The sequence below is a fragment of the Lactuca sativa genome, chromosome 5, assembly GCF_002870075.4.
Source record: "Lactuca sativa cultivar Salinas chromosome 5, Lsat_Salinas_v11, whole genome shotgun sequence".
NCBI lineage: Eukaryota > Viridiplantae > Streptophyta > Magnoliopsida > Asterales > Asteraceae > Lactuca > Lactuca sativa.
The window spans coordinates 369,243,628-369,387,806 of record NC_056627.2 but is presented as its reverse complement, the minus strand read 5'-3'; the positions used below and the strand labels follow the sequence as shown (position 1 = coordinate 369,387,806).

Here is a 144,179-nt window from a genome sequence, read left to right as displayed (position 1 = left end):
GGATCATTAGTAGGTCCAAATAACTGGAGTCTCAATTTATGTTTTCCAAATATCATATCAATTGCACCTTCTCGACAACTAATCTAAGCATAGATGGTTGCCAAAAAGGGAAGATCAATAATTACATTTGTGTGTTTGTATTTGGAAATTTTTTTAGAATCTATTGCAACAAGAAGTTGTATTTCGGGTTTTTTCAAAATTGTTGAGTAAGGGGTGGTATTAGCCTCCACAAACCCCTCCCCAACTTTGGACTCTTCCAACTCATGAAAATCTTCATTATACTTATCCAATTCAATTTCAACTTCTTTGATTTTAGAAATACTCTCAGTCTCCTGATCATTTAAAGATACATAATCCTCCACCACAAGCTCTAGTTCGGGCGGTGTAAGTTTATGCACTTTGTTATCAAATAATTTATCACTACATGGAAAAGTTACCTCATTCGCCAGCGTAGTGTCTGAAAGATTGCCTGAAGGTTGTTGATTTAGTTGTTCGGCTATATCTTCTAATTGTTTTTCAATAACTGAAATTGACTTGGAGTTGTCTTCTTCTTTGTTGAAGGTTTCATTCAATATGTCCAACATTTGATCCAACTTCTTGCTAAATGAAGATTCATCCGATTCTTGGTCCTCCAAAAAACAAGTTGATTCATGGTGTTGGCTTTGAGTTGAATCGTTAGTCCACCAACAATCATCATCATATGGATCATCACATGTATCATCATTATATGACTCATAGTAGAGATCATTATAACATTGATATTGGCCTGAATTTTCTCTCTCTCCCACCACATATCTTGATGCAATTCTTCCATTCACCACCGTGCCTACAAAAAAAATAACAGTAAACGAGTGAAGACTCTAAACTAAAAAAACAATATATATATATATATATATATATATATATATATATATATATATATATATATATATAGACTGATTCAACACAATAATTCAAGTGCACAATCTCCCCGGCAACGTCGCCAAATTTTGATCGAGGTCGTTGTCTCGGTCAAAAATAAACCTCACACACACTAGATAGCTAGGGTAAGTAAGGGTCGTATCTACGAGGAGGTTTTGGTCAAACTTTGTGTTAAAAATAGTTAATGAAAAACTACTAGCAATTGTCACGAAATTATTTAAACTAAAAGTTGATGAAAAAGCTAAAAACTTGGTAATGCAAGAATTACTAAAACAAACAACTATCAAAGAGAAAAAAAAACAAGATACTTTCGGTCAGTTGTTCAGATGCTTGGACTTACATGTTCTTCTTCCCTATAATTCCAATTTAATTACCTATACATAATTAACGTTGATTAACTTTCAAAAAATAATTTTGAGCACACAATATGTTATTCCAACTAGTTGTCTTACTCCCTATGTCTAATTGGATTAGGAATAGCTAGTGGTTTGGCGATAATGTGTCTTACGATTACCTATTACAATGTTGAGTATATAATACTACAAATTCGGAATAATGTATGTGGGTTCAACTGATCATCTTAGTTCCTAAACTACTTGAATTCAAAATGATTAGTGAATTAATAATACACTATCTTAGTTACAATATCACACAATAAGAAAACCCAACTCCAATTACTGTAAGTAAAAATCATAACTTTAAGAATGAAACAATAACTGAAATTGACTAGAATAAAAGTAATAAACAAAACGTGTTCATCCTAACATCCTACAACATTCCTGGAAGTAACTTAGGTGGTTTATCCTTCCATATGATTAACAAAACACACAACTTCAATATAAACAATGGAATTAATGCTAAAATTCACAAACCAACTTGGAATCATAAAATCAATGAAGTCTAATGATCAATCAACTATGAAACGATGAAACCTTGGGGATGAAGTAATCAAATCTGGAGCTTGATGGAATTGATGTAGATTTGTCGGTTGAACGATCTTCAAAAGTTGAATGATAATGAATTTGATGATTTCTTGGCTTTGATTCGGAAATTGATGATCAAGAACGCGTTTGGAGAAGGTTTGAAACCTCCAAAACTTGTGAAAATCGCAGGGGGGGGGGGAGTCCAAAGTTGATTAGGGTTTAATCTCTGTTATGACACATATTGTTTGGTTGGGTCCTCAATTGAAAGATCGTAGGCTCGAGCCAAAAACCTTCATTTTTCAAACTTGGGTATTTCACATAACATTTTTTAAAGTAAATATAAATACTCCTAAACCGGCTGAGCAACCCACAAAATCAATATTAAATAGATATTATGACTCGATGTACGAAACTCATATCATTTTCCCTCTTGATGAGTTACATTCAAGATATAGAGATGCTACTAACTCATCACGTATTTCATGGTGGCCAAACTCGATGGAGTTATATTATCAAGGAATAATTTAAGGTATAATACATTCATTCCAAATTGATTATCCAGATAAAAGTCATTGAAAATAATGCAAAAAAAAATACAAATAAGGAGGACGACACACCTGATGGTACCGATAGTAGAGGCGGTTTTGATTTCCAAAAAGGTATTTGCATAATGTTTCCTCCATCTTTTTCTTGTGTACACCCCTCCCCAACTTTAAGTCTTGCATCGTCCTCGATGCATCAAAAGATAAATTCCTAAAATATTAAAAAAAAAAAACAAAAAAAACAACTACAAGCACACAAATCAAATCAAATAAAAATAAACTACACTAACTAGCCCTCAATTTCGTCGGGGTCCACGATTGCACTTGGCACATGCAACAAGCCTTTTAAACCCCTAGGTTACCCCTAGTGGACGAGTGAAGTCTCGTGAGGGTTTGCAGTGAACTTACCAACAAAGTTCCAAAATTTGCCAAGTTTAACGTCATTAGCGGGACAAGCTACCTCGAGTGATGTCTATGGAGGATCATATGTTAGTTGACTTCCTTGAAAGTTAGCCATGAGGTCATTCTCCTTACTTTGAGGAATCAGATCATAAGGAATGCATTCTTTGACCTTGTATAAATAAACCATTTTGCCTTTGATCTTTCCACGATGTCGCTTAAACCTTGATTTGAACATCCAAGCATAATTTTTACTACTGTACTTTTTGACTCAGTGTTTGGTATCATGAAACACCTTCATCTTTGATTTATGAGTAAGCGCGACATCATGTTTCGTAGTCCATAATTTTTTTTCACTTTTTGACACCCGATCTCATTCAACTCTATTAACCTGTAACAAGGTAAAGGTTTCTCCAAATCGTGGGTGGTGTCATAGAGCATATTTGCGGTATGCTCATAAACATAATCATCAATAGTATTGATCACAAATAGTTCACCACTGATTGGAGGATCATTAGTAGGTCCAAATAACATGAGTCTCAATTTATGTTTTCCAAATATCATATCAATTGCACCTTCTCGACAACTAATCTAAGCATAGATGGTTTCCAAAAAGGGAAGATCAATAATTACATTTGTGTGTTTGTATTTGGAAATTTTTTTAGAATCTATTGCAACAAGAAGTTGTATTTCGGGTTTTTTCAAAATTGTTGAGTAAGGGGTGGTATTAGCCTCCACAAACCCCTCCCCAACTTTGGACTCTTCCAACTCATGAAAATCTTCATTATACTTATCCAATTCAATTTCAACTTCTTTGATTTTAGAAATACTCTCAGTCTCCTGATCATTTAAAGATACATAATCCTCCACCACAAGCTCTAGTTCGGGCGGTGTAAGTTTATGCACTTTGTTATCAAATAATTTATCACTACATGGAAAAGTTACCTCATTCGCCAGCGTAGTGTCTGAAAGATTGCCTGAAGGTTGTTGATTTAGTTGCTCGGCTATATCTTCTAATTGTTTTTCAATAACTGAAATTGACTTGGAGTTGTCTTCTTCTTTGTTGAAGGTTTCATTCAATATGTCCAACATTTGATCCAACTTCTTGCTAAATGAAGATTCATCCGATTCTTGGTCCTCCAAAAAACAAGTTGATTCATGGTGTTGGCTTTGAGTTGAATCGTTAGTCCACCAACAATCATCATCATATGGATCATCACATGTATCATCATTATATGACTCATAGTAGAGATCATTATAACATTGATATTGGCCTGAATTTTCTCTCTCTCCCACCACATATCTTGATGCAATTCTTCCATTCACCACCGTGCCTACAAAAAAAATAACAGTAAACGAGTGAAGACTCTAAACTAAAAAAACAATATATATATATATATATATATATATATATATATATATATATATATATATATATATATATATAGACTGATTCAACACAATAATTCAAGTGCACAATCTCCCCGGCAACGTCGCCAAATTTTGATCGAGGTCGTTGTCTCGGTCAAAAATAAACCTCACACACACTAGATAGCTAGGGTAAGTAAGGGTCGTATCTACGAGGAGGTTTTGGTCAAACTTTGTGTTAAAAATAGTTAATGAAAAACTACTAGCAATTGTCACGAAATTATTTAAACTAAAAGTTGATGAAAAAGCTAAAAACTTGGTAATGCAAGAATTACTAAAACAAACTACTATCAAAGAGAAAAAAAAAACAAGATACTTTCGGTCAGTTGTTCAGATGCTTGGACTTACTTGTTCTTCTTCCCTATAATTCCAATTTAATTACCTATACATAATTAACGTTGATTAACTTTCAAAAAATAATTTTGAGCACACAATATGTTATTCCAACTAGTTGTCTTACTCCCTATGTCTAATTGGATTAGGAATAGCTAGTGTGTAGCACCTGGTTTCCGGTATGTGAATTTTATTTTAGCATTGCCCTAATTTAGCCTTAGACTCGGCGAGTCATAGGGTCCGACTCGCCGAGTAGGGACGAGACTCAGGACGCGTTTTAAGTAGGCGACTCGACGAGTCCATATCCTGGACTCGGCGAGTCACCGCTGCGGGATGAAACCCTAAGTTTCAAGGGTTTGCACCCTATTTAAACTCTCATTCCGCCCCAACTCGTCCCCATTCACCCCCAGAACTCCCCCTACATCGTTTTCCCTTGTTTTCTTGAGAGTTTGAGGTGTCCTTGGTGTGTTCTTGAAGGTTTTGAAGAGTAAGAGGAGTAGATCAAGAAGAGGAGAAGGAGATCAGCCATCCTTGTGTCATTTCAACATTTCCTTTGAGGTATAACCCGTTTTCCCCTTGATTCTATGCTTAAAACTTCATTTGGGTCCTTCTTGGTCAATTCCCCAAGTTTGCATGTTCATTATATGTTGTAATAAGGCGTTTGGCCTTTGGATCTATGTAAGATTGAGCTCCAGGAGCTCAAATCTGTTAGCTTTTTGGCCCCATGAGGCTTGTTAGCCCTAGATCTACCATTTTGAGACATTTTGAGCCTTATAATCCATATTGGTGAATATCCACACGTAAAGTTGGAAACTTTACGTGTGATTCGTGTCCTAGAAGTCCAGATCTATGAATGGCATGGCCTGGAACCGAGCAAATCGGTATATTTAAGGAGTGCATGGCTACGACTCGGCGAGTCGCATAGGTGACTCGGCGAGTCTGGTCGCGAGTCACCGAATTGGTCCCTTCTTCATATGTCGAGTTGAGCCTTGAGTCACAGGGGGTGACTCGGTGAGTTGGGAGCTGAACTCACCCATGTTAGGACTCGGCGAGTCCAAGGCAATCTTCATAGCTCAAGAACAGACTCGGCGAGTTGTTCATACAACTCGGCGAGTCTTAGCATAAAGTGTTCATCGGATGAAGATGAACTCGACGAGTTGTTCATACAACTCGGCGAGTAGGATGAAGGTGTTGAATGGCAGTTAGAAGGCGAACTCGTCGAGTCATAGCCCGATTCGACGAGTAGAACCAGGGACCCAGGACATTGGTTTTCTAGGGACTCGGCGAGTGGTGATCCACTCGGCGAGTCGGGTCAACTGAAAGTTGACTCCAGCTTTGGCTTAGAGTTAGTCCAGGGGTAAAATGGTCATTTTACCTAAAGGACAGTTAGCAGTGTTTGATTGCGTATGTCGTGGAAATTGCAGCCGGAGGACTCCCGGAGCAGCAGCAGTCAGTTAGTTCCCGATCAGTTCAGCAGCTACCTTGAGGTGAGTTACCTTCCAGTAGCGGTGGGTCTAAGGCCACAATGCCGACCCACCAGTAGGAGTTGTATGATAGATGATTGTCTTTGTGATATCATCTAAGTTCGCTAGTACCTGACATGTTATATGCTAGCATGATATGCTGTATGTGATAGTAGTAGAGTTTGGTTGTTCGGACCGAAGGGTAGTCAGACACCCCAGATACGTCTGACAGTATGTGACGATATGTATGCATACTGGCTTGTTATGTTATATGTGATCGTAGTAGCAGGGGTGAAATAGTCCCCGAGGATCGGTTGTTAGGACCGATGGGTAGTCAGCACCCCAGAATGGCTTGACACGGGTAAGACGGCACCCCAGAATGGCCGTATGGGTAGGTCAGCACCCCAGAATGGCTTGACACGGGTAGGTCGGCACCCCAGAATGGCCGTACCGGGTAGTCAGGCACCCCAGAATAGCCTGGCAGTATATATGTTATATGTTTGTAGGGTATGCGGTACGTTGGGGGAACTCACTAAGCTTTGTGCTTACGTTTACAGTTTTGTTTTCAGGTACCTCTGCATCGAAGGGGAAGGAGCCGGCGCGGTAGCGGCACGTCATACACACACTCTTCGGTTTCCGCATTTATGAGATTTACTGGGATTGTACTCTGATATTTGATGGGATGTACGGTTTGGCTTTTGAGAACATGGTTGCAATGTGTTATGGTGTGAACAAACAATGTTTCTTTTATTTAGACAATGTTTTTATTTATTAATGCTTTCTAAAGTAATATCAAACAAAAAAAAAAAATCTTTGGGTCGTTACAAGTTGGTATCAGAGCCCTGGTTTGAGGGATTCGGACACGCCTTCGGGAGTGTTTGGACTCAAACCGAGGGATTGAAAGATTTTTCCAAAAGAAGTTATTCTTTAAAACCCGGAAAAGAGTCACGAGAAAGAGTAAAGTGTGTGACGTGCGCGACCGGCCGAGCTCAAGTAAGTATTCCCCATAGTACCCATACAAGTTTATGTTATGTTTATCAGCTTTATGAATATTGCATGCTAGAATAGGCTAAGGATCTAGGAGTGATGCCTTATGTGCCTGTTTATTTGTTCCAACTTATTGAATGTTGCATGTTAGAATTGAGTAGACAGCAGTAGGGTAGCCTGTTTAGGTTATGCCTGATAGTATGAGCTTAGCATCCTATGCTAAGTGTCGTTTCTTGTTCTAAGAACAGTTTTGGCTTGAGTCTGTTTTTCCTTATCCGAATGCTGCTTGCTTCGTGCTTGGTGGGATTCTGAGTAATGGGAGTGAGCCACTAGGTAAACACGTCACACCACATGTAATCAGGGTTGAATAATCCCAAAGTGTTGGAACTGGCCCTATTGCGCAGCTCTTGTTTGAGTCCAACCGTTGTAGGGACGGATCTTTTACTTGAAGGATTATCTAATCCTCATTACATGTGATGGTGTTTAGGTGGTGGCTAACTGGCATTATGAGGAGACCTACAGCAGCTGAGGACCAGGTGTATTGAACTTGAGTTCTCCCTAGGGCAAGCCTAGGGTGAGAATATCGGAGAGTAGCAGTAGTAGAGGGGAGTTGGTGGAGTCGAGGAATTCCTCGGAGAAGGTACGGATAGATGTGGAAGGTAGTATGGGCCCGTACTACTGAAAGCAGAGGATCCGTACCCGAGCCGAGGAAGGCCAAGACGAGACCAAGGAACCTGTAAGTAGTTGAGATCCCTCAGAAAGTAGCAGTACCACTAATGATTATTATTGATGTTTTGCAGAATGGTGGTACTTCGATCGAGACCGACAGATGGCGGGTCAGGAGAGGGGTCAGGTTCGGGATCTGGCACCGAGCCGATTGAGGAGAGGCTACGTGAGTTCATCACGTCGGAGATCACTAGGGGCATCCTTGAGTCGACCCCCATCATCTTTGGGTCGATCAAGGAAGGGATCGTGGAGATGATGGAGGATCGCCTACGGGCATTCAGGAGCGACTTGGCCTCTAGCCAGTCAGGATCTCGCACACTGTCCTTCAAGGACTTCAGGAGCAGTGGTGCGCCGGATTTCCATGGGGTGAAGGACCCCATTGTCGCCAGGCGGTGGATTGCGGATATCGAGTCCGCCCAGTTGATCAGCTTCTGCCCCGAGGGGTCGAAGGTGAGGTACGCAGCAGGGTGTTTACGGGACCGGGCCCGAGATTGGTGGGAGTCAGTGGGTGACTCGATGGGAGCCTCGGCTGTCGAGGCAATGACCTGGTCGGACTTTGTGGCTAGGTTCAGGGCAGAGTTTGCGCCAGCGGTCGAGCTTCAGCAGCTGGCCAGGGAGTTCTTAGACATGAGGCAGACGACAGAGACCGTGGCGGAGATCACCGCCAAGTTTCGGGAGAGGGCTTTATTGGTGCCCCAGTATGCAGGTGACGAGGATATGAGGAGGACTCGTTACCACGATATGCTACGAGCTGACATTCGGGAGCATGTTAGCTTTTCGGCTTGCCCTACCCTGGACTCCATGATTGCCAGGGCTAGGGAGAGAGAGAGATAGATTTGGAGCACATCCGGAAACGGAAACTTGAGGATGGTCAGGCATTAGGGGCTTCGGGGAAGAAGCCCAAGGGATCAGATGGGAGGCCGAAAGGCCAGTCGGGACCGAGCCGCTGCAGGAGGTGCGGCAGGCCGCACGAGGGGGCGTGCAGGATGGGATCATCAGGCTGCTACAAGTGCGGCAAGTTTGGGCATATCAGCAGGGATTGCACTGCTCCTGCGACCGTTATTCAGACATCGGAGTTGCTGTGTTTCCACTGCAACCAGAGGGGCCACAAGAAGGCCAATTGCCCCATGTTGACAGCTTCAGCGCCAGTGAAGGCGCCAGCTCCAGCGACCCTGCGGATCACGGATGGCCGTCAGGGCAAGGCAGAGGCTCCAGTGGTGAGGAGTCGGGCATTTCAGTTGACTGCCGAGGAGGCACGCGCCGCGCCCGATGTGGTGACGGGTATGATTCCTTCCTTCTATCTTTTATTTTACGTTGTTATGATATTGATATGTGCTCTGTGTGTATACATGTGTATTAGGATCGTTCCATGTGAACGGCATCCCGGTTCAGGTATTGTTCGACTCGGGTGCATCCCGATCGTTCGTTTCTCTTGCTCTTAGCAAGAGATTTCATGAGACTTTAGGCGAGTTAGATTGCCCGTTAGAGGTAGAGATTGCCGATGATCGATTGGTGCGAGCATCGATGGTGTTTCGAGATTGTGTCCTGCGACTGTTTGAGGAGTGTTACCTGGTAGACTTGGTTCCCATTCCATTGCGTGGGAACAAGGTGATTATTGGTATGGATTGGTTGAGCCCTAATGGGGCAGTGATAGATTGCGCACAGCAGCTAGTGCGAGTCAAGACCCCAAGCGGGGGAGAGTTAGTGATTCATGGAGAGCGGCCGCAGTGTGGACCCACTGTATGTTCAGCAGCGAGGGCTAGGCGCTACCTTCAGCAGGGATGCGCGGGTTATGTCGCGTACGTGATGGACACCCGGGAGGCGGGTAAGGCGACCGTGAGCGAGGTCCCGGTGGTTCGAGATTTTGCTGATGTTTTTCCGGAGGAACTACCTGGGATACCTCCGGAGCGACAGGTGGAGTTCAGGATTGACCTCGTTCCCGGTGCGGCTCCGATAGCCAAAGCACTGTATCGGTTGGCTCCTCCCGAGATGCAGGAGTTGTCTACGCAGCTGCAGGAGCTGCTGGACAAGGGATTTATTAGGCCGAGCAGTTCGCCCTGGGGAGCCCCGATTCTGTTTGTGAAAAAGAAGGATGGGTCGCATCGGATGTGTATAGATTATCGGGAGCTGAACAAGGTAACGGTGAAGAACCGTTACCCGCTTCCGAGGATTGATGACCTCTTTGACCAGCTTCAGGGCGCATCTTGGTTCTCCAAGATTGATTTGCGTTCGGGTTATCATCAGATGAGGGTCAGGGAGGAGGATATGCAGAAGACCGCGTTTCGAACGCGCTATGGCCATTACGAGTTTGTGGTGATGCCGTTTGGGCTCACCAATGCTCCTGCCGCGTTCATGGACCTCATGAACCGTGTATGCAGACCGATGCTGGACCGGTCTGTGATAGTCTTTATCGATGATATCTTGGTTTATTCCAAGACCCGGGAGGAGCATGAGGAGCATTTGAGAGAGGTGTTAGAGACCCTGAGGAGGGAGAGCTTGTATGCCAAGTTCTCCAAGTGTGAGTTTTGGTTGCGCGAGGTGCAATTTCTGGGGCACCTCGTCAACCAGAACGGGATTTTGGTCGATCCGGCCAAGGTCGAGGCCGTGATGAGATGGGAGGTTCCGAAGTCCCCATCTGAGATTCGGAGCTTCCTAGGATTGGCAGGCTACTATCGGAGATTTATCCAGGATTTCTCCAAGATAGTCGTGCCCCTGACGCGGCTGACGAAGAAAGCCGTGGTCTTTCGGTGGGGACCCGAGCAGCAGGCTGCATTTGAGACGCTGAGACAGAGATTGTGTGAGGCGCCGATCTTAGCCCTGCCAGAGGGCGTAGAGGATTTCGTGGTTTATTGCGATGCGTCCATTTCTGGGTTGGGCGCGGTGCTGATGCAAAGGGGGCATGTCATTGCTTACGCCTCGAGGCAGCTCAAGCCTCACGAGGCGAACTACCCGACGCACGATTTGGAGTTGGGGGCGGTGGTATTTGCCCTCAAGATTTGGCGACATTACCTCTATGGGGTTCGGTGTACCATCTACACGGACCACAAGAGCTTGAGGTACCTCATGGACCAGCCGAATCTGAACATGAGGCAGCGTCGGTGGTTGGATGTGGTGAAGGATTGTAACATCCCCCTCTGGCACGTATCACAATATTGTCCGCTTTGGGCCACTTGGCACGAGGACTTCCCAGGGGGTCACCCATCCTGGTACTGCTCCCGCCCGAGCACACTTAACTGCAGAGTTCTTATGGGATCTGCTGCCCTCACGACTTTAAAACGCGTTGTGATAGGGAAGGTATCCACACCCCTTATAAGGAATGCTTAGTTCTCCTTCCCAGTCGATGTGGGATCAGATCTAACCCACTTTCACCCCCCATTATAGGGTTCGACATCCCCATCGAACACATCGACCCGTGCCCTAGCTCTGATACCATTTGTAACATCCCCCTCTGACACGTATCACAATATTGTCCGCTTTGGGCCACTCGGCACGAGGACTTCCCAGGGGGTCACCCATCCTGGTACTACTCCCGCCCGAGCACGCTTAACTGCAGAGTTCTTATGGGATCTGCTGCCCTCACGGTTTTAAAACGCGTTGTGATAGGGAAGGTATCCACACCCCTTATATGGAATGTTTAGTTCTCCTTCCAAGCCGATGTGGGATCAGATCTAACCCACTTTCACCCCCCACTATAGGGTTCGACGTCCCTGTCGAACACATCGACCCGTGCCCTAAGTTTTGGGCTATCCGACTCCTTTGAGTTGGTGGGTCTTTTAGTATTAGCTGAGCCAAGTTGGTCTTATTTTGAGGAAAGTGGGTTAGATCTGATCCCACATCGGCTTGGAAGGAGAACTAAACATTCCATATAAGGGGTGTGGATACCTTCCCTATCACAACGCGTTTTAAAACCGTGAGGGCAGCAGATCCCATAAGAACTCTGCAGTTAAGCGTGCTCGGGCGGGAGTAGTACCAGGATGGGTGACCCCCTGGGAAGTCCTCGTGCCGAGTGGCCCAAAGCGGACAATATTGTGATACGTGTCAGAGGGGGATGTTACAAATGGTATCAGAGCCAGGGCACGGGTCGATGTGTTCGACGGGGACGTCGAACCCTATAATGGGGGGTGAAAGTGTGTTAGATCTGATCCCACATCGGCTTGGAAGGAGAACTAAACACTCCTTATAAGGGGTGTGGATACCTTCCTTGTCACAACGCGTTTTAAAGCCGTGAGGGCAGCAGATCCCATAAGAACTCTGCAGTTAAGCGTGCTCGGGCGGGAGTAGTACCAGGATGGGTGACCCCCTGGGAAGTCCTCGTGCCGAGTGGCCCAAAGCGGACAATATTGTGATATGTGCCGGAGGGGGATGTTACACAAGCTCAAGTAAGTTTTCCCTAAGATACCCATACGTGTTATGTTATGATGTAATATGACTATAAGAACTGCATGCTAGATTAGGGCTAAGGATCTAGGGAGGATGCCTTATATGCCTATTGTATATGTATGAGAACTGCATGCTAGATTAAGGCTAAGGATCTAGTAAGATGCCTTACATGCCTGCTATATATGCTTATTAAATTTCATGTTAGAACTGATTAGATAGTGATATGATGGCCTGAATAGGATATGCTTGGTTTGGGTACTCAATACCCGAATGCTACTTGCTACGTGCTTTTTAGGAGTTCTAGTTATCTTTAATTAACTAGTAAACGAATATGTTAAGTTACATATTATGAGGACTAAATAATTTCAGAAGGTTAGGTCTAGCCCTATTTCACAGCTCTTGTCTGAGTCCAACCGCTGTAGGGCAGGACCTCACATTCGAAGAATTATTTGGTCTTACTAATATGTAATGATATTCACGAGCTAGTTAGGGAGAGATAACATTGACTTCTTATGCAGCTGATGGCGGAGAGTATGTCAGAGAGTTACCCTAGGGTAAGCCTATGACGAGAATGGTGCAGCGAGCAGTGGTAATAGGAGTGACTTGGTGAAGTTAAGGCAATCCTTGAAGAAAGTATGGATAGATGTTGTAACACCGTAAAAATTAAAACAATTTTTCGCATTTTCAAAACACATTTTCCAAACACATTTATTAATAAAATGTCATTGTATCATATCCTTGTTTCACAAAACATCCCCCAAGATCGAAATACATAAAATCCCATGTGTGTGTGTACGAATCATGCCGGCGCCTTCCCACGGTCATCACTGGTACCTGAAACACATAACACTGTAAGCATAAAGCTTAGTGAGTTCCCCAAAATACCACTCTAACATATATTAGCCACTCGAGGCTATAACTCTGTTGACCGTCTGGTCAATGTGTCTCAGTGGGACCCTCCAGCCCCAACTCTCTGCGGGCCCTCTGGCCCTAACTCTATGGACCCAAAGGTCCTAAATCTATGGACCCACTGGTCCTACTCTATAAACTCTGAATCATGCATATCACGTATCACAATAAATCACAACACATAAATAACATGCAAATACACTAGCACACAGCTCTAAATTACACTGTCACATGACTCTGTTACCACACTAGGTAAAGTATAGTGAGAAGACTCACCTCTGGTATCTCGGTAAATCTCTGTCTCGGTAAACGCTGGCCTAGCCTCCGCCTAATCATATGAAATAAATACTCTATTTAATATAACTCTCAAAGGCTAGACTATGTCCTCTTATGACACTCTCAGAAGGGTAAAAGACCATTTTACCCCTCTCATAACTCAAAAGGCCCCTCAATAGACCATACCCTAAAAGTCAACCAAAAGTCAACTTTCCGAGTTACGCTGCGCGTACCAGATGTGTACGCTGAGCGTACCCGGCTGCCTCTCAGAATTGGGGAACGCCACCCAGTACAAGGTGCGTATTGGGATTACGCCCGATGTACTCCCCAGCTTCAGCCCCTTAGCTCTTGAGGTCTTAAACAGTTAAGATCCACGTCCAATTTCTAGATCTGACCACATCTAAGCCTCTTAATCCATAAAGTTGATGACTTTAAGCCTTTGCATGGCTGAACAAGCCACCAACTCCCATAATATTCCATCCTCTAACTCTAGAAGGCTTAATACTCAAGCATGACCTCAAACTAACAGCCAAGATGGAAACTTTATGGTTCTAAATCACTAATACCACTGAAAAGGGACAGATCTCGGACCATGGAGCACCTTATACTCATAAAGTCTCCACCTTTGGGGTTTTTAACCCTAGAAATGGCACATGCAACAACAACCAAAAGAAGAGGAAAGTTTTGAACTTTATACCTCTAAGTGTAGCCCCTTTCTCTGTAGATCTCAGATCCAAATTGGCACTTCAAGCTTTAGCTTCCAGGAGCTCCTTTCCTTCTTCTTCACTAAGCCACCAAAACACAATTAGCTCCAACAACACTCACACACACTAAGGACGATGGGAGGCTCTCTCTTAGGGTTTCACTCACTGATATGGAGGCTAAGAAATGAGCCTTAGCACCCTTTAAATAGTGCACAATACGGATTAGGGTTTTTGCTCCTGGGCCGGGTACGCCCGACGTAACTCTGGGTACGCCCAGCGTACCTTGGCGACTCTGCGTCCAAACTAAGCGCATGAGTACGCGCAGCGTACCCCTATGGTACGCCCAACGTACTCACTTGCTAGTTTCCCTCCACTCAAGGACTAATCATGACCAATTGACAAAGAATAAGGGTGAAAGAAATGCACCTGAATCTCGGGGTGTTACAGATGTGGAAGGTAGTGTGGGCCCGTACTACTGAAGCAGAGGATCCGTACTTAAGTCAAGGAGGGCCGAAATAGAACCAGGGAAATTGAAGTATGTGAGACCTTCTAAGGTTATGTATGACCCTGACGATTATGTGTTTTGTTTCAGAATGGTGATGATTATGCGACACAGAGGAGGAGGTTCAGCGTTAGGATCGAGTTCGGGATCAGTTGTTAAGCCAATTGACGAGGGACTACGTGAGTTCATTGTTTCTGAGATCACTAGAGGCATCCTTGAGTCGACCCCAGTGATTTTCGGGTCGATCAAGGAAGGGATTATTGAGCTGATGGAGGATCGCCTTAGGGCGTTTAGGAGTGATTGGGCGTCTAGACAGTCAGGGGTGCACACACTGTCCTTTAAGGACTTCAGGGGGTGTGGTGTGCCATACTTCCACGGGGTGAAGGACCTCATTGTTTCCAGGAGATGGATTGCAGACATGGAGTTTGCTCAGTTGACTAGCTTCTGCCCTGAGGGGTCGAAGGTTCGGTATGCTGCTGGATGTTTGAGGGACAAGGCTAGAGATTGGTGGGAGTCAGATGGTGATTCTTTGGGGGCCTCAGCCATTGAGGCCATGACCTGGTCGGACTTTGTGACTAGGTTAAGGGTTGAGTTTGCGCCGGCTATGGAGCTTCAGCAGCTGGCCAGGGAGTTTCTTAACATGATACATACTACCGAGATGATGGCGGAGATTACCTCCAAGTTTTGGGAGGGGGCCTTATTGGTGCCTCAGTATGCCGGGGATGAGGAGATACGGAAGACCCACTATCATGACATGTTGAGGGCGGACATTCGGGAGTATGTCAGCTACTCAACATGCCCGATCCTGGATTCTATGATTGTCAGGGCAAGGGAGAGGGAGATTGACTTAGAGCACCTCAGGAAGAGGAAGGCAGAGACGGAGCAGGTTACTGGGGCTTCGGGGAAGAAACCCAAGGGATTTGACTCTAGGTCGAAGGGCCAGCAAGCCCGGAAATGCGGCAGGTCACATGAGGGAGTCTGATGTACTGGTCGGGATCGGGCTGCTATAAGTGCGGCAAGACTGGGCACTTTGGCAGGGATTGTATTGCCCCTACCCTCACCATTAAGACATCAGACCTGATTTGCTTTCATTGCAATCAAAAGGGCCATAAAAAGGCCAATTTCCCTAGATTGACAGTGGCAACAGTGCTAGTGGTGACACCAGCTCCAGCGACCATGTGGATTACTGATGGCCGGTAGGGCAAGACAAAGGCTCCACTGGTGAAGAGCCGAGCCTTCTAGTTGACTACCGAGGAGGCATGCGCCGCACCCGATGTGGTGACAGGTATGATTTCTTCTCCCTAACTTTTATTATATGTTGATCACGATATTTATGTGCCATGTTATGTGTTTTGTTTAGGATCATTCCATGTGAACGATATTCCGGTTCAAGTGTTGTTCGATTCGGGTGCTACTCGATCATTTGTCTCTCTTGGACTTAGCAAGAGGTTCCCTGAGTCTTCGTGCATGTTGGATTGCCCTCTAGAGGTCGAGATTGTTGATAACCGATCAGTTCGAGCATCAAAGGTTTTTAGAGATTGTGTTTTGAGGCTGTTCGAGGAGCGCTACTTGGTAGACTTGGTTCCTTACCATTGCGTAAGAACAAGGTCATCATCGGTATGGACTGGTTTAGCCTTAATGGGGCTATGATAGACTATGCACAACATTTGGTACAGGTTAGGACCCCAAGTAGGGAAGAGTTGGTGATTCAGGGCGAGAGGCCACAACGTGGACCAACTTTATGCTCAACAGCTAGGGCTAGGTGCTACCTTCAGCAGGGTATGTCGCCTATGTTATCGATACCTGGGAGGCGGGTAGGGCGACAGTGAGTGATGTACCTGTTGGATTGATGTCTAAGTCCATAACTATATTTGGTATGTACTTGACCCGATCCGGCATGGTCCATTTGGGTTGCACTTCACCGACACAATTTATATGGATAGTTTTTTGAGAATAGTATATTTATGATTTATATTAATATATTATAAGTTCTAATAAATTAATATGTAATCATATTATTTAATTAGTATTGATCAAGACCTAATTTAGAATTAATTAAGTGATCAAAATGAACTAATTAAATATGGACGCTTATATATATATGGAATGGGCTAAGTTTATTTAGGTTGGGCTAAGCTTTCATGGATAGTCCATGGAGTGTTTAACCCATGGATCATATGAAATGAAAGGTCATGGGTTTAACCCTAGTCTCCATACTATATAAAGATGTCCTTGGTTGGTGAATTTGGCACTAGTGTGGGTATACTAAGTAGCTGATTTCACTAGAGAGAACCAAAGTATTCTTATTCTCAAAGTCTTCCAAGGTGTTTTTGGTGATTTGTGATTCCACTTGAGGCTTCCACACTATTGGGCTAAGCTCTTAAAGCTTGAAGACATCAAGCTACACAAAAAGATATGTCATCTAACTAGTCTTTGTAGTATAGTTACTTCATTATATGCTAGTTAGGATTAAAGCCTTGGAAAATTCATATTTGCATGTATAATAGAGAAAACATAGATCTAAGGTTTATAGGGTTGCATGTACACCATATGAGTGTTAGAATGCTCAAAACCCAACAATGGTATCAGAGCCTAGGCTTGTTTTCTTGTTATTCTTGCAAAATTGGCTGAAAAATCGAGTTTTTCACAATTAAAATTACTTCAAGATTGTAACCAATGTTACATTGTGTATATAACTAACCCACATTGCTAAATTTCTTAAGTAATATCACATCTAAATGCATTTTATGAAAGTGCCAACACCATACCTATATATTTGTCACTAAATTCGGAGTTCTCATACAACCGCACCACTTGCACGTCTTGGCCGCCACTGTTTAACACTTTATAATTTTAAGTGAAAGACATCCAAACAATATTTCTGTTTACAATTGTGGAATATATATATATATATATATATATATATATATATATATATATATATATATATATATATATATATATATATATATATATATATATATATATATATATATATATATATTAAAATAACACATAGTGGAAAAAGGCACCGAAAAGTGACCAACAGTGCTGTCTCAACATTTTTGACTTTTTATTAATCAAATCGAAAAACCACTCAAATAAAGCATAATTACCCTTCCCTTTAATCCTGCATGCATTCCTCTCGCTTTTCAAACACACAAACACACACACACATATGCCTCGACTCAGCTGAGCAAAACTGGGTTTTATTCTTGTTGTTGAAGGAATGGGTGTTGTTACCATGAGTGAATTGAAGCCAAGCATCTCTGGAAAACGATCGTTTCGACCAAGTTCCAGTACACGGCATGTTATCGAATGGTAAACACCTCTTTCTAGCTTTGAATTTCATTTGATATTTGGAATTACTGAATAATTACAACAGAAACAAGATTCAAATTCATGAGCTTCCTTGTGGAGATAGAAATTCTTTGAATGGCGCAAAATTTACGATTATATATATATTTTTTTGGGTGTGAAAATTCATTATTGATGGTAAACCTTCTTTCTATAAAATCTATATGGAAGTGAATTATTAACAGAAATATATTTCGAACCCATAACTTTCGAAAAAAAATCTTATCTTTAATTCAGTAATTTAATATATTTTTTCAAGAATTTCTGAACTTACTTACGGTAATATATAAATGCTAGAGTTGGTTCCATAATTACTTGGGTATTAATTAATGAATTATTAGAAATGCATCGCTAGATGTGTGTTCGTTTATGAAAAAAAAAATGCCCTTTGGAAAAGTAATGTCAAGATTTTTTTTTCAAGACCCACAAAGATTCTTTTGGTTTCAAGAATTTCTGAATTTCCTTACAGTAATTTATAAATGTTGAGTTTAGATTTCATAATTAAGTATCAAGTAATGAATTATTAGAAAGGTATGAATAAGAAAGACGTTCTTTGTTTTTACTTTCAAGACCCATATAAAAGCCTATCTTCCTGAAATCTTATATATTCAGTTAATTGACATGGAAAAAACTTTGATATCTTAAGCAAACTCTAATCATCCGAGCGTAAGGTAATTGATTCTTTTGTCTTCGAAGAAAATGTTACCAGGTGTTTAGATCATTAGATGCGTGTTTAAACTTTAAACTGATTATTAGTTTTACTGTTTAGTGATTGAGTATGTAAGAACCTATACTACAAAAGCAGATATTTAAGATAAATATAAAAATATTTATTTATTTATAACTTTATAGGCACTTTTAAAAAAAAATTGTTATAAGTAATTCATTATCTAATTTAATAATAATAACCTACAAAACACAAATCCAACACCGACTAGTTAGCGAGTTTTAGCTTTTTTCTTGTAAATATATAATAATAATAATAATAATAATAATAATAATAATAACCACCGACTCCGATATGATACAAGTGAATTGGAAGGCGGAAACGTAATTTTTCTTTTAAGATCTTGAAATTATTGTAAACAAGTCTGAACAATGAGGAGTAGGGACAAGATGTGCATTGACCATGACATATCAAGACTTGTGTGCCAATGGATTCTAACATGAAACCTCAAACTTTGAACATGTTGATGCAAAACTTGCTAACATCCCATGAAAATTTTGAATCAAAAGAGGCCTCTCACATGGTTGAAAATGACGGAAAATTTATTCGAGTTTCGTCATAGAAGAAAACAAAAAGAACAAATTGTTTCATGTTTAATGATGGGGCCACATGTCCCCCCTCAAGTTCTTCAATTTCAATCATGGAACCAGATATTCAACTCCCCTTTTAGAACTCTCATACAAATCCCAGCTGCTGCTTCATTTGTGTTCTTGGGTGTTTTCACCTTTTTTGGATTGAAATCCTTGAAATCAATGATTCTTCAGCAATATATGAGGATGAATTTGTGTCAAAAAAAAAAAAAATGCTTGATATATATGTGTTCATGATTCATGTGTGTTCTTCATGTTTTGATGGTTCCGAAGCACTTATTATGGGTGAATCCGTTGTGAACCTTTTCCGAACGTGAATAGATTTCGTGTGATATATTATAGAGATCAAAAAGAGTAATAATGGATCTTTCTCATAACAGGCCAATATCCGATGTTTCCAGCGATCTGACAATCGATGTAGGATCAGCAAGTTTTGCACTTCATAAGGTACGTACAACTCATATCTTCCTGTCACTTTCTGTCGCAATTGTATGATGATGTACTTTAGTATTTAAACCGTTCTTTTTGTTGCAGTTCCCATTGGTTTCGAAAAGTGGAAGGATCCGGAAGCTTCTAATGGAAGCTAAAGACTCCAAAGTTATACGCATAAATCTTCATAATGTACCTGGTGGATCCGAAGCATTTGAACTCGCTGCAAAGTTTTGCTACGGAGTGAATGTCGAGATCAATCTAGCGAACGTGGCAAAGCTTCGCTGCACGTCTCATTTCTTGGAAATGACTGAAGAATTTTCCGATAAGAATCTGGAAACGCGTACAGAAACATTCCTGAAAGAAACTGTTCTTCCTAACATAACCAGTTCGATTTCAGTTCTACACCATTGCGAAAACTTGTTACCGGTGTCGGAAGAGATTAATCTAGTCACAAGAATCATTACAGCCATTGCGAATAACGCTTGTAAAGAGCAGTTAACTTGTGGGTTATCGAAGCTAGAGAGTAACTATCCTTCAAAACCAGTACTTTTACCATCGGAATCGGACAACTGGTGGGGGAAATCGTTGACTGTTCTTAGCCTCGATTTCTTTCAACGGGTCTTGACAGCAGTGAAGACGAGAGGCCTAAAACAGGATATGATCGCCAGAATCTTGATGAATTATGCACAGAATTCGCTGCAGGGATTGTTCTTGAGAGACCCCCAGCTCCTAAAAGGAAGTTTCTCTGATCTGGAATTGCAGAAGAAGCATAGAGTGATTGTTGAAATGATCGTTAGTTTATTACCCACACAATCCAGAAAAAGCACTGTTCCAATGGCGTTTCTTTCAAGCTTGCTCAAGTCTTCAATCATGGCATCCACATCCACAGCTTGTAGGTCTGATCTGGAGAGACGAATCGGTCTGCAACTCGATCAGGTGATACTCGAAGACATACTCATCCCAGCAAATTCACATGGAAACAATCATACACAGCTTTACGACACTGACTCAATCTTCAGGATCTTTTCTATCTTCTTGAATTTGGATGAAGATGATGATGACGATGATAATCTGATGAGGGATGAAGGTGAAATGGTGTACGATTTCGACACACCTTCATCACCAAAACAGAGCTCCATCCTCAAAGTGTCAAAGCTACTTGACTGTTTTCTTACAGAGATTGCGATAGATTCGCATTTACCCGCATCCAAGTTCATTGCACTAGCGGAATTGCTCCCGGATCATGCTCGATTGGTCAATGATGGATTATATCGAGCCGTAGACATTTTTTTGAAGGTGAGAAATGTGTTTTTATACGTAAAACGCCCCTAGCTTGAAATGATACATGGGTGCATTCCCGATTTCAATATTGTATGATGGAATTTTGTGGTGGAATGGCAGGTTCACCCAAATCTAAAGGATTCGGAGCGTTACCGGTTGTGCAAAACAATCGACTGCCAAAAACTGAGTCAAGAGGCGTGTAGCCACGCGGCTCAAAACGAACGTCTCCCGGTGCAAATGGCGGTTCAGGTGCTTTACTTCGAGCAAATCCGGCTTCGAAACGCAATGAACGGGGGCCACAATCACCTCTTTTTTGGGTCATTAAACACCCAGTTCCCGCAGCGTTCAAGCAGCGGTGCAGGAAGTGGGTGCATCTCTCCTAGGGACAATTACGCCTCCGTTAGGAGAGAAAACAGGGAGCTTAAACTAGAAGTGACCCGAATGAGAATGCGGCTTACAGATCTTGAAAAAGATCATGTTTCGATGAAACAAGAGCTTGTGAAGTCGCATCCTGCAAACAAATTGTTTAAATCATTGACCAAGAAACTTGGGAAACTGAATACTTTGTTTAAGTTTAAAGATGTTAGGGGTGTTGGAAGCAGACCGGGTTCCGAAAGCCGATTCTTGTTTCAGAAACGAAGGCGTAATTCTATTGCGTGATTGGTTTATCAATGATTTTTGTTTTGTGTAGTGTGATTGTGAATACGAAAGAGTGTGTATAGTTGTAGTGTTTTATGGTGAGGTTTTTCTTGTTTCAAAAATGATAAAAAGAAATTGTTTAGAATAACTCACAGATTTTGAATTCCAATTTTATGTATGTTGTTGTGAATTATTAGAAACATGAACATGACAAATGTTTTATCATAAAATATAGTTATTGGAATATTTTTAAAAGAAAGGTATTCCATTTTAGGGGGTGTCTTCTAGAATCTAGACCATTGGATTAGTTTAGGCAAAGAAGCAATAAATGGTGATGGCCAAAGGGTCAAGCCCATTCGATTTTGTAGAAGCAATAAATGGTGATGGCCACAAAGGGTCAAGCCCAATAGATTTTGTGGCTTACTCATATAATTGTATAAGGGATTTTATAATTGTTGTTTGGTTCGATGAGTTATAGGTATCATTGAATCTAAGAGCACCCACATCGGTGCTCTTGCAATCCATTCTTAATTAAGCATCATCTTTAAACTACTGTTGCAAATGCAACAAAACAAGTGGGCCATTTAATATTAAATTCATTAAAATAGATAATGTAATTAAATATTATTAAATATGGACATTGCAAGGCTTGTAAATATAACAAGAAGTAAAGGTATATGGCATCAAATATGAAACAGCTGGCATTGTAAAACCAATTGAAAGGCTGCGATGTGAATGGTCTATATATAGGCTTAGTACATCACGTGGGATCAAAGAAAACTCTAATCTATTCAGGGACAAAAGAAAACTCTAATCTATTGAAAAGGAGGCCTATATATAGGCTTAGTACATCACGTGGGATCAAAGGAAGAAAACAATAAAATACTAATAAAATGCTAGCTAAACTAAAGAACCGATAAAGGTATCACACATTCCCAACGTGCCCCTTGCAATTCTCCAACGTATGCAATCCTTTTGAACCTGTCAAACCCCTCTACCCTTTCTAATTTATTCAATCTCTAAAATCTCTAAATAAAGGAAAATTAAATATTTATTAATTTCAGCCATGCATGTAAAATTGTGACTTCCAAACCGATTAATAAACCAACAATCACCCCCTTAATCGGTTTGTTTTTTTTTCACTAGATCACAACAATGTCGGCTCCTCATCAACTAGATTTACCTCTTGTTTTTCCCACTTAGGACATTCATTGTTGTAGTGACCAAATTCACCACACTTGTAACATCTAACGTGGCTTTTATCCCGTTGGAAACGTTCACTCCCATCCCGACTTTTTCCGGACCCACAACCTCTTCCCCGGCCTCGTCCAAAGCCATCCCGATTGGAACCTCCATTGCCACAATGCCTACAAACTTGTGATCTTTCTTCACTAGTCAACAATAAACCACCTTGAATGTCCTCAGTTTTCTCCGTTCCTTTTAAACGCTCCTCATACGCCTTCAACCTTCCCACGGCTTCATCGAATAACATTGAATCCAACTCGAAGCATTGCTCTATTGAAGCCACTATTAGAAGAAACGACTTGGGCATCGAGTCTAATAACCGTTTCACCAAATCTACCTCTTCAAGCTCGTAGCCAAGGCTTCTCGCCTTTGAGGCTAAACCGGTCAACTTGGTCGCGAAATCATCAACCGTTTCATTCTCCTTCATATGCAAACTTTCGAGTTCCCTCTTCAAGGTTGCTAGCCGAGCCGTTCTCACCCGATCCACACCCAAATACCGTGTCTTCAAACCATCCCACACTTGTTTTGGATCGGTGTAACTCGCCATTTGCAACACCATGTCTTCAGGTATTGCTTGAAACAAGAAAGCAAGAGCTTGTTTCTTCTTCTTTGGCTTCGATTCTCCACCCGATGGCTTTGCTTTAACAGTCTCCCATATGCCATGTGCATCCATGATGGACTTTACTTTGACTGCCCATACCGGATAGTTGGTTGGGGTAAAAAAACAGAATCTGATATGACATTGAACCACCATCATTTACTACCAACGTCATTTTTCCTTTCTTGTGACATCCCCAACCTTTCTGATCCAACTTGTTTCAAGATGCCTTTTCCACCGGTTAAGAAAACTAAGCTCCTGCCTTTACTGTTTTCTTTTACTTGCAAACAAACCAAACCAAAACCACTTGTTCAGATTTTTCCAGCTTGTCTTCTACGCTTCTGGTTAGGCTCTCTCTAACATGGAACAAGTTGATCAAGGATGGAGGCTGCACTTTTTCAGCCTGCTATAAGAAACGATTTACACCCCCTTCAACGAACCTGAGTGCTTTGATACCAAGTGTTAGATATGAAAGCCAAAGGAACTAGATTGTGTTTGCTTAATACTCAAATATCACGACCAAAAAGAAGAAGATAAGAAAAAGACTTTTCTAACTATGCATTGAAAGAAAGCAGGGACAAAAGAAAACTCTAATTTATTCATTTATATGGAAAAGGAGGCCTATATATAGGCTTAGTACATCACGTGGGATCAAAGGAAGAAAACAATAAAATACTAATAAAATGCTAGCTAACCTAAAGAACCGGTAAAGGTATCACACATTCCCAACGTGCCCCTTGCAATTCTCCAACGTATGCAATCCTTTTGAACCTGTCAAACCCCTCTACCCATTCTAATTTATTCAATCTCTAAAATCTCTAAATAAAGGAAAATTAAATACTTATTAATTTCAGCCATGCATGTAAAATTGTGACTTCCAAACCGATTAATAAACCAACAACCTATTGGGCCTTAAGGCATTTGGCTTATCATCACCACAGGCTGATTTCTCAAATCCTAAACTCGTCCTCATAGTGGGCCGTCAGTCCGTTACACTTTAAGGCGAGCCCTTATCTAAACAAGTCACTAGCCCACATCTAAAAAACATAATACAAAAAGAGAATGTGGCTTCTCTTCATGCCATTTTTTTCAACTGGACCAGAACCTTCATCTCTTCCACCCACTATACATTCAGCTCCTCCTGACACCATCATCACACACCTGCTTTAAGAATATTCATTCGTATTTGATAAACCCAAACACTTACCTCCATTTCGATCTCAAAACCACCACATACCCACTTCACCCACTTCAGTTCTAATCAATATAAAACCATATAGGTATCCTTATTATCAGAAACAAGTCATGACTACTTTGATCTCATAGATGCTCACAGACGGTATCATCCAACCTAGTCGGAGTCTATGCTCCTCACTGGTTTTCCTCATCAAGAAAAAGGATGACACGTGACGCTTTTGCGTCGATTACCTGGCACTCAATGTCATCACTATAAAAGATCGTTTCCCGATCCCCACTGTCGATAAATGGCTCAATGAATTGCATAGAGCGGTAATCTTCTCTAAAGTCGATCTTTGAGCTGGCTATCACCGGATACGGGTTGCACCATCCGATAAGACCTCTTTCCAATAGTAGAAGGACATTACGAGTTTCTTGTCATGCCTTTCGACCTCTCTAATGCGCCATCTACTCTTTAGTCCACGATGAACGATCTCTTTCACAATAAACTTCGAAATGAACTTTGAAATTTTGTTCTCGTCTTCTTCGATGACATCTTGGTTTACAGCTCCACCACCGAACAACACTATCACCACCTAGATCATGTCTTGAACATCCTTGCTCACAACTAGTTTTATGCTAAACAATCAAAGTGCATGTTCGACGTCTCTACCATCGACTACTTGGGGCATATCATCTTGGTATAAGGTTTTACTGCTGATTCGAACAAAATATTTGTCATTCAAGATTGGCCGCCACCCACCTCATTCACGACCTTACGAGGATTCTTGGGACTCACCGGTTACTACCGATGTTTCATATGTCACTACGCCCAAATCGTTTCCCCTCTTACCAACATCTTAAGATAGAAAGAATTTGGCTGGTCACCCACCAATGCATAATCCTTCACCAACCTCAAGGCATCAATGTGCGACATCACCATAGTTACTCTCTGTAACTTTGAAAAGGTTTTCGATGTTACCACAGATGCGTCTAGTCTGACAATTGGTGCAGTGTTGTCCCACCATGACAAACTGATCTCCTTTTACAACAAAAAATTGTGCCCTCGCATGCAAGTCGCCTTAACTTATGTGTGGGAACCGTTCCCCATCACATAAGTCGTTAAAAAATGGAGACAATATTTACTTGGGAGACGTTTTCGCATATTTACAGACCAATGCAGATTGAAACGTCTGCTATCTCAAGTTGTTTAAACGCCGAAGAAGTACAAATGGGCTACAAATTTGATTGGGTTTGATTTCGAGACAATTTACAAGACCGGGAAAGAAAATAAGGTGGTTGACACATTGAGTAAAATTGAAGAGCCCAAGTTATTAACTTTATCCACCTATAACCGCACCTGGGTAGATGAGCTACATCAATTTTTCCAAACACCAGAAGGGCAATGCTTGAAAACAATGCTATTGGACAAAACAACTGGGGCCAACCTATTTTTTTCGTGATGGGTTGATGTACCACTCTCACAAGTTGTTTATTCCTGACAGATCAATTGTTCGTCACAAATTATTGCATGAATATCATGCGATTACCCTAGGAGGACATTCCGGTGTCATGGCCACCGTCCGCTGCCTTGCTACCACCTTTCGTTGGCCAAAGCTCAAAGATGAAATACGTTCATCCATCCAGGAGTGTCAAGTTTGTCAACAAATGAAGTACTCGACATACAAACCTTATGGGCTACTCCAATCGACAATGATAACATCATAGGTTTGGAGTAATATCTCGATGGACTTCATTACCTATCTTTTGAATTTAGGTAGCAAACCGCAATTTGGGTACTAGTGGACCGATTCACCAAGTTCGCAAACTTCATCAGTTTACCACCCAAGTTCACCGCAACATCTTTGGCAACTCTGTTTTTAAATACCATTTATCGCCTTCATGGCATGCCAAAGTGCATAATTTTTTTATTGCGACTCATTATTTTTAGGTAGTTTTTTGAAAGAATTATTCAAGCAAGTGGACACCAATCTTTGTTACTCCACCGCCTATCACCCTCAATCCAACGGTCAAACCGAAGTTGTCAACTAATGCTTACAGAATTTCCTTCATTCCTTCGCAAGTGACGAACCAAAATCATGGAGTAAAATTTTATACTTGGCGGAATATTGGTACAATACGTCTCACCATTCTGCCATAAACATGTCCCCATTTCAAGCTCTTTATGGAAGACCGATCCCCGATCTCAACCGCTACAAACCGGGTGATTCCAAAATGGCATCTATTGACACCACTCTCACAGAACACAATCGCCTTTGCACCGTCATCAAAGACAACTTGAAATAGGCACAACAAAACATGGCTTCCTAAGGAAATGCCCATCGACTCGACAAAGAATTCAACATAGGTGACATGGTGTTCTTATGTCTTCGTGACTACCGACAACATTCCGTCCGGACCTGAGACACTAAGAATATTAGCAAAAGGTTTTATGGACCCTTCAATGTCTTAAAAAGGATTGGTTTCGTCGCGTATTGATTGTATCTACCACCCACTCTAGAGTACACCCGGTCTTTCATATTTCATTACTTCGACAAGCATATGGCAACCCAACGCGGACAACTCTTCCTGACTTCCCAACTGTCACACCCCCAAACCAGACGGCGGAAACGTCCAGGGGCTTGGGTGACTTCATTCTTGTAATATCATCACAATGTATATAATTGAAACATAACATCATCATCATCGCACATGTAATATCACAACTGTCATTGTTTACATCAAGTATTGTATTTCAATATTACATGCCAAAATATCCAAAGTATGATGACAACAAAACATAACAAAAAAATCCAGGTAATTCTTGCTGACCAACCTGCTCAATGATTTCCTGACAATACAAGTTAATTTAAAAAAGGTCAACAAATATAATGTTGGTGAGTTCATAAGCATGTTTAAGAAAAATGTTTTGTATTACTTTGTAAACACCAGAAAATCCGATATTTTCTGAAAAATGATTTGAAATGTTTGTGTCTGATCTTGTATTAATGTATGTGTGTTAATATCTGTGAGAAAATAAAGAGAATGACCCTAGACAACCCGATGTTGTCTGTTTATGAAAATGTTGGAATCTCAACACACGAGGTTGAGTACCAGTGCGTGTAAGTTACCATGTTTCCATAAAAGATTGTTTCCCATAAATTTTATAATGGTGTTAATTCCTCTAAGTGAGCCGTTATAATCATACTTGATAATGACAATTTTGCCTGTCATGACGTCTATTAGACGCCGACTTGTTTAAGGTAAGGTTTGTCACCCTAGACTGACCTAGTCTAACTGTAGCGAACACTCGGGTGTGGGGTGTCACCCCCGTATAGATCTATACACAAACTCTCGCTCTCTATCCGGGAGACTCCGGTTATAACTACAAGCTATATTTGTACACTCATTTGGTGTCAAACGAAACGTCTCACTAGATCCTTAATTGAATTTACACGAATAAACATGAAATGTATATTCCATGCCCAATAAAATGTAAGTGAACAACCAAGGCCCATTAAGCATGTAAATTATATTACAGGCCCAATAAGCATATAAGGTATATTTCAGGCCCAATAAACATCTAAGTGGAGAACTAAGGCCCACTAAGCATGTAAATTATATTTTAGGCCCAATAAGCATATAAGGTATATTCCAGGCCCAATAAACATGTAAGTGGACAACTAAGGCCCACTAAGCATGTAGATTATATTCCAGGCCCAATAAAAGTATAAATGACGTAATTGATCTGTGGTTTGTTACGTTGGTTGTTTAAGCTTCGTTGTTTACCAAAATGACATAAAAAGCCCACCTTTTTGTAAAAGGTCATTTTTGGTCCTAAAAACCAAAAATTTACAATTATGGCACATTTTTGGTTAAAATGACATTTTAGGTCATTTGAGGCCAAAGTTTGCATTTAAGGCTAGTTTTAAGTAAAAATAACATTTTTAACTCACTTTTGTCAAAAATATAATTTTTGGCTAAATTTTATGAAAATGTGCATTCTCGGCCCATTTATAAATAAATTTATCTTTTTGGCCCAAGTTTTAATAAATTTACATTTTTAGTTTTTCTTATCAAAAAATTACATTTTTTGCACAACTTTGTTGAAAATGACACTTAAGCCCACAAAAGTCCAAAATTTTATAATCTTGGCCCAAACTCGTAAAAGCCCAAATGAGGCCCATTTATGAAAATTTACACTTTTAGCCCTTTTAAAATCACAAATACCATAAAGATTTATATTTATCAAAGTAAATCTTTTTTGGTCCCTTAAACCGTGAGTTACATATAAATACCACATTTTTGGTTGTTTTGTCATTTTTAGCCCTCTTATGCAATTTCTTAGTTTTAAGTAACTTTAAAGTGTTTAAAACCTTTTCTTTGCATAATATGTTGCAATAAATGTTATGTTCTACAAATATCATCATATTTTAACATATCTTCAAGTTTCTGAAGTTTCTAACACATAATCACAATTATATCATGAAAAACACACAAAATCATGCATATACACATAGATCTACACAAAAACAACTTGTATTCTCCCCCAAAACATAGTAAAAACTGAAAAATAGGGGGTATGAACTCACTTTGCTTTGGAGATTTCGGTTTTTGATGAAGAATGATGAGGATCTCAGCCCTAGAAGCTTCTTGGGTGGAGTTTTCGAACTTAAGATAGATCTAAGAGCATGGATCACGAAATGATGTGTTAAGGAGTGAAGTATTAACATAAAATGAAGTTAATCATCAAACTCAGAGAGTGGCTTACCCACAAGTGATGATCTTAGATGAAAACTTTGGTGAATACACTCTAGTTCACAAATTTTTGAAGAAACAATGGAGTAGAATATATTTGATGTTATAGAGAGATATGAGAGGGTTGTTGGATTAGGTGTCTAAGAACATAACTATTTTGGTATTTACTTGACCTGATTGTGAGCATGGTCCTTTTGGGTTGCCTTCACCATAGCAACTGATAGGATGAACTAAGGAGAAAGAAGATTAATTATGATTTATTAATATATTATATGAATAATATATTAAAAGAGAAATCATATTGTTTAATTAATATCAGTCAGGAATTAATAAGAATGAATTTTGTGGCTAAAAGACATTAATTAAATAAAAGGGACTAGAACTGTCAATTGTGTGATAGTTGAATATTGGGCTAATGGACTCCATAGAAGTTAGAGTTGACAAAATCTATGGGGAAACCCATTAGAATTCGTCCAAGGCTTCTAAGGAGGGAGTCCATGGGCTGCTTAGGGCCTAAGCAGTCAGATTAGGGTTTCTTGGTTGAAAACCCCAATAGCCTACCTATATAAGGAACCCTTAACCCCCCCAAAAACGTGACCAACTCTTTAAGAGAACCCTAGAACGTTTTTGTGGCTCTTCCTCCTTCTTCTAAGTTCATCTTGTTGCTCATGGTGTTTGTGACTCCATTAGAGGTGCAACATTTGAGGCACTAAGCTTTCAAAGGTTAAGATCAAGAGGAATTAAGATTGTTATTACTACATAACAATCAAGCTAAGATCTAAACCCTAATTCATATGTTAATTTGATTATTGTATGCTAGATCTAGGGTTTATGAGTTTTGGATGATTATTGCATGTTCATTAGACAAACTAGATCCAAAGCTTTAGGGTTTGCATGTACACCATAGGATTGATGTAGTGCTCAAAACCCATCAGTGGTATCAGAGCCTAGGCTGTTTGTTTGATTTATTTGATGCTTTACATAATCATTCAAGCTTAAAATCGCAAAATTCTGCTTTCTGGAGGTTGGACTCGCCAAGTCCATGACTGAACTCGCCGAGTCCTCTGGGAACTCGACGAGTCCAGTGTTGACTCGACGAGTCAGAGATGCAGATGACTGATTTTGTGGGATTTTGACCTATTTTGTTGTGGGATAATTACCAAAAATGTTTTTAATTAATAATATTCGATTTTTATTGATTTTGTGTGATTATCCTTACCAAAATAGTATATAATTGTCAAAATTTAGATAATTACTTGTTTTATAAAATAAATATTAATTATTTGTAGTTTTGATTTAAATTATCTTGTAAGAAATTGAATTAGCTCAAATTTAGATAATTCCAACTATTTGATTAATTTAATTATTTGAAATTTGATCTAAATAGTTTTGAAAAGTTTCAAAACTTGCCCTCAAGTTTTGGAATTTAAATTTTTGATTAAAAAGTTTAATTTTGAAATGTTTGAATTTTAAATCCCTAATGTTTTGAAAAGTTTAAAAATTTGTCCTCAACTTTTGGAAATTAAAATTTAAATTAAAAGATCCACTCACACCTGAGTTAAATAACACCAAGGCAAGCACAAATTTCACAATAAAATTACCTATATGAAACACAATATAAGCATAAACAAATCTCAAAATAACATGAATAAGGAGATACGTACCAGCAACAACTTCAAGTGCTGCGCGGACCTCCTCCCCAGTCAGCTGGAAAGCTCTCCCACGAGCTCTGGGAGCCTCAGCCTTCCCCATCCTGTCATCATTAACGCGCAAAGCAGCAGGAGCAAAAGCCTGGGCTGATCCCTGAGTGAGCTGAGGCCACTCGGCTTTCTGGTGGCCAGTCTGGTTGCAATGAAAGAAAACCAAAAATCCCTTGGGGCAGTCCTTCGCCATATGCTCTTCCTTGCCATATTTGTAGCAAATCCCTGCTCAACAAGATCCCTCAAGACTCTTGCCGCACTTTCCACGAGTGCGTCCCTTCTGGCCTTCTTCTCTCGTATCAACGGGCTTAGCCTGCTTGGTCGCCAGCTGCGACTGCACCGGTCTCCTGTCTCTTCCCTGAGACTCTCACTCCTCTCTAGTTTGTATATGTAGCTCAATCTCCATCCTCCTGGAATTGGTCTGTAGCTAATCCAATGTCCGATATGATGAGTTCGCCACGAACTCCCGAATATCTTGCCTCAAAATGCTCAAGTACCGGCTCACACGCGCCTGCTCCGTGGACACGTGTTCAAGGCAAAACAACGCCCTTTCATGAAACATCCTCGTAATATCTGTCACTGTTTCTGTCTTATACTTCAGAGTTAGAAACTCATGGGCTAGTCGTTCCCTCTCCACCTTGGGAACATAATCATCTATGAATAGTTGGGTAAACCTCTCCTAAGTCACTACAACATGGTCTGCAGGAGTAAAATCAGTCGTCACAAACTTCTACCAATCTTTCGCTCCCAAGCGAAGCTGGTTTAGTGCAAACCGAACTCTTAGGTGCTCCGGACATGAACAAGTATAGAAACATCCCTTGATGTTAGAGATCCATCTTATATCAGAGATCAGGTCCTAAGTCCCTTCAAACTCTGGTGGCTTCATGTTGCTGAACTCTCAAAACAACAACGAATCACCCCCTGTGGCCTCGCAGCTGCAAGGGCTACGACAACAACATCTTCTGTGACAACAACATATCGATCGTCAAAAATCTCAATAAATGTGGTCTTAATAGACCCGAACATCTCTGGAATGACCTCCCTGATAGCTGTGGCCACCTCCTCAGCAATGATCTTGCGGATCTCCTCGTCAATAGTACCACCACCCCAGGGTTGTTGTGGGTAATCACCATAGTCTCTCTGAAACACAAACACAAAATCATCAGGGACTGGATAAAGTGCACACTCAATTACCCACCCCTACATGCTCCTTAGCATCCTAAGGTTCTTACTTGGGTCACATACAGATCTGGTGCTTTCAGTAGTACGGGCCCAATTAGACCTGACAATGGAGCGGGTTTGAAGCGAATCGGCCTTGATCCAAACCCTTTTAACAAATTTCAAAATCCGATCCAAACCCGCAGGGTTTTAAATAATCAGACTCATACCCTTATCCACCGAATCAACGAATATCCAAACCCGTCCCATAACCCAAAGGTTTTTTAAACACATTTTAATTAATTCCTAAAATAAGATTCCTTAAATAAAAAAATGTATACTATATTTTAATACTTAAAATAACATTTTTTTAAATAAAAAAAATTGATTTAGAAAAGCACATTACATACTTGAGGAATTTCAATCGGAATTAAAAATCACTATTGCAACAACTTTGAATTGATTTATGATTGTCGATTGTAGTAATAGCGAATAGCAATTGCCAACTTTTTTCATGTTAAAAAACTATTTATTGAATTAGAAATGGATATGACGATTTCTTGATGAATATAAATTGAATGACATTATGATTCTTGAAAGAAGTCTATAAGTTTAGAAACCGACTTGTCAATTCCTATGTAAAAGTGTTTTTTCTTTGGCCTTTGTCCTTTGGACTTTTGATTGGAATTAAAATTAAACGTTAAGAAGTATAAAATATAAATGTATAATTCTAAAATTTATATGAGGCGGGTTATAAATGGAGCGGATCGGTGATGATCCATACCCGAACCATTTAATAAAATGGTTAGTGGGTATGAATTGTTAACAGGCAAATAGATGAAAAACTATGCTCCAATCTCATATAATTCTTGCGGGTTTGGATCGGATCAGGGTCAAAATCCGCTCCATTGTCAGGTCTATGCCCAATACTACCTTCCACACCAACCGATAGTCGCCCCAAGTCCTCCTCTTAGGATCCTAATTCACAAGTACTCTATCCCTCATGGGTATCAAACAACTCTCTTAGTAGATTCCTCAAATGCACATCTACTTATTTCTCCTAGATTACTCCTCGACTCAAAACTCTCTCTAACATATTCTTGCCATGTACCCCTACTTAGCACGTACACAAAGCAAATAGCAGAATATATCAATCAATAGCATCCCCCTAGGCTAAGGCATCATGAATTAGAGAAATCTAGTTCTAAATTCCTGAAATACCTAGCCTATCACCGTTCGGGCTCTGGTTGATTGTACACACTGCTTCATCTTGTTTCCTCTTAAAATTTTTTGCTCATTTAGAAAATCATTTCTTTTTAGAATATTTCTCAAATCCTCAGTTTGAGTCCATACATACCCGAGGGTACATTCGAGTCCCTCAAACCAAGACTTTGATACAAACTTGTAACACTCTATATTTTCAAATATATATTTTTTTCATTTTTAAAACCACACAAAACACAATTTCGCATTTCTCAAACCCAAGTTATAAGTTGTTCAAAACACAAAACAATAAAATATTTGACAATATCCCATAATCCTCAAAACATAATCTCTAGTTGGTGTGTACAATCATGCCGGCGCCTTCCCGCGATCCTAAGATGTATCTGAAACACATTTCACACAATAGTGTAAGCACAAAGCTTAGTGAGTTCCCCAAAATACCACACACGAATAGTTAGGCTCTCATGGCTGTAACTCGATAAGGACCCTTCGGTCATGTGTCTCAGTTAAGACCCTCCGGTCTTATAACTCAGGTTGGACCCTCCAGTCATGTAACTCAGTGAAGACCCTTCATTCTCACAACTCGGTTTGGACCTTATGGTCCTAACTCGATAATGCACAAAATAATATACATCATAAATCACAAAGACATGATGCATAATATATCACATAACTCAATATAAGCACATAAGACCCTCTGGGCAATAACTCAGGCAAGACCCTCCGGTCACATAGTAATACCATTCAAGTAAATATAATGAGAAGACTCACCTCGTCGGTAAAGTAAGTATGTCTCATACTCAACGGTCGGTCTAGACTTCGCCTACATATATCATAATCATCTCTAATTAACAATTTATAACAATAACTCTAAAGATGTTAAGCTAACCCCCTTTACTAATTCTCGAAAAGGGTAAAATACCATTTTACCCCTCCATGGCCTCCAAAATCCACAACTTGACCAAAACCTAAAAGTCAATACTCAAGTCAACAGTCCATGTTGACCCAACTTGTCGAGTGCATCTATGCGACTCGTCGAGTTTCTCATGTTCTCAGAAAAATCAGGAAAAATCCAACTCAACTCGCCGAGTTGTCTTACCAACTCGTCGAGTTTGCACCGCGTCCAGGATATTGGGGGAAACCCTAACCAACTCGTCGAGTTGGCTAACCAACTCGTCAAGTTCCTTCAGCCCAATCACTCATTCAGATGCTTTTTAGTGAGACTAAAGCCCCAAGCTCTAGATCTAGCCTTCTAAGGCTGAAATACCACGTAAAGCTGCAAGCTTTATGTCCATGCATGGCATCTAGGGCTAAGTTTTCCAAAACAAAACTCAACAAAGGGTTTAAGGCATGGAAATTGGCCAAAACTTGATAAAGCTTGAGTTTTTAGGCCTAAAGGGCCTAATAATGTCCATATCTGAAGTCTTAGCTTCGTGGTAAGTTCAAAGCCATTAATGACTCAAGAAATGCTAAAAATGTCCATAAAATCACTAATGGAGAGATCTAGCAAACAAGTGATCAAGGTAATGGCTTTTTATCTCCAAATGGTCATAAACACTTAATGGATGCTAGATCCAAAGGCTCCTTTGCTTTCCAAGCCTTTTACTCCTCAAGTTCCATCAAAGAATGCACCAAAACACACACTCTTAGCCTTACACACACACACACTCTCTCTCACAGTGGAATATAACTCGATTAGGGTTTCTCTCTAGGTGATAAGGCGATGAGGGAGGCAGAGTAAAGGACTTAAGGTCCTTTAAATATGGTGCAAACCCTGAAAATTAGGGTTTTCATGCCTAGCTTCTACTCGTCGAGTTGGGTCCTCCAACTTGATGAGTTGACTCTAAAATCCACGCGGCTGTCTCAATCTCTACTTGACGGGTTGGGACCTCCAACTCGTCGAGTTGCCCTGACAAAATGAGTATAAAATAATTTAAATTTATACCTGAGAGTCAGGATGTTACACATGACCTATTATATTTCTAAAACCTTCAAGCCAACCTTGCTTCACTCCTTGAAAACATACATATAACTTGCTAAACTGGTTCTGTCCATTTAGACCATTCTCCATCTCTAGCTTCACAGTTGACCCTAGATTTTTCCTTAAAATCTCTTTCCATTATGACAACAGTTTTTCACAGTGCTCCACAAAAGTACCTTCACTAGGCTTTAATGCATACTTCTGTGCCCTCCTGCATTGGCACATGCTAACATGGATACCAAACTTGGTTATTACCTGTAACCTCAATTTTCTCACACTTAATTTTCTGATGATGTACAATTTCTTTAGTATAGTGACTCCTAATCCAACATATGCCACCAATGATCCTAAATTGAAGTCCCTAGTACAATTATGATCAACTTTTAGTGAGTTGATTTGGGAACTCTCTTCATCACTCATCTAAGAAGCCCATAATCTAAATGTGCAAGCACCTTTATTACACCTCACCAATAGTCTTTTTGTATCATTTTTTTTCAGAACATAGCTGATATCCATTAGACACAACATAGTTACACGTACAACATTGATTTTACTTGCCTTGGATCCTTAAATATCATTCTAAGAATGGGTTTTAATTTTTTTTCCAGTGTAATAACTCATTAAAAATGGAATAAGTATGCATGGTTGGTTCAATTTCTCTCCCATCGTCATCGTTGTCATCGTCGTCGTCGTCGTCGTCGTCGTCATCATCATCATCATCATCACCATCACCATCTACAATGTTGTTATCCTCCTCTTCGTCAATACACAACTTACTCAAGAAATAATCATTTGATGTCCTATTCATAATCACTGCATCCTCATTAAATTCCACATCCACATTCAATACAAGAGTCATGTTCATCATTTGGATTGTCATCATCATCAAACTATCCATCTAATCCCACTATAATATGCTCCATATATATAAAAATTATACCATCTGTTCCATAAGCATCAAAAATAAAAGCAACATATTCCACATCATTTGAAATATGATTAATCCCATTCATCAGGAAAGGCCTAGTTCATAGTAATACAGTTTTTTACATTCTTCATACATAAAACATTCGAAGAAGGTCAAACACACAAAGTAAGTCATAGCAGAAAAAGCAATATTATTGAACATGGTTTTCACACTACCAATGTAAAGAGAAGGGAATACGAGTAAACACCCCTTGATAGTTGAGTTCCGCCATCACAAACAGTCCACTAGGGTCCAGGTGTACCATTGCAGCTAGTTAGTTGATTCTTCTGCTCACTAACAAAAATGGTTCAAAAACCTTAGCTCGCGATCGTTTCATTATGAGCAGTGAAGAATGAAGTCGACATATAAAGAGGGTGGGGTATAAGTGTTGGACTCATTTATTTTGACCAAATTGGAAAAAAACATTAACTTTATGGTGTGGTAACATTTTTCCGATAAACATTTTCATAAAACATGGTTATGAAGTTAAATTGGAAATCTAAACACCACTAAGGGGGTGTTTGGCAAAGCTTAAAAATGAAGCTTTTTGCTTTATTATCGGTTCCACACCGATATAAGCTAAAAAAAAGTGTTTGGATAAAAACAGTTTATACTGATGCCGTACCGGTAGCAAGTTAAAATCAATAAGGGGGTGTGATATGTGTATTTTTATATATATTTTTATGCACTTTATCTTAATATTTTGGCCTTATTTATTCTATTTTAGAACTAAAGAGTACTCATAATACTTTGAATTATGTTTTGCAGTTATTTGTTGTCGATAAATCACAAAAGAAAAGACTGAAGCGGAAACCGGGCTTAGAAGCTAAAAGAAAGAAAAGAATGCTGAGGTAGCGAGTACGCCCCGCGTACCTTAAGGTTACGCCCCGCGTACACGCTTGCACCGGATAGACTTGATCGCGTGATTATCTTGAGCACGCGCTGCGTAATCCTAAGTACGCCCAGCGTACTTAGGTCGGCCACAAAGATTATAAATGTCGATTTTTAGCTAACCAGGAGGGAGGATTCGACTTCTAACCTAATTTAGTCGACAATTAACTTCTGTTAAGCCGTTTTGAGGGTCTAGAAGGCGGCCGGAAGGCCGTTAAGCTAACAGGAGCGGAGATCGGAAGGATTGGAGAGCGGATACATATCGGTTATCATATGGATTGCTGACGTGACCATGTTTAGCATTCCATTGTGGTACTATTCTGTATTTAGTTTCTGATTTAGGTGTAAAAACCTTTTACTTTGTGTTTATGATTGAATGAAGCTTTGATTATTAGACTAATTGCTATATTAAATAGTTTATTTGTGTTTAATTTATCTTGCCAAGCTTGTTTAAAGATCCTCATGTGTTAATGATGATTATTTTCTGTTAATTGTTAAGTGAATTGAGTTGCTTGAACATCTGCTCGATTACTTGTCTCTTATGATTTTTGATGACCATTGAGATTATAAGACTAGAAATAACGAATGTGAAACTAGAATTAATTTGAGAATAAGTAAGTTAATGTGTGAGCCTTGTTTGATGACCATCAACAAGAGGTTAATTAAATGTCTACATTGATTAACTATATTTACAAGTCTTGCTTGATACGAACTGAACACTAGGAAGCATGTTAGTTTAATCAACTGATCACTGTTTGAATTGACTTGTTTGCTAAAGGATTCGTTATAGTGAACGTGAATCTAATCATTTGAGGAATCGGTGAATATGAATAAATGAATTTGTGTATGCAATTGTCTATGTTTTTAAGGTGTAATTTGTCTAAACCAAAGTACCTCAAGAGATTTGCTTTCCTGTCAGTTTATTGAGATTAGTTAATTAATTGTTTGATATTTATTTCTTTATTCTTTTTGTGTGACATATAACCTATAACCAAATATATTAAATTAATCCACCGTTTCCTGTGATCGACACCCGACTTACCTAAGCTATACTGTAATCTGACTAGGTACACTGCCTATAAGTGCATAGATAGTCTAAGTTTGTTAGGTTATAAATATTAAAATTAGTGGGTACTTTTGTGCACATCAGGGTGTTTGGCTAAATTTTTTAAAACAACTTCTTAGGTTCCACACCACTATAAGTTAAAAAAGTGTTTGAATGCAAATAACTTATTCCGATAGTAAACCTCTAATAAATCATTTTTTCATAAGTTACCCTACACTTACTTATTAACTAATAAACAATATTTTTTTTATTTATTATTTTTTTTAATTTTTTTTTCAAAAGAGCCTGACTTCTTAACTTATGAAGCTAAAAGTACTAGCCAAACCCCTTCTAAAGAGTTTTTAACCATATAAGTGTTTTTGAAAAAAAATATTTACCCAATGAGTATTCTTTTAAACATATTTACTATAATGGGTTTCTTTTGGTAATTCAGTAAAAAAAAAAGAAAAAAACACTGTGCCCTAACTCATTCTTTCACAGCGTCGCTTTTACCCGCAGGAAGAGAGGCGCCCTTCATGAAACGTCTCAAAAATACTACCCAAAAATTTCGACTTTTATTTTAACAAAAACCACGAAAACCGATTATCACATAATAAAACCATATGTTGCGTGTTTGAAAATCCATAAAAACATACTATGAGAAAAATGTATCACAACTATATCCAAACATATCAATAAACTGAATCAACTCCCAGGACAAAACTAAAGCTGTGGTGTGTGCGATGCCATCATCCCGAGCTCTTCCCTTTGCTTGCGGAAGTACTTGAAACCAAAACTGAAACTGTAAGCACGAAGCTTAGTGAGCTCCCCCAAACTACTGCATACCATACAAAACATATAAAGCAGATACTGGGCCTTGCCCACTGTATCGGACCGCAGTCCGGAACTAGCTGCATCGGACCGGAGTCCGGAACTGACTGCATCGGACCGAAGTCCGGAATTGACTAGGACCTTGTCCCCTGCATCGGACCGAAGTCCGGAACTGACTGATCATAGCATAGCATAACACATATACACTAACATAGACACATATACTGCATCGGACTGAAGTCCGGAACATATAACACACAACATGCTCGAATCACATAGACATCAAGCATACTGAACTACTGCTTCGGACTGATGTCCGGAACTACTACTAGCTAAACGGGTCGGCATTGTGGCCGTAGACCCGTTCCTACTGGAAGGAAACTCACCTCGTGAACTGGCTGCTGTGTGTATGGCTCTGGAAGCTAACTGCTGCTGCTCCGGTATCTCCCCGACTACAAATCCATAACACACTCAATCAAATGCTAATCACTGCACTAGGGTAAAATGACTCTTTTACCCTTAGTCAAAGTCAAATCTCCTGATCAAAGTCAACCTACAGTTGACCTGACTCGTCGAGTTGGGCCGCCAACTCGCCGAGTCCCTATTCTCACTTCTCAACCCTACTCGCTGCTACTCGTTGAGTATGGCATCAACTCGACGAGTTCCCTTTCGAATCTAAAACTCAGGCAATCTGCATCCGACTCGCCGATTCGTATGAACAACTCGACGAGTTGTTCTTCGAGCTAAGAAGATTTCCTTGGACTCGCCGAGTTGTATGAACAACTCGCCGAGTCCCTCCATTACTGAGTCTGACCTCAAACTCGCTGAGTCCATTCTACCACTCACTGGTCCCCACTCGGCATCACTCAAAAAGGGAAAATCGGGGACTCGCGACTCGACTCGCCGAGTCGTTCTTCCGACTCGTCGAGTCGCTTGCATGCAGCAACTCTAAACTCGATTCTGCTTGAATCCAGTGTATAAAACTTATAGATCTGGGCTCCCTTAACTCGATTAGCACGTAAAGATTCTATCTTTACATGCCCATATGCATCCATGAAGATAAAATGGCTCAAAAAGCATAATAAAGGCTAGATCTAGGGTTCTCATGAAAAGTGTCTTCAAAAAGGCAATAGATCCGGGCTCTACAACTCCTAAATGAACAGATCTAAGGATATCTCGACCTTTTAAGGCATCCATACAACTATAGGGCTTGAGAAAAGCATCAAACTAGTCCTAGAAGAGTTCTAATGGAGGTCTAAAGCATAAAACAGGAGGAATCCAGGGAAATACCTCAATGAACTCTGATTTTGCCTTGGATCTTTGCTCTACACCTCTTCTCTTTGCTCCTTTCTTCTTCTTCTTCTTCAAGCCTTCAAAATCCACACACAAAAGCACTTAAAACAATAAGGGATGGATTAGGGTTTCTCACAGCTCTCTAAGGGTGAAGGAGGCGAGTTTAGGGCACATAGCATTGCTTAAATAGTGAGCAACCCGGGGATTTAGGGTTTCATCCTGGTAGGCAGACTCGCCGAGTCGCCGATTAACACATGCTCGAAAACTCGACCCTACTCGACGAGTCAGGCCATAGACTCGTCGAGTCCCTCTATAAAACTTCTAAACAAATGCCACGGGAACAACATACCAGAGATGGGGCGTTACACTTCAGCCAGACCTTCTTCTCCGGCCAAACCTTCTTCTCCGGCCAGACCTTTTTCTCCGGCCAGTCCGACGACTCCGGCGAATCCACTGCAGCCGACGACTCCAAGGCAATCGGAGGTTGCGACTTCACAAGTAAGAAGCACTCTTCAATCAGTTCAATTTTTTTGAACTTTAATATTCAATCACAGGTTCGATAATCAGTTAAAGAAACGATTATATTGTACCTTAATGTTCGATTTCTGTTTTTTTTTTTTGGATTTCCATCATAGGTTCGAATTTTTGAACCTTAATCTTCAATAGCCAATTGTTTCTCTATTTTGTTGTTGTTACTGAAACTTTTGATTCCAATTGTAATAGCTTTCACCACAGTTAGGATTTATTGTCTACATTTGTGAGTATTTGAAATTTTCTGTGAATGCAATTAGATTCCATTCCATCACAGATTCACATTGAACGAAATTTTAGCGAATGAAATTAGATTTGCTTGAATTAAATTAAATTTGCTTGAAAATTTGAGTTTTAGTTTATGTTCTGATTGTTTGTTATGTTATATTTTTTGGTAGATGGATGCTAATGTCATATCAGACATTGTTCAAAATGAGAATTTCTATACAATCTCTCAAGTTGCAGTGGAGAGCAATGCAATAACAAATGACAATGAAGCTGATGCAAATGAAGTGCTTGAAGAAGATGGCATAGGAGAAGAAGATGATGAAGACGCTTTTGACAACAACTTTCAAGTTCCTTCAACTTTTACTATTATAGAAGAAACGAATATGACCACCGACAACAATTGGATTGTGACACAATTAGCGAGCAAAAATGATTTTACACAAGAGTTAGGGAAAGATTCTTTCAAGGACAAAGAAGAACTTATTAGAGCTATCAAGCTTTATAGTATTAGGACACATAAACAGTTTGAGGTTGTTGAGACACGTCCAACTCTATGGACCATAAGATGCAAGTTACATTTACAATCCGGTTGCAAATGGCAAGTTCGTGCAATCAAACGAAAACGAAGTGGATATTTTGAAATTACAAAGTACATGGGTCCACATACTTGTTTATACAACAATATTTCGCAAGACCATCCAAATCTAGATGGAAGCTTGATAGCCCAGGAAACCAAACATCTTATTAAAGAGCAGCCTTCAATTAGTATTCCTGCGTTGAGAGCCGAAATAGTCGATAAATTAGGTTATATTCCTTCATACAAAAAGGTTTGGACCGGAAAACAGAAAGCGATTGAACAAGTATTTGGCAATTGGGAAGAATCTTATTCTGCTTTACCCAAATTTCTATGCACAGTTCAAAAGTTCAATCCGGGGACTATAGTCGAGTGGTTAGTTTCGAGCTCAACCAATGAAGAACCCATGGAATTTAGACGTGTTTTTTGGGCTTTTGCCCCTTCTATTAAGGGGTTTGTACATTGTCGGCCGGTGATTAGCATTGACGACACACATTTGTATGGTAAGTACAAGGGAACGATGATGATTGCAATGGGAGTTGATGGTAATAATCAGATTTTGCCACTAGCATTTGCAATTGTAGAAAATGAATCATATGATACTTGGAATTGGTTTCTTTCTTATATCAAGATTCATGCGGTAAAAGAACGTGAAGGTATTTGTTTAATTTCTGATCGTCATCTTGGAATCCTAAAGGCGGTCAATCAACATGGATCGCCATGGTTAGAGCCACATGGTTTTCATAGGTATTGTTTATAACACACATTATGTTTAATTTTTTAACCCTTTATAACTCACATTATTGTTGTTTATTTCATAGGTATTGTTTACGTCATTTTATCAACAACTTTTACGAGAAGTTTCGTAATTCAGAATTGAAAGGTCTAGCTTATCGTGCCGGGAGTCAAAATCAAGTTCGAAAATTCAACTCGACCATGGAAGAAATTGGGAAGCTAAATCCACAAGCTAGACAATGGCTAGAGAGTCATCCACTTGATAGATGGACACTTGCACATGATGGTGGGAGGAGATATGGGTTGCTCACAACAAATTTGTCAGAGATTTTTAATAGTGTCCTTAAAGGTGCCCGTTTTTTACCAATCACGGCTTGTGTCCAACTTACTTTTTATAGATTGGTGCATTACTTTGAGGTGAGACGCCCTTTAGGAAACAGTTCACGGGCTAATGGAGATACATATACCCCTCATGTTCTTGTCAAACAAGTAGCTTTGATGTCAAAAGCAAGTGCACATTCCTTGAGATCTTTTAATCGAGAGAAAGGTATATTTGAGTTGATAACTCAAAGAGGAAGAAATGTGCAAGTAGTTAATTTGGAGCAAAAAACTTGCACATGTGGTAAGTGGGAAGTGTTTAAATATCCTTGTTCTCATGTATTGAGTGCATGTGCCACACTTTCTTTGAATAGTTGGCAATATGTTGATAAATGTTACTCAATTGTAAAATATTGTGATACTTGGGCTTCCGAATTTTCCCCACTTCCTCATGAAGCGTATTGGCCACAATCTTTATTTAAAGAATTACTTCCAAATTTTGAGCTCTTACGGAATAAAAAAGGTCGTCCCCGCTCAACAAGACTTCGAAATGGAATGGACATTAAAGAAGGAAGAAAAGCGAACCTTTGTGGAATTTGCAAGCAAAGTGGTCACAATCGAAAAAAATGCCCGTCTAAACCAAGGTAAATTAAGACATTCAACAATTTTTCATTTGTATAACTTTATATCTTATTATTTTTTTATTTTTTTGCAGATAGTGGTTATCGAATCAAAGTTATTTGGAATGTTTCTTATTTTCTTTTGTCTTTAGTAACAGATTGTTGGGTTTGTACTTAAAATATTTTAGTGTTAAATGATGTTTGTGAGTTTAAATTTAAAAAGTTGTTGGTTGATCTAAATTTTAAAAATTGTTTCTTGATTTTTATAAGAAGATTTGTTAGTTACATGATGTTTGTAAAAAGCAATTAATAAACATTAAAAGCAAAGAAAAGTAAAAAAATTAATAAAATTATATTAAATAAATAAAAAATTAGTTACAGTGAAACATAGGATTTACATATAAAGTGGCTTTAATTTGTGGTGCATGTCCTCGTAGAAAAGAAGGAAAAGGAAATAATAAATATGTTTAAAAATATACCTATTGGGTAAATAATTTTTTCAAAAACACATATATACATATATGGTAAAAAACTCCCTCTCTAAACATGGCATATGGCGACGGGTTGGTGTTCGGGTTGGGTTTCTTAAAACTGGATCGGAAGTCGGAACGTTGCCTGTTGTCCTGGCCGGTGAAGGAAGGACGTGAACGTGATTGCTACAACGAGCAGAGGTAATCTGATACGGCTCAAATACATATCGCTCCTTCTTTCAGAAATCTATAATTATTAATTTTGTTTTATTTTCGAATCAAAACTGGTTTATATATAAGGATCATCGATATGCCAACCGAAACAAGGCTAGATATCTTGCTTCTGTTCCCATGACTATTTAGGTATTCTCTCATCCCACTGTTTGTGTATATCGATCACTTTGTGTCGCTGTATCATTGTGTGTGTGCTTGTGTGTTTCATGTTTATCGTATTGTTGTCAATCGGTGTAATATGGTTCAAACTTGTATCGTGAGGGTTTGGATATATGAATGTTTCAAATCAAAGGGAAGTTAAGATTTAAGAATGATATTATTAGGTTTTAGTAAATTTTGGTGGTGGACTTCTTGGAAATCCATATATTCATAGGAATAGCGATCGTCGTATGATTTTTGATTCTAGGATTTCTTCTACAAAATCATGTGCTTCGGAATGTTTATAATTATTTTCTGTTGTTTTAGTGATAACTGATAAGTGTAAAGGAAGATCTGGGAACTGCAGTTCATTGATGAGAAATGGTAATTGCAAAGCGTGAATGCCACATAGGGTTACTCTCAATTTGTAATTGTGTTATATACTAATAGTGTTCCGAATTGGCCAATTGTGTAATGTTGTGTTCCAGATTAAGTTTGATCCTGTTTCTGAACAATTTTGAGCATCTCTGCAACTCTGGCAGGCAATCATTTAGATGGACCGAACTAAACGGCAAGGCCAAGTTAGACAATCAAAATTCTTCTTTATAATTATGGTTATATTTGTAATAAAAGATTATTTTTTAGGGATTATAGCCATAATTCCACTATACATGAGGACGATTTATGTAATTTACTCTTCTATCTTCTATTGCGAAGCTGGAAGTGGAGTGCTTAATTAATAATCATTTAACAAAATACTATACTCTGATCTAGGGAAAAGTTCTATTCAAAATCAGGCTCTCTCTCCATCTTTCTTTATGATTTTCGAACACCCTTGTTAGCACTGATGGATCTTCTGTCTTTATTCGTTTATTCATGCCTCTCTCAGTCATTCCCTTTTACCTTTCTCTATTTCATATTATTTGTTTGTTCACCAAAGCTTTTACAGTGAAGGCTTTGTGGCTTTTACAGTGAAGGCTTTGTGGGTGGATTGATGATTTCATGCACCAGAAATTAGTGGCAGAACTTACAGTTTGTCTCTCATGTTACTATATATATATATATATATATATATCATCTGTACTATAGTTACACTTTCAATTGTTGATGCATGCTGTCAATCATTTGCAAATTCAAGCTGTAATGGAATTGATAAACTTATTGCTCATATAACCGGTACTGGTTAATTATAAAGAGTTACCACCATTCAAATGTCAAACAAGTTGAGGTTTAGGTAACATTTTCACATGATCGATGAACGAACCAAACATTTAAATTTCTGCTTGCAAACATGGCTGTGTGTGTATTATTATTGTTATTTTTGCATGTACATTAATAGACATTAGTCATTTATGACGACCAAAATGTGATGGAAAGGTTGAGAGTTGTGACAGCTAAAGACTTACCAAGGCATCACCCAATTGATCTTTCAAGCGGCTTCTTTCTGCACATCTCTTTATATATAGCTTGTTGTACTGTACCCCTCTTAACTTTATTTTACCATTACGTACCACTACTCTAGTTCTGTACTATAATATGTGGGAAAAAATGTTTATATCAGAATAGTTTTGGGCTATAACTATAATGGGCTGTATACTGAATCTTAAGAACAAGCTAGTCACTTGTTTCATGTAGCCTCAAATTTTTGGCTTACACAAATTATTTTGTTTCTTGAAATTTTATTTGTGACTTCTTTCACTTTCTCATAGTAGATATGGGCATTTTTGTGGATGTGGTGTTTGCTACTTAGGATCATATTCTATATTCTTTATCGTTATCTGAGGTGCATATGTCCAACCTTCTGCATGCAACGTGTGTTACTTTGTCATATTCGATGTCTACCTGCACTTAGTTGAGTTGATTTCACGATGATTCATTGGCTATACCTCAATTAATACTGATCATCTTGTAAATTAGGATTGCATATCATGATCGACATCACATAGTATACAGAAGTTAAGTGTAAAGGTTTAAATAAAGGCTAACAAAAACTACTGAAGCATAACCGCACTTTTACCTAAAAAAAGAGACACAGTTACATCATACGACTAATTATTCTTATCATGCATAAAAGCTAAACCCATATAGCATTGGCCTTCTTGAGCAGCCTGCCCTTGAGACATCTATATATCAGCTCCTCCCCTATATATAAATATGGCTGGTAAACTTGGCTTACATGCTTTCAGCTCTCTTTAATTAATATATAGCTGCCCAGCCATCAGGATGTACATCTAGCTCATAAACTGTTGGATTCTCCCCAAAGCTGTGAATCACACAGTCTTAATGCATGGTGTGGGAGTGGGAGATGCAGCAACAGCTTTTACTAAAAGTTACCACTGGTTTTTCAGCAGCCAACCTTGTAAGTTGAAACCATGGTCGTTATCTGAATAAAATAACTGAGATAATAATTAAGAATTATGAAGAAAGATCAAGGGATTGGCCGAAATGATTGAGCTCAAATCAATACTATATATATGTATAGAGGCTCAAGGGTACTGTTTCCCTGATTTTGGTGGAAGATATGAAAGAGGGACTGTACGCTGTAAGATAAAGACATTTAATTTACTGTTTCGAGATTATGCATACATGAGGGACCTAGCAGTGTGCATGTGCCATTGGTGCATTAATCTTTACAAAGATGCCAAAATTCAAAAGAATATATATTTTGGTACTAAAATTGAGAATAAGATAAAGTTTTAGGCATCTCAATCATGGCAGATTTTTCTTTCTTTTTTCTAATTTATTTTCTCAACTTTTTTAATTAATGTTACTGGCCTCAAATGTTTTATAGCAGAATTATTTGTTTCATATATATTACACATGTAACCACAATAAAATTTTGACAAGAGTACTCATGATATTACGTATATATTCTAAAAGACTCACATTACTCAACCATAGTAGTCGTCATATCTCATAAGAAATGTTGAGTGATTTTTTTTTTTTTTTTTTTTGTCTTTTTAATATCATCATTAAACCCATATGGCATTTGCCTGTTTGAGCAAGTCCACCAGCTTTCCCTTGAGTTGGAGGCTCATTATCTCATCAGGGCCACCAACGAGCTCATGACCTATGAACACGGCTGGCACACTTGGCCTGCTACTACCCAACGCCTTCAGCTCCCTCTCCATTTGCTGCCCCTTTGGGTGTTCATCTATCTCATATACTGTAGCATTCGCCCCATAACTGCTTATCAGAGTCTTGATGGAATGGCACATGCTGCAAGAGCTTTTGCTGAATATCACCACTGGCTTTTCAGCACCTAAGCTGGTAACCAAGGCCATTAGTTTAATTATGAGAAAGGAAAAGGAACAAGGGTTTTATGAAAATGGAGAGATATTTATGTAGAGAAATAATTTTGTTATTTTTGAAGAAAATGGAGCACCCATGGTGACTATATATAAGGGGTTGAGAGTAATGAATTAAAATGTTAGAGGACAATGAGTGGGATATTGTTCTTGAAAGAAACCTTATCTGATGCTGAGATTACTCTTACAACTAATGGTATGGTGGGCTTTTTAGGCTGCACATGTACGTTAGTTTTTTAAAAAAATGTGAATAATTGGAGAAGGGAGAATATATCTTTTTGTTACCAAAGATAGAAATTAGATTTCATGTTAACCTTTTTTCGATTCCAATGTGTAAATATCTAAAGTAAACCGACAGTTTAATAACAAAGGGAAGTCGGAATTTTGTAATAGTTAGATGCTTATTTAATATGATAATTAAACACCTGGAGTCCGTACGTACAAGTAGCTAGGGAAGAAGATACTGCATGTCTCTTTTTGCACTGAGATTATTCTCAAGAAATTAAACCTTGGTCTCCGTTGGTTAGCAAGTGCCATATCTACTAATTAACTTTTAATGAGAAAACCACTATATAAGTACACCATGTAGGTGTAGTGGCTCCCGCTTAGAGTTTGTGATGAAGACATATTGTTCTTTTTAGCAGTTAGCCTTTGTAGAGAATTCGAGGTCTATCTTGATTCAGATAGATGTATTGGATGAATATATCCCCTCATCTTTGTTGTGTGATGATGGTGATGGATCGAATGAAAGCGTACGATAGGGTATAAAATAATTTATTATTTCCTAGTACTTGATATGGCTACATACATGCCAGCCCAAAAGCCAAAACAAGAGGAAAATTATGACGTGTGGTATGAAGCAGAGGAATCGATTTGTATATTTGGCCAAAGTCGAAACTAAGGGACAATTATATAGGCTCACTAACTTATACAATATTTAATGACTATTAGTAAACTTATATATCGACTTTTGTGGGATTTCATTCATATTTTCCTTGTCTTCGCTACTCAAGTGAACTTCCGTTACCATAAAAACCTGTTTTGGAACTTATTCTTTTCACTTACAGATCTTAGTTCTATAAATCCAGATCAGGAAGCAAGATCAGTACTAAAGCATGGAAATCTCCCCTTTGGTCATCATTTTGATAAGGGTCTTTTGCGAACCTATATTTTCCTGCGAACCGCTCTTAAAATACGATTTTTTAGTGTGATATATATATATATATATATATATATATATATATATATATATATATATATATATATATATATTCAAAAAAAGTGACATAAAGCACTAAATCGGTCCTATAGAAGCATATTCTAAAAAAAAAATTCTTGAAAAAAATATGCTCATATGACAGGTGCATATGTGCAAAAACGTCGGAAAATTCACAAGTTCGTCATGCACCTGTCGTATATGCACATTTTTTTCGATATCTTTTTTGCGAATATGCTTCTATAGATCGATTTGGTGCTTTATGTCACTTTTTTTGAAAAAAAATATCACACTAAAAAGTTTGCATTTTAAGAGTGGTTCGCGAGAAAATATGGGTTGGCAAAGACACATTTTGTTAATGGGATTAGAAAACCATGTTAAAAAATACAGTTACATGATTCTCTTTCCGTTTGTTATTTTGCTTTGACATAGAGACCCATTAGTATGCACACGGTTTCTGTGTACATGAAGTGGAGAAATTAAAATAACCTACGAATTTCCATCCAAAGCTAACTGGTGAAGCATGATTCAGTTTAGCCATTTGTTAATATAGGGTCTAATGCAAACTATTACTATGATGTATGCAGGTACTTTGAGGCTATCCAAGTGATTTTGTATCATATAATTTATCAATAGTAGCAACATCAATGATCAATGATCACAACAGAGCCTTGAAGTATAAGCTTCTATAATGGAGGGAAGGAAAAAATTGAAATCTGAGAATTTCTCTTGTCCTTCAGTTGCTTCTGGTTGCAATTATGTGTCTTGGCATAGATGGGAAACCTGAATGCAATAAATCTGCATAGTGGTCCTAGCATTTAGATCAGTGCTACAATACGATAGATATTAAGCATATTGACACACTTTTAATATCAAATTCTAACACCAAGGAAAGAAATAGCTCCTGAAAAAATATTTTGTTTCTTATTGTTTCTCAAAAGGTAGTGAAATTACATATGGAAGTTAGCACATTAGTTATGATTGGCCTCAGAAGAGCAAAAAGAAGGCTAAAAATATTTCTTTCTGTTCCTGTTCTAATGACTAGAATGCATCAATCTGCTGTTCATAGTTGTGTGTGTCAAAATAGCTCCAACCTTTACAATTAATATTGTAGGAACTCGATATTTGTGAATATCTTTGACTAAAGCCATATAGCATTAGCATTAAGGAGCAAGGGTACCAGCTGACCCTTGAGATGAAGGCTCATTATTTCATTGGCACCACCAATGAGCTCCTCTCCTATGAAAACAGCCGGCACACTTGGCTTGCACCCTAATCCTTTCAGTTCCTTCTCTATCTGCTTCCCTTGTGGATGCTCATCTACCTCATAAACTGTAGGATTTGCCCCAAAACTGCTTATCAGTGTCCTAATGGTGTAGCACATGCAGCAAGAGCTTTTGCTGAATATGACCACAGGCCTTTCATTCACCAGTGCTGTAACCAAAGCCATTTCTGGAACTTCTAGCAATTGATGTTTTATAAAAGTATTATGAAACAACACTAGATTTAGTAGAATAAATCGTTGCAAGTGAGGTTGTTCGAGGCTGTATGTAGAAAGTTAGGTGTGATCGATGTTTGCTGTGAGTAATGTAAGCTATTGCCATGGCTATATATATATATATATAGTGATAAGTCCTGAAAATTTTGAGCGGTGGTTCTTATTAGATTCTGCAAAAAAGATCATATTCTTTATCGGACTTGCAGATGATAGGAAATTACCAAGTAATTTTGTAGTATATAACTAGTGGCTTATCTTCTCTATAGGTTGATATGCATGGCAGAAAAGTACATATCAGAATGACATCTTTAACCTTGGGAATCTGTTAAAAAGTTCTTGGCAACTATATCTGTGGGTGGGTAGTTTGGTAATTACATGTTATATATGTTGAAACGCATGTATTTTTGTCAACTGTAAAGTCGAGAGCTTTCTGATATTTCTTTTTTCAGAACATCTTTTCTTAGATGAGGAATATGCTTATCCAATTGACAGCCTCCTCCACTTCCCACCCTCAAAAGAAAAAAAAAGTTGTAATAACCATTGAAATGCCGATAAGGTCAAGCATTTAAACAAAAGATTAAGGGAAATGATGCATGGAATTGTCACATGTATGATAAAAATTACAGAACGTCCATACAAGTACTTGCATTCTTTACTCTGTTTGTCCCACGAATCATCATACACAATGTGCACAAAGTGTATTTTTTTTCTCACATCAAGTCATTCTTGGCGAATAGGCTTGTTTTGGCATAAAATATATGGTTATTAAGTTTAGTCTATACAGTTAGCACAAATCATAACAACATGAGATAATCTCTAATTTCACATGCCTTTCAACTTCGCTGTCTTATTTTGGTACTTGGATGTTTTTGGCCACCAGTTTAAAGAATGTAGTGAACGTTCACCCCTCGTTTTCTCTGTTGCAAGGTTTTGTTTGTCTTTGTGTGATAAAGAAGAAATCGTGTTGTACAGTTGAGTACGTAAGAATCTAAGTATTAGATGCTGTGATCTTACTGCAGCCTTAAGAAAGGAAGCAAGATATATATGATGATGTGGCTAGAGGAGCTTAACTGGCTCAAAACAAAGTGAAGGGCCATTTATGTTTGTATGCCATTTCATCCGTTTATTTGGGTGTATTAAATGTTTCAGGATACCTTTTCTCAAAGGACACTTTTTACTAAATATATACTTATCAACTATTTTGTGACTAGCATGCACTATGTTAACTAAGAATGAAATAGATTTGCGATTGTATTGCTTATCATTTTGTTGCAGGACATGGTGAAAATGCAAAAGATCACGAAAGTTTGCAATTTTATGTGTTTTTGAACAAAATTTAAAAAAGCACAACGTTATTTATTCTGCACAAATTGACAAAGTCAGTGGTGGTACGGAACACAAGAAATTGTAGAATTGAGTGGTGGTGTGTTCTCATTTTTTTGGGCATTTGTAATGATTGTCTTGCAATGGAGTGACAAATAGAGTGGTTGAAATTCTGATTCTCTTGTTATATATATGAAGCAAATTTCATTCTATTATGGCCCATGATTCGATCCCATGTCTTGTGACTGTACAGCAGGAAGTTAATAACAAGCATTGACACAGAAGAGGCTGCTAATTAATTAATAATTAATAACTGTAGATCTTTTTTGGCTTCTAATTCTTCTCCTATCTAACCCTACCTCTTATTCTTCTTATTGCATCTCTTTTGCTGAATAAAAATAAGCTGGAAAGTGCTGATTCGAGTTATTATAGTTTTATGCTTGGGTACTAGATGTAAAAATTTACTAAGAAAGAGAATTTCTGATTTTGGAACAAAACAAATATATATATATATATATATATATATATATATATATATATATATATATATATATATATATATATATATATATATATTCTGCTTAACCAGATAATAGATGCCAACATTGCACATGCACCTTTTTTAATATATCCATTGCCTCAGTTGCATTGTTTCCTAACATGTTCTTTCACTTGGAACATATATTGTCCTCAAAATCTTGAGATTTAAGTTACCAACAGGCTGCTTATGGTGAATTCATTTTTTTTTCATCCTACTATACAAGAGTCATCTTGGAATGTGATGTGGATATTGCTTGCAAGTGACACAAGGAAATGAAATCATGAGGTGGTTGGTTGATCTGTAACTCCATTCACTTAATTTTGTCTTATTATCTCACACAAAAGGTTTTTCATTGAAACCTACAACTAGTATCCATCTTCTTTTTCCTCATATTAACTAACTTCAGTTTTCCTTCAGGCCTGCTAGCTCTTTTAACCCTCTTGTACTTGTTAGCATACCTGACATTTATGAACATGAGATTACTAATATATTATTAGTATATAAAGAGGGAATTCTACAGTACATGGGTTATCAAGAAGAATCATGGTTGCCCATACCCGTACATATATATCTTTAGAAAGTGACAAAAGCTTCATCACTTTATATGATTCTTTAACAGTAATTTGTCATCCGGAATATTTAAAAAGACAAGCTTTTATATGCTAGATTCTACTAGACAGCGACTGCATAAATAAAGGTTAGAATGTTACTGGAAAATATTTTCTTTTCCAGCATGCCCATATTTAGCAGTAAACTCCAAATTACCAGAATTTACTCTAAGAAGAACCAGTGAACAAAATTGTTGAAGTGAGAATTTATCTGAATTGACTACTTTATCGATGTTTCTTGATTTGTGGCTTAACAAAGTATTGCTGTCATAAATTAGAGAACTACTGACTACCCAAAAATCCAAAACGATTACCATTTGATGTAAGAAAGAAAACCAAGATTGGTGGGATTTGCATTGTGGCCTTGTGGGTTGGAAGAATTGCCATGTACAACTTTTTTTAATAAAAAAGGGTTGTGTTTAAGCTAATATTCAAGAGCGCTCTTCCTATCCAAACAAACGTTTAATCAAAGGAACTTATCTTTTCTTTATCTTTACAATATTTACCATATGAGTAGAGATGAGACCTCAAAGTCAACCAACATAAGCTTACTGATCTTACATTCATATATTTCCTATACTGAAACCGTATTGGAACTGATTTCTCAATCTCTTCTGTAGTAGCATCTGTCAGTACGTAGTGTTGGTGATTTTAGTGTCTAGTGATCATTCTAGGTAGTTGGAATTTACAAAGGGATTTAAGTCTATAATCTTATATAAGTATGCACATTAGTATAAGGCTGGTTTGATCCGGAACACGACAAATGGTAGGTGTCAAGGGGCAGGGGAAAAACTTCCACCTGGACAAATGATAGATCACTTTGAAATTGGATAACTTTTTAACTGTCCAGATCCGGAACCTCTATTTAACTTCCTTAAAAACAGTTATTCGTCATCTTCATCAAATTGTTGGTTACTACAGGTATATTTATTAATTGGATACCACTTTTGGCTCTGACATTTTTAATACATACCATTTTTTTAAAAATTATCCAGTGACATACTCTGTGCTACCCAGACTTAGGGTAAAAAATGACCTGTAATGAAAGTGAACTTACACATCCTAAAGTATCCAGGATTTTGATTATAATATATGCCCAATTTTACTCCCGCAGTTCATTTACCATATAGTAGACATTTTCCAGATGAATATCGTAATAGATTTGACATCTAAGAAAGCTGCTTCAGTGATCTTCACCAAGAGTTCATGTTTCATGTGCATAGCATCAAGGCATGAGACAACTTTGAGTAGGCTGTAATCCTGCCACTCCAGCAGTGTTCACGGTTTGTAAATTATATAGGTTTAACTGAAGGTATCATTTCCCTTCTGAAATAAATCCTAATCATGTTTGTTTATGACGTCATTGTTGGAACTTTGGTATAGAAAATTGGCTTGTGTTGTGGGACATGTCCCACATAGGGAGCAAGAAGAAAAGCTAGACACCTTATAAGCCTTGTCTATAGTCATTAATTAAACTAGATGGTAACCCGCGCGTTGCGCGGGATGGAAGGTGTCGGTTTTTTGTTATAGCATTATACTTTTGAAGTACAATGCTATAGTTAGGAAAACTTTTAGTTATTTCAAAAAATATTTCTGATGCAGCGGAAACCTAAGATTAGATAAAACAATCACAGGTGTTGATTTGTACACACAAATACCAACTGTAACTTTTCCAAACCCGTTGATTCACAGTTACGTGAATACCGGATCAAGGCATCAATACACAATCTTACAAAGAATTAAGTATTGGAACAGATGGAAACAAAATATTCTTTCATTCTAGAAAACTGAAGACTTACTGTCAAAGCAACGAGGTTTTAAACAGGAAGTAAAGCCCAAAAGTCAAACACAAAGCAAAACCAAAACTAGGAAAAAAATAGATAATAAGCCCAATGATTTAGACACGAAGCTCATCAAAACAATCCAAGAAGGTTAGGGCCCGCTCCTCCACGTCGAGGCCCACATCATTCCCTCCGGGGTGCAAAGAATTCGCCCTCGAAGTTTGGTCCTGGTCGTCATCAGAGGAGCTAGCAAGGAAAGGAATAAGGTGTTTGACATTGAACACATCTGCTGTACGAATATGGCTTGGAAGTTGGAGGCGGTAAGCGTTCGGATTAATGTTTTCAATGATTTCAACAAGCCCTATTTTTTGGACTTAAGTTTATTGTAATCTCCAGTAGAGAAGCGTTCCTTAGTAAGAATGGCCCACACAAAATCCCCGACTTCAAACTCAACATGACGCCGTTTTTTGTCGGCATGAAGCTTATATTCGTTATTGGCAGTCGTTAGGTTGTTATACACAGCTTTGTGAGTGTCAATCAGCCCTTCAACAAAAGTAACAACTCTTCCTTCATCTTGTGTAGTGCTCAAAAATGGAATGAGATCTAATGGTCCCCGTGGTTAAACGGAGTACACGACCTGGAAGGGACTGAACCCGGTGATACGGTTGGTAGCGTGGTTGTGGGCGAACTCCGCTTGGCTCAATTTATGATCCCAACCTTTTGGATGATCACCAACCAGATAACGAAGAAGGTTTCCAAGTGAGCGATTAACAACTTCGGTCTGGCCATCTGTTTGTGGGTGGTAAGCACTACTAAAATTGAGTTTGGTATTCACCATTTTCCATAAAGTACGCCAAAAGTAACTAAGGAATCGCGTGTCATGATCAGAGACAATGGAAGCAGGAAGACCGTGGAGACGATAGATATCTCGAAAGAAAAGTTAGTCAACATTAACATCATCCATGGTTTTCTTGCATGGTATAAATGCACCATCTTGGAGAAGCGGTCAACCACAACGAAAATTGAATCATTACCTCGCTGCATACGGGGCAAACCCACTACATAGTCCATACTGATGTCAACCCACGGCTTGGTTGGTATGGGTAACGGTGTGTACAACCCAACATTCGCGGTTGTACCCTTCGACACTTGACAAACGCGACATCGCTGCACAAACTTCTCGATCTCGGTGCGCATTCTCGGCCAAAAATATGACTGTTGAACTAGCTGTACAGTTCTATCCCGTCCCACATGCCCCTCTCCATGCAATTCTTGAATTATTTGTAGTCGTAGGCTGCAATCAGGTACACATAATTGATTTCCTCGGAACAGAAAACCATTATGGAGGAGGAAATCTGTCCGCTTTCCTGATTGAACATCTGTAAGGATGGTAGAAAAATAGGGATCTGTAATAAATAATTCGCGAAAAGAATCAAACCCAGGTACTTTGACCCGCAGAGTAGCGAGCATATGGTTTCGGCGACTGAGAGCATCGACAACTCGATTAGTGATCCTAGACTTTTGTTTCACCATGAAGGTAAATCCTTGGAGGAAAGAGATCCAACGAGCATATCGAGTAGAGACTTTGTCTTGACGGTGGAGGTGTCGGAGAGAATCATGGTCGGTGTACAAGATGAACTCGCGATGAAATAGGTAGTGTCGCCAATATTTTATTGCATGAACTACTGCATAAAATTCAACATCGTATGTGCTATAGTTGAGACGAGGACCAGATACCTTCTCACTGTAAAATGCCACGGGCTTCCCATTTTGACTAAGAACGACTCCAATCCCTGTTTTTGACGCGTCAATATTAGGCCTGTCGAAAAAACCCAAAACCTGTTCTACCCACCCGACCTGTTTCGAATTTGGGTAGAATGGGTCAGATAGAACGGGTAATGGGTATGAACGTTTGGGTAATAGGTTAACCCGATAATAATATAGGTCAGGTTTTAGGTATTAATATTTATTTTCGGGTATACCCGAATACCCGAATTCGTTTTTTAAATAATACCAAATATATAATGCAGTCACATATGCACGCTTGAAATAAAACAAAACCCTTCGTTTCCTTCTTATGAACGACGACACGACAGTCGACGCAAACTTGCAAAGGGAATACGACGTTGAAGCTGAAGTCTTGAACCGTCATCACAGTTCTCAGTTTCTCACTATCGCACAGAATGGAATTAAAAAAGTACATAACATATTATAATGATTTGTATTATTATTATATATGTACTTGTTAATTGTATGAAGTATTTTCCTACCCGATTCTTTATTAAACCAACCAACATGTAAAAATAAAAAAAAAATTATCAATAAGTGTCATTTAAGAAATTTTCGGGTATACCCGATAATTAACCGACCCGACCTCAAACCCGAATACCCGAACCCGAAAACCCGAATTACAATATAGGTCGGGTATCGGGTATTATTTTCTTAAGGAAATACCCGTTCTACCCGAAACCCAAAAATTTTACCCGTTCGACACCCCTAGTCAGTATGTAGTTCGAAAGGTTGCGAGAAGTCTGGTAGTACTAATATTGGTGCAGTGGTGAGTTTTTCTTTGATTGTTGTGAACGCCTTCTCTGCTTCGTTGGACCAAATAAATGTAGTATGTTTCATGCAATCGGTAATGGGGGCCATGATCCCGCTGAAGTGCGGTATGAACCTCCTGTAGAAGGATGCGAGACCATGGAAACTTCGTACTTCAGTTATCGATTTCGGACTTGGCCATAGTCGGATTGCCTCAACCTTGGTGTCATCTACCTATAATCCATCACCTGTGATAACATACCCCAAAAATAGTACCTTAGTTGTCATGAACACACATTTCTTTATCGCCACATAGAATCACTCGCGTCTTAATACGCTCAATACCTCCCTTACGTGTTGGAGGTGTGTTTCTTAATCACCATTATAAATCAGGATGTCGTCAAAGTAAACAACAACAAACCTCCCAATAAATGGTCGCAAAAGTTGGTTCATGACACGCATAAAAGTGCTTGGCGTGTTTGATAAACCAAATGGCATTACTAGCCCTTCATACAACCCCTCGCGTGTTTTGAATGCTAATTTCCACTCGTCCCCTGGCCGCATACGGATTTGATAATACCCGCTTTTCAAGTCCAATCGTGAAAATATTTTAGCACCACTAATCTGGTCCAGCAAGTCATCGAGGTGAGGAATGGGGAAGCGATATCGTACGGTGATTTTATTGATTGCACGGCTATCTACACACATGCGCCACGAACCATCTTTTTTTGGAGCTAACAATGCCGGTACCGCAACAGGTCTCATGCTTTCCCGTATGTGTCTTTTAGAGAGCAATTCCTCTACTTGACGCCTAAGTTCTTCATGTTCATGAGGACTCATGCGATAATGTGGTCGGTGGGGAAGAGCCGCCCCTGGTTCGAGGTCTACATGATGTTGGATGTCATGAAGTGGGGGAAGCTCATCGGGGAGCTCTTCAGGGAACACGTCCTGAAATTCACTCAATAGTGACTGAACGGAATCAGATGTTAAACATGGCTGATTAACTTCTTTTCCAAACAGGACATAAACAACACATGTTTCTTTTATCTCTTCTTTGAATTGTGTCATAGACAGTAGGTTTGGAGTGGTGGTGTTTGTTGTAACCTTTGTAGTTGGTCTGGATGGAACGAGAGTAATCTTGACTCCTTCAAACATGAAACTATATGAATTAGCTCGACCATCATGGTTTACTTTCCTGTCAAACTACCATGGTCGACCAAGCAATAGATGACACGCATCCATGTTGACAACATCACACCAGACCTCAATACGATATTTAGCACCAATAGAAAAAGGAACCAATGCGCGTTTTGAAATTGTTACCTCGCCACCACGTTTGAGACATGCTAGTTTGTAAGGTTTTGGGTGTCGTTCCGTACGGATGTTTAACTTTTGAATTTCTTCTTCGGACACAATATTCTCACAACTACCAGAATCGATAACAAAGCGACACACCTTGCCTAGGATGGTGCATGTCGATTGGAATATGTTACTCCTCAACCAATCGTCTTCAGACGCTACAGGGTCAGACACGATCTTCGCACAACTAGGGCGAACCCTTCATCACCTTCAACTATTTCTTCCTCGTAATCAGTCTCATCGTATATGGGAGGGTTCTGATCCCCTGCTTCCATTCCGTCTTCATTTGCAAACATGACTCTCTTCCCGTTCTTTTTACAATCAGCTTGTTGGTGACCGTAGTCGCCACACGAAAAACATTTTAGATTATTGGTAGTTGTTTCCCTTGAGTAGGTAGGAATGGTTGGTCTTTTCTCTAGGGCCGGATTTGTACGTGAAGTGTTGGCTCTTGTTGGTGTCGGTCCCACGTTGCTGAACGGGTTCGTGAATTGATTCGTTGTGCTCCACCAGAATTGTCTTTCAACCATGAGTGCTCTCTGATGGGCTGCTGAAATAGACACGTGATCAAACATGTTCACTACCTCTTGTATTTGGAGTTTCAGCCCGTCAACATACCTTGCCGCCAACTGGTCTTCGGTTTCTTGAATCTCGTTTCTTGCTAACAACTGGTAAAAATCGGTAGTGTACTCATCCACTGTGCGTAGTCCCTGTTTTAGGTTTTGTAGTCGCTGGTATATAATTCGTTGGTAATTATACGGTAGGAACATTTCACAGAGGTGTTTCTTCATCTTCTCCCATGTGTTAATCTTTTCTTTTCCCATGCGATGTCGTGTGAGCTTTAGTTGTTGCCACCATACTGTTGCACGACCCTGTAATCTGGTGGCGATCAATGAAACCCGCCTCTCGTCGGGAACACCTCGGAATTCCAGAATTTCATCAGTTGTTGCAAGCCAATCGAGGAAGTCTTCCGCCTGAAGGTTTCCATGAAACTCTGGAATGTCTGTTTTAAGTCCATATTCCCATCGCATGTCATCTCTTCTATCATTATGCCATGGTGTACGCCTGTGTGGTGGTCTAGCATCGAATTCCCCACCTTCATCTTCTGTTGAATTAAGGACGGAACCCCTCGAACGCCGCCTTGGTTCCCTCTCGTCCAAGAGGGCAGTCATCCTCTCCGTTAATTGATCAACAACATGATCCATACGCTCATCAATAATTCTTCTAACATGCTCCTCAAACTGGTTGTTGTCATCCCGCTCGAAGATCTCTTCCAGACGTGCCTTGTGCTGTCGATTTTGTCGTGGAGGCATGATTCAGAATCGCTTCGCTCTGATACCAACTGATGCAGCGGAAACCTAAGATTAGATAAAACAATCATAGGTGTTGATTTGTACACACAAATACCAACTGTAACTCTTCCAAACCCGTTGATTCATAGTTACGTGAATACCGGATCAAGGCATCAATACACAATCTTACAAAGAATTAAGTATTGGAACAGATGGAAACAAAATATTCTTTCATTCTAGAAAACTGAAGACTTACTGTCAAAGCAACGAGGTTTTAAACAGGAAGTAAAGCCTAAAAGTCAAACACAAAGCAAAACCAAAACTAGGAAAAAAAATAGATAATAAGCCCAATGATTTAGACACGCAGCTCATCAAAACGATCCAAGAAGGTTAGGGCTCGCTCCTCCACGTCGAGGCCCACATCAATTTCATGCTTACAAAATGTTGAGATGGCGTGCTTTAAAATAACATTAGAAATGATCAGTCCCTAAAAAAACATAAATGACAACAATTTCAAAAAATTGCATAATAGTACAACAAAAAATCACCATACATCAATATGGTGTATGCTGATTCCAACTTCAAAATTTGAATTCCTTCTGGTTTCCATCTTAATGAAATAAGGGAGTGACCTTCGTATGAAATTGTGATCTACAAAACCCAGCTAACAAATTTGAATGTATCAATATCAACAAAGGTTAGAAAAATGACAATTTTTTAGTATTTTTATATAAATAAAAATCATTTTTTATAGCTTTAAGACTATATTCCCTTGAATAATGTTTTAATGTTTAAAAAAACAATGTTTACATTTTTAGGACAATATTGCCCCTACACACTTTTTATATTAATAAAATTAACTTGATTAATTTGATGAATTTGATGTAACTTTTTTTTTTTTGGAAAAAACTTTTGATTGCGTGTTCACAATTTTGTGATGGTGATAGTCAACAATCTACTAATAATCTGCTGCTTTGTATCTAACCTACAACCAAATATTAAAATAAAATAATAAAACCTGCATAAATCATTTTTTTTACTGACCGTTTGGTTTTGTAGAACCTTTCTTTTCCCCCTTTTGTTTATCATTCCTGAATCGGTTGTCGGGTACTCTTCATTCTCCGGTGGTGGCCACATCTAACAGATGACGCAAGAATCAAATAATTAACTATCAAGCGTTTAACATAAAGATAGTATATTAAAGGGAAATTTAGAAAAGAATCCAAAATATATAATAAAAAAGTTATATACTGCAAACTACCCAGAGTTACCTGAATATGAAGAAAATATAAACATAATCAAATTTCATGAATATAGACAATGGATGAAACTTGTTTGCAAATTGAAACAATATATCCCAAGAACTAACTGCAATATTTTCTTTTCAGTGGTTCATATCAACGTTGGATTAAAAAATTGGTATTGTTAGTCGCACAAATCCAACTACATAAAGTGATTACCTGATAAGTACACATGAAAAGCTATTCCACATGAATGTGAAAGGGGGTTCAAAACTAAATTATTCTAACCAAGAAGAAGAACTAAGGTCCGACCAAGGAAATATTTACCTGATTAGACTAATGTAAGGAAATACACCAGCCTTTGGAACCGACATCTACTTGAAAACCTGTTCCAATAGAAAAATCTCAAAAGTAAAAAAAAAATCCATAAACTCAAAAATTATATAAATGTGTTCGAATTGCATTAATATATCAACATGCTTCCATTTATGTGGCGTAAAAGAATTTTAAATAGATGAGCAAATGATGTGGTGGGTTTTGGGAATAAACAACAATTACCCAAATAAGAAAATCCTTGTTTATCAACAAAAATAAAAACAAAAAACAAAAAAACAAAAACAAAAAGAGCCCATGAACTCAAAAGGAACAACTTACAATTTAGGATCATAAACACCTCCTTCCAGCACACAAATATTATTAAAAATGTGTCCAAAACGTTATCTTCAGTCAAAACTGTATGTTTTTCAAAAGTAAATGTATAGTTTTGCCAAAAATACCTTCATATATATCTTGAAAGAGATTGTAGTTTTGCATTTTCCTATGTCACGCCGTCTTCCAAATCAACTTGTAAGAAAAATCGGTTTCATTGTACATACACCTCTCTGAAATTGACAATGGTCAGCCTACAAAATGTGAAGATAATGTGTTAGATGACGTACAAAGCGCTTATGCAATTAACGAAACCATGTGTTCTGATGCTATTATGTTGGTGCGAACACAAAAATCACTATTCATTTACCATTATACCCTTGCATTTCGAAATAAAAAAATCCTTGTATTTCATCAATTATAAAGATACTTATGATTTTTTTAGTGTGAAAAGTGTTCGGAGAAAAAAAGGGCAGAGGTAAAGGGTAAAATGGTCAATTTGTCTCATTAAGACCAGTTTATTATGGATATAAATAGGAGATTACATTTACAACTTCCAGAATACATTGATCTCTAAATTCAAACATAATACGAATAATTTCCTGTCAGAAAAAAAAACTTTTGATTAAATTAATCAGATTCCTCTTGGATGAAAGGGATACAAATGTTGTTAAATTTGATCAAAATTAAAGAATTAATGCGAATATAAGCGGATTTCTACTACTTGGCTTTTATAGTATGAAATTGACCCTGAAATTTATAATAAGAACATACATTTGTAATTAAATCAATTGTATGCCTCTCCATTTGTTGTGGAGGATTTGAGAGCTCAAATTTTATATGAAACCAGATAATTTATTTTTTTGGGGTTATAAAATAGAAGAAATCATATTGTGTGTTATATACCTGTAAATCCAGATGATAGTTACAACTACTCCACATATATCATCTCCATCATCAAACTAAACTTCTTTCTCCATCTTTGAAGAAGTCGTTCATTTTCCTTTTAACAACAAATATCGATGGATCAGATACATCTTTATGACACTATAATTGTGAAATATGAGTATAAATAAACATAAGAGACTTAATCTGATAAGCTATATATTGGTGTTTTGTTTTTACCTAATACATATAAAAGCGAATTAATAGAGAAAGGAACTACCCTTAGATATGCTACCAAAAAAAAGTATTAACATTGAGGAAAAGTGTTATATTAACCTTAGATATTGCTTTTGATGATCAAATAAGGGGGAATTGAAGTCATACCTCAACTACCCTTCTTGCTACTTCATGTTTAAGCATTGCTTCCTCTGGCTCTCGAATCAAACATTTCATCGAACACATGGCATGCAAAACGAAATAAAATTCTAATTCATAGGAAAGTCTTTAAATAGAAAAAAAAATATAGTGAAAATCTTTAAAATTCTTCACACCTTTAATATATATGGATTCATATGATGAACAGCCGCGAGCCGGTACTCTTATTTAGAAATACCAAAATATGAAATTAAAAAGAATCATTTGAACACCATACAATGAAGAAACACATGCATATGAAATAATTGTGATTGAATTTAACAGCTTTAGATCAATGCAGGGGTTCCCGATGTGAATGCTTCCTTTTTCTGTGTGAAAAAATTAAAAACCGATGAGACATAATAGATAATTAACATTCAAGAAAATAATCAAAAGGTACAACTATTCGCTTCCTATGATCTTCAAGCTTGAATAACTGTTACATGGGGATATCATTCATACCACCACGACCAACCACCACCCACCACCACCATCATCTACCTTAAATAATTTGATATATAATCAATAATCACCAGCATGCCTATAAGAACAGTTTAAACTTTAAAGTAACAAAAAAAAATCAAGACTACAATTCTCAAATTATTTTTCTAAAATCTTTAGTCTTTATGATGTTACCCTGATCTTGTTAGGCTATAAAATTTTCTAATATCTAGACTTTCTTGAATAATTTAATTATTTTTTCCTTATTTGCAATATAAACAACTACTTCATGCTCAATAAGATCTTACCAGCAACTATATTGGATGCTTAGGATCATAAAGGAAGACAGTAAACTCTCCATTCCACATAGGGTCACATCCCTCTTCATTAGCACCTGTAGTAAAAAGAAACATGACACATATATACGGACACCTTCAATGCAATGTAAGGTTTGTATCACCGATACTACAATATTTAACATCCATAATTCGTTAATGTCAAAACTAAAAAAGAATCCATCCAAAGGAATAAATGAAATCGCAGCAACAATTTGAAAAAAAAATTATTTGCTGAGAAAATGAGAAGATGACAGAGAAGAAGGTGAAATCGATAATACATAATGATGCTGAGAAGATGAAATTGTTTCTTCAATCCTTTCGGATAGAGACTTCACCGCCACCGATGAAGTTAGGTATGAACTCCGACAGAAAGTAGTGGTTTTTGATATCTGGTGTCAATCGCTGGTTCCGGTGGTGTGGTGGTAATAATCACCATAGAAAACGAAATGAAATCAAATGGAAGTAGAAACAGTTTGAACCCTAATCAGAATCAGAATCAGAAGAACAGTTAAATTAAAGGTTCGATTTGATTTGTACCTGAAATAGCTGATACCCAAAAGCCTTTGCGCCAACAACGATGGTAGTTAACGAAGAAGGAACATAGACAGAAGTCATTGGCGGCAGATGGAAGTACCAGAAGCACCGTCGACGGCGACGTAGGTAGAAGAAGGAGACTTACCCGAAACTCCTTCTCCGAGGAGACTGCGAGCTACATGACGCTCAATCAAGGAAGTGGGAAGCGAAAGACTTACATCGTCTGAAGAACACACTGAATTCCCCTGACCCCGACTCCGATCCCGAATCAGAGTCAATATCGGAAGCCGATTGATCGACGTCTTCATCGCCCGTCGTGATTTCGTTCTGGACCTACAACAACCACACATCTGCTGCCTTCACCTTCTTCCTCGACTCTTTCTCTAATTTCGTCTCTAGGGCTTTGTGACACGAAGGTTACCTGAGGATGTGGGTTTTTCTTTATGGAGAGAACGGAGAAAATGGCATCTAAACTGCCCATCATAAATGAAGGACGAAATCTGCCAAAAAAAATCCATGTTTACTATTAAAAGAGTAACAATAATACAGGGACCATTCTTGCCAAAACTCCTACTTTTAAAACTTTTCACAATTTTAATATATATATATATATATATATATATATATATATATATATATATATATATATATATATATATATTAAATCCAAGCCTAGTTGTAGCCCAAATTAGGTAGTCCAACATCACAAACCAAGCCTAAACCTTGTTCTATATATTAGTTGGTAAGTAGAGTGAGGACTTACCTAAAAGTTGCCTAGCCCAACAACACAAACCAACCCAAACGGCCAAACCCCTTAGCCAAGCTTTGTTCTATATAGTTACTAACCCAAGCTTTGTTCTATATAGTTACTAACTAAGTGTAAGACCCATGTATTAAATGGGTTAATTAAAAAAACTAAATATAATTGTCTAAATTAAAAACTTTGGATTTATAAGAAAATAAGAAAAATAATGAATTAATAAAATTGAATTATTTTTTAAATTCAAATAAGTAAACAAAATAAATTAATGAGCTTTAATTTGGGAAAGTTGAAATAAGAAGGAAAATCCATTAATGAAATTGATATTCATTTGTTACTACATTTATTGTAATTATTATATTAAAGTATTATGTGAAATTTATTAAAATAGAAAAACCCATAAAATGACATGTGGAAAACAAATTAATTCAAAATAACATTTGACAAATTGAATGAGAGTGGAACATGTATCAAAAAAACTTTCATTTATTAAGGAAGACTAGAAAATAATAGCTTTAACATCAAAAGAATAATAACTTTAACATGGTTGAATCAACTTGAATATAGTAAGAGCTTATCTTATCATTTTTTTTAAATTAAATTTTTTTAATGCTTTTTTGACCGATATAAAACAATTCCACATAGTAACTTGGATTGAAGACTTAAAATAACCCTTATAGATGTTCCATTCTTTCATCATAAAAGTCTCTATATCTTGACTCCTTTCACAAAAAAGTCACTTTTGATTTTTTTTTAAAATTTTAAAATTTATTATTATTTTTGTAATTTAACCATTGGAACGGATTATTATTTGCAATTGAGCTCAGTTTTCAGGTAACCACATACAATAACAGGTTTTGATGGTTACAACGTAAACAAAATATGGTGTTTTTTTATCAATAGGCCAAAATATAAGTGTTTTTTTTCAATGCATAATAATTCTTAACCTCAAGTGTTATCTATTCTACGATTAAATTGTAATTTATTTTTGTTGAAACAACTATTACAATTTGTTTGATTTTTACTATATGATAATATATATATATATATATATATATATATATATATATATATATATATATATATATATATATATATATTAATTAATTATAATTCAGTTTAATAAAATATAAAGATCGATTAAAATATAAAAATATATTGTTATGAAATGTAGTGTCAGTTTTTTATGATGGAACTAAATCAAAATTTGCTAAAAAAAATACATTCATATAGACCTTCTATATGAATGTGGGTTGGTGTGTATCGAAAACATGATTATCGTGTGAGTAAAGCTTCTATGTCATGCGGACAAGACTCTTTTACATTTTCTGTATCTATTGGTAGATGAATTACATGCACTGTTTTCAACCAAATATTTGGTATATGAATGTATATTTTGTATCAAATTTTTATTTAGTTTCATAAACAAATATATTTTTACGTTTTAATCGGTTTTATATTTTATTAAATAGAAGTATAATTAAAAAAATTATATTTATTTATTTATTATCATAAACAAATTGTAATAGTTGTTTCAACAAAAATATATTATAATTTAGAAGGTGCTTGGGATTAAAACAACTCATTCACTTATTAACTTTTTGAAAAGTCAATAAGTTAAAAAAAATGTTTGGTAATTTGAAAATGACTTTTAAAATAACTTCGTATTAACTCTTTAAAAAGAAGATTTCTATAAGTTAAGATTTCTAACTTTTGAAAACACCTTATAACTTTTTGGGTTGTAAGAGTCAAATATCCTCTTAAAACATGTATAAGTTAAGATAAATACTTTTTAGAAAACAACTTGTTGACTTTTCCCACTACAAAAGCTAATCGAAACACTTCTTAAAAAACTCTTTTTTTTTTTCTCACCATTGTAAGTTAGTAAGTCATTTTGTCTATAAGTCTTTTTGAGATTCAAAATTAAATCACAAACACCCTCTTATTCTTAAAAGTAAATAAATACCCGCGCGTTGCACTATGTTAATATAACTTGACGGAAAAAATATTTACAAATGAAATATGAAACGACAAATTTTAGATATAATTTTAATGAAATTGAAGTATAAATCATCATCATAATATATATTATGTATCAACAATAAAGTCACAAAACGTTAACAAAATCTTTGTAATATTTGCAACATAGTAGTACAACCAACATCAACGACGTCATATCTAAAAACATATATAAACATCATATATAGACAATAGATAATACAAATAAAATGAAACACCATCAGTACATGTAATATATATTGCTACTAATATTAAACTTAGTAAATAAGTTTACAATGTAAAGAAATAACCAGTTAGTTGGAAGTTGAAAATTCCCAAAGTAGAGTTTCATATTCTCAAAAAAAAAAGTTTCTATATAGCATTCTTCACATCCTAGAAAATTAGTAAATAAACTTACGGTGTAAAGAAATAACAAATTAGTTAGAAATTGAAAATTCCCAAAGTAAGCTCCATATTCTCAAATTGTTTTTTTTTTCCTCTAAAACATTCTCACATCCTACAAAACTCATCTACCACCATGGATACATATGAATGTTTTATATGAGCAAAATTTACTTATATACTACTAATATAACTTATAAAGTGTTAAATGAGAGGAAAATAAAAGGTCTTTAGTCATTACTAATTAATATCTGTAAGTTAAAATGAATATAGTGGTTGAAAATATGTCTCTATTATATATATATATATATATATATATATATATATATATATATATATATATATATATATATATATATATATATATATATATATATATATATATAAAAGCTTTGAGGTTAAAAATTATTATGCATTGAAAAAAAATATTTATATTTTGGCCTATTTATAAAAAAATCACCCTTGAATTTTGTTTACAATTTAACCATTGTATGCGGTTACCTGAAAATTGAGTCCAATGACAAATAATAGCCGGTTCCAATAGATAAATTAAGAAAAATAAACATAAAAAGGTAAATCAATGATGACTTTTTTTTATCAATAGAGCCAAAATATAGAGACTTTTATGCATATTTCCCTTATTTCAGTTGCCAATCTTCACTACCACAACTTAATAGCATAAGGTTAGAGATAAATACGATTGATCACACATTGTAGTGAGTCAAGTGCGTAGAGAAGAGTTATAAGACCGGACGGAGTGGCGAGTGGGGAAACCGTGAGAAACAATCCCACACTAAGAAACACCACACTGGGGTGCGGGAAAGGAAACGCAGGAAAAAGGTGGGGGGAGGGAGTACCACACTCTCTCTTCACAAGATTGGCTTGTTTATTTTTTTTTTTGTTTTTTTTTTATTCCAAACGGTTATATATATATATATATATATATATATATATATATATATATATATATATATATATATATATATATATATATATATATATATATATATATATATACCCTTTTCTTAACCTATAAATACTACAACATTCTATCTTTTTTTTTAACATATAACCTATATTTCTCTCCAAAAAATATTATTCAAAATGTCATCATCTTCATCATTCGATTTGACGGCTGTAGAGGAGGTTACGTTTATTGGTTCGTCATGGCGAAAACGGTTGCATAATGTCAAAACTGACTAGGCGAAACATCACGTGAAGGACCTAAGCTAAGAAAGTTGCCGTTGCGTAGAAATCACGAAGTCGGACATGATCGCCTTATAGAAGATTATTTGCAGATGACGCCATCTACGATGTAAAGTTTCGACGTCGGTTCCGGATGAGGAAGGAACTATTCTTATGTATTGTTGGCGACTTGGAAGGCCGCTTTCCATATTTCCAATGGAAAATGGATGCAAGGCGGAAAAAAAGTTTCTCTCCCATTCAAAAATGCACGTCTGCAATTCGTCAGCTAGCATACGACATGGGCACATATAAATGAGACGAGTATTTTAGGATGTCAGAGCGTACTGTGCGGGAGTGTGTGTATAAGTTCTGCAAAGCGATCTGTTTGGTTTATGGGCAACGATATTTGCGCAAACCAACTATCAACGATATCCACCAATTGTACACGGTGCATGAAGGCAAGCATGGATTCCCTGGAATGCTAGGTAGTATCGATTGCATGCATTGGAGTTGGTCATTATGTAACGCCCCGTTCTTAAAGTATTTATGAATGAGTCCCTGAGATTTAAGAGAAAGGGTAATGATGGTCCTTTTATGGAAAAGTGGAAAGGGAAGACCATGCATGGAAAAGAGGTCATGCTGGGTACGCTCAGCGTAAGCTGGACATACGCCCAACGTAGTGGAGGAAAGAAACGCGGGTGTTTGGGTGAGTACGCCCAGCGTACTCTCAGAATCCCCAAAACCCTAATTTTAAGGCAACCACTATATAAAGAACATAAAGGCTTCCTCCTTAGCCCCCATAATCACTCTCTTAACCTCAGAAACCCTAAGATAGCCGTCCCACCTCCTTGATTGGGTGTGTTTGGTCTTGAAAAGCTTGGATTAGCAAAGGAGAGCATAAAGGAAGAAAGGAGAAGTTGTCAAAGAAGGAGAGGAACGGCTGGAGCTTATAGATCTGGGAAGATATCATCCTTTGGAGCCTAGTTGAGGTATAAAGCTTCTTGCTTGACATTCATATTGTGTAGATCTATGTGTTGTGAAGCTTTGACATCATTCTTGTCCCAAAAGTCCTCATCTTGATGCATGTTTTGAGTTGGTCGAGATTATCTATCCTTTCAGACCTTTGGAGAGGTCTCGAGTGAGAAAAATGAGGTCCCAAGGGCTGTGGTTGTTCCATGTGTGAGATATGTGGGTCTTAATGGATTAAGACCTTCGATTAAGAGCTTTATGGACGTCCCAAGTGATAAAGCTTGAGACTTTATGAATCTTAGGCATATTTGGCCTAAGGATCTGAAATTTGGGCTTAAGAGCTTAAACCATTAAGACGTTATGTGTTGTTGTTGAGCTGTGAGGTTACGCCCCGCGTAACCTATGAGTACGCCCAGCGTAGCGGGCCAGTGTCCCGATCCCATGTTGCGAGTATTGTTGTACGCCCAACGTAACAAGAAGGGTACGCCCAGCGTATCCCATCTGTGGCATTTTCAATTTGGGCCTTATAGTTTGGGCTACTGGATTTTGGGTCGTGACTGGACATTATGGATAGAGTATTGTGGGCCCATTGGTTGTTATGGATCATGAGTTTAGGCCCATTTGGTGGGGTGGGCCCAATTTAGTAAATTGGGCCAATAGTGGGCTTTGCTTTAGACTTCTGGACTTTGGCCATTGGTGGGCTTAGGAGCTTACCTAGTGTTGGGCTGGATTGAGTTAAGGGTAAAATGGTCAATTTACCCTTGGAAGGGTATTGTGCTTAGCCTAATGATTATTTGTACTATGTTGGCTAGTTCGGGATTTTCGGTGAGTCGGTGATTCGAGAATCTGCTTCTTCAGTTCAGAGTTTCGGCAGTGCGAGGTGAGTTATCCTCACTATATCAACAGGGTCTAAGGTACCAAGGCCGGCCCTTTGTCGGATTGAGATCCGGGTATTTGTTGTTATGTTATTGCTTTGATATGTTTACATCTTGGTAGCTAGGATGGTATATGTTAGAGACCTGGTTGAGGTCGGTATCCTGATATGTAGGCTGATGCTATGCTAGTGACCGGTTAGGTCGGTATCCTGGTTAGGATGATGATATGTTATGTGATCTGTTTGATCGGCTTGTTGACTGTGAATTGTTATATGATTGTATGTTTATGTGCACATGGTTGTTTGGACTGGAGTTGGGTTGAGGCAGGTCCTGCTTTGTGCTATAGGCCAAGATACCTAGGGCGGACGGGTTGTCCCGAAGGCCCGGTCCGGATAGGCTGTAGGCCCCAAGAGGGCGGACCAGACGTGTCGAGGCTCGGAGAGTGGACTAGGCCGACTGAAGGCCCGGTGCGGGCGGACCAGTCATATTGTAGACTCAGAGAGTGGACCAGGTGGATTGAAGGCCCGATGCGGGCGGACCAATCCCACCGTAGACTCGATGTATATGGCTAGACTCGGAGGGTGGACCAGGTGGACTGTTGGCCGGTGCGGCGGACCAGTCACACAGTAGACCCGAAGTGCATGGCTGTTCTGTGATCGGATATGATATGTCATGTTATGCGTGTATGGTATATGTGGTTGGTATTTTGGGGATATCTCACTAAGCTTTCGGGCTTATAGTTGTGGTTTAATGTTTTTCAGGTTTTTCAGGAGACTGTGGCAAGGCGAAGGCGTGATCGTACCGCTCCTCATGTTTATGTTGTGATGTGATTCTAGGAATACTCTGAATTAATTGTATTGAAAACCTTTTTGTAATAATTTTATGAAATCGGGTTGTTTTTGAAAAGTTTAAATTGGTTGGAATATTTCAGTCATTACACATTATGGCCCAACGCATGGCGTGGTCAGTACATGAGAGGTGACCACAAAGAGCCGACGATCATTCTAGAGGCTATCGCATCACATGATCTTTGGATATGGCATGCATTCTTTGGTCCATCTGGTGCAAACAATGACATCAATGTGCTAGACCAGTCGCCGGTATTCAACGATATCTACCTTGGAAAGTTGCACAATGTACCTTTTCAAGCAAATGGGGTAGCATATAAGCGTGGATACTATCTTACTGACGGTATATATCCTCCATTGTCTGTTTTTGTGAAATCATTTACATGTCCTAACGACCAGAAAAGGAAAAAGTTTAAAGAGGCGCAAGAGTCAGCTAGGAAGGATGTGGAGAGAACATTTGGTGTACTTAAGAGACATTGGCAAGTACTAACGGTCGGGGCAATGTCATATGAGGTGAGAAGGTTACAACACGTAATGTATGCATGTATCATATTGCATAATATGATTCTTGAAGATGAAGGAAGTGCGATATGCCGGTACAACGAAAATGAAGTTTTGCCAAATGTCGAAGGAGTAGCCGTTGGTAGACAAGAGTATATGGTGAATAGAAGAGAAGTCCACAATCGCGACATTCATCACGCACTTCGTGCTAATTTGGGGGAGCACATTTATAGGGTTCATATTCAGCCCCCGTTATAGTTTCCTCACGATGATTTGTTTGACGAATCAGATGAGGATTCTGATATGTTCGTCGAGAATGAAGATTCCTATGACGACAGTGACGTTGGGGAGAATAATGAAGACGATCAAGGCGATGACGAGGACGATGAGGGCGATGACGAACACGATGCTTTCAAGTGACGTATTTTGGTTTATATAAAATTAGGATATTAATTATTTTTCTACTTATTTAAATATTAGGTTTAATGTAATTTTTATTTTAATTAATGAAATGCTGATTTGGTGGAGCACATTTATAGGGTTTATATTCAGCCCCCGTTAGAGTTTCATCACGATGATTTGTTTGACGAATCAGATGAGGATTCTGATATGTTCGTCGAGAGTGAAGATTCAAACGACGAGAGTGACGCTGGGGAGAATAATGAAGACGGTCAACGCGATGACGAGGACGATGAGGGCGATGACGAACACGATGATTTCGAGCGACGTATTTTGGTTTAATGTAATTTTTATTTTAATTAATGAAATGTTTTTTATGTTTAATTAAATTTTATGTTTAGTATTAATTTAAAAATTATAAATCATAAAAAAAAAAGTTTAATTTTGTTTAATAAAAAAAAAAAGTGAGGGAAGGGCTTCCCACTCATTCCTTGGGTTTTAAACGAGGGAAAGAAAAATGAGAGAAATGAGGGTATGGCCCACAAAAAGTGAGAAAAACTCCCCTCCCACACCCTCCGGTCTAAGTGCTACAACTTTAGAATATTCAGATGTACAAGACAAGCACAATATAGAAGAAAAAAAGATTAATGATCACACATGCTTAGCTTATCCCTCTTCACTACAAAAAATATGCCAATTAGTGACCAAAATGAAATGGTCACTAACAATAGAATGTGGCGTCATTAAATGATTTAGTGACCAAAATTTCGGTCGTCACTTTTCGTCACTATAGGTCCGTCACAAAACCAATTTAGTGACCAGGTATAAATATGGTCACCGAACAGTGACTAAAATATAGTCATCACTAAATCTATGACGACCCGCTGCGTCACTAAATGTTGTCACTAATCAATAAAAGTCGTTACTATTTTATCTACTTAGTGACCAATAAAAGTCGTCACGGTTTTATCCGATTAGTGACCATAGAAAGTGGTCACTGGTTTATCTAATTAGTGACTATAACAGGTCGTTACTGATTTAGCTTTTTAGACAAAAAAAGGGTCAATAATTATGAAATTATTGAAATATTAAATGTCATTTTTAAAAAGAAATATAATAATATCCAATTAGACAAAAGACAAGGCACATGCTATAAATGTTTATAATACAACAACAATAACCAAATAAATCTTCATATAAGAAGAGATGATTTCCCACCTAAATTATACATGGAATCAAATGAAAAGTTCCATTTGTTGGGCGTCCTTATGGAATACTTTTCAGACTCCTGCAAAATACAATGATAAAATGATCATTTACCATATAGAATGGTCAAATGGTCATTCATTAAATAGAAGGGTAAAATGGTCATATACTCAAAGGATGGTAGGATATTGTTTCTTTTGTTGGTAAGCATTGTTTCTAAATAGAAGGGTAAAACGATCATTTGCTCAAAAAAGAGTAAGATACTATTTCATGGTCTTTTTGCATACTAAAGCAATTTCCTATTGCACAACTACCACATTTACATTAAAAAAAAGTAAATAAAATATAAAAAATATGTCCTTATAGAAGAGATAACTCAACAACTTATATTTTTTTTAAAATGGTTACCATGATTGAGGGGCTAAGTGATCCGTTGATATTAGCTCTTGTGCCAAATAACTTAACCACATATCCTCCTTCAGGTGCTACAACATACGAGACCAAAGATTATGTAAAATTACCATTTTCTCCTCTGGGGGTTTAGTTATAGTGTTATAATACCAATGGGAACTTACATATCTAAGCTATAAGGAGAAGCCAATCTGGCATTGCTAAAGGCACGCTCAGCTTCTAGATAATCAACCAATTCAAAATGAGCTTTTCCCACCTGTGGTTAAAATTACCAAAATACCCCCCAAAGTGAGATTTCCGTTAATATCAACTTAAAATATATTTACAGAAAAAAAAAAACATGGAACAAAATACCAGATATTCATTAATTCTAAATTTTATAAAAGAATGCTTATATATATATATATATATATATATATATATATATATATATATATATATATATATATATATATATATATATATATATATATATATATATAAACATTAATTTACCTGAGAGAGAACCCAGCCTGTGTTATATTGCTTATGAGGAAGTTGAAGAAACACATCAAGTGCATTCTGTTTCACAAAACTTAGTCATCAGCAAATTACATCACTAAAAAGGGTCTTCTTTTTAACTATTTTACTTTCATTTCTTTTTATTCCACCATTCTATATAATAAAAGCTAACTTCAGTAGATCAATTTCAAATTGAAAATTAAGTAATTAGAAAGAAATTGGCTGTAAAAAAGCTATAGAAAAATGAGTAGGTATTTAGTTAGACATACAATTCCACTACCGATTTTGGAGTTGGCGGTGTTGGACCTGCTGCTCACTGCTGAGTTCAGACCTGCAATGTTGTAAATAGAAAGGAATAAAAGTAGGATGTTATAATAAACATGTAACAAAAGTGAGTTGCTATTTATAGGATTTACAATATTTGTAATAGAATTAGTAAATTGAAATAGAAGAAAAAAAAAATATTAACTATAAAGTAAATATGGATCTTACTAACCTGTGATTGAAGCATCTGGGAAAAAGCTATCCCACAGCCTGCAAGAATATGATATTAGAAATGGTTAACTGCAAGAAGTAGCAATGAAATTTTATACATTTGTTTATTAAAATAAATAAATTTATAGCAATCTTATCCCAATACAAAGCAAGTTTATGTGGTAATTTCAACGTATAAGGTCTTAATAAGATAAACACATGCTATAATTGTGTCTTTATAAATTATGATGTCTGTATAAGAACAAAAATGAAGGTACAATGTTGTAATACACATAAATGAAAGCATGTTGCTATTTCTTTCCATGTTGAAAACCTAAGTACCAAAAGTTGTTCGTCTTTTTTGTGAAAAAATTCATTATATAAATGAAATTAAAAAAATCGTAAAATAATAAAATGATTTACTATTTGACTTGGGAGAACAAATCCTTTTCCATCAACACATTTTTTGGTTATAATATGATACAGACTCTACAACGGTAGGGAAAAGCTGCAAGAAGAAGTGACACTTAATATAGAGTTTGTATCAGGGGTAGTTTAGTAAATTGAACAATTGATGTTACCTCGAGATATAAAAGAATATTTGAAATCATTAAGCCTATTCTTGCCATTCCGGCCTTACAGTGGATAACGTGTAAAGAGTTTGAAGGTGTATGAGAAAATGATGGAATGGAAATTTGGAATAGACAATGGAATGCAATGACATCATAAAGATCTAGAGCAGCATTAACAGCACCACTCTCCAGTTCAGGGCTTCCAACTTCTTTCTGTGAATATACAATTAAACTTAAAACCACATTATTACAGTAAAAAGAAAAAGAAAGAGAAAAAACATAAATTGATTAAAAAGAACAAATACATACTAGAATTCATGTAAGAGCAGTAACTTATTACATAACAAGTGACAGTTTTTTTCAATTGAAAGTCAAGGTAGATGTCTCTTTTCACTATACTTCCTCGAATGGCATCATATATTCTTTCAACCCTACAGGAGTGAATATGCGAACAATGTAGTAAAAATGACATAACTACCCCTGATTAAAGCCCAACAGAAAGTAAACAAATTGACAAAACAAAGAAGTCCTTTTTATTTACCAAATTTTGCAGCAACTTATAGCCTTGAGTCAATACCATGGTTGAGAAAGGTGAAGAGGAAGATAAAGCTGATTTAATTCACCTTTTAAATCGTACACATATTGAACCTGAGGTTATAAGGTTAAAGGTGGGGAATGAACAGTTAACCAAAAGATTTGTGGAAAATGATGCTCAACAAAACATGTCCAAGCCATTTAAGATGAGTAGCTAATCGCTCAGATTCTTTTGTATTGTGTTTTGATGATTTTTATTCCATTTTTATTAGCGGAGGAAATTCCAGTCTATTTATATGAAAAAAGGTCAATTTGGATTCAAAAGTCACCTAGTTATTTATTAGCCTGTTATTTGAAAATTGCAGCTCAAAGAGTCATCAGCTCTTTCTGTATCCAAAAGTAAGTATGCTTTCTTTAAGATTTATGTTGGTCTAAACATAGAGGAAACAATGGTTTTCAGAATAATGACATGTTAATAGAATAATATATAAAAGAATTAGTAATCAATATAACAATCGGAGTTAGGAGAACAACCACCAAAACAGATTTCCAAAAACAGTTTAGTTTACAAAGTTAAGAACTAAATACACAGAGGTAATATACCCAAACTGGCTAATTTTGGTTACCCAAATCATAACAGTTTGAGCTTTTGTATGTGACCTAAATAGATCACGTTCTTAATTGGATACATCACAAGTCTGATAGCTTAAGGAACTATTTAGGTACGTAGAAATTGGAATAATACTTGAGTTGGTTCAAGGTTACTTAAATATGTCTGGAAGAAAATGAGTAAAGCTTTATTCCTTTGCTTATCTAGGAGACTGTAGGTCAAGTCAAATTAGTAGCATTGTTAAGAGAATGAACTGGGAAGCATAAACTACGAGAGGAGCTAGCATATAGAACAAATAAATTCATTGTCAAAAGACAAATCAGAGAAATTCACAACCACTTAGAAAGAAAAAAAATCGAAATTAACCTAATAAAATCGGAGTCATAGAAATACACTGAATTGGGGGGGGGGGGGGGGGGGGGGGGGGGGGGGGGGGGGGGGGGGAGAGAGAGAGAGAGGGATACCAGAAACGCAATGACCAGAAATGGTAAATGCGATGAACGGAAAAGGAGAGACGAATGGGGATATGACTGCGGTGTACGTATCAGTGTGAATGCTTTCATGTCCGATCAGGTTGATACAGCGATGCGATGAAATTAGGTCAAAATGGTGATGCGATGTGATGCAATTAGGTCGAAACAGTGAGGCGATGTGATACGATGCAATTAGGTGCAAACTCTCGTATCAGAAGTCGCGAAGGGAGAAAGAAGAAAAGGTAAGATCCGTATCAGTGAATCTTGTAAGTTTTTGTTTCACCGGTTGAAAATGGTTTTTATGAATTGATTTTTACACCAAAATGTTCCTTTTATTTTTAATGTTTTCAATTATGCACCAACTAATAAAGGTGATAAAATAGATGTGTATTTCCATAACTATGTTTTATACACCAGTAATTGATTAGGGACTATTTATGTGACAAACATTTGTACAGGGGCGTTTCTTGAATAACATTAATATATATTGTCTATGTTTGAAATCAATGACTTGAATAGAATTCAATAATATTTCTTATAAAATGAATTAGTTAAGACCATTTTCGTTATAATATATACCACAGGAACCCTTTCCGTGATAAAACATTATTTAAATGAAAATTGATTTTTATTACTTATGACTTTGTTTGTTTAATTAACTTTTAGTGACAATTACTTATGGTCACTAATTTTTCAATTCATTCATGTCTATTGTAAAAATAACTGGTGACCACTATTTTGGTCATTCACTCTCCAATTCAGTGACCACTAATTTTAGTCATTAAGCTTTTAATGGAGTGACCACAAAATTTACTTTTATTATACATTTTAGTGACCAGTCGGTGACCACTATCATAGTATTGGTCACTAAATTTAGAACATTATAAAATCTCAGTGACGACTTAAGATGTGGTGACTAAATGATCTTGTTAGTGACCAGATTTTGGGTTGTCACTAAAAAACTGGTCACTAATAAACACTTTTCTTGTAGTGCTTGTTCGACATGACAAGTGAGCAACTCTTGTTTTCCACAACATCAACTTTTGGAACTGATGTTTCCAGATGTATGATTACTATGAATGTCTAGCTCATCATTTCAATCATAGTTAAGTTGGTACTTTGAAGATCATCATGGCTTTCTATATTTCTTTTTGCTTGCATATTTGAAGTTTAGTGGCAGATTTATAATATCTCTGTACTTAAGCGTCTACATGTTATTGTTGATTGATCTTTGTGGAAGTCCACATATGAAAATTTGCATAAGTGGTTGCTAGCACCACATATTGAAAAGTGAACATGTAGAGGTGCCTTTTGTGTGCACAAGTATGTGATCTTAATTTGCTAGAATTTTAGACCAGGAGAGAGGGTCGAATATTAACTAGTACAAGAAACGTTTCCAGGGGTTGCCCAACTGCTTCCCTAGATATGTCGACTCCTCATAAGGAAGTACAAAGTAATGAAATATTTGTTTTTCTTAAAATGCATTTTTAGTACTTCAACTGAGTTCAGACTAACTGAGCTTGAAACAAGATTCGCATGTTTGAATGAATGTAAGGACGTTGGTGGTAATATAAAGAAGAATATCATAGCTAGCCCACCAAAATGCAATCTCATTCCCAATCCTTTTACCCTGAGAATATATAGGAAAGAATCTGTTTGAAACAATATTGACCGGCCCTTCTCAACTTTAAGCTTTTTCGTGTACTGCTCAGTACTCACGCCCCTAGGATGTGGAGTGGTCTAACCCACGGTCTTGAGCTTGCCCACGTCAAACAAACATGCTAATTAGCCACTTAATCATGATTCAAAACATTTAATCGATGTATCATATGGTTGTAATTTGTTTGCAAGAAGAATATATGTGCTCAAGTTGTTCCACCGTTTTGGGCACAAAAAGAGCATCCATCTTTCAAAGACACTTTTATTAGTCTTCAAGCATCTAAGTAAAGCACCCACAGGCCCCAACCCAGCTTTCAAAGTTTCATATAAATACAAGTGGCACGAAACCTACAACTTCAACCAAATCTCATCATCTCCCTCTTCTTAATTTCCTATTACCAATTCCCAACCAATCGGATCATAGTCTGAATTGGATTTTGATCTGAGTGATCAGTTGAGATGGAGAAGATAAAAGCATTGACATCTGAGAATGGAGTTGTGATCTTCACCAAGAGCACTTGTTGCTTGTGTTATGCTGTCACCATTCTCTTCCATGAACTTAGGGTGAATCCTGTAGTCTATGAAATAGATAAAGATCCTCAAGGAAGGGAGATGGAGAAGGCTCTCCTTAAGCAAGGCTGTAGTTCATCCCCTGTGCCAGCTGTATACATAGGCGGCAAGCTCGTGGGGTCCACCAATGAGGTGATGTCCCTTCACCTAAGTGGCTCTCTCATTCCACTCCTCAAAACGTATCAGTCCCTGTCTTAAACAAACAAACAAAAACAAACTCCACTCTCAAAGAAATTGGCCCGGGTCAAAACTATATATATATATATATATGAGCAGCAGTAATCTATTCAACTAGACTATGTTATGTATTATTTATTACTACTTTTGTAACTTTTCGTTAGTTTCAGGGTAAGTAAGATTATGATTGTCGTTAGTTTTTAGATTATCAATATACTTTATTTAGTCTGTTCGAATGTGTTTGATGGATATTGGTTCTTAGTTTCTGATGATTTTTCCTTTCATGTACTGTGATTGTGAATACTAAGAAGTGTGAATAGTAGTAGCGATTCTTGTTTCATGAATCATGATGAGATCTTCTTGTGTTAAAATGATAAATCAAACATTTCTAAAAAAACTTCAGTATTTTGCATGTCTTGTTAGAACTATATATGTCATTGATAACGAACAATTAATGGCATCTTTTTATCCTTAAATATAGTTTTTCGGATATTTTTGTAAGGGGTCCATCTGAGACTTGATACTAATGGATTGGTTTTGGCTAAACTAAAGAAGACATTGCTGAACGAATAGGTCATGCCCAGTGGTGCATGTAGGATGTGCTTAGTCAAAGTAATAAATGTGATCTTTATCATTGCTAACCTAAAGAAACAATAACGGCCATTGCTGAATGAATGGGTCAAGCCCAGTGGTGTAGGATGTGCTTAGTCAAAAAGTAATAAATGTGGTCTTTATCATATACTTAGTAACAACAAAGTAGTTAAAGTTATTCAGTCATATATATAACCTCAAATATTCAATCCAACATATCAACTATGAACAGTCTTTCGTAATTACTTACTGCATTTGAATATTTTACTATTTTGGTTATAAAGGTTCAATATCAAATTACAGACCAATGTAATAAATGTGGTCTTTATCCCCCTACATTCTTTTCCTACTTATGTTCCTACCCATTTAAAATGGTGACATGTGTCATCTTTAGATAAAATTAATGATATTTTAATATACTTGTTATCATTTCAAATGGGTAAGAAGATACGTAGGAAGGAAAGTAGGAGGAGATTTAATTTCTTCGTACAATAACCAAGTTTACAACACAACTAATGATGGAACCCACATAATGCACGCACCCACAACTAACAGCGCCTATTCTCTTAACAACGTTATAAGACAACCTCCTAGGACGAAAAACTAACACTCCCTGTCACGGCTAAATGTCGATAGACAACCAAGGAACATTTTGCTCTCTCTCTCTCTCTCATATTATATATATATATATATATATATATATATATATATATATATATATATATATATATATATATATAACTTTTTGTACATGTGGTTTCTTTTCATCTTAGAAATTTTTCAATGTGAACCGACTAATATGCCCTTTAGTTTTAAAACCCTTCATCCCTTATATCTTGCTCATTCCCTTGTATCAATTCAAATTTAAAGAATGAGTCCTCAATTTAAGGTATCACAGAACTCAAAAATCTTTCAGGTTTTCCTATTCCCGCTCAGTTCTTTACTTAAAATCTTTCAGGTTTTCTGATTCCGTTCAATTCAATTCTTATTACATCTCCAACTTTTTATTTTCCCGCTCATATATGTATCTCCTCATCAATTTCAACAACCATACATCCTATAACGTTAGCAAGAAGGCAAAAATAAATCAACAACTAAATCCTAAAAAATCATGGTTTTATAATTGTCTGTTGCTGTTTGATCAGATCCCGTATCGCTCACATCTCATTTGAAAACCCTAGACATGGAAGTTGTCTGCTTCCTTTAAACCGAAGAATTCCACTGTACCGACCTAATCAACACAGATGAAGCTCGCCTTCCTTTGACTACGAATTTTGATATTTGTTTTTTTCCCCTAAAAATCGCGACTAGGGTTTTCATTTTTTGTTAGATGGTTCAAGAAATTGGGTTCTTTTTTCTCTTTCTCTTGAATGGCTCTGAAACAAAGTGATATGAATTTGTAGTATGTATCGTCCGACAATTGTTGTTAATTTGTTCGTTTTGTACATGAGTTGACCGTTTCAAATTAGGGATGATAATAAGAAGCTTTGATGATCATCTGCTTTTTCTTTTACTATAAAAATTGAAAATATAATAATTTCGTATATTGATTTAATCTAACAAAAAGAGATGGTTTTGGTCCGATTCTTGACAAACGTTTGTATTACCTTGGAATAGGTTTTTCTAGAACTCTTAGATAATGGGGAATTTTGTTTGATGAATCTGCTCTCAAAGTCCCCCAAATTTTTAAGTTATGTTCGCAAAATAATACATATCTCATTGGTGTTCCTTCTGAGTATTACAAGATTCATGATATGTCAGGGGTAAGGTGGTATTATGTGGTGCAAGTTCACCTACATGGTTTTGTTTTTAGATTATTCTTATTTTGTATCTGCATATCACATATGCGGCATGGAACTAATACTTGAAGTATGACATGAGTTGCTGGTGCTTCATTCGTCCCTCTTTAGTTAAGGATGCTCAATTTTGTTAATTTCATTTCAAAATTTTGTGATTTTCACTCCTATTGGTTTTTTGATTATGGCTAAAACATTTTTGGTGTGTCTTCGATTATTTATCAACAAGATAGTGGGTAGGGTCTTACTTTATAATCTTTAAGATGTAGATGAAATGATTTCCTTTTTTGTGTATGGACATGGAGGTTTCAAAGTCAAGGACTTCATGACCATCCATCTTGAATATGTGTTAGTTACTTATTGCAAATAGTTTCAGTAGCCTTGGCCTTTTCTAATGTAACTTGTACGTACTTTGACCATGCCTTTTGCAGCTCAAAGTGAACAGAGACACCGGATTGAGATACTCGAGGAAATGAGATTGGGAGCCTATATATGATCTGATAAACAAGTAAAAAGTGTAGTATTTGTAGTAAAGGTACTAAAGAGGGGCATCTTGGTCATACTCATATTTAAGGTTGTTTTAGGTTTGTTTAAATAGTTGTTTAGAGTGAATTTGTCATTATATTGAAATTAAATTAGTGAATTAGAGATCTTGACATGGGGTTGTTCCATGATACTGTCTTCAGTAATTTTCCAATTTATCCCTTATCAATAAATAAGGAAATTACGGGTATATGATGAAATTTCTGAACTTATCATCTACTTTGCCCTTTTTTTCTATGGAACCAAGAATGGTTAGGATCTTAGATTCATATTTTGATACAAAGTCCGTTAATGTTTGTAGTAAAGAGGGCCAAATACGGATTATAGATCGCACTATCCACCGGTAACTCCTTCATCCTCATTCATATTTTTTTGTGTTATATTAGTTTGGTTTATGATAGAATTAAATTTGTGTTTTTCCACTCGATAAATATATACAATAAGAATTTTACATGGTAAACGGGCAATTATGACGTTGAATGTGATAAATGACCATCTTAGCTTTCTTCTATTTAAAAGTAATTAAACAGGTAAATTAGCTCTAGTTATGTCTGATAATTTTAGAATTACCCATATGAAATCTTTACAGGAAACAGACATGATACATCATATAAATACTTGCTTTTAAAAACCCAATTAGTAAATTAGGTTTTGAATAAATAAGATGTGTTTTAATAGGTTTTGGTTAAACTTAAACGATCACCATGTTGTTAGTTTGACAAAATTCAAAGTTTTACTTTATATCTAATGAGGAGTTTGGCTAATAATTCAATATATAAAAATTTAATGGTGATAAATATTGTTTACTTTGAATCATTGTTAATGGTGGATACATAAATCAATCGAAATCCTTTATAACAAAACAGTGTAGTTTGTTAACCTATGTTGGATAAAATTATTATAATTTTAATTATCAATATTTTTTTCTTACTTACCCATGGTTTCCATGGGTTGTAACCTAGTATATATATATATATATATATATATATATATATATATATATATATATATATATATATCTTATAAAGCTACTATTTTTCCTTGAACCTCATGCATTTGAAACTCCCATGCATTTTTCCTTTCACCACATTCATTTGAAACTCCCATGACTTTTCAATTTCTTCTTAATAATAATTATAAGTTGGTTAATAAAGTTAAATAAATATTAAACTTAAAGTGTAATCATATATAAGCTAAATTCCAATATTAAAATAATATATTTACTTCTACTTATAGAGTTATGTTTTTAACTTTTAACATATTATACTTAATTTATTAGTTTTAATATATTGTTGGATGTAAACGATTGTCATTTTAAAGATACAATTTTGGTACAATTTGTATAAAATAGTTAAATTATTAATTTAAATATAACATTGCAGAGTCAACTTAAATATAAATTTTAGTTTACCTTAAACAACCCAAAAAATATTTTGTAAATAGTTAAAAGTGATAAATTGTAGTGTCTTTCTAATAATGATTATAAGTTGGTTAATAAGGTTTAATAAATATCAAACCTAAAGTATAATCATAAATAAACTAAATTTAAATTTTAAAATAATATCTTACTTCTACTTATAAAGTTATGTCTTTAACTTTTAAAATGTTATACTTAATTTATTAGATTTGAAATGTTGTTGTATGTAAACAATCATCAGTTTAAAGCTACAACTTTTGAACAATTTAAACAAAATACTTAAATTGTTAATTTAAATATAACATTACAGTGTTAACTTAAATATAAATTTCAGTTCCACTTAAAAAAAAACCAAAAAATATTTATTAAATAGTTAAAAGTGATATATTGTAGTGATAAATGCAAAAACTAAATTGTAATATCAATTTAACTAAAATATTTTCTAAAGATATTTTTATAATCGTTAAAAGTTTTCAAATAAGTAGTTTAAAATAACTTACAATAACAACAGATAAAAATAACTCTATATAAATGATTATATTGTTATCTTTAAAATCAAAAAACAATATTTGATGTTTTAAATAATTATAATGAAAGAAATTAAAACATTAAGCAAATAAATTTTAAAAACTTTATTAACAATAACAATAACTATAAATAACATTAAACCATATATTATATTTAATTTTATTCATATGTAAGTCGTGGGTAGAAGTCATTCAAATGATTGAGATAATGCAGTTATAATAGATGTATATATTATCATATAATTCAAAATAATCAATATATTATATCAATTTAGTATACGAATTATTATATCAAATTTAACAACAACATTATTATTATATTTAAAAAAAAAACATATATTTGTAAAGACTTCAACTATATAGGTGTTTTTGCGCAACGCGCGGGCATTTGCCTAGTATATTATAAAGGAAACATGTTTCCTTTCACCACATTTATTTGAAACTCTCATGCATTTTCTTTCTTTCACCACATTCATTTGAAACTCCCATGACTTTTCAATTTCTTTATAATAATAATTATAAATTGGCTAATAAGGTTAAATAAATATCAAACCTAAAGTGTAATCATATATAAACTAAATTTCAATATTAAAATAATATATATACTTCGACTTATTAAGTGATGTTTTTAAATTTTAACATATTATACTTAATTTATTATAATTAATATATTTTTGGATGTAAACCATTATTATTTTAAAGATACAATTTTCTAACAATTTGTATAAATACATAAATTATGAATTTAAATATAACATTACAAGATCAACTTAAATATAAATTTTAGTTTAACTTAAACAACCGAAAGAAAATAGTTAAAAGTGATTAATTGTAGTGTTTTTCTAATAATGATTATAAGTTGGTTAATATAGTTAAATAAATATTAAACCTAAAGTGTAATCATAAATATACTAAATTTCAATTTTAAAATAATATTTTTACTTCTACTTATAAAGTTATGTTTTTAACTTTTAACATATTATACTTAATTTATTAAATTTAATATGTTGTATGTAAACCATTCTCAGTTTAAAGCTACAACTTTTGAACAGTTTAGACATAATACTTAAATTGTTATTTTAAATATAACATTACAATGTCAACTTAAATATAAATTCCAGTTCCATCTAAAAAACCAAAGAATATTTTATAAATAGTTAAAAGTGATAAAATGTAGTGATAAATGCAAAAACTAAATTGTAATATTAATTTAATTAAAATAATTCGTAAAGATATTTTTATAATCGTTATTTCAAATAAGTAGTTTAAAATAACTTATAGTAACAGTACTTAAAAATAACTCTATATAAATGATTATATTGTTACCTTTAAAATCAAAAAACAATGTTTGTTGTTTTAAATAATTATAATGACAGAAATTAAAACATCAAGTAAATAAATTTTAAAAACTTAATTAACAATAACAACAACTATAGATAACATTAAACCATATATTATATTTGAATTTATTCATGTGTAACTCACGAGTACAAGTCATTCAAATGATTGAGATTATGCAATTATAATAAATCTATATATTATCATATAATTCAAAATAATCAATAAAATATATCAATTTAGTATACAAATTATTATATCAAATTTAACAACAACGTTATTGTTATATTTAAAAAACGTATATTTGTAAAGACTTCAACTATGTAGGTGTTTCTGCGCAACGCGCCAACATTCATCTAATATATATATATATATATATATATATATATATATATATATATATATATATATATATATATATATATATATATATATATATATATATATATATATATATATAAGATTAACAACGAACCTATGAACCAATCGTGAGCGTCGCAAATCACAATGATCAACTGCCAAAGGAATGCATGTACACTTATACATTAGATGCACATACACTAGATTAAACAAAAAACTCACATCTTTACAAAAAAAAACCCAATTATTTTATCCGTTTAAATTTTTTTAGGCCATGTTTTTTATCGAAAAAAGCCGAATATACTGTTGTTTACGATTTTTCGTCATCTTTCCATAGAGATTCATGTTAATATATAAAAAACAAACTTTTTTTTCCTCGAAAAAAACCCCACTTCCTTTTGTTGTTTTTTTTTTCAATGTGGATAGAGCAAAAGGAAGGAGTTGATTAGGTCTAGGGATGAAACAATTTATTTGCAAAGAGATAATTTAAAGCTTTTGAAACAACAGAATGTTTTTTGTTTAATTGCTAAAAGATTATATTCCAGCATTACTCAATTGCATCTTAATTGTGATATAGGAAAGAACATACATTGTATGATTTTACCCTTCCTTGAGTTCAAGGAGGATGAAATCGATGCCGATGCATACAACTATGAAAACGTTATTGCCTCATACAAAATTGGTCTAGACAAAATAGAGTCCTTTATAATGTCAAAAGACCATAAGGACATGCTCAAAAATTTGTTGGATGAAAATGACAAGCTAAAAATCAAAACTGAAACTGTATAGAAATTTGACTCTTTGAATGCCAAGTTAAGTTCAGAAAATAAAATTGATATTGAAAACACTTCTGAATTCAATGAGGATGATGACATGAGTGTGATATATGTAGAAGATGAGGTGGACTATTCTGAATTTGTCAAGAGCGAACCTGAAACCAATAAAAATCTTATTTCTGAAAACTCTGTTGAGTTCGCTCGCTCATCAAAAGACAAGACTAAAGTTCTCAAGGCAAATGCCATTCTATATCAAAAGGACCAGACAATTCCAAATAAAGTTTACACTGTTCAAGGAGTTACACAGCAACAGACAACCGAACTAACGACATTAGTAGAAGAAGATAATGTTGATGGCTGCGATGATTTTTTCTGGTCAGCGCCGATAGATAACGCCGATGAAACAAAAGGTCTATCTCAGAAAACATCATGGAGAGTGAAAGGTAGATATATGGCAGAACCACTTAATGATCGTACACGATTTGATGTGCCAAGCACAAGTGGTACTAAAATTGACTCAGGCGAACCAGTCAGGGTGTCAAGCGAAACCTCTTCGCTAAAGAGCGAAAATCATGCTCAAGTACCGAAGTGAAAGGCAATCATCCATAAAACACCAAACAAGTGTTAGAAAGAAAGCATCAACAAAATTTGAGATTCAAAAAGAATCTTATTGAAAGGAAGCATTTTTTGCGATCTCAAAACCCCAATTACACTCGCCATGAAAAGGCTTATGAGTCAAAAGAAGAAGCAAAAGCAACATCAGCTTCTCACGATCATCAGAAACAATGCAACCGAAAGAAGAGTTTCGGTCCTCAGAAACAAGACAACTGAAAGAGGAGTTTCGGTCCTCAAAATCAAGATAACCGGAAACAGAGCTTCGGTCCACAAATGCATAGCAACCAAAAGAGAAGTTTTGGTCATCAGACGGACGATAACCGGAAAAGAAGTTTAGGATCTCAAGTTGTGAGAAACCGAAAGGATAGTTTCAGTCCTAAATCAACCATTGAGAGAAACCGAAGGGAAGGTAGTTTCGGCTCTCAACCAAGTAAGGGCAATGATCAAAATCTTAATACTGCTCCCTAGTCTCATCTTTCTCATTCTCACTCTTACTCACAAAATGATCAAAAGGGAAAAAGAAAGCTCTTTCCGGAAGATGAAAAGAAGATGACGTTTGAATCCAAAGTGAAGAACCGAAAGACAACTAACGTCAATTCGAAACCTGAAACTGAAGCGCTTAAATCTAATAGAATCAAAGTTTTCACCATAAAAGGAAATATGAAACAACATTAATAAAAAAAAAACCTTTTTCATTGATGTCTCTCTTACAATTCCCTTTCCTGTAAAAGGCTCACAAGGACCCAAGAAACTTTGGGTTCCTAAATCTTCTTAATTTTTGCAGGTTATACGTGACGAGCAGTTCGATGATGAATGGTACATAGACAGTGGCTGCTTGCGTCACATGATAGGAAGAAAGGAAGAGCTGAGGGAATTTCGGTCCTTTCAAGATGATGGAAGTGTCAAGTATGGTAATAATTCTTTCGGCACAATCAAAGGTTATGGTATAATCACCAATGGTGATTTCTCGATACGAAAAGTGGCGTACGTTGAAGGTCTACAACACGAACTCATCAGTGTTTCTCAATTGGTGGTTGGTACCAGGTTAAAGGTTTCATTCGATGACGATGGCTCAGAGATTATTGAAAAGAAGACGAACAGTATTCTACTGAAATCAAAGCGAAAAGGAGAGATGTACCCTTTGAATCTCAATCCCATATGAGGAAAACCAACAATTTGGTTGCTAACAAAGGCTCATTCAGACGAAAGCTGACTTTGGCATCGGAGACTCTCCCATCTCAACTTCAAAGACATCAACAAGTTAGTGCTTGGAGATCATGTTCGAGGTCTTCCAGTTCTGAAGTTTGATAAAGAACCCTTGTGTGCTGCTTGTGAAATGGGAAAACAAAGTCGACAAAGTCACCCTTCTCGAGTCAACACAAATATTATTGAACCACTAGAATTACTTCACATTGATCTATGTGGTCCATCTTCAATCGAGAGCATTAGTGGTAACAGGTATATACTCGTTATAGTGGATGATTTCTCTCGATTTACCTAGGTGTTCTTTTTTAGGCAGAAATCAGAGGCTATTCCGAAGCTTAGACTCTTTATCAAGCAGGTAAAAGTTCAACTGCGAAAGGTAGTTCAAAACATCACAAGAGACAACGGGTTGGAGTTCAAGAACAAAGAATTTGAAGATTTTCTTGCAGAAAAGGGGACAACTCATAACTTCTCAACTTTGTATACTCTACAGCAGAATGGAATTGTCGAAAGGCGAAACCGATCTCTATGTGAAACAACACGAACCATGCTTAGCTTCGCTTCTCTACCTTTGTATTTCTGGGTAGATGCCATTGCTACTGCTTGCTACACACCGAACAGATCCTATCTCAACAAACGCTTTTCCATAACTCCATATGAGATCTTGAACAACCGAAAGCCTAATGTAAAGTTTTTCCATGTGTTTGGTTCTAGATGCTTCATCTTTAATTCAGAAGAGCACCAAAACAAGTTTGACGTCAAAGCAGATGAAGGAATCTTTCTGGGTTACTCGTTAAACTCCAAAGCATACCGAGTATTAAACAAGCATTCAAAGAAAATCAAAGAGACTTACTATGTCACCTTCGATGATAACTACGTTAAGAAACTGAAGACAGCCGAAGGTTCTGTGGAGGAGATTTTTCCTAAATCTGGTCAGGCTACGATACCAATCTCAAACTTCTTTGAGCAATACATGCAGCTGTTCGATGAACCAGAAAAGGCTATTCACTCTGAATCAAAAGTTGCAGATAACCAGGTCGACAACCTGAAGAAGATAATCGATGATGCTGCAAAGAAAATGACATAAGAACAACCACCATCAACCGAACAACCTAAGTCAAGTGATAGTTCTTATGTTCAGGGGGAGAGTTCGTCTTCTCCAAATAACCAAGATTCATTATTCCAGGGGGAGAGTCCATCATCATCAACAACCGAAAGTCAGGTACAGGGGGAAAATTATGAGCCTGAAGCTGAGGAAGTATCATCGTTCGAGGGGGAGAATGCAAATTCAAACGATGATGATATTCAATCAGAACTCGAAGAAGAAGTGGATGCTGAATTGGATCCCTCTTATGATCCTAACTACCCACCACTCTCCAAATGGACCAAAGATCATCCTCAAACACAAATTATTGGTGCACCATCAGAAAAAGTTCTTACACGATCACAACTGAAAGCGAAACAAACTGCACTATTCTCAAAAGTAGAATTTTGCATGTTTAATTCGTTCGTCTCCAAGGTTGAACCGAATACGATCAACACTACACTTGATCATTCTGATTGGGTATATGCGATGCAGGACGAACTCAATGAGTTCGAGCGAAACAAAGTGTGGAGACTGTATCCAACACCAAAGGATGCTGTTGTGGTTGGACTAAAATGAGTTTTCAGGAAAAAGATGGACAAGGAAGGAAATGTAATTCACAACAAGGAAAGATTAGTTGTGAAAGGTTATTGTGAAGAAGAAGACATTGATTACGAAGAGACCTTCGCTCCCATGGCACGACTAGAATCAGTTCGTATTTTTCTCGCCTATGCTGCACACAAGAATTTTGAAGTATTCCAAATGGATATGAAGTGTGCCTTCTTAAATGGAGAACTAGAAGAGACGGTGTATGTAGAGAAACCACCGGGTTTTGTAAACAAGAAGTATCCAGATCACTGCTACATTCTGGACAAGGCTGTCTATGGTCTCAAGCAGGCACCAAGGACATGATATGAAACTCTAACTAGATTTCTTAAAATGTCTAACATTAAACAAGGTTCGGTTGACCCAACCTTCTTTCGTAAGAAAGAGGGTGACCACCTTATTATAGTTCAAATTTACGTCAATGACATTATCTTTGACTCCACAAATCCTAGCTTAACAACTGACTTTAGGAAGTTGATGGATACTAAATTTGAAATGAGCTCAATGAGTTCGATTAACTTTTCCCTTGGCTTGAATATTAGACAGGGACCCGAAGACATTTTCATTAATCAAGAGGCTTACATAAAGGCCTTGCTTTCCAAGTTTGGAATGTTGGGAGATTCAAAAGTAAAGGTTCCAATGACGTTTGGCACAAAGTTAACACCTTCTCTAGACAAATCGGATGCTGACATGACCCTCTATCGTCAAATGATAGGGTCCCCGATGTATAGACGTAATGTTTTTTGTTTGCTATTGTGCTAGGTTTCAAGCTAATCCTCACGAACCTCATCTGCTAGTTGTGAAGAATATCTTCCTTTACCTGAAGCGAACCTCTTCACTCGGTCTATGGTACCTAGCCAAGTCAGGTTTCTTTTTCCAAGCATTCTCAGATGCTGATCTTAGAGGATGTGGACTGGACCGAAAGAGTACCACTGGAGGATGCCAATTTCTCGGTGGCAAACTGGTTAGCTGGCAGTCAAAGAAGCAAACATGTGTCTCACTCTCAACTGCCGAAGCTAAATACATAGTTGCAGCATCGTGCACATCTCAAGTCATTTGGATACAAAGTCAAGTTCGAGACTATGGCCTAAACATGAAGAAAATCCCACTATATTGTGACTCAGAGAGCGCAATTGGGATTTTTCATAACCCAGTGCAACACTCAAAGACGAAACATATAGCACTGAGGTATCACTTCATCAAAGATCATTTGGAAGACGGTAATGTAGAAATTCATTTTGTAAGAACCACTGATCAATTGGCTGACATCTTTACTAAAGCCTTGCCTGAAACCAGTTTTAATAAAATCCTACAAGGCTTAGGAATGATGGAAGCTGAATCTGTACCAAAGTCACTTTTGCCTCAATAAAATTTGGAAGCGAAATAGAGCGAACGCTCGGTCCATTTCGGGTTCGGTTCTTTTGGGAAGCGAAATGAACCGAACGCTAGGTCTATTTCGGGTTCGGTCTAACTGGGCTCAGTTCGCTTCTCATTTTTCAAGTGATGGTTTCAGTTGTATAGTATGTACACACTCTTTTCTTATAATTTATTTTATGTTTTTCCCTTTTATTTTCATAAAATCCAAAAATATATATATTTTTTCTGTTTTTATCTCTTTTTCAGAAAATCCTATAAAATCCAAAAATATTTTTCATTTTTGTTTTTATTTCTTTTCAGAAAATGCAAACCATAATTCAAAAATGTTTTTCTTTATTATTCAGTCTTTATCTAATCAATAAGGAACTTTCTTAATGGTGGAGTTGGACAGATATAATTCTTTATCTTTAAAATTAGCTATGTGTCCCTAGAAGCATGTTGTTGTATGTTGACCTAAACCTCTAAAGATTTTGAGTGAAGCCTTAATGACTTGATAAATACCAATCATGTCTTCCCAATTAGGCTGACAAATTCACTCTCATTATGAGCTACCTAACTCTACTCTAACATCATTTAAGAGTTTTTCTGCTTGGTCCTGTTTTATAGCAGAGGTACATTCATTCTTTAAACACCCTTAATCTTATTCTCCATTAATCATTCATTCCATAATTGTAACCCTTGAGACTCTCAGCACGACCACTGAGGTTTATCGTTACACAACTTCTGTGTTTATGATTTAAGTTTCGTGTCACTACGTGCTAAGTGGAACCCAAAATTCAATACCTATAATGCTTTGACGGTGAACAAATAAATGTTCTAACTTTCATCTTGAATTAACGAAACCACTTTTGTGGATGTACCTTGAAATCTCGTATACTTGTGAGAGATCCTTATGAAAATGTATATCACCAAGACTTTTCTTCCCAAAGGGTCCAGTTTTAATTTTTTTCGTTGAGATTTCTAATTGTTTCATGTCAACAAGTCACTAAAAAAGATATACCTACTTGTTTAATAGGCCACATTGGTCTCACAAGTACTTCATTCCATTTCGGTCTTATGTCAAGTACCGAAATCTGAATTGAAGTGAAAGCCACCCTTAATAGCCTTATTTATAAAAGATGTCTTTCAATACTTCTCAGCAAGTACTTGATCGTAATTCAACGGGAATCCATACAAGCACTTTGAAGTCTATTTAGATTTTGAAGGAAGCGATTCGTGCCTGGGATCAACTGCTTTATGTCCTTTATGACATCACAAAATCCCACAAATAATTTGTTTTTATTTCTTTATCTTTGACACTATCTTGCACGAAAATCTTGGATTTTCTAAAAATCTAGTCAAATTATTCACAAGCTATTCATAAATATATAGCTTTGGTTCCTAACGATGATATGCGGTGATTTTCAAAGCAAGGGATGAAATCAGTTATATGCTTTCGGTTATTTATGGAGATAACGATTTTATTAAAAGATTAAAGAGATGAGTCACCAGAAGCTTAATCGATTGGGATTTGAAAAAAAGGGATAAGATTGAAAAGGCATGAGAATTTGAACAGTTACCTAAGCATGCGTCATTAGTTGCTTTATCGGGGTTGCCAGTTGTCCAATCACACCTTTTTAGGCGTCGTTTCCCAAATTAAAGGAATCATTACCCCTGATTTTTCTCTCTCCACGAAATCGTATATAAGGGTTTTTGGTACCGTGATCTTGTTCTTTACCGAACGTATACTCTCTCAAGCAAAAAGGCAATTTCTGGCGATTCAACTATCACTGTTCATCTTCCTCTTCCTCAAGCTTCAACAATGGCAGAGTCTTCGTCTGTTCAAGAAACTTCTACATGCTCCACTCTTCTCACAATCAAGGCAAACCAGAACTTGCTAATCGACCTTACTCTATTCCTCTACGATACCTACATGTATCATGTGGTTGAATGTCTCAAAAATTCGCCACTCTTCAAAGCTTTATCGAAGGTGGAAGTTGTTTCAATGTATCGTCTCTCTCAAGTCTATTCCACTGCTACTTACGACAAGGGTGTAGAAAAGATTTATTTTGATGTCCTCAACCAGAAGGCCTCCATCTCCAAGAACAGATTTTGTTCATTGCTAGGGCTCACATATGATGCCTAGATGGTGAATCCTGATTCAATCTCTAATGGTCATCTTTTCACGATGTTTTACAACCTGGGGTAGATTGAAACCTAACCACTGTCACAAGGTTCAAGAAATCATGCCTTCTTCCTCAATGGAATGGGCTGTTCACCCTACTCTTCAAAGGGCTTTCAGAAAGGAGCGCAGGATCCGATGGTGCCAACAAATCTTTCATGACTTTGCTTTATGGGTTGTACCACGAAATCAACCTTGATTATGGTTCAGTTTTATGGCTTTAGCTCTTCCAAAGTTCGTCATCAGCTTCACGCCATAAAAAAATTTCATGTGCTAGGTTTTGGACCATTATTACTCAATCAATAATGGAGCGTTTTCACATTCCCATTATGGCATATTCTCTACTGTCCTCTATTGCTACATTCCATACCACAAACATCATTGTCACTCATCCTTCAAAATTTATCTTCGTTGGCTCAATCCCAGATTCAATGTATGTGTGTGTGTCTCCTGCAAGCAAGCTTATTCAGGAGTACAAGAAGCTTCCGTCATCTGGTCCCAGGGAACTAACCCCTGAAATGTTGAAGTCAATTGATGAAGCAGACAAACCTGCAAAAAAGGGGCAAGAAACAATAGGGCATAAAGGGAGAGAAAGGAGGCAAAGTTTCAAAGGTTAACTCTCCAAAGAAGCGAAAATCACAGAAGGCAGCTCCTTCCCAACCTAAGCAGAACAAGCTCAAGAAACCTGCTCGAAGGCTTATTCTTCAATCCTCAAGTGACTCCGACTCTGAATACTTACCATCTGGTTATCAACCTCTCAATGCAAGCGTTTCTGAGAGCGAAATCTCCGAAGATGAAGGTTTGGTTCGAGGTTGTACACCTTCTCGTTCTCCTACGCCTGAGGTATTCATTCATTCCCAAGCACCTTCTCCTTCACCTATTTCTATTCCTACTTCCCTTCCTCCCATTTCCCCTATCGTTACATCTCAACCCTCATCCACCATTCCTATTCCTACTCCCATCTTTTTAGAAGCTACAACCACTACCACCACTGGAGTGTCGGCCAACATATCTGATACAAGGGTTCGCACTTCAGCACCCGAAACCCCTCCTACTACCAAACCTCTATCACTTACCCAATCCACTGAAACCAATACTGTCCTTGGTAGAGAGAATGTTGATTTTGATACGTTTTACTATAGTCCTTACAAGGTGCAAAGTGATGATGATGAAGATGCCCCTATCACCAAACGCCATCTCAAGGAGCTAAATGAGAAGCTAGATAAGCTTATGGCTTCCTCATCTACTCAAGGTTCTCTTTCTGAGTCTGTTGTTAAAGGCATGATGGCCACATTGGTTAAGGATCATGATGCTTCAATCTCCAAAGCCACATCAACCATTGATGCTTCAACGAAATTTTGCATCGAGGCGACCGAAAAAATCGATAAACTAATTTCTAACGCAAATATTTTTCTTGAATCTTTACAGAGTGTTGCAGCTCAAAATGCCAACACGGTTAATGCCTCTGTTCAGACTCTTACAAAATCGCTTCAAAAGGAAAAGGAGCTTTTTGAGGTGCTTCGCCAGAACCTCTCTTATGATCAAGCCAAACATCAAGCTTCGGTCAATGAACACTTAAATCAACTTCACGCAGATCTAGCTTTGGAAAGCAGAGTAATGGATGAACTTGCTCTGAAGACTACTCAACTCAAGACCCAGACTTTGAAGCTCAATCAAGCGGACAAGGACCTTGATGCTCTACGTTCAGAGCGGTCCGTCCTAAAGAGCTATGTTGGGGATGTTCACTCCATTCTTCTCCATCTTCTTGAAGCCCATGATCCAGTTCTTACCATTACAGTCAAACACCATTTAGCTGAGAAGCTACGACCTGCTCTTGACATCTTAAGCATGATATAAGGTGTTCCGGAGTCCGTTGTCACTCCGCAACAAGGGGGAGGACAAACAAAGATCTCATCCCAACCTCTGAAACTTCAAAACCCGAAACCTGAACAACCAAAAGTGGTTGCCGAACCGAAAGGGAAAGATGCTTCGGGTTCAGGAATGCAGAATAAGGGTAAAGGAATTATTGATGATGATGAGGATGATGTTGAGGATATTGAAGATACGGTACCTATAATAAATATTCTAAAACCCAAGCCTACTTCTCAGGAGATTAAGCAAAAGGTTACTAAAGCAATCAACAAGGAGAATGAGGTGAGAGAGGTGAATCTGCTCAATTAGAGAAAGTTGAAGTTTCCTCTATGGACGTTGGAAAGGCTTCGAAAGGAAGTTATTGAAGCTCCAAGTTCACACTGGCTAGAGCCTGTTCTCTCTTTTAATGTCGAGAATTCTAAAGATTCTCAATTTGACATGCCAATCACTCGTAAGGCTTTCATCTTTCACTGTTTTGAGCCTACAGTTGCAATTCCCTCTCCAGATCCGAAGGTTGATCAAGACTTGCTGGAATATTATCATGAATTCTCTCAACCGCAGTACCTAGCCTGGAGTAACAAAAATATCACAACTATCAAGGTGCTGAAGCCTACTACAACTGGCAAGTTCATCAATGTCAAGTTCAAAGTGACTTGAGGATCTGATGGTTCGGTCCATACAGTCTCACTTACAGATTTGCCAAATCTGAATCCACACGATTGGATTCTCCTGATCAAGATTCTACTCTCCAATGAAAATGATTATGAGCCAATCATTGATCACATCAAGCGTATGCTAATTGTTACATTCATGAAGTGGCAAAGATGGATCAGGGGGTTGCTGCTGCTATTCGCAAGAGACCCACAATCAAGCCAATTAGGAAGGAAGGCGACACTAAGCTGATGGTGAAGGGAAAAATTGATCCACAGTCTCACACTGTGATGTTTCTTAGGGGAGAAGGTTTGGGCCTGTCCAACCATGATTTTTGTATTAGGGTTTAGTATTTAGGGTGCATGCATGCATCCTTAGTAATTAACGCTTTCATTATTATTCATGGTAATTGTACTACAAACCCTAGCTCACCTCTACAGTGGAAGTTCTTTTTCGAGCTCTGCTGAGGTGTGACTACATTTGAATCATTAAGCATTACTTTGATTCTATCTCATGTTTATTGTGTTTCTTTGTTTGCTTTAATAATTAACCTGTTGAAGATCTAATCGATCTAAGAGTTTTTTAACTCATCAATTGGTATCAGAGCAGGAGACTGTGTAATCCATACACATCTCTTCTGTTGAAGAAGATCTTAGGGTCTTTCCACTTTAATTGATATTTTTAGATCTGTCATTCACTATTGACGTAGCTCTTTAATAGCCGATCTTACCCTAACATTGTTTACAAGTATGATCTTAAGCAGGTTTTTGAACGAACATCATCATGTCCATGGATGATTCCCATTCAAACCCAATTAATATCTCCAATAGTATCGGATCGACGACAAGGATTCCCATATTGTACACTCAAGATTATGAGGTCTGGACACATCACTTCGAAGACTACGTGATTAGTTCAGAAGATAATGGATACTTTATCTGGGAAGCAATTATAGTTGGTCCATTCGCTCACTCATGCACTTCAAGAATTGTTAAAATTCAAAAGGAGTATAATCAACTCGTTAATGATGTGAAAGACATACCCCAATATGAGAAGGAGAAGTTTCAGTGCAATATCAAAGCTTTAAGGATGATTAGGTTTGCTTTACAATCGGACACGTTTCGGTTGGTAAGTTCTTGCACAACAGCGAAGGATATATGGGACAGGTTAAAGGAACTGTATTCTACGGATGAAGATCTTGAACAATTGATGCAAACTTTATTGCTCTCATAATTTGGTGACTTTAAGCAGAAGCCTGAAGAGAAGCTTATTCAAGCTTTTGATCGCTTTGATCACCTCCTTAGTAAGATGATAAAGCATGGGATAGAAAGGCAAGTCATTGAACAAAAGGTCACATTTATGAATGGCCTTAGAACCGAATGGATGGCTATGGTGTCCACTGTGAAGGCACACGAACAATTCAAGGCTTATTCTCTAGCAAAGCTAGTGGGAATATTAAAGTCACATGAGAGTGCAGTGACTAAGGAAACGAACGTGGTTTCTAGCATGGGATCATTAGCTCTAATCTCTAAAGGAAAAAATGCTGCTGAAGAAGAAGAAGATTTAGATATTTCTAAATATCATCTCACTAGTAAAGATTTTGCTTTAATGGTGTCAAATCCCAAGAAGTTCATCAAAAGAAGGTTCCCAGTCAATAAGAACCGAAACTGGCAGGGAAGCCACAGTGCTGAGAAGGTGAATGAGGAACCGAAGAGTGTTTCTCATACCGAAGAACCACAGAAGGAAGCTAAACTTGACGGTGACTTAGGTTTTAATTGTCACTACTGTGGAGGCAAAAATCACTTTGCCAAAGATTGTATGCTGAGAAAGAAGTCAGAAAAGAATGACGAAGATGACGAGGAAGCGAATCCCATACGACGATTAGAGGAAATCAAGAAGAAGAAAGTTGGATCTCATAACACTATGAATGCTTTAATTGTGCAGGGAAATTCTATTGACAATGAATTTGGTGGTGTTGAAGTTTGGTCGACTGATTCTGAAGATGAAGAAGTGCGGAAGCCCACTCATGGCAGGGCTTTGCTGGTGAAAGAAGAAAACGTTGCTGGAAAGTGTCTGATGGTGACTTCTGAGGTGTCACAAATGAGAGTTTATACCACTGATGGGGGACGATACAAAATGAAAGAGCGAGAAGACAGGTGTTTTGCAGCGAAACCTGTCAGTGTGCAGATTAATGAATGCGATGAGTTAATCAAGAAGGTACAATCTATTCTTGTTTCTTTAAATATCCCCATCACAAACTATGAAAAAGAATTAAATGGATTAGAATCTAAATTTTCTAGTATAAGTGATAGTTTAACTCAAACTCGCGTCACAAACTCTAACCTAACTGATCAAATCAGCTGGGTTTCATCGAAGAGTGAGGAGAGGCGTATGTGGATAGAGCAAAAGGAGAAGGAGTTGATTAGATCTAGGGATGAAGCAATTTATTTGCAAAGAGATAATTTAAAGCTTTTGAAACAACGGAATGTTTTTTTGTTTGATTGCTAAAAGATTATATTCCAACATTACTCATTGCATCTTAATTGTGATTTAGGAAAGAAGATACATTGTATGATTTTACCCTTCCTTGAGTTCAAGGAGGATGAAATCGATGTCGATGCATACAACTGTGAAAACGTTATTTCTTCTGTTGATATCTCTCCCTCATACAAAATTGGTCTAGACAAAATGGAGTCCTTTATAAAGTCAAAAGACCATAAGGACATGCTCAAAAATTTGTTGGATGAAAATGACAAGCTAAAACTCAAAACTGAAACTGTACAGAAATTTGACTCTTTGAATGCCAAGTGAAGTTCAGAAAATAAAATTGATATTGAAAACACTTCTGAATTCAATGAGGATAGTGTGATATCTGTAGAAGATGAGGTGGACTGTTCTGAATTTGTCAAGAGCGAACCTGAAACCAATAAAAATCTTATTTCTGAAAACTCTGTTGAGTTTGCTCGCTCATCAAAAGACAAGACTAAAGTTCTCATGGAAAATGCCATTCTATATCAAAAAGACCAGACAACTCCAAATAAAGTTTACATTGTTCAAGGAGTTACACAACAACAGACAGCCGAACTAACGACATTAGTAGAAGAAGATAATGTTGATGGTTGCGATGAGTTTTTCTAGTCAGCACCGATAGATAACTCCGATGAAACAAAAGGTCTATCTCAGAAAACATCATTGAGAGTGAAAGGTAGGTATGTGGCAGAACCACTTAATGATCCTACATGATTTGATGTGCCAAGCACAAGTGGTACTAAAACTGACTCAGGCGAACCAGTCAGGGTGTGAAGCGAACGGCCTATAAAGATAACAAATTTCGAATTCGTAGTCACTGAGTAGCTCAACCCACCGTCAGTGTCTCATATTGAGCTCCTTCTGGTCGAATATGTGTTGTAGGTGCTTGTGGTCTGTAAAGATAGTGATTTTCGTACCGTACAGGTAGTTTCTCCAGATCTTCAGAGCAAACATAATTTCTCCTAAATCAAGATCATGTGTGGTGTAGTTGACCTTGTGCGTCTTCAGCTGTCCTGAGGCATAGGCAATAACCTTACCTCGTTGCATTAGAACACAATCGAGCCCTTGATTGGATGCATTGCAATAAACCACGAAGTCTTATATTCCTTCTGGGAGGGATAGTATCGGTGCGGTGCATAAGGATAATTTTAGTGTTTGAAACGCCTTCTCTTGTTTCTCTTCCCAGTCAAAGGCCATGCCCTTCTAGGTCAATGTTGTAAGCGGTTTCGCGATCCTAGAGAAGTTCTGAATGAATCTACGACAGTAACCAGCGAGGCCTAGAAATTGGTGAATTTTTGTAGGCGTCTTCGGTGCTAACCAGTTCTCAATGGCCTTTATTTTGGAAGGGTCCACATGAATCCCCTCTTCACTAACAATGTGACCCAAGAATTCGACTCTTCGAATCCAAAACTCGTATTTAGAGAACTTCACGTAGAGCTTCTCTGATAGTAATGTTTCCAAGATCTGACATAGATGCTTACTATGCTCTTCCTTACTACGAGAGTAGATAAGTATGTCATCAATGAATACAATGACGAACTGATCCAAGTAAGGATGGCATACCCTATTCATTAAATCCATGAATATTGCAGGCGCATTAGTGAATCCGAATGGCATTACTACAAACTCGTAGTGTCCATAACGATTTTGGAAGGCTGTCTTCGGAACATCTTCCTCTAACACTCGTAATTGGTGATACCCGGATCTCAGATCTATCTTTGAAAAGTAATTCTCCCCTTGCAGTTGGTCGAACAAATCGTCTATGCGAGGCAGAGGGTAACGATTCTTGACGGTAAGTTTGTTTAGTTCTCCGTAGTCGATGCACATACGAAACGACCTATCCTTCTTCTTCACGAACAAGACCAGAGCTCCCCAGGGTGAGAAGGTTGGTCTAATAAAGACCTTGCTGAGCAGCTCGTTAAGTTGACCGGATAGTTCCTACATCTCAGCTGGTGCTAGACGATAGGGCAATTTGACTACAGGGGTAGCCCCTGGAACTAAGTCGAATCTGAACTCGACTTGACGTTGTGGAGGTAATCCTGGGAGTTCTTCTGGAAAGATGTCGGGAAAGTCGCGTACTACTGGAATGTTCTTTTATGTCTCTCGTCTCTTGGCTCACATCGACAACATGATCAATGAATGCACGACATTCCTTTCGCAAGTACTTCTGAGCTTGAATACTCGAGATGACATGAAGGTTCGTGCCGGGTTTGTCGCCGTAGACAACTAGAGTTTCGCTAGACGCAGATTAAGGCGAACGACCTTTTCATAACACATGATGTCGGCACGATGCAGACTCAACCAATCCATGCCAATAATGACGTCAAAACTTTTAATTGAGACCAGCATGATGTCGATTGAAAATGAATGACTATCCAGAGTTAGAGTACATCCTATGTATATACTGCTAGTGCTCTCAGTCTTTCTGTTAGCCATTTCTACAGTGAACAATTCTTTAAGTGCTCGTGATTGTTGCTTAAGTAAGTGAGCAAATTTTTGGTTCACGAAACTCGTCTCCGCTCCACTATCAAACAGAATGCATGCATAAGAGTTATCGAGGAGAAATATACCAGTGACCACTGTAGGGTCATCAACTACTTCCTCGTGGCCTATAGCCAAAACTCTTCCCACTCCACCGGCATTCCTTGCCTTTGGGCAGTTCCTTTTGTAGTGACCCACCTCGCCACAATCGTAGCAAGCCTGGCCCACACCAACATCGGGGACTTAGTTGATTGTCCTTGCCGGAGCTTTGCAGAAACGGGCAGTGTGCCCCTTCCTGTTGCAGTTAGAGCACTGCATTTCCCAACAGGGTCCAGTGTGGTGGAAGTTGCAGTTGTTGCACTTTGGCAAATTTCCAGCGTACTACTTTACCGGTGCAGCAACGTCAGGTACTATTGCTGCATGAACCGCTACGACTTGTTGCTTTTTGGCAGCTTTCTGCGCAGCGTTCTTCTTCTTGTAATCCCAGAATTTCTGCTTGTTATCAGTGGCCTTGGAGGGTTCTAAGATGGCTAGGGTTGTTGTTGACGGGGTACGGACCCCATAGTCAATGATCCGTTGTGCCAATCGCTTGACACTATCGAAGGTAGCGGGGGTTTGAAGCTAGTACATTCCCCTGGAATGGAGGCACCAACCCCCAGATATACCTCTCCACCTTCTTTGCTTCAGAAGGGACCATTCCCGGACATAGCGCTACCAGATCGCTGAATCTAGCTGTGTAGGAGACTATGTCGGAGCCCTTCATGGTTAGGCTCCAGAGCTCCTGCTCCAACTTTTGTACTTTGCCCCTCGGGCAGTATTCTTTGATCATGAGCTCCTTAAGAGCTTCCAGACGATAGCATTTGCCACTATAAGAGATAGTGACTTGACATGGCTATTCTACCATGTCAAGGCACGGTCCGTGAAGGTGCAGGCGACAAATTTTACCTTGCTCCCTTTCGAACAGGAGAACATCTCAAAGATCGACTCCGTTTTATCGAACCATTGTGAGAGGGCAATGATTCCGCTAGTTCCATTGAAGGCCTTGGGTTTGCAGCCAGTGAAGTCCTTGTACGAGCACTCTCTAGAGCGCACTGGAGTTTTGACAATAGTGGGAGGCACATTAGTTCCACTCCCACTAGTACCGGTTGAGGTGAATTGCGCTAGAGCTGCTGTAACAGCCGCATTCACAGCAACTTTGGATAGCTGCTGGGCTGTATTGAGGAGGAGGAGGAGGAGTTTGATTCGGATTTATTGGGGTAGTACATCTTGCTGATCGACGTGGAGGCATCTTGTAGCTATAAGATCACAAAGATGAAGATATTGATAAGAATTTAATAGAGAGAATGATGAGAGTGACTCATGGACTAACTCTCCATAGTTCAACAACACAATTGAAAGTATGATTGATTGTAGATCTAGTACTAGAAAGATGAAAGCATTTGGATAATATATTCCATGAGATTTGATATCTGTCAATAATATTGGTATTACAGATGTAGCAAGTTCGGGAAAAATGACCTACGAGTAGGTCCTACATCACACTAAGATAGGAAAATTTTGACAAAATTAAGACCTAGCAAGACTTAACAAGTTCAAAGTCTTATTATAGACAGGACACTAAAACTAGAGCTTTTACATAGACCTAAGTTATGTCCAAAAGAGAAAGTTGAGTAGGCTCTATCTACGAAGAGAACCACTAGAATGAGTCCTTGATTCTGCCAGACGACGCTCCATATCCCTCATGCGTCTTTCATACGTTGCCTGTCGAGCTCGAAATTCCCTGACTTCAGCTTGGGTTGCAGTAAGATCTCTCTGCAGGGCTGCATTCTGGTTCTGAGTTCTTTCATAAGAAGACTCCAGATGGCGAATGCGAATGGTATTGACTCCCGCATCAGCATCAACTTCCATGACTCAGTTGATGGCCACTCTACCCTGATCATCATTACGAGCAATCCTGCGGACCAGAATAGGCAGGACTCTGTCCGCTGAGCCTCCCTCACTCAAGTTATAGAAGCTTTGATCTCAGTTGTAAGGTAAGGGTTGACCGTGTTCGTGGCTCCATCTATTCAAGTTTGTTGCCCACAGGGGTGTGGGGCCTTGAAATGCTGGACGAGGATTAGGGTTTGGGATTTGAGCCACTGGGGGTAGGTTATTGACTTCGGGTTCGGAGTCAGAATCCTCTAAAAATTTCTTTGTGAAGTCGTCATCCAAAGGGATTGGATGATTCTCTTCTAGCTCTGCATCGAGCCATCCTCCGTTACCTTGGTTGGGAAAGTACGGGTCGCCGTAGGGATGGAATCCAACCATGTTATCTACGCGAGAATAGGGATAAAAGAAATAATTAATAGACGTACTAATTAAGATAATTATAGGATGATCGTTATCAGTTACTTCAATACTTACGTAGTGCATACCAGTTACGTGCAATCAAAATAGGATAGACCTTCAAATAAGTGACCCTAACTCCAAATCCACAACTAAACAAGGAATAGGAAGTAAAGAAAAGATCATAGATTCTAAGTCTATGATACCTTAGTCACATATAACCTTAGCGTATCCACCAAGAAACTATTGACCTACTAATAAAGATCTTTAGTTCTCAAATAAGAATTATAGTAACCCAAAATACTCCTATATTATTTTAAGCTTATGTCCTGTTCTAATGTTTTCATTGTAGTAGTGTTGGTAAGTTTTTAGACTTGCTGAAACACCACAACTATTCCTAGGCACATGCTAATCACTCCTCGGAGAGATATAGTTGATCATGCTATATCACTCCCAGATCTGATTATATGTCCCCAAGCCTACTTGTGTTTTCTAACAACCGCAATACTTTTGTTCTGTCCTAGTGACACTGATTTTAGTATGAATGCAGGTATGTATACTTAATTAAATATTTTATTATTTAAAAGCATATACTCTTGTTCAGAGTATTTAATACCGTTTGTGTTTATAGTTTGTATATCTTTTATAGGTTGATATACTCAATTCACTATAAACAGAGCTCTGATACCAATCTGTCACACCCCAAAACCTGAACGGCGGAAACGTTCTGGGGCGGAGGACGTCATGTACAGTATCACAACAATGCATAATAATAAACAAGCAACAACATCATCCATTGCATTAATAATATAGTTTTAATACAAGTGTGTTCTGTATAGTTTATAAGACACCAAAAATATGAATCAAAATAAGAGATGAGTCTTAAACATGATCCATCTTCTCAAAACCTGGTCATCGGTACCTGTCTACTGGTGACCTGAGAATACAAGTTATTTTGAAAGAGTAGATCAACATTAAAGCTGGTGAGTTCATAAGTACTTTAGTGTCATTGCTTGTATGAAAGTGTTTGTAAATGTTTCATGTAAATGTTTGTAAGTGTTTGTAGTAACTGTTTGTATCTCCTAGAAAATCCTATATTTTCTACTAAATAGTAGCCTTCTACCAAGGCCCAAATGTTTTGTGTGTTGTGTTGTTTGTAAAAGTGTGTATCTTTCCCAAGTATGACTATCATTACCAAAATATAGTTTACATTACCATTTATGCGAGAAGATCACAATGTGAATGCAATGGGAAAATAACAGTGTACAGTAGTGTTGTATGTAAGTAACTACCAATGTACTAAGTACCTTAAACCAGTTTGTTAATTAAGGTAAAATTTGATATGATTGTAACCATACTTGATCAACTAGTATAACACGACGCTCTAAGGCATCGAAATGGTATGATATTAGTCACCTGTAGACCTGTAGGTCCCACTGTAGCTAGCAGCAAGGTGTAGGATAGTCAATCTCGTATAGATCTATACACCAATTCACGCTCTCCTTCCAGGAGACTCTGGTTGCAAAACATAAAACATCAGTAGATTGACATGCCATGAAGTAGTGGCTCACATTAATGTTATAGTGTTCTAGTGTTTGTATAGTATGTTCTAGTGTATTGTATGTTCTCTCAGTACTAGTGTATTGTATGTTTTCTTTTATAGTGTAGTGTATGTTCTCTTTGTTTCTCATCATAGTATGTTCTTTCTATTTCTCATAATAGTATGTTTGTATTGACTCATGAGTGAACTAACTCTTGTATGTTTCATTGTTATAGTAATAGTGAGTAGTGAGTTCCTAAACTATACCTATTATAGTTTACTAGTAATGTTGTTTGTATGAATGAACATGTTTTTACACCTTTGCTACCCAAAGGTATTGAACTGAATGAAGAACTTTAATGTCTATATACATACACATAATACATAACTAAAGATTCAAACGACCTTCGGACAAACAATCGATATCCTAAGTCCACAACCAAACAAGGAATAGGAAGTAAGGCAAGTTATCAGTCCTAGGTCTTTTCAATCCTATTTATATAACTATATCTAAATAGACATGATTTTGACAACATATAAGTTTGAAAGAGTTTAATAAGGATTTTTGTGTATAAAAGATGTTGTAAAACTATTTGAAGCAATTTGTTTGATAACATAATTTGAAGTATAAGAAATCTGTCTGTTTGATAGTTATTAATCACATGTGATTGATGTAATAACTATAAAGTTTCTACTTGTATTCCCCCTAGAAAAGCATTTAAAATCATTTAAAAGATAATTTAAGGGGTATGAACTCACATATAGTGAGTGATACGAATGAAAGATCAGTTTGTAGGATGCTAAGTGTCAAGTGTAGACTTGAGCACAACGGATCCTAATAAGCATATAATGACACATATATGTATATAATTAGTATTTATACAACTAATCCTGAAAGGAAAACACCCTAGGACTTAGGAAACACTTAGATTGAAGTGTTAGAAGTACAAAGGGTTGGATCTAAGGGGTGTATGGCCACATAATGGTGTTTACAGCCAAGTGTTCACATACCTTAGTGTTTACGGCCAAGGTGTTCACGACCTCATGAGTTTACGACCATAAACTCATGATGCTTTGTGCCAAATGGTGTTTTAAAGCCTTACAATCAGCAATGAAGTGTTCTAGACTCAATACCAAGCCTTATGAAGGGTTTATGGCTCAAATGCACCTCTAACTAGGGTTTACGGCCAAGGGAGATGCTCTTGGCCGTAAACACCTATTGTTATTGGGGAAATGGACGTTTTCAACGTGCTTAACATATGTTTCAACTAGATAACAAGTATAGGGAAGTGATACTTACGATATAGAAGCTAAAAAAGGTTGATTTCGGCCCAAAACACTAGTGTGCGTTCTTCATGTTTCTTGAAGATTAAACCCAAAAGATGAAGTTAATGGATGAAATCAAAGGGGTGATGCTAGTTAATGAGATGTATCAATAAATCAAGGGATGAAACACTTACATTTTTGAATATAAAGAAGATCATTATGATACTTGAGAGGGAAATCGGGTTCCTTGACTTGAAATGGTGAATAATGAAGCTTAAGGAAGGAATATCATGTTTATGGCATGAGTTTACGGCTGCCATGAGTTTATAGCCGTAAACTCATATGGTGTGGCCGTAAAGTCCACATGATGAAGTTTAAGGCTTGTTTGGTGATTTAGAACTTCAACAGACACTTCCTATCACTCATTTCATGGATGTACTAGGATTAGAATACTCAAACAGACTCTAAACAGTGCTAAAAGACAGCAGAAATAAGTCTGACTTTGATTGAGTCGAAATGTTGTACAAGATAAAAATTTTGAGTTGTCACAACTAATGTATGAACTGACTCCTGTAAGAACTGACTCATGTAAGTTTCACTGTTGTAGAAGTAGTAAGTAGTAACTCCCTAAACTATACCTATTATAGTTTACTAGTATGATTGAATGAACTGATACCGACTTGAAAAGACTCGATCATCTACTGAGTTATGCATGTACTTTAAAAACAAAGTTTTATAAACAATAATGTAACAACTTTTCAAAGAGTTTTTGAATTGATTTACTAACTTATAAAAGCATAAGGTATCCTTTAATGTGATGGATATCCCAGGTAAATATTAACACAATATGATTGTGTTCAACTTGTATTCCCCCCTTAAAAGCATTTAAAAACATTTAAAAGATTGATTATAGGAGTATTAACTCACCTTATGTGGGTGATTCAATTGAAGATTCGTGTAACGGTGACAAGTTCCACGAATGAAGTCACGAGGCACAAACGAGTCCTAAATGACATATATTGATACATATATGTGTATAATTAGTGTTTAAGACACCTAATATGTAATGGAAACAAACTTAGGAACTAGGAATCACTCACAATGGAGTGCTAGAATCATATGTTCTTGATCACAAGGAGTTCACGGCCAAGATCTATGAGTTTATGACCTTGGGAGGGTTTACGGCCCCAAGATCCTATGAAGGGTTTAAGATCGTAAACCCTTCAAGATCTTGAAGATGGTGATGAAAGGTGATAAATCAAGGCTAGAACAAAGGGGTTGTTAAGCATGAACAAGTAAAGGATGAGACACTTACGTTTTTGGAGTGAAATGAGAGCTTTTCTTGGATGATACTTGAGAGAGAATGGGTAGTTCACAACCGGAGTTTGGATAAATGAAGAAAAATGAAGCAAACTCTTATATATACTAGAGGGTTCATGGCTAGAAGGGTGTTTACAGCCACACTTGCGTTTACGGTCGTAAACCCTCTTTGATGGGTTTCCTAGTTTGGGTGCAGCCTTCTGATCTCGAGCTAATACTTCATAACACTTAATCCTTAAGTGTACCAGGATTAGAACTCATTAAAATGACCTTTAACAAGGCCAAAAGGCAATGGAAATAATTTTGACTTTTGGTTGATTGGATTGACTTGACAAGATAGAAATTTACGGGTTGTCACACTATGACCACACACCCTTTCTTTATGAGCCTTCAATCTTCCCTAACCTCTTTGACCATCATTGTTTCAAGATCTATGAATTGCTTAATTGTTGAAGCAATTTGCATGAATTTTCCTTTGACAACATGAAGTAAATTATTTACCACATATGCCACGTCTATCGTGTCCCACAAGGCCCATATGTGACTCACCACATTGTTTACCTCCAAAGAAAAATAATCTATGCTCTTCATCTCCTTCAAATTCAGGATTTCAAACTCCACCTTCAATGTCTAAACCTTTGTGGCTCTGGCTATGTCTACACCTATGTATATAATTCTCAGTGTTTTTCATGTATCCTTTGCTATTTGCTTCTCCACAATTGACAACAACATATCCTCTGGGATTCCTAATAGATGGCGGCAAGTGCTCTCATATCCTTCCTTACTTTGACCGCATTCCTTGGACTTTTTGGTTCAATAACGTCCTAGATGTCCTGTGCTTGCATGAACATCTTCATATTGATGGCCCAAGAAACGTAATTGCTTCTCGTCGAAATCGGGTAATTGAGTGACAATGGACTGTTTTTTTTTTTTTGTCCTTACATCAACTGTTACATCCTATTTATACTAGAAGGAAAATGAAACCTAGTCTAATTCCAATATAGAGGGAAAGATAAAGACTAATACTAAAATAAGGAAAGTTTCCTTAGACCCATATTTAGAATTACTCCAACACAAATTAGGAAGTAAAAAACAATGAAATATTGTCTTTAAATGCATTATTAGTAGTTCATTCGGTTTAGACTCACTGAACATGGATCCATTTGAATAAACCCATTATCACAAGATTCGCTTGTTTGAAGGAATGTAAGGAAGTTGGTGGCGCAATATAAAGAATCATAGCCCACCTAAAGCAATCTCATTCCCAATCTTTTTACCCTCAGAATATATGTATAAATTGATTGAAGGAAGGAATCTGTTTGAAACAACATTGACCAGCCCTTTTCAACTTTTTCGTGTAGTACTGCTCAGTACTCACGCCCGTAGAATGTGGAGGACTGTAATCCATGGTCTTGAGGTTGCCCACGTCCAACGAACATGTTAATGGCCACTTAATCATGATTTGAAACAATTAATCAATGCACCATACGGTTATGATTTTTTTGCAAGAAAGAATATATGTGTTCAAGTTGTTCCACCGTTTTATGCACAAAAAGAGTATACATCTTTCAAAGATACCCTTAGTAGTTTTGAAGCATCTAAGTAAAGCACCCCATCATTTTCTTATTTGGAGAGAAGGAGCTTAGTTTCTTATAAATAGAAGTGGCACGAAAACCTCAAACTTCAAGCAAACCTCAGCTTCCTCTTCGACAATTAAAAACTTGCAACCAATCAGATCACAATTTAAATTGGATTTTGATCCAAGTAAGATGGAGAAGATAAAATCATTGGTATCTGAGAATGGAGTTGTGATTTTTACCAAGAGCACCTGTTGCTTGTGCTATGCTGTCAAAATTCTGTTCCAAGAACTTGGGGTGAGCCCTGTAGTTCATGAAATAGACCAAGATCCTCATGGAAGGGATATGGAGAAGGCTCTCCTGAAGCAAGGGTGCAACTCACCCCCTGTGCCAGCTGTATACATATGTGGCAAGCTCGTGGGGTCCACCAATGAGGTCATGTCCCTCCACCTAAGCGGTTCCCTCATTCCACTGCTCAAACCTTTTCAATCCTTGTCTTAAGCAAACAAACTCCAATCTGAAGAAATAAGGTTGGCTCAAGACTATGAGCAGTAGTAATATATTCGAATAGACTATATATGTTCTGTATTATTAGTACTTTTGTAGCTTTTCATTAGCTTAAGGATAAGGAATATTGCCTTTTAGGAAACTATTATGATTATCATTAGTTTTTAGATTATGAATGTAGCTTATTTAATCTGTTGACATGTGTTTAATGGAAACACATGGATATCGTTCGGATGATTAATGTGATTATAAATTATTACTATTACCAAGTGTTACTACTTCCTGGCCTCTTATCAAGAACTCACATGTAAATCCATATTTTTTGAATCTTCCAAATTGAAAAGAGGGTTTAAATCAGCAAACTCTGAAAAGGTTATTTGATCCTTCCAGGATCATTTTTTGTCTACAAAATGAGTATGGAGTGCTATTGAAGAATCAGATAGTGGCCTTGTTATCTCCATTTAATACAAATAAGAACCCGAAAATATAAGAAAGAAAATATATATTCAGCTTCTAACATTCCGCAACCTTCATTTCAAAAAAGTTCAGAAGATATATGCTCTACTTTTAAATAAAGAAAGGTATTGAATGCTCTAGTCTTTCATTTTCATTTGCTCTTATTAATATATTTGTTAGTTTCAATTTCTTTTCAGATTCCCTTTTTCATAAAGCTCATAGAAAAGATCAAGAACAAAGAAGTTCTGGTGTTTTAGCTTCTTCAATATTAGACTTGATTTGATCTTTTGTGATCTGCATATTCCCGTTCTAAAGAAGTTGCATATCTGCATACATTCATATACAGTAGAGACGCTGTTCTAGATTACTGGAACTCTTTTATAATTGAAAAACAAAATTTCTAATAGTAGTGCATACCCAGATTAGAGAATTTGGGTTCGCCACTGTGGGTGTGCCCTTTGGCAATAAACTTATAACTTTTGTACCATGTTATGTAAAACATTACATAAATTTGGGTAAAAATTTTAATGGTAGTTTGTTACAATAAATGGTTATAAGAAAAGTATGTTGCATTGATTGGGAATGATAAAAGTGTCCTGCACTTTTTGCAATTTACCCCTTTATGGTGGGCTTGAGGAATCCTGGAACAAGAACATCTTCAGAGATGCTAATGGCATAGATTCTTTTGCATCTGGATGCTGTTACAACAGTTTCAACAGTAGGAAACCAAAAAGAGATCGGTGTATTTATGTGATTGAGAAAGTTACTTACTTTCTCATGCAAAGATCCACACCAAAAGGGATGATTCTTCAAGCTTGAGACCGGTTCTTCCAAGAACCGGTCTCAGTAGCCAAGAGTTAGGCCTGGTCCAGTTTTGCCTCTTAAAATCAGAACCGGTCCATTTATGCCTTGTCTCAAGCCAGGTTTAGTCCTTTTGAGCACTTTGTGCATATTCACATATATGTTGGGATTTTAGTATGTGAAAGATCAAAAAAAACATACTATATCTTCTTTTATTCGAATCAATCTTCACATGTAACAGAAAAATGCATATGAAATCTATAAAGGCATAATAAAATCATTTGACAAAATATTCTCGACGTTTGGAAAAGATTGCATGATAGAAGAGTCTCTGCTACAATTCCTAAATGAAAAAAATATAGATATTCTTCTTGTCTTTCAAAGTATATTTGTCCTACTCGAAATATCATCATTGGTGCTTTTGCATTTCTTTTAAGTATTTTTAAATAAAAAAAATTACAAGTAAATATTAACATAAAAAAGACACAATTCCCATAGGAATGGAGTAAGGAGATGTAAGATGTAGATAATTGTACCTCCATCGAAAGGCAGAGAGTGTCTCCTTAGATGACATCTGGTCTAGAGATGACTAGAGAGACGAGAAGAGTTACTTGGAGAATAAAATGAGATGGTTTTGGAGATAGTGACATTACTTGTTTAGTTTTGTCTTTAATATAGAATTGAGTATCCCTGGTATACTTTTATAAACGTACAACAACATTACAACAAAAACGTATTAGATTTGATGACACATTGTAGAAAGATGGAGAGAAAACCAAATCAACCAAGGGTCGGTTCAACAAATGGTGCGATCCTTTCTATACCTTTTTCTCTTTATTTTATTAATTTTTTTTCTTACTTACGTGTGAATCCTATTAATGCATAAGGTAATTAATTTTAAAGGCAATTTCTTTATACACACATACACACCAATCTAACATAGTTGGACTTTTATCTGATTTTTGTACAACTTTTTCTTATTTAAGGATTTGTATCCAATGATGGGCAAGTATTACATAGAAATCATTCAATTCAGATTTATTCAACTTTTATTGTGTACTAGGTGTAAGACCCATATATTACATGAGTTAATTAAAATATATATATAAAGGTCTAAATATTTAAGAACTTTTGATTTATAAGAAAATAAGAAAAATAATAAATTATTAACATTGAATTTTTTTATCTTTTAAATTTAAATATATAAACAAAATAAACTAATGAACTTTAATTTGAAATATTGAAATATCAAGGTAAGTCCATTAATGAAATTAATATTCATTTATTACTGTATTTATTGTAATTATTACACTAAAATATTATGTGAATTTTATTAAAATAGAAAAACTCATAAAATAACATGTGGAAAAGAAATTTATTCAAGATAAACACAAAATGACATTTGGCAAATTAAATGAAAGTGTGAGATGTGGCAAAAGAAATCTTATTTATTAGGATAGATTGTCAATATTTATGTTTTGAAGACTGTGTTTTATTTCTAAAAACACTAAATTATCAGAATATGAACAAACTACAAAATATAGTTATATTGAACACTGAACAACATTAATCCCTTTAAACTTCCAATAAACCACATCATTTTATATAAATAGAAAATAAACCGTTTAAACAATATATTAACAATATTCAGAAAAAAAAAATTGTTCATCATCGGAACGAGCTTCAACCAAAGAACTGCCACCGATAGTAACTAACCGGCGGTAACCAAATAACGTCGGAGACAAAACGAGAGAAAGAGAGATCGTGAGAAAGACTAGGGTTGTTTACTATTCGGATAAAACCGAATTATCCAATTTGACAATTTGGATTGGACTATTTGGTTCGGATATTTGGATTTTTTGATTGGTTTTCAACAATACAGAATTATTATTTTGGATTTCGGATTGGTTTTGGTTTATAAAATAAAAACAAAATAGTCCAAAAAAACCGAATAAACATTTATTATTTATCTATGTATAATATATATCTATAGTTATTTATTAATTTTGTAATTTATTTTTTCAAATAAGTTCAAAACGTTTCATCCAATAAAAAAAAACATTAATATGCATTTTCTCTCAAAAGTTTTGTATTTATAAAATATTTAACTATAATATATCTTCTTATTAGTTGTTTATAAATTTCAAATCACAACAAAATTATTTGTTTTTGGTTCTTGTGTAAAGTTGGATAATATTATAATTATATGTCATTTTAAAATGTTTCAGTTTTGAAAACCGAATTATAAAAACCGATCCAACCGAATTGTAATTGGATCGGATTTTAATTTAGTTTGGACAATTCAGATCCATGTTTTGAAAACCGAACTCAATTTGGATTTACTTGATTGGATCGGATTAAACCGATCCATCCAAACGAACACCCCTAAGAAAGACCACCGAACCACCATTTATCATTGCCAACCACCGTTTAACATCTTCTGAATACCTTAAATCATCGTGAACCACCTAGACCAGATCGAGAAAAGCGGGACAATCATCATTTACGCTGGAGAAAAAACAATAGATTGTCGGAAAGACAGAACGAGAGAAATAGCACCGTGAGACAGTCCGCCATCAAAGCATCGGACCAGTGGCTCTAGTGGTTATGAACGTTGCACCGTGAAACAGACCGCCGTCGAAACCGAAATCGTGTCATCGCCGGAAATCCCGTCATCTACGGAAATTGCGTCGTCACCGGAAATAGCTTCATCGCCGGAAATCACATCCAGCATCTCTCGCTCTCACTCTTAGCCGCTGAAATATTTTGCTAAAATTTAAACAAAGTAAGCCCTTTATATCTTATCATTTTATATTAACAGCCCAAAATTTGAAGATATTTCATTTTAGACACCCTAAATTTAAACCTTTTATACTTTCTGCAGTTCTTTATTTATTTTCATAAAGTATGTATAAAAAAATTTCTGAATGAAACATTAAATATAATTAGCCAATGAATAGTATTAATATTAAAATGATGAATAATTTAACCATAGATTTAAAATTTAAAATCGGAAATTATTGGATGTCAAATTTTGAATTTGATGATTCCACATTCACTCAATTTTCAAAACTAAATTCTAGTTTGAAAATAAAAAGTTGAATTAGTTTTTAATTACATACCATGCAAATCAATTTGTTAATATGGGTTTTATGTTTAAAGAAAAAACCACCGCGGACCACCTTACATGCAAATTAGTTTATATGACAATCATTTTCTCAAATATGATAGCATAATTAGTTTATATGGCAAGCATTTACGATATTAGTTTTTAATTAAAAATTTTAATCAGTTTTTAATTAATTTTTTTAATCAGTCTTTTATTTATTTATTTATTTTTTTTGCTTTATTTCAATTTTGTAGGAAAAAATAGCTAATATTTCGGATTTCTCTACCGATGAAGTATAATTTCTAACCACTTCCCACCACCATTTTACTTAACACATTAGTCAAATCCAATAGCTTTGATTCCCAAGTGTTGGGTGTTGCTAACTTCACCAACCACTTGTGGGGAATTTCTCTTCATGTCATTTCGAGTCCCGAAATTTCTTTGATTTTGAGAAATGGTTCCAAAAAGTGATCTTATCTCTTGAGGTGTCTTGCTAAAGATGTCACCACCACTTGAAGCATATTCATCCTTCGATATTTTTCATTCATACCCTCATAAAACTGTTGAAGAAGTAGTTGTTCGGGTATGTTGTGTTGAGGACAACTTGTACACAAGTTGTTGAATCGCTCAAAAAAATCATGAAAAGTCTCATTCTCCCCTTGAAGAATCCCCAAAATGTCACTTCTTTGACTTGATATTCGGGAGGTGGGATAGAACTTGATATTGAAGGCATTGAGTAACTCTTCCCATGTGTGAATAGATACTGGTGGTAAGTTGAATAACCACTCTCTAGATTTATCTTCCAAGGTGAGTGGGAAGGCAGTTAGCTTGAAATCATCCAATGTCACATGTTCGGGCAGCATGCTAACACATATCATATGAAAGGAATTCAAATGACTTTGAGGATCTTCTCTATCCAAACCATGGAATTTGGTGAGTTGATGTATGAAACTTGACTTCAATTCAATCCCTTGGCCAGTTTGTAGGATAAACAATACCAAGAGGTGTGTGAATAACATCCATCTCCATCATTTGTCTCAGTGTCAACTCTTGAGGGGTGTTGGTTGGATTGGGCTTATTGGGATATCGTTGCATGTAATTGGGATGTTGTTGGTAAAGTGGGTATGGGTATTGTTGGTGATTGTACATCGATGGTGGATAAGGTTGGTAGTTCAGATATTGGTTGTAGGGAGGTTGTTGTTGTGGGTACATTGGTTATTGGTACATTGGAGGTTATAGGTAATTAGGTTGATTTGGTTGATGTGCTTGTTGTTGTTGAACTTGAAAATAATTGTTTTAAAGTTGGATGTTTTGGTGGAACTTTGGATTTTGTGGTTGTAGTTGTTGATAATTGGGTTGATTTAGTTGAGGGGGTGGTTGATTCCAAGGTGACATATCTATGATAGGTTCTTGGTGTTGTTGTTGTCTTGGTTGTTGGGGTGGGGTATTGGCATCTTAATTGTTTGGGTTTGGGTTGGGATTATGAGGTGGAATGTGATTCATGGCTATGTAGTTTTCAAACGGAATGTCTTCAAAGGAATGACCAAAAATTGGAGAAATTGGTTCTGTGTCGGCATCACTTGAAGTATGAACTTGATCTTCTATGTTGATTAATGGAGAAGAGGAAGAAGCTTGAACGAGTTGTTGCTTTACTTGTTTGGCTAACTTTTTCAACATTTTTGCTTGTTTTTCAATCTCCGAATTTTAGAGTAGTTCACCGGTTCTTGTTGACGTAGGCATAAACAATCAAATAACAATAACCAATTTCCCCGGCAACGGCGCCAAAACTTGGTGGGATGTCAAGTCCACCAAGAAAATTACACCCTTTGTTTGCAAATAAAATAAAACGTAATATAATGGTTAAAAGGGGTATCGATCCTCGGGGAAATGGTTGTATTCAATCACCAATGCAATCCGATAGACCTAGTGTAAATAAACTAACTAACTACAATTAAACTAAAAGGGGGTGTTGTGATTGCTTGAAAACTAAAAGACTTGAATAACTAAAAAGTTTGCAATTAAGCAAGATGTTGAGATGCTCAAATATTGGAGAGAATTGGTTAACCAAGGGAATTTAACACAATGAACATTTGTGTGTTTATCATTAGGATTCAATATGAACCTTATCATTCATCCCAAATTGGTTATAGCAATCATGAAGCATGATATGCCAAGATTCCTCATAGGTAGTATGGAGGTCGGGAAAGCCTACAACATACCTTCTTAATCAAAATCAAAGATTCAATTAAAGCAACTGAACCTAAGAAGTTGATTAGCCTTAAGAATGACTGAATCCCCAATTCCTAGAGAATGTCAATGCTTACACATCCATAAAGGAGTCATGATTCATAAGCTAGAGATGATTTCTACCATCATAAATCCCTTGTTCTAAGTAAATTCAATGAATCAATGTTAAACCAAAGAAATAAACCAACAATTGCTCATTCAAGTACCAAGTTCATGATCAAAGTATTAAACAAGCATAAGAAATATGAATTAGAATTATAAACAAAAGATAAATGACAATTAAGCATGAATCCTTCAAACACCCACAAATATCCAAGGTTTTTTTAGCCAAAGTTAATCAAAAAAGAGAAACTAGCCACTCATGGCAATAAAATAACAATCATAAAAGTATAATTGCATCAAGAAACTACCAGTTACTTAGAAAGATGAGAAGAATGAGTATCAAGCTCTAAAAATCGCCTTTAATGGTCTCCAATGGTGGAAAATCGAAGTGTATCTGAAAGATCCAACCCCCAAGGTAAATGGTGAACAAAATGACCAAAGTACCCATAAGTGTGCAGTTACGCGGGTACTCACGCAAGTGTTGTACGACTGAGACTCCACCCTCGCAAGTGTTGCTGGAATGCTATTGGTCCATTCTTCTCCACTACACCACTCCACTACCCAAGATTCCCTTAGTCCCCTCCATACCTCACATGATTCAAATTTGGCCAATCATCTTCAAGCTTTAAATATGGATAGTCCAAGCCCAAAATAAGAATCTATGACCCATCTTCACAAGCCCACTTCATCTAAATCTTCAACTTTTTAAGCCCAAATCTCCTTTGATGGATCCGTAAAGCCCAATAATGCATCAAAAAGCCTACCAAGCCCAACTACAGTCAAACCGCAACCGCAACGAGCTCCAAAACCCTACAAAATATCTCATGCAAAATAGAAAGTACCCGAAACGATCCACGGTAAAGAAAATCTAACCTAATAAATGAAAATGATTTCTGCCACATGTCATGTTTTCCTTTCATTTGCCACATGTAATTTTCTTAGATATTATGGATTTTTTATTTTCCACATGTCATTTTCTACTTTTTTTTTTTTAACATTTCTTAAATTAAAAATTCTGGAATTAAATACATAGTTTATATATGTAAGGTATTTAATTATATTAAACTCTAAGAATAATTGTTATACAAACTTTAATTTCCTTCCTTTTTAATTCCCTGATAATATGCATATATTAGCCAATATCACAGCTAAGCTTTATTAACAATTCCAAAATTATATAATATTGAAGGAAAGGATTTCACAAGATCATCATACAAATTTCAATATTTCTGATATTGCAAAAAATACGTATGCTTATAATTTTTTATATTAATTTTTTTAAACCTGTGTAATACACGGGTCTCACACCTAGTAAAGAATATTAAATGAAATACTAATAAAAAGAGCTAAAAATACTAAAACAAACTAATAGAAATAAGGAAATAAAATAAGCTATAAAGATCATTACCATGAATACTGTATGATCGAAGGATCCACTAAGAAGAGCTTAATGTTCATTATGATTCCATGCAAAAGCTTGAACCTGAACAAAAATGCATATTTATGTATGCATAAATTAACCAAGAAATAAATCCAACTCGTAATCAAGGACTCTTGAATATGACCACAACACTAAGTGGAGTTCAGGCAAAAAATTACTTCAAAATCATCACCACATGATCTTTCGATACCCTCCTTGTGTTCAGAGAGGAATGAAGTCTAAAAGGGTTGGAAATTAGTCCAATCTAAAGCTCCGAACACTTAGAACCAACAATACCCCTATCTTTTCGATCAAAGAGGCAAGGGTAACCTTATCTTTCTGATTGAACATCAATGGCCCCGACGATAAGTAATCTGAGAGACTGGAATTGCCAAATTCATTCCAACACTCAAATAACACCGATTCCACTGTGTATTGGAATCCGGTTTTGATATCCTCAGTAAACGACATGATACTCGAAAAATAATACGAGACCATCAAACTCAAGAATTCATTAAGCTCCCAACATTCTCGACCCGCTTATGTCTAATCGCAACTAGAATGTGTAAACCACGAGTTGTTTGATCCAGAGAGGGAAATCCAGAGGCTGAGGAAAGCGATTATGGGTATCTTTGTGGGGAATCCGAATAGGTATCTGGAGGTTGATAGAAGAAGAGAAGCAGGTGTTTTCGTTAGGGTTAGAGAGGAAGAGAAATGGGGAGGAGAAATATGAGTATCAGGTGTGTATGGTGAGTAGTTGTCGATCCAAAGGTGGGGTTGGGAGATGATGGCTACAAACATGGAAAGTAAATCACTTAGGTCTAACACAACCCGCTTTTGGATGAAAATGTTGAAGTTTTAGGGTAAAGAGGGAAGTTTTGGTAAGGAAAGAAATAAAATTATTGAAATTTTAGGATTAGAGAGGGAAACATTTGTAAGGAGGGAACCAAAATGTTGAAATTTTAATAAAGATAGGAAAAAACATGATTATAAAATACTTTTACTTACATGTTTTGTTTTTTATAATTAGTCGGTAAAAATATTTTTAGTCACATGTTTTATCAATAACTTAAAGCGTGATTAGGTTTTAGTCACATAATATTTAAATTCATGTGACCTTATATGTTTTTACGTCTCGGTTGATTATCATCACAACATAAAACTAGATATCAAACAAAAAACAGTCACAATTGATGACATTTTATGACGACTTTTAGTTAACATGTGACTAAAACATTACTGAAATTTTATTAATAACCGTTAGTGACACAAATAATCAAAACCGTGGCAACCCTTTTTTGTAAAACTGTTTCCATAGGTTCTTTTTGTACTAGTGAAAGTTTATCACGAAAGTAAAATAATTTCTAAAACAAGTTCCATGCAGTAGAAACAATATATATATATATATATATATATATATATATATATATATATATATATATATATATATATATATTACACATAAGACATATCATATAGTAAATCATAAGAAAACATCTCATCAATTCAATTATATATATATATATATATATATATATATATATACGCACACACACACACACATTTACTCCCAGTAAACTTACATTGATGTTTTTGTAGCTTTAACTACCTCCTTTCTCTTCTAGAATATTTTGAGAACCTAAGTATCACTTATGAGTAATAAAAGACGTGTCAAAATCCTTTACGTTTTCCATTAAGTTATTTATTAAGATTTTCCTTTTAAAACTAAAATTTGGTTCTTTCAAAACCATCCTAATGTAAATATAAGAAAGCATGCAAAAAATGGGGACTAATTTGGATACGGTTTACATGAGTTATGGACAAAACAAGAAAAAAGGGATGCAACATAGTTCTCGACCAAGTCAAATTAGCCTTGGCTAATTACTCGATCAAGTACTCAAGTATACATTAACCTAATAATGGACAAGAACCCATTCCAAGCTATCTAAAAGTGTCCAATTTGGTTCTATGCATATCTAACTCATTCCCAAAGGTCTTAAGTATGTACTAGCATACGTACTACTTAATTATTAGTTGAGAATAATAAATAACCAATTGCTTTATCTAAATTGAAGATTTAATCACTTTATGTTGATGACTTTGACTAAACTTTATTTCCAATAATAACACCCGAAATGAGACATGAATCATTAATATCAATCTAGTCTATAGATGATCACTAAAATCTTCCAAACAATAACTCAAGTATAATATAAATTACAAACCCATTATTGATTCACGATTCCAACATTTACATTGTGATTCTAAACACGACTGTTGTTGGGACCCTATTTGTATAAATTTGTTGATGCAAAATATATACATTATAGTTATAGTTTATCTGGTCATTCTAGACAGTCAATCTTGTCTAAGCAACTGTAAATAATACACTTAGACAAGCTAATATGTTAGAGTTTGTTTAGTTAGTTAATATGAAGATATGCTAATGGAAGTTCATATGTCAAAGACTGAAAATCATCCCCGAATGAGCAAAAGACCTTGAAGACACTATCATCATCAAGGAACTGAAGTATTATTAGAACGAAGAGCATTCACTGAAGACTGATCAATGTGTTCATATGTTGAAGGTCCTAAACTGATGACACATTGATCAGGTGATACACTTATGACACACGCTGATGATTAACCTGATTAGTGTGACGCTGAAGTTGAAGCTGAAGCTGATCTCCTTGAAGTTGACGCTGATGCTCTAATGTGTTGGTGTTGATGTCCAAATATGGAGCATATCAGAATTACTTAGTGAAGAAGTGTTCTGAAGATCTGATATGATCCATTCCTTATATACCAGATCTAGAGAATTTGTAGAAATCTTATCTCCTATAGTTTAGTATATAATCTTGTAACAAGGCTAAACCCTAATTATCGCTTTGTGTGATCGCTTTGTGACGACTTTGTATCAATTGCTTTGTGCACTCGTTCTCTTGGTGAGAACTTTTCTTAATGAAACCCATCTTTGTGATAATCTTCTTGTTCTTTTGTTCTTCATTATATCTTGTTTGTATCTGATCAAACGAACCGTCAACTATATATTTGTGTTGATTCTATTTCATAACTGAAAATGGGAGAAGAAATATCCTCTATCTCCCTCTCAAACTCTTTGGACTGTTTTGATGGAAAATGTGGGAGAATAGATTTAAACTAGCTTATATACTTATGACCACTAAACACTTAATAAAACCTTTCTATGAAACGACCCAAAAATATGACCCAAAAATTTCGTTTTTCAACATAACCAAAAACCGTAATCTGAGTATCATATCATAAAACCATACATGATGTATCTCAAAATAATAATAAAACACTGTGCGGAAAACTGTATCATATCCATGTCATATAAAAATCAAGAACTAAATCAACTCCCAGGATAAAAGCTGAAACTGTGGTGTGTGCGATGCCATCAACCCGAGCTCTTCCCTCTGCTAGCGGAAGTACCTGAAACCAAAACTGAAACTGTAAGCACGAAGCTTAGTGAGCTCCCCCAAACTACCACATACCAAATAATAACATATCAAGCACATACTGGGGCCTTGTCCCCTACATCGGACCGAAGTCCGAAGCTAACTGACTGGGCCTTGCCCCCTCCATCGGACCGAAGCCCGAAGCTGACATCAGACCGAAGTCCGAAGCTGACTGGGACCTTGTCCCCCACATCAAACCGAAGTCCGAAGCTAACTGACTGGGCCTTGCCCCCTCCATCGGACCGAAGTCCGAAGCTGACTGGGACCTTGTCCCCCACATCGAACCGAAGTCCGAAGCTAACTGACTGGGCCTTGCCCCCTCCATCGGACCGAAGTCCGAAGCTGACATCAGACCGAAGTCCGAAGCTGACTGGGACCTTGTCCCCTACATCGAACCGAAGTCCGAAGCTGACATCAGACCGAAGTCCGAAGCTGACTGAACATAGCATAAACATATCACTAGCATGAACACACATAAATCGTGTCTGAGCCACGAAGGCATCAAACATGCTAACTACTGGAAGGAAACTCACCTCGTGAACTGGCTGCTGAGTGAATAGTTCTAAGGGCTAACTGCTGCTGCTCCGGTATCTCCCCGGCTACAAGTCCATAAACACACTCAATCAAATACTAAACACTGCACTGGGTAAAATGACTCTTTTACCCTTGAACAAAGTCAACTCTCGGTCAAAGTCAACTCACAGTTGACCTGACTCGCCCAGTTGGGCCGCCAACTCGCCGAGTCCCTATTCTCACTCCTCGACCCTACTCGCTGCTACTCGTCGAGTATGGCATCGACTCGACGAGTACTCATTCGATCCAAGAACTCAGACAATCTTCATCCGACTCGCCGAGTCATGAGAACAACTCGACGAGTTGTTCTTTAGCTTAAGGAGATTGCCTTGGACTCGCCGAGTTGTATGAACAACTCGCCGAGTCCCTCCATTACTGAGTCTACCCTCAAACTCGCTGAGTCCACTCCACTACTCACTGGTCCAACTCGACACCGCGAAAAAGGAAGAAATCGGGGACTCGCGACTCGACTCGCCGAGTCACCGCCATGCAACTATTCTACACTCGATTCTGCTCGAATCCAATACATACAAATGATAGATCTGAGTCCAATAAGCTGATTTACCACGTAAAGTTTCCAACTTTACGTGTACAAACCCATGAACAAGGGAATAAAGGCTAAAAAAGGTACTTAAAAGGGTAGATCTAGGGTTATGATGCAAAATAGCTCCATAAAGACAATAGATTTGGGCTCTACAACCCCTAAATGAACAGATCTAAGGATAACTCGACATAAAATGGCTTCCATAACAACATAAGGCTTGAGAAAAGCATAATCAAGATCTAGAAAGGGTTTTAAAGCATAAAAGGGAAGGAAATCTGAAGAATACCTCAAAGAGCTCTTGCTTTCCCTTGAATCTCTGCTCTACAATCCTTCTCCTTGTTCCTTTCTTCTTCTCCTTCTTCAAGCCTTCACAATTGCACACAAAAATCACTTAGAATCACTCAAGAACGAATTAGGGTTTTCTCACAGCTTTTGAGGGTGAAAGAGGCGAGATTGGGGGCTATAAGGTGGCTTAAATAGTGGGCAACCCGGGGATTTAGGGTTTCTCCCAGACGGACAGACTCGCCGAGTCCAGAATATGGACTCGCCGAGTCGCCAACTAACACGTGCTCGAAATCCCGTCCCTACTCGGCGAGTCAGGCTATGAACTCGCCGAGTCCCTTTAACAAAACTTCAAAATAAATACCAAGAAATCATCATACCGGGAACGGGTCGTTACATTCTAGTTTAAACTTTCTCATTTTTACCACTAAAATTGAGCTTCTACCCCGGTGGTACTAAGTGTTGTCCTCCCTCCTTGAGGTTGAGGGTTTAAGTCTCATCCGAGACATAGGTGATATTATGACTAGTTTAGTAGGAGTGGGTTAGGGTTTATAAGTTTTATGCATAAACTCCATAATATAATTATTTTATCAGAATAATCACAAATAATTACAATCTCATCCGTAAAGTTTGACCAATTTGTCGAATTTAGTCTCTCCTAATTTATTTTCTATTTTTAAGTCCAAATTAACTATTTTCTTGAAATTTTTAATCTAAATATTTTATTAATTTATTTATTTTTCATTTATTTTATTTTATTAATTTGATAATTATTTTATTTATTTTCAAAACTTTTATTTTCACTAAAAAATGGCAAAAACATTATGCCAAAACTGATGATGTTACATACAATTAGGGCATGTGCCGAATAGCTAAACTAAAGTATGATAATATACAAAATACATATAAACAATATATTATGTGACAATTCATACATTCACTAAAAAAAACATGCATGCATATAAGTGTGCATATATGCATTTTTGTGTTGTGCATACATGCACTCTTAAAAAATCATGTGTTTTGAGTTTTTTTTTACAAATGCACTTATATACGTGCGTCTTAATTCATTAAGTCATTTTCTTAACCAAAATAATTGATGGCAAAAAAAAATTTGTGGTTCTTGTGAAACTATGAGTTCTCAATTGATCCCGTGTTTTTGAGAAGAAAATGAATGAAAGAGGAACTTGTATAAAGAGAGAAAGAATGAAAAAAAACCTATTTAATTGATAGGTGGTCAAGTTGGCTTAAGGCATAGTTTAGGGACATTTTATTGAATATTGTAAGGGTGTGATCATATACCCAAGTTAAAATTTTTATTTGCTATTTGTCTAATCGAGCAAGCGGAACTTTGGCTTGTTTAGGCTTGCTCGATAAACGAGCCGGGCTCAAGCCGAGCGCGCCCAAGCCTCTTAGATCCTTAACAAGCCAAGCTAGAGTTTCATTTGTAAAGGTTGAAACAAAACGAGCTAAGCTGGAGCTCGAGCCATAAAAACTGTAACGAGCCAAGAGTTTGGGATCGGCTTGGCTCGTTTACACCTACTAATAAGAATCATTAATGATTTCCCCCACCAATTCCCGATTGTGCAACTGACTTTGAAGGGTACTCTCAAGTTTTAATACTTTAAGGGCCTGATTCCCGATGGCCATAATGATGTGGAATGATATCCACGAATTCCCATTAGTGAATAGAATAAATAAAAACTAGTGATAATTAATCATAATTATTGCCTGAAAGCCAATCTTCCTTACCCTGAAGCTAATGAAAAGCTACAAATGTACTAATAACTAATACAGAACATAGTCTAGTTGAACAAATAGATTACTACTGATCATAGTCTTGAGCCAGCCCGATTTCTTTCAGAGTGGAGGTTATTAGTTTAAGACAGGGACTGATACGTTTTGATCAGAGGAATGAGGGAGCCGCTTAGGTGGAGGGACATGACCTCGTTGGTGGACCCCACATGCTTGCCACCTATGTATACAGCTGGCACAGGGTGTGAGTTACACCCTTGCTTCTGGAAAGCCTTCTCCATCTCCCTTCCTTGAGGATCTTGATCTATCTCATACACTAAAGGGTTCACCCCAAGTTCTTGGAACAGAATGGTGACACTGTAGCACAAGCAACAGGTGCTCTTGGTGAAAATCACAACACCATTCTCGGATACCAATGATTTTATCTTCTCCATCTCACTCGATCGATCAAAGTCCAGTCTAGATTATGATTCGATTGGTTGTGAGTTTTTAATAGGAAGGAAGTGGGAAATGAGTTTTGGTTGAAGTTTGAGGTGTTGATGGCACTTGTATTTATATGAAACCGGGAAAGCTTGACGCCTTTTCTGGGTACAAGAAAATTCAAAAGATGAGGTGCTTCGATGCTTGAAAACTACTAAAGGTATCTTTGAAAGATGGATACTCACAAAATGGTGGAACAAGTTGAACACATATATTCTTCTTGCAACAAATAATAACCCCCATATAAGACACATTAATTAATTAAATGTTTCAAATCATGATTAAGTGAGTAATTAACATGTTTGTTGGACGTGGGCAAGCTCTAGACCGTAAGTTGGACTCTTCCACGTTTTATGGGGAACTGTACATGAAAAGGCTGCAAGTTGAAAAGGGCTGGTCAATATTGTTTCAAACAGATTCCTTCCTTCAATCAATTTATATATTTTTATTCTAAGGTAAAAAGACAGGGAATGAGATTGCTTTGGGTGGGCTATGATTCTTTTTATATTACATACGTTCAAACATGTTTATCTTTTTATTCACATAATTTCAAGCTCACTGCAGGTTTAACTGAATGAACTATCGTGAGAATGCATTTTTTGTAAAAAAAAAAAAAACAAATATTCTTTTTCCTTTATATTAGCCTTATTGAATTATTAACAGAAGTTTGAAATATCTTTAGCAAGCAGTAGGGTAATTTCGCATAATGTTTTTGGAAGGAATGAAATTTATCAAAGGAATTGAAATCAGAATCTACTGTGCGCATATCTGACATGGAATGGAATCTGTTTTTTGTTTGATTTGCATGTTTGTCAAAGAAAATGGAAAATAGATTATGTTATTGACCAAAATACCTTTTTATTGATTTTTTGTATATTATTATTATTATTAATGAGAACTTTCATTTATTAAACTTTTGCCCGCTAAAACCTATGTTTTTTTTTACTGAATTTGCATATAATATATAAAGAAAAATGAAAGCTTTACAACATCAAAAATATATATTTGCCCTCTCCCCTGTAATCTGTTCCAGTTGCTTTGTTGCTGTCACAAAGCTTAAACCTTATTGATCAAGGTTAATCACTAGGTTTAGAACTTACAGAGTGGTGGAGGTAGGTGTAGGGTGTGTATGGGTGTAGGGTGTAGGTGGCTGTAGGGGTGGGGAGTGAGTGGGTGTTGGTGTGTTGGTAGGGGAGAGTTAATGATAATTTGTTTTGATTTGTTAAATCATAGATAAACTAAAAAGGTGTTGGGAGGGCAATTTTGTCTTTCTAATAAAAAAAATAAGGAATAAAATCTAAAATATTTAGCCAAAAAATAACCAGTTTCTTCCAACGTCGAATTTAATGGAATTTAGAGAATTCTAATTTCTTTGAGTTTATCAACCAAACACAATTTTTACTAAAATTTACATTTTAATTCCTCCAAATGCCTTCGAATGCTGTGAACCAAACACGCCTTTAAAATTGAACACTCTCTCAAAGTCTAAAATAGTAGCAAAGATCACAGAGGATTAACACATACTTTTGCACTTAAAAGGTATATATCCATCTCTACTGTGTTTGGGATAACTTTTAAAGTGACTTTTAACTTTTATTTTTTTTCTAAAAATCAAAAAGATATTTGGTAGTTCTGACTTTTTCAACTTTTCCTATAGAATAAATGGCATCTTTTTAAAAAGTCACGAAATCCTAACTTTTCCATCTTTTACAAAAATGACTTTTTGGCTTTCAAAAGCTAAGCCAAACACCCTCTTAAGCAAATTTACATATATGAATGTTCAGTTTTGATTGCAGTAATAAAGCTGCCGCTAAACCTTAAAAGTACTGCAAAGAGAATGTAAAATAGAAAGCCATGACGATCTTTTTAATCAAAGGTCTACAAACATCATTTCCATAAGTTTTGGTGGTGGTAAGGAAGAGTTGCTCACTTGTCACACTGGACAAGGAGTATAAGTTCTCTGTAAAAATATGTCAGATCATCTTTTTTACTTCTTTATTCTGCTTGTCCTGTACATGGAATATTCTTAAAATTATGTGAATCACAACAATCTGTGATCAGCATCTTTATCTCTAACTTTATGCAATTAAGCTATGGTAGTGAAGATTAACACAGAAGGCATGGAACATCTATGGGGGTTTATAAGTACGTTGCAATCCAAGTTACCAAGTGGAATTGTTTTATATAAATCAGCACAGCACGAGAAAAAGAACAAAAAACAAATATATATATATATATATATATATATATATATATATATATATATATATATATATATATATATATATATATATATATAGGTTCAGGTTCATTTGAGACCATTCTAATTTTGTGAGACCGTGAGACCAAATCTAAAAATAATTTTAAAATGCAAAATAAATGGAAAAATCCAAAAATTCTTTTTTTAAATGTTATTTTCGGAACTTGAATTAACTAAAAAAAATATAAAAAAATATAAAAAAAATATAAAAAAAATAAAAAAAATAAAAAAAAAATCCGTTTTTTTTTTTGAAAAATACGTGAAATATTCTAAATAGAATATTTCACTGACATATTTTAAAAAATAATTTTAAAATGCAAAATAAATGGAAAAATCTAAAAATTCTTTTTTTAAATATTATTTTCGGAACTTGAATTAACTAAAAAAAATAAAAAAAAATTAAAAAAAATAAAAAAAAAAAAGAATTTTTTTTTGAAAAATACGTGAAATATTCTAAATAGAATATTACACTGTACATATTCTAAAAATAATTTTAAAATGCAAAATAAATGAAAAAATCAAAAAATTCTTTTTTTAAATATTATTTTCGGAACATGAATTAACTAAAAAAAAATAAAAAAAATAAAAAAAAATAAACAAATGCGTCTCACGGTCTCACAAAATATAAGTGGTCTCAAATGAACCTAATCCTATATATATATATATATATATATATATATATATATATATATATATATATATATATATATATATATATATATATATATATATATATGCATAAAAATTACACAAAAAAAAACTCTTTACTAGAGTCATATTAATTCAACCATGTTAAAGCCATTATTCTTATGATGTCATAAACTAACATTACATCTAGGGTTTATTTTAGGGTGTGTTGCTACGACTCTACAACTTTTGCTCCAATGACAATATGTTTCAGCAATTCATCAACATGAAAGGAAATGATATCCATGTATATATTTATTTGGGAGAATTCCGTTCTTATCCTTACAAATTTTATAGTATATTACTTCTATATCCTTATAACCATAAAATTAAGTATATATTCAATTTAAACAATAAAACTCTCATCTATATATAAATTTATAATTTAATTAGGTTTAATTAATTTTAATGTTTACAAATTTATCTATATATCAAAATTATATTTGATATCGCTAAAATACCCCTCCCAAAATTAAGATTAAGAGTAAGCCTAGTTATATATTACTAAACTTCCTCCACGTCGTTAAATTCCTGGCGCCATTTCTATCTCGCACAGCTACTATGAATTGTTTAACAACTTAATTTTGTTGTTTGGGAGGATTAACGATTAATTCCTTAAGTTTATTTAGAATATTTATTCTTAACGACTGAAATCTAAAGATCAAGGTAAACCATTTTTTTATAGATATTTGTTGGTGGTGGTGGTGCCCATGGCGCTCAAGGGTAAAATTTGAAAATTGGTGGTAACAAAATTTATGTATAGAGACGTTTTCTGTAATTAAACGGGGACTATTTTTGTAAAACAATGACATCATCTGTAATATTTTTCTACACAAGACCTGTAATCTTTTATGCATACGCACACGTTCTACAATCTTTTTCAACATATGGACGTACCTTTTTGTAATCTTTTCCTTGCTAAGGCATTTTTGTAATTAAGTAGGAACTCACTACAAGAAATATACCCTTTAGCGGCGACACTATTAGCGGCGACAAGGGGCTTTACCGGCGACTCTAGCTTGAGTCGCCGGTAAAGCCCCTTGTCGCCGCTAATAGTGTCGCCGCTAAAGGGTTGTCACCCGAATCCGCACTTTCCCCCTCTATTGCATCTCAACCGTTCGATGATATATCCAATCCAACGGGTGGGGTGCCTTATCCGGTCTAACCTAATACCGGCGACACAGATGTCGCCGCTAAAGGTTAAAAAAAGTCGCCGCTAATAGTCTGCTAAAAATGACGCGGTACCCTTCCCTCCCGTTTGTCGCCGCTATTACTGATTGTCGCCGGTATTGCCCCAAGCGTCGCCGCTAAAGGTGTCGCCGCTATTGGTCATCACAGATAAAAAAAAAAAACGCACGCATATAACCTCCCTTCTTCATATTCCTTTCTGTTTGCTTCCAATTTCTTTCACCATATCGCCGATTTCTTCTTCAATCTGCTTCTTTCAAGCAAATTTCTCCCCTCATTGTTCCAAGCAAGTGTCTCTAGGTGTGGTTAAAGCTTTGGGATCAATTTCTACCTCCATTTCTTGAAGAAAGGTAAGTTTTATTTTGATGATTTCATTTTTATGTTGTATGAATTTCGATTTGTAGCTTTATGTAGTGATTGAATGATAACAAATTGCTCATATTCTTTATTTTTGGTGGTGTTGTTTTGGATTAGAAGCATTGTTCCAAGCAAGTGGTTAAAGCTTTGGGATCAATTTCTAGGTACCTCCATTTCTTGAAGAAAGGTAAGTTTTTTTTTGATAATTTCATTTTTATTTTGTATGAATTTCGATTTGTAGCTTTATGTAATGATTGAATGATAATAAATTGTTCATATTCTTGTTTTTAGTGGTATTGTTTTGGATTAGAAGCAAGTTATTCAATTTTTTGTTTGTGGTTATTTAATTGCAATTAGTTATATAGCTTCAAGTTGTATTTATATGTGAAATTATGTGATAATTGTCATATGTGAAAATTGGTTTGTATATTTTGTATTTGTTTGAATATATGTGAATTTGGTATATATATTCCAATGTATGTGTGTTTGATGTATATGTGGTATATTAGTAGAAATTATATGTATTTGTTATAAGTAGAATGTTATTGTGTGTATGTGAATGTATGTATGTTTGTTGTAAATGTGATATATGATTGTGAAACTTTTGTATTTGGTAGGATGTTATTTTGTGTGTATTTGGTTTAAATAGGATGTTATTTTGTGTGTATTTGTATTTGGTGTATATGTGGTATATGTATGTAAAAGTATGTGAATTTCACCTTCTTATGTATTATGTAAAACTATGTGGTTTTGGTATAAGTAGGATGCTATAATTGAAATAAAAAAAATACATTATTTTTATAATTTGAAAAAAGAACACAAAAAAAAACTATAAAACTGTTTAAAAACTTATATACAAAAACTAGAAAGCTTCTAGTTTTTACCCAAGCTAACTCCAAATTAATTAACCAATAAGTTATATAGTTAACTTATAATTGGAAAAAAAACACAAAAAAAATTATAAAATTCTTTAAAAACTTATATACATTTTATCTCGACGGTAAAAAAACAACACAACAACATAATACGTATGTAAAAGTATGTGGTTTTCTTATAAGTAGGATGCTATAATTGACAAAAAAATAAAAATACATTATTTTTATAAATTGAAAAAAAAACAAAAAAAAAACTATAAAATTGTTTAAAAACTTATATACAAAAACTAGAAAGCTTCTAGTTTTTACCCAAGCTAACTCCAAATTAATTAACCAATAAGTTATATAGTTAACTTATAATTGGAAAAAAAAACACAAAAAAAATTATAAAATTCTTTAAAAACTTATATACATTTTAATCTCGACGGTAAAAAAAACAACACAACAACATAATACGTATGTAAAAGTATGTGGTTTTCTTATAAGTAGGATGCTATAATTGAAAAAAAAATAAAAATACATTATTTTTATAAATTGAAAAAAAACACAAAAAAAAACTATAAAATTATTTAAAAACTTATATACAAAAACTAGAAAGCTTCTAGTTTTTACCCAAGCTAACTTACAAGTAATTTTAATTAAAATTAATTAAAAAAATGCATAAATAAAAATTTTTAATTTATTTTTTTCATTTTTTTATTACTTAATTTTTGTATTATTTTAGATGTAAAAAAAATGTGGATTGAAAAAAAACAATGCTAATTCTGTATACTAAACTCTAAACCCAAAATTATGTTTCAGCAACATCATGTCTATTGATAAAAGCTGGACTACTAATCCATATCGAAACCATCCCGAGTTCCAAGCAGGACTCAAAGCTTTTATTGAGAAGTCGAAGTTGCACCTTGATAGTAATGGTAAAATCAGATGTGCGTGTGAAAAATGTGATAACCGTTACTTCAAGTACCCGACTGTAGTTGAACGCCATATATTTATAAATGGTTTCAGTAAGGCGTACAAAATTTAGATCTATCATGGTGAATCTTTTATTCCTCCCGTCGTCTTGCCAAGTAACGAAATGGCCGATTTAATCGACGATGTGATGTGGGAGTTGAGAGAAAATGATACCAACCTCGATGAAGGAACCTCGAATACAAGGGGTAGCGGTGTGGATGATGATTTTGCACAGTTGTTGGAAGAAATGGAAACTCAATTGTATACTGGTTGCATCTTTTCTTCCCTTGAGTTTCTAGCAAAGTTAATGCATATCAAGGTGAACAACAAATGGACTGATAGTTCATTTGATCAACTCCTTGAGCTCTTGCAATTAGCATTTCCCAAAGGCAACAAGGTTCCCCTTTCACATTATCTAGCCAAAAAGAAACTAAAGTCTATTGGCCTGGGGTATGAGTCGATACATGTGTGTAAAAACGATTGTTGTCTCTTTTGGAAAGAACATGATTCATTGCAAGTTTGTCCCGTTTGTAAAGAGAGCCGATGAATCGATAAAAACACCAAGGGTAAGAAAGTACCTCATAAGGTGTTACGGTACTTTCCTGTGACCCCTAGACTACGACTTTTATATTGTTCGAGGCACACTGCCAAAAATATGATTTGGCATAGTACCAGACATTCAGAAGATGGTGTGATGATTCATCCTGTTGATGGGGAACATTGGCAAGATTTTGATAAAAAATACCCCGACTTCTCGAGTGAACCCCGTAACGTACGCCTAGGTCTTTCAGCTGACGGTTTCAATCCATTTGGAAACATGTGTAATCCACATAGCACATGGCCGGTCATACTCACCACATACAATCTGCCACCCTGGCTTTGTATGAAAGAGTCATCATTCATGTTGACTTTGTTGATTCCAGGACCGAAAGCTCCAGGTAAGGATATGGATGTTTTCCTTAGACCGTTGGTGGAAGAGCTTAAACATTTGTGGAACTCAGACGTACGTATTAAAGATGCGGCGACAAACACATTCTTCACGATGAGAGCTATGTTGTTGTGGACAATAAACGATTGGCCAGCTCGTAGTAGTTTATCGGGTTGGAGTGGGCAAGGGTATAGAGCATGTGCTACTTGCAATGAAGACACTCCTTCGTACCGTGCAACAAACAAAGTCGTATATATCAGTCATCGTCGTTTCCTAGATGCTAATGATCCGTTAAGAAAGAGGTTGGACTTTAATGGTATGGAAGAGACAAGACCCGCTCCGAGACACTTTAATAATGATGACATACAAGAGCAACTAGGTCGTCTACTAACTCGTAAACCGGGTAAACATCCTGAGCATGGAGGCGGGGAGCCAAAGCGGCAAGATTATGAGTTGAACTGGTCGAAACGAAGCATTTTATTCGAACTCAAGTATTGGTCTTCTCTACAGTTGAAACACAACATAGATGTCATGCATGTCCAGAAAAATGTGGACGAGAGTTTGTTAGGTACTCTCCTAATGAACGATAAAAGCAAAGACACATCAAATGCACGAGAGGACTTGAGAATTCTAAACATTCGGAGAAATGAATGGTTGCAAAAAAATGGTGACAAGTTTCATAGACCCCAGACAAGATACTCTTTCACGAAATCTAGTCGACAACTCTTTTGTCAATTTATAAAAGAGGTTAAGCTGCCGGATGGGTTTGGTTCTAACATTAGTAAGAAAGTGAACGATACCAATACTAACATTATTGGGTTGAAATCGCATGACCACCACATTCTTATTCAACGTTTGATACCGATTGGAGTAAGAGGGTTGTTAGACAAAGATACTTATACACCTATTGTAGACCTTTGTACGTTTTTCAAGCAACTTTGTTCCAGAACATTGAAGGTGGAGGATATGAGGAAAGCAAAAGTAGACATTATTGCAATCTTGTGCAAGTTAGAATTGATTTATCCTCCGGCGTTTTTTGACATTATGGTTCATTTACTTTTGCATTTACCTGATGAAGCAATTGCTGGAGGCCCGATTTGTATGAGATGGATGTTTCCATTCGAGAGATATATGAAAAAACTAAAAAACTATGTCAGAAACAAGGCGAAGCCAGAAGGTTCTATAGCTGAGGGTTATGTTGCTGAAGAAGCTTTATCATTTTGTTCAATGTACCTTCGAGATGTAAAGAATCGTCCGGAAAGAAATGTAGATCTTGTCATTGAAAAAACAAAGTTTTGGATGTTTGAGTCTAAATGTCGACCGACCAGCACAACTCAAATCAAAACTCTTAATTTAACGGAAATGCATAACATGGAATGGTTTGTATTGAATAGCTGTGAAGAAGTCAGACAGTATATTAAGTAATTAATCTTATCTCTAACTTTCATTCTTAATTTTTTATTTTATCTTTTTAAATCTATATCTTTTGGTCATCAACATAGGAAATTCAAATCTGAGCATCCCCAAAGTGATGAAAAGAGAGAATTTCGTAATTGGTTTCGTGAAAAGGTAATATAAATTAATAAACAAATTTGTTTCATTGATCTAACGAATACATAATACATATTAATTTATAATTGTTAGGTTCATCAAATGAAAATAGAAAAATCTCCAGAATTCCACGAAGAGTTGTCAGTTCTTGCAATGGGCCCGCAAATGAATGCCTATTCTTACACCGCATGCATAGTCAATGGTGTTAGGTTTATGGTACTTAGTCGTGACACACAACGTACAACACAAAACTCTGGGGTTTTAGCGGTGGGTGAGAAAGGCGAGAAGTATTATGGCCAGTTAGAAGAGATTCACTACAAGAAAAAGACCCTTTTACGACGCGCAAACCACGACACTCGTTGATTTATGTTACGCAAAAGAGAGCGACATTAAAAAAGTGTCATCTCTTCAAAAAATTTAACAATAGAGGACTCGCATTATTGCGTGCCCTTAAATTAGTGTCTAAACAAAAAAAAAAAAAACACGGAGGGCACCTATAATAAAATGCGCGTCGTCTAAGGATGTCGCTTTATAATTTTTAATGGAACGCGCGTTCCATCCTTTAACAGTAGGGGGAAATGAAATTATGAAAAAATTAAAAACCCCGCCTTCCTTTTTTTTCTCCTTTCCCTCTTGCCCAAATTATGGACGCCGCCTACTTCTTCCCTCTCACTTCGACCATCGTTACTTGCAATTCCCGATCATCCGTCGATAAAGGTAACAGTAGACTTGCAATTCCTGGTCATCCGCCTACATATTTGAAGCGTCGATGCAACGTGCCTTTGCTTCCCTTTGTCGAGTCACCTATAGAGCTCCATTCTCCACCTGATTCCCCTTTCCCGCCTCAAACAGTCAACTCATCTCTCTTTTCCCTCAAATAGCCGACTCACCTCTTAATACGAGTTTGGTTTCGCCCTATTACTTCGCCTGGCCAGAAAATCAGAAGAAAAGAAGCCGTCGCCTCAAGAAGAGGCAGGAGACTTCTCGGTGGGTTTTCTTTCTTGGCGTCGACGTTTCCCCCAAAACTTCTTGCTACCTACTGCTTGCTTCGAAGCGCCGATGCAACGTGCCTCGCTGCCTCTGCTTCCTTTTGTCGAGTCACCCTCTATTAAGAGCTCCAGTCGCCATGTCTTATGCTTTTCAAGGTTTGATTTTTATTTCTATACCGAGTTCGTCTAATTCTTTTCTTTCTCTTCGATTTTGTTGCTACTTTTCTCTCTAGACAACGCGTCGGGTGACATATGGAGGTTCAAACTGTTGAACTGGGGAGGGCGAGAGGTGACATATGTTCATACAAATGACATTTTGTCAGCTGCCAATAACCTGTTTGTAGAAATGCCTCAAAGAAATATCTTATTCAAGAACTCGTTGTAATGCCTCAAAGAAACATGGCGGGATTTGTTTGACTTTGATTGTAGCCGGTAAGTTTGACCATCTTCTGTAAGAATTCAAACATAGTGCTTTCAGCCTTACAATTATTTTATTGGTTCATTAATCAGAATTTTGTAATCAAACTGTTTGGAGATATGGACTCGCCTCATGAGAATGAATCAACAATGCAGATGCGAGACAAGAATCCAACATACCATCCGCACACACATTACATACAAATGCGATCCATCTGAGAAATGGCTGGTGTTAATTGGAATTGCCCCTGGCTCACCAGAGGTTTGTTGTTAGCTGTTACTCATTACTTAAATGCAAACACTTAACCATTTTACTTTTATGGATCATTTTAACCCTGTTTTTTGATGTTGACAGAAACCCCAGTTAGGCAAAGGAAATATGCATCTTTTTTCTGTTTACCAGCAGCGGAGTCAAGCCCTTGAAGCACATGCAGCATCATTTGCCTCTTTCAAAGTACTCATATTTACTTTAATACTGCAACTGAAAAAAGATAGAAGATAGTTGCTTTCTATATCTTTTCACATTGTAAACAGTTGCATAAAGTTGATCGGATATTTATACATTTCAAACAGGTCTCTGGCAATGTGAATCCTTCTATTCTTATTTATTTTGCCACCAAAAGCTCCAATGCTGGACAGGTTACATCAAAGCTGCATGTCATTGAGCTTGTGGCCCAGCCAGGTTTCATTCTTTTATGAGCCGTTTATTATTATTTCTTCCCTTTTTGTGTCTCTTTATGTACTGCATCTAATTTTCCTCCTCCTCTCTTTCTCTATTGCAAACATAATGCAAGGAAGGCTGTTTTTACCAAGAAACAAGCAGACCTTTTCTTCCCTCCAGATTTTGCAGATGATTTTCCAGTTGCTATGCAGGTACTTAATCTTTCATTCTTTATGTAACAAGTTGCATTACATATTTAATATTATTTTATACATACATGTTTTTGACTTTTTAGATATCTCACAAGTATGGTTTGATTTACGTAATCACCAAGCTGGGGCTTCTATTCGTATATGATCTTGAAACAGCTACTGCAGTCTACGGAAATAGAATTAGCCCATACCCAATTTTTCTAACATCTGAAGCTTCATCAGTTGGGGGTTTTTATGCTGTCAATAGACGTGGGCGGGTCTTACTTGCCACTTTAAATGAAGCAACTATTGTGCCTTTTGTTAGCGGACAAGTTAGTTCTTACAGTTGTTTCATCATTGACATGTATTACTATTTTATTACTATCACAATCCTAATTTGATGTCTTACTGCAGTTAAACAACCTGGAGCTTGCTGTCAATCTTGCAAAAAGAGGAAACTTACCTGGTGTAGAGAATTTGGTAAGTTTCTTTTTATTTTCCATAGTCTTTGAAAACATTATATAAAAATTAAACACAAATGCAGTGGAGGTTGATAATGGCAGCAATGAAGCTACTGCTAGGCTAATTTCAGAGGGTAACAGAGAAAACACAGCAAGTTCAGGACAAACACCATGGGATGAAGGGGAGAGAAAGAGTGTGGTTTATGAGCAGCGACCTGTGGTGCAAGTGCAACCGCTTGTGCAACTATCTCAAAAAACTGCAAAAACTGAAACCAAGGGAAACGGAGAGATACACCAGCCTAAAATCTGTAGAACATTTAGCGTTGCCAATGGATTTGATGGTGCTCAAGAAGCTGCTGGTTGGCCTTCTTGGCTCACTGCTGTTGCAGGGGAAGCCATTAAAGGATGGTTGCTCAGAAGAGCAGACTCATTTGACAAATTAGACAAGGTCTGCCCTTCTTTTGCTTATATTTTAAAGTGAAACTGTTAGATTTTATATAAACTGTGTACATTTGGATGCAGATTGGACAGGGGACTTACAGCAGTGTGTACAGATCTCGAGACATTGAAACTGGAAAGATTGTTTCTTTAAAGAAGGTAAGGTTCACTAAGATGGATCCATAAAGTGTTAGGTTTATGGCAAGAGAGATCATTGTTCTTCGTAGGTTAGACCATCCAAATCTGATGAAGCTTGAAGGTTTACTAACATCTAGGGTTTTTGGGAATTTGTATCTTGTATTTGATTACATGGAGCATGATCTTGCTGGACTTGCAGCATCTCCTATGATTTTACCGAATCACAGGTATATCTCTTTCTTTTAGGCAGCCATCTTGTTTATTGAGTAGAAGAATTTTTTTCCAATAACACATAACTTCTATCTTCTAATATGGATTTATTGTATTGAACTTGCAAATAAAATGTTATATGAAACAATTACTTTGTGGGCTAGAACACTGCCACAATCATGGAATCCTACATCGAGACATCAAGGGCTCAAATCTTTTGATTGACAACAATGGAAATTTAAAAATTGGGGATTTTGGTCTAGCAACTATTTTTAGCAGCAATCAAAGGCAACCTTTAACAAGTAGAGTTGTTACTTTGTGGTATCGGCCTCCTGAGCTTTTATTAGGTTCTACTTATTATAGAGTAGATGTTGATTTGTGGAGTGCTTGTTATAATTTGCTCATTTTACTGAAATTTATCATATTTCTATAATGTCACAGGCTAGGGTTCGACGTGCTACTGTTGTGAGTTTGGATGTGGACCCCTGTTTGAAGATAATTGCATTCATATAAATTATAATGCTGGTCAACATTTCTGTGTAAAACTACACTGAATGTGAGATAGAAGTTTATGCAGAGAAGGAAAAAGATAGAAGTTTTTGAGGATGTTGCTGATGAAGAAGATCAAAAGATCAGGAAAATGATGAATGAAATTGATGAGTTGGGATCTGCAGTTTTTGTGAGATAGAAGTTTATGTTGCGTATTATATATTCATATGTCCAGTTGTGCTTTCTATATAGCAAATGCTAACCTTGGTCTTTGCGTTTTTTGTTCATAGATTACAAACACCAATTTCTTTCAAACAAAAGGAAATGAGGCCATTTTTTTATAAAGGTATCATTGTTTTGATGTAATGCATATGCACCACTTTCTTTTTTGGTTTCTTTGTGTCTTGTTATTGTGAAGTATTGTTGTAGTTAGAATGTTGTTAGATCACAATTTTGGAGCAAAGTGTTGGTAGTGTGAAGTTTTAGATTCATATAATATTGTTGTAGATTTCACTGTCGTACTCTTTTATGTAGAAAATACATAAGCCAAGGGTGTTGAATTTTTACCACAGGTATCATGTTGTCGTTTCTTGTTTCTAATAATAAGCTTAAGCCACCAGCAACTTAAGAATGTTGTTTTTGTTCCTTGTTAAAGGATTTCTAGTTTGGGCTTTGCCTTAGAATTGCAATATTGCATCTGTTATACAATCAACTCCAAGTTACTCACTCTTTGCCTTGATGTTTGTTTGTATATGCGTACTTTCTATCTTGAGGAATTTGAGTATGGATTGTTTTTCTAAGTAAAATTAGATGTAGTTAAAAATATTGTGGAAGTGATTCCAATAATATCTTAAGGCAATCTTTTGGATACATCTACTTATGACCCCTTACAAATCCATCTCACAAAGGAACTCTTGGTGGAGGAATACAGGTCTGGAAGTTGAGTTCATGTGATCTTTGTGAGATAGCACGCTATTCCATTTACCAATTAGGTTTCTCCCACGTTCTCAAGGTAAAAAACTGTTTCAAGTTTATAAATATGGGCAATGAAATTTAATTAAGTTTTTGCATTTCTTTACCCGTTATAGCAATGTACTCAGTACTCACATTTATTTACAGATAATTAGCAACTTATAAGTAGGTTGGTTGGTGTTATGTGAAAGTGAAAGGGGTAAGTGAAATTTGAGAGTGATTTGTGTTTTTTTAGTCACATTGCATCGGACTCAATTCCAGCTTGGAAATGGTGGTTTGTTTGGTGCTAGTTATATTCAGGTAAAAGATTTCCCATCTCTTATATTAATGTTTGGTTTTAATGTTTGGCTTATTACATTACTTTTGTCTCCTTTGTTGTATTGATGAGGCTTGAGCATGCTGGGCTGTTAATGTTCCTGTTTGTTTTCATTTATGCAGGTAACAATCTTGTTGAAAGGAATTATGAATCAGATATTAATGGTAACAAGTTTTACACTCGAGTCCATACGATTAGATGTTAATGGTAACAAGTTTAACACATGTGTCTTTGTTATACATACAAATTAAATGCAATGGATTGTATTTTTTGTATATGGTATTTTATTTTATATTATGCAATGGATTGTATTTTTTGTATATGGTATTTCATTTCTATTATGAGAGATTAAATGCAAATTTAATTTATAAATTAATAAATATATAAATATATTTTTTTTAAAAAAAAATTAAAATTACGATACGCAAAAATGTGTGTCGTCTTCATTTATGACATGGCCTTTCTTGACAGGGGCTTTCTTGATACGCATTGCGTGTCATTAACACGCGCGTCGTAAGGTTACGACACGCGAATGCGTGTCGTCTTCCTTTATGACAGGGCCTTCCTTGATACGCATTGCGTGTCGTAACCGTGCGTCGTAAATGCGTGTCGTAAATGCGCGTCGTAAATGCGCGTCGTCTCTAGACGACGCGCAAATGCGCGTCGTCTATCTTTATGACATGGCCTTCCTTGACACGCATTTGCGCGTCGTCTGAGCCATTTACGACGCGCAATGAGCGTCGTAAAAGGCCTTTTTTCTTGTAGTGATTATAGAGTTGAGGTATACACATGATTATTCAACTGTACTATTTCGTTGCAAGTGGTTTGATACTCGAACAGGAGTTATTTCTAGTGATAGTTTCACCAGTATCGACACACGACGCGAAGCATACAAAGATGATCAACTCATATATGCGTCACAAGCCAAACAAGTGTTCTACATCAGAGAGCCTGTAACAGCCCAAAATCTCAAGTATTGTTAAGTTGCATTTTGGGGGTGTTTTAAAGGGGAGACTCGACGAGTTGGAGCCAGACTCGCCGAGTAGAGTCGCAGGTTTGGTCGCGGGTTCACGACCGGACTCGACGAGTCCAGATATGGACTCGGCGAGTCGACGCTGTTCAGCGGAAACCCTAGCCGTTTCGTATTGGGTCGTATATAAGGGTTGTTATGTCGTCATTTCACGTCTTTTGGCCGATTGTGGAGAACCCTAAACGACTGTGGCATCTAGAGCAAACTTGAAGGCCATTATTGACTTTGAAGGAATTGTGGTGCAAGAAGAGGAAGGATTTTGGCCAAAGGAAGAGCAAGGGGGTCGAGTTCTGAGGTTTGGGGACACAGAGAGTACGTTTTCAGGTTATGTTTCGGATCATTCCTGTTATTTTGATGTGTACACGAATTTAGGGTTTATGAAACCCATTTGGGATTAGATGGATTGTTGTGATGTTATCCAACGTTTATAACCCTGTATTAGTACCCCTTAGAGGTCCAGAAGGTCCTATGTTTGTATATTCGGGAAAATATGTATCTCAGGAAGCAGTTTGATCGACTGCATGGCGTGGACTCGCCGAGTCGGATGATCAGACTCGGCGAGTAGCTTGAAGATTCACTGGGACTCGCCGAGTTGTTCTTCAGACTCGGCGAATGGAGTCGGGGTGGCCCCGCGATTCTTCCAGGAGTGACTCGTCGAGTCAAAGAGGATACTCGACGAGTAGAAGGGGAATCTTAGAGGATTGAAGGACGACCAGACTCGCCGAGTCGCCAGGGAACTCGCCGAGTCCAGTCGAGCTGACAATGGACTGTTGACCAGAGTTGACTGGTGTGATTTCTTAGGGTCAGTTAACGTGGAAGATAGAGGTATTAATAAGGGATATATGATGTTACAGGGAGCTTGTAGCTCGGAGGATCAAGTGCAAGGGACTTTAGGAGTTGCTATTTTCCAGTGTCCGCGAGGTGAGTCTTCTCACTATACTTCACCCGGAAGGGTTTGACTTTTAGACCGGAAGGTCGTGTGTGTTATATTCATGCTATGTCTAGAGAGGTAGATGCTTTATATGTGATGTGTGCTTATATGTGATGTATGCTTATACGGGCCGGAAGGCGAGACTTTATGTGATAGAAAGAACGGTATGATGTATGATTTATGTGTTATGAGTATTATGTTACATGTGTTATGTTTTATACTATTACGGGCCGGAAGGCAATGTTATGTGGACCGAAAGGTCCGGGCCGGAAGGCAATGTTATGTGGACCGAAAGGTCCGGGCCGGAAGGCAATGTTATGTGGACCGAAAGGTCCGGGCCGGAAGGCAAACATCTTATGGGCCGGAAGGCGATTATCTCATGGGCCGGAAGGCATTGTACAGTTGACCGGAAGGTCAGGGCCTGGAAAGGCGTATGTGCGTAAGGTATATTGGGGAACTCACTAAGCTTCGTGCTTACGTTGTTTATGTTATGTTGTTTCAGGTTCTTACAGTAACGCGGGATGGCAACGGTTCGATTGTACACACCGAAGAAAGAGTTGTGTTATGGAGGATCCTGGTCTTCTATTATAATGAAAATGAAACTATGTTTGTAATTCGAATGTGAATAAGATTTAAAACAAGTGTTTTTAATATTAAATTGATTATTTAAATGAAAATTTTGTTTTTGGAAATTATGGTGTTACAAATTGGTATCAGAGCCTTGGTTTGAGGGATTCGGACGCGCCTACGGGTAAATCTGGACTCAAACTGAGGAAGTAAGAAAAAGTTTTTCAAATAAATGGTTTTCTAAAAGTGAATAAGAGTTCAAAGAGAAAGCAAGAAAGAGCAGTGTGTACAATCAGCCAGAGCCACACGGTGATTTCCCAAAATACCCTTACTTTTGTGTTACGAAATATTTATTATGCACTTATGAGATATTATTGCATGTTAGAGACAGGCTAGGTATTTCACATCTTAGGACTAGAGTGGCCTGGTTTGTGATGCCTTAGTCTAGGGTTTGCTGTTATATGTGCGTTATGCTTTTGTGTGTATGTGATGAGGGAGAGTATCTAGTTAGAACGCACAAGGGGTAAAGCTACGGGGTACGGAGGTACTTCCGAGGATGAGCCGAGAAGGTGGAGCTACCACAGATGGGGAGTCCTATGTATGCTTCAATGCTCGAATGCTGCTTGCTTTGTGCTTTGTGGAGTTATCGATGATGGGAGTCAGCTACTAAGTGAGTATGACGATACTCAGGAGGTAGAGGGCTGGCATCATTAGGAACTCTTCAGCAGCTGATAGCAAAGAAGTGGGAGGACAGCAGAAGGGACTAGGGAGTAAACCTAGCCAGATGAGTGCGCTGGTAGAGTAGAGGATTTCGCTGGAAAGCGAGCACGCGCGATGAGATGGGTGAAAGAGCAGGTTTATCAGCTACTTAGGAACTCTGGGATGGTCCGTGTGGAAAGTATGGGTAGATGTGGCAGGTAGTATGGGCCCGTACTACTGAAAGCAGAGGACCCATACTTGATACAGGGGGCATTCTGAAGGTCCTAAGGAACAGATTGAGGAGTGATGTTATGGTTCGAATACCATACATCGGAGCGGATACAGAGTGATGTTATGGTCAGGGCACCATACATCGGAACAGATTGAGATAGATGTTGTGGTTCGAGTGCTATACATTGGAGCAGATTGAGGAGTGGTGCTATGGTTCAGGTACCATACACCGAAGCATGTTGAGGAGGGATGTCATGGGATGAGTACCATGGTTCGTAGTGGATGATGCTTGTGGCTATCTTGTTACCCGGTTATCGATCGGACAAGCACGAGCGAGCGGGATGCGAGGATTCGCGAGATCCTGCGTGATGAGGTTGCTGCATTGTTGCGGGCTGAGTCGCCAGAATTGTTTGGGTCGATCAGGACCACTACGATTGAAGTAGTTTGATGAGCGATATGCGGCTTTCGCAGAGACGGCTGCCGCGGCGGTTACAACGGCTGTAGCAACGGCAAAGAAAGGGGCTAGTCGGGGTTTTCAGTATCGGGACTTCTATTATGCGAAGCCTCCCACATTCGATGGAGTTCAGGACTCGATTGTTGCTATGAGATGGTTATCAGACATGGAGGGGTGTTTCTCCACGAGTTTATGCCCTGCTGATCAGAGGGTGGGGTGTGCTCTGAACCTATTGAGGCTCGGGGCGAAGGATTGGTGGAGATTGACCACGAGGTCATTTTCCGATGCGCAGAGGGCTGCGGTTCCATGGGATCAATTCAGAGGGATGTTCAGTACTCGCTATGTTCCGCGGGATGAAAAGGAGAAATTGGCTCGGAAGTTCCTTAAGCTGAAGCAGGATTTGGAGTCGGTGACTGAGAGCACCGGGATGTTTATTGAGAGGGCGATGTTTTGCCCTGAGTTTGCTTCGGAGCAGGCTCAGATGTCCCGATATCCGAGTATGCTCAAGGGGGGGGGGTATCAGACAGTTCATGTCTGCGCAGAGGCGCGAGACCGTGTTGGTATCGCAGGAGGCCGCCATGTGGCGTGAGTTAGAGGTTGAGTTGCGGTTGCGTGAGATGAGGCAGGCCCCGATGCAGTCGCAGTCGGCGCCGAAACGGTCCATGACCGTAGACGTTAGAATGGGGGATCGGAGCGGTCACACTTGTGGGAAGTGTGAGAGAGATGGCACCGGAGTTTGTTGGCCCAGTGGTGCATGCCGCAAGTGCGGAAAGGAGGGGCATGGTGCACGGGATTGTCGGCAGTCAGTGCCAATTCGGGATTTCAGGATTTGTTATCAGTGTCGGCAGGTTGGACATTTGAGGGTCAACCGTCCACAGTTTCCTGCAGGACCGGTGCAGGCTCTAGCATCGGCCACCTTGAGGAGTTCAGGAGGAGGACAGGATGGAGCAGAGCCCAAGGGCTCAAGGTCGTGCTTATCGGCTTGCGGCAGAGGGAGACGGAGCAGTGCCGGAGGCAGCTGCGGGTATGATGCTCTCTTGATGTCTTGAGTAGCTTGCGTTGATTGTGGCGTATTGTTTGTGCTGGTGTCTGGTGTGGATTTCGATGCGGTATTCGTTGTTTCGCGGGTTTGGCATGGTTATGGATTGGTGCTTC

The 144,179-nt window shown here is 36.9% G+C and overlaps 7 protein-coding genes and 2 long non-coding RNA genes across 15 annotated transcripts; 5 read left to right on the top strand and 4 right to left on the bottom strand.

The window, feature by feature from the left end:
• The first annotated feature begins 17,620 nt into the window (after nt 1-17,620).
• LOC111892772 (BTB/POZ domain-containing protein At1g03010) lies at nt 17,621-21,667 on the top strand. Its single transcript, XM_023888826.2, has 4 exons — nt 17,621-17,814; nt 19,548-19,614; nt 19,702-20,895; nt 21,001-21,667. The coding sequence occupies exons 1-4, from the start codon at nt 17,723-17,725 to the stop codon at nt 21,538-21,540; spliced, it is 1,893 nt and encodes a 630-aa protein (XP_023744594.1). The 5' UTR covers nt 17,621-17,722; the 3' UTR covers nt 21,541-21,667.
• A 19,073-nt stretch (nt 21,668-40,740) lies between these two features.
• Nucleotides 40,741-43,491, top strand: LOC111893013 (uncharacterized). Its single transcript, XM_023889089.1, has 4 exons — nt 40,741-40,884; nt 41,316-42,442; nt 42,541-43,416; nt 43,488-43,491. Exons 1-4 carry the CDS (start codon nt 40,741-40,743, stop codon nt 43,489-43,491), a joined length of 2,151 nt encoding a protein of 716 aa, XP_023744857.1.
• A 434-nt stretch (nt 43,492-43,925) lies between these two features.
• LOC122197856 (uncharacterized) lies at nt 43,926-44,990 on the top strand. Of its 2 annotated transcripts, XR_006191694.2 has the most exons (3): nt 43,930-44,063; nt 44,163-44,225; nt 44,562-44,990. It is a non-coding gene; the product is annotated as an uncharacterized LOC122197856 (long non-coding RNA). The 2 variants fall into 2 exon arrangements; XR_006191693.2 differs by having other exon boundaries at nt 43,926-44,063; nt 44,163-44,990.
• Nucleotides 44,991-47,015: 2,025 nt separating this feature from the next.
• LOC111892763 (monothiol glutaredoxin-S1-like) lies at nt 47,016-47,616 on the bottom strand. Its single transcript, XM_023888821.3, has one exon. The coding sequence runs from the start codon at nt 47,516-47,518 to the stop codon at nt 47,207-47,209; it is 312 nt and encodes a 103-aa protein (XP_023744589.1). The 5' UTR covers nt 47,519-47,616; the 3' UTR covers nt 47,016-47,206.
• Nucleotides 47,617-49,656: 2,040 nt separating this feature from the next.
• On the bottom strand, nt 49,657-50,356 carry LOC111892753 (monothiol glutaredoxin-S2). Its single transcript, XM_023888812.3, has one exon. It carries the CDS (start codon nt 50,206-50,208, stop codon nt 49,900-49,902), a length of 309 nt encoding a protein of 102 aa, XP_023744580.1. The 5' UTR covers nt 50,209-50,356; the 3' UTR covers nt 49,657-49,899.
• Nucleotides 50,357-73,192: 22,836 nt separating this feature from the next.
• Nucleotides 73,193-77,219, bottom strand: LOC111892738 (uncharacterized). Of its 6 annotated transcripts, none has more exons than XR_008223942.1 (9): nt 76,906-77,217; nt 75,607-75,945; nt 75,149-75,510; nt 74,748-74,785; nt 74,521-74,582; nt 74,246-74,311; nt 73,915-74,006; nt 73,748-73,824; nt 73,193-73,421 (listed from the first exon to the last, which is right to left on the bottom strand). It is a non-coding gene; the product is annotated as an uncharacterized LOC111892738 (long non-coding RNA). The 6 variants fall into 6 exon arrangements; XR_008223938.1 differs by having other exon boundaries at nt 74,748-75,510; nt 75,607-75,728; nt 75,839-75,945; nt 76,906-77,216; XR_008223941.1 differs by having other exon boundaries at nt 75,307-75,510; nt 76,906-77,214.
• Nucleotides 77,220-78,945: 1,726 nt separating this feature from the next.
• Nucleotides 78,946-79,552, top strand: LOC111892731 (glutaredoxin-C13). The gene has a single exon (XM_023888784.3). The coding sequence runs from the start codon at nt 79,033-79,035 to the stop codon at nt 79,339-79,341; it is 309 nt and encodes a 102-aa protein (XP_023744552.1). The 5' UTR covers nt 78,946-79,032; the 3' UTR covers nt 79,342-79,552.
• Nucleotides 79,553-109,373: 29,821 nt separating this feature from the next.
• LOC111892722 (glutaredoxin-C13) lies at nt 109,374-110,044 on the top strand. The gene has a single exon (XM_023888771.3). It carries the CDS (start codon nt 109,468-109,470, stop codon nt 109,774-109,776), a length of 309 nt encoding a protein of 102 aa, XP_023744539.1. The 5' UTR covers nt 109,374-109,467; the 3' UTR covers nt 109,777-110,044.
• Nucleotides 110,045-124,484: 14,440 nt separating this feature from the next.
• Nucleotides 124,485-125,083, bottom strand: LOC111892714 (monothiol glutaredoxin-S11). The gene has a single exon (XM_023888767.2). It carries the CDS (start codon nt 124,982-124,984, stop codon nt 124,676-124,678), a length of 309 nt encoding a protein of 102 aa, XP_023744535.1. The 5' UTR covers nt 124,985-125,083; the 3' UTR covers nt 124,485-124,675.
• Nucleotides 125,084-144,179: the final 19,096 nt, after the last annotated feature.

Excerpts from the sequence above, each read along its gene's own strand:
- LOC111892772 (XM_023888826.2), top strand. The coding sequence starts at position 17,723 with ATGGGTGTTGTTACCATGAGTGAATTGAAGCCAAGCATCTCTGGAAAA. Across the intron at positions 17,815-19,547 it reads ACACGGCATGTTATCGAATG|GCCAATATCCGATGTTTCCA; the intron begins GTAAACACCTCT and ends TTCTCATAACAG. Across the intron at positions 19,615-19,701 it reads CAAGTTTTGCACTTCATAAG|TTCCCATTGGTTTCGAAAAG; the intron begins GTACGTACAACT and ends TTTTTGTTGCAG.
- LOC111893013 (XM_023889089.1), top strand. The coding sequence starts at position 40,741 with ATGGGGCGTTACACTTCAGCCAGACCTTCTTCTCCGGCCAAACCTTCT. Across the intron at positions 40,885-41,315 it reads CGGAGGTTGCGACTTCACAA|ATGGATGCTAATGTCATATC; the intron begins GTAAGAAGCACT and ends ATTTTTTGGTAG. Across the intron at positions 42,443-42,540 it reads AATCAACATGGATCGCCATG|GTATTGTTTACGTCATTTTA; the intron begins GTTAGAGCCACA and ends TTTATTTCATAG.
- LOC111892763 (XM_023888821.3), bottom strand. The coding sequence starts at position 47,518 with ATGGCCTTGGTTACCAGCTTAGGTGCTGAAAAGCCAGTGGTGATATTC.
- LOC111892753 (XM_023888812.3), bottom strand. The coding sequence starts at position 50,208 with ATGGCTTTGGTTACAGCACTGGTGAATGAAAGGCCTGTGGTCATATTC.
- LOC111892731 (XM_023888784.3), top strand. The coding sequence starts at position 79,033 with ATGGAGAAGATAAAAGCATTGACATCTGAGAATGGAGTTGTGATCTTC.
- LOC111892722 (XM_023888771.3), top strand. The coding sequence starts at position 109,468 with ATGGAGAAGATAAAATCATTGGTATCTGAGAATGGAGTTGTGATTTTT.
- LOC111892714 (XM_023888767.2), bottom strand. The coding sequence starts at position 124,984 with ATGGAGAAGATAAAATCATTGGTATCCGAGAATGGTGTTGTGATTTTC.